The sequence below is a fragment of the Cryptomeria japonica genome, chromosome 9 (assembly GCF_030272615.1).
Source record: "Cryptomeria japonica chromosome 9, Sugi_1.0, whole genome shotgun sequence".
In the NCBI taxonomy this organism is placed as follows: domain Eukaryota; kingdom Viridiplantae; phylum Streptophyta; class Pinopsida; order Cupressales; family Cupressaceae; genus Cryptomeria; species Cryptomeria japonica.
In genome coordinates, this window is record NC_081413.1 from 76,075,660 (window position 1) to 76,219,838 (window position 144,179).

The window sequence follows — 144,179 nt, forward strand, 5'->3', positions numbered from 1 at the left end:
CTGAGGCGCCTGATTCTTTGTATAATTCTTTAGACAACAAGTGGCACATTGCCATAGAAAAGGAACAAGAAATAAGAGAGGAAGTATTTGCACAATACTTTCCTAATGTGCCTAAAACACAACTGTATGAAGTGGTGGAGAAATATAAGGGCCTCTTCTTCATGAGAAGAAGAAGACTCCTGTTAGTGGAAGGAAAAGTTCCGGAAGTGGTCAAAGATACCTACTCCCTTGCTCAATTAGCTTTAAAACTACATGAAGTGTCTAAAGCCAACAGGAAAGTAGAGCAAGAACCAAAAATCACTCAACTGGATGAAGTATACAACAGTGAAGGAGAACCGGTCACCACTCAAATGGAACCGATTGATGTTGATGCCTTAAACGGTGACAATGTTACTCCAGATGCACCAGTAGAAACAGAAGGTCAGGAGAAACAAGAAGAAGACAAGAGAAAATAGGCAAAGGAAGAAAAGAAGAAACAGGAGGAAGATGAGAAAGCAGGTAGAGGAAGAGAAGAAGAAACAGGAGAAAGAAAAGACAAAATAGGCAGAATAGGAAAAGAAGAAAGAGGATGAGAAGAAAAAGAAAGAGGAAGAAAAGAGAAAAGAAGAGGAGAATACGAAACAAGAGGATGAGAAGAAGAAGAAGAAAGAAGTGGAAAAGGAAGAGGAGAAGAGAAAGGAAGAGGAGAAGAAAAAGGAAGAGGAAAAGAAAAAGGAAGAAGAGAAGAGAAAGGAAGAGGAGAAGAAAAAGGATGAAGATGAAGAGAAGCGGAAAGAAGAGGAGAAAAAGAAGGTAGAAGAAGACAAGAAAAGAGCCAAAGAGAAAGAAGAAGTGGCACATAGCACTCAGATGGAGACTCCAAAGGCAACCGATAGTCAAGCCAAACTAGATTAAGTTGCTTCTAAGCATTAAGCTTGCTCAAGAGCGATTGGATGCTCTAAGGAGGAAAAAGGAGGAAGATGTTATCCAAACTGCGGTGGAAACACTCACCAATTTGATACCTGGTACAAAACTCCTCAGTACCAATTCCTCACTTGCCCAACTAAAGCTTCTATGTACAGCTGTGGAAGACCAGGTCCAAAGCCTGGAAGAAGTTGCAAAAACAAATGCCAAAAAGGAGCATGAAAAGGCTCTGAACATTGCCTTAGTGAAGAAGTTGAATGAGCTTCGGTTAGAACTTCAGAAGGCATAAAAGGACATCAGAGATGTAATGGATGAGGGCAATCTTCTACTCAACAAGATTTGTCAGCCTCATTTATTCTGTGATGATGTGCTCACTCAGAAGGACAAACTGCAATCTAACATGCAGTCATTTATTAGCACCTTCAAGATGCCATATGATTCCTTCTCCACATATGGACAAACTGCTCACCAGTTTCAACTTCATTCTACAAGAATAGAGGCAGAGATAAGCAACCATACACGTAACTTGCAGGAACTTCAACTGGTCCTATTGCCAAGACTGTAAATTCTCAAATGCTATCTCAATATAGATGCCCTAACGGTTACTCAAGAGATGAGTACCATGGATGCCATGGAGGAGCAGGTTTATCAGATGCAAACGAAGAATGAGGTTGCTACCTCATTGCTTGAATCATGGTCTTTATCCATGAAGACATTTATGCAGGATTTTAAATCAATTTTTGACAAGTTTCACTCTTTATTGTCATAAACTTTTTAAATCAATTTTTAATGCTAATGGAATAGGGGTTTTTCAACTATACTTTGTCATTGTTGACAAAGGGGGAGTAGTATTTTGTATTTCAAATTTTGATGCATGCTTTACATACTTTCATGTTTATCTCAGTAAGGAAGTAGTATACATTGTATTTTCTACAAAAGGGATAGTGTATATGCTTAGGGGGAGTAATTTTACTTATGGCATAATTTTGTTGTAAAACACTTAGATGTCAAAAATTTTCCTAAGTGTTGCCATCAATGCCAAAGGGGGAGATTGTTGGCATTTTGATGATTATGTTGTGATTGTCATTGATGGACACACACTTGCTATGAGATCACTTTGAGAATGTATGAATTATGCTCAACCGGTAATTGTTCCAAACCGATATCATGTTGTAGTCTTTAGACTACTGTTGTTATGCATAAAGTGTTTACCAATCTCAAGCGGTATAAAGACCCAAGCGGCATAGAGAGATCAAGTGGTTTAAGGATCTCAAGCGGAGTGGAGCCAGAAGCGCCAGTTATCTTTTTCCCAGTCTTCAATTTTTGTCAATCGGTAATCTGTTAAATCGGTATTACTCTGAGTCATCAACCGGTAACCGGAAAGTTGGACAAATTGGTAATACTCTGTGACGAGTTACCAACCAGTATATTTGTGTGATGAGTTACCATCCACCGACACTTTGACGATGATTTTGTACCGTGTTACCAAATGTGTCTAGATACAATGAACCTAGGAACTTGCAATGTAATCTATTGGACCGACATGAAATCAAATTCCTTTTAAGGAAATCATGTCTAGGGTTTTAGTATGAGTATAACTGATAGGGTTTGTGGTGGTTGATGAGCTCTTGAATGTGCGATCTTAACTGAGAAGATCAAGTTTGTGAGTTGTAATAGAGTAAGAAGTTACTGAAGACTGAAGTAATGCTAAAATGCATTAGCTATGAGCTACAATGGATCTAATCAAGCAGACTGTGCCATTTGCTAGATCATTCACTTGTTGATTACTCACATCTTTGACAAGTTAGAAACCCTTAGCCGGGTAGGCCTATAAAAGCCTTTGTAAATCCTCTAACAAGGTGGTTCACATCTGTGGATCTGAAATCCTCTCACAAGGTAGTCTTTAATCGGACTTATCTCCTAACAGAGATTGAGATTCCTAACAGGATCTATTCTGGTAAAGAACATTGTATGACCTTAACCGACCTAACCTTAACCGGTCTAGTTACTATTCTGCAGATAGTTACTTGTGAGTTTTATCTCACCGTGGTTTTTCCCATTTGGGTTTCCACGTCAAAATATCTTGTGTTATGGTGATTGTGCTTCTGTGGGTGAATGCATTATTTGCTATTTGGTTTGCATGTGTGTTAACCGGTTTATTTGCTAAACTATTTTACGAGTTTACTACTAGACTATTAAAGTGTTTAAGTATAGTATTTGTTGGTATAGTAATTCACCACCCCCCCCTCTCTTAGTATTCATCATAATCCACTCACATTATAGAAATTTCCATAATCAAAACCTTAATATTAATCATTATCCTAAGTGCAATTGTAATTGTAACCATAACATTTTTTCCTTACTCTAAAATTTTATTATATTTCTAACCTTAATATTGTCATAATTTTAATCCTAACTAGAACCAAAGACCTTATCGTAACCCTAACCCTAATCAAAAGCCATATTATAATTATAATTCATACTCATTAACCCTAACAATGTTTGTAATCTTTACCCTTCTACAAATCCTATCTCAAACCCTAATCATAATTTATTACTCTAACCTTAATCATAGTATTACCATAACTATCATACTAACCATTACACTAACCCTAACCCTGATAATTTATTAATACCAATTATTGTTGGCATTCTGCACTCTTATGAGAATAGTTGATGTTGTCATTGATGGCAATCAACTGGCAATCATTTGGCAACCAATCGACAGATACCGGCACCGGCAATAAACTTCTACATACACCGGCATGCACTTCATTGACATCGACAATAATGCATACCGACACTCAGGCCGACATGGAATAAACTTTTGTTTATTGTTTTGTAATGGAATTATCTTTTGTAAAAGCTGACATGGTACATTGTAATAGACTCATATATGTATGAGATCTTTTAGGTCATTTTTGTAAGATGGATGAAAAACATAAGGCAATTTTGTATAAGGTGACATAGTTGACAATGAAGGTTTTGGTTATTGACTAAGCTTAAACCGGTACTGAACCTGGCATGAGAGATGCTGTTTTGAAGCAGTACATTGTATTGGATTTTGATAATCCATTTTGTAGTCAGTGTGACTCTTTATTGAGCAGTGTGCTCTAGGCTGTTGGGCTCCCTGCATGTGCAGGCCCCTCATTGTAATTAGTATTTATTCATTGGCTAGTGAGTAAATATTGTGGGTCACAAATCCCACCGAGGTTTTTCCCACACCGGGTTTCCTCATTAAATATCGTGTTATGGTGTGTTTTCTATGCTGTCTCTATTATTCTTATTTGCTACATTAATTCTAATTTACCGGTACACTGTTTTGGGATGCAAAGCTTTAAATAAGTATAAATATTATGTAAACCGGTTAGACACTGATTCACCCCCCCTCTCAGTGTCTTTGGGACTGTCATTGATTCTAACAATTATAAATATTATTTTATCTCTAATACTATGACTCCCTATAATCTTAATACTAACCCTAACTTAATAATGACCCTAAAGCTAACCCAAAACCTAATCTTGACCCTAATTATGATCCATACTCTAACCCTAATAATAATTCTAATCTTAAACCTTATCCTAACCCCACCTCAAACCCTACTATTATTTAAAATTAATAATTATAATCTTTAACCCCAACCCTAATTATAATCACTAAGATTAACCCTAATCCTAACCCTACCCCTAATCGTAACCGTAACCCTAATCCTAACTATAACTCTAACCTTCATTATAATTATAACCCTATCCCTAACCCTATTTCTAACCCTAACTCCAATCCTAACTCCAAATCTAACTCAGATTACCGCTATAATTACATACTATCTCTAACCACAATTTCTTAACTCTAACCTAACCCTAATTTCCTAACCCTAAACCTAACCCCAATCCTAACCCTAACACTAACCCAAACCCTAACCCCAACCCTTATCTTAACCCCAATTGTAACCATAACCCTAACCCTAATTCTGATCCTAACCCTAATTTTAACCCTGACTCTAACTCTTATAGCTATTGTGATGCTAAAAATGTGGTTAGTATAAAGGCATACACATATAATGAGACAATAAAAACATAATTGAAAAGCTTAATTGAAAAACTAAATCAAAGACGCAAACCATAAGCCTTCCTTGAAATGTCCCATTTTCCTCTATTCTTGAGGACCTTGAAGGTGTTGGATTGATGGGCTCTTAGCAGAGCAATGACCTCCAAAGTGGCAACTCAAGAGTTGAGTAGCTAATTGATCATGATTGATTATGGAGATGATATGAAATACATGATGTAAGAAACTAGATGAACATGCTATGATCAATTCCAAATCTAATTACTAGATAATCGAAATGCAAATTGCCTATAGTAATGATGCTTAAATTGATATGAGATGGGATCCATATTGCTCTAAAATGGAGGATATTTATAGAAATTCCAAGGCCAAAGCTGAGGTGGCAGGAATCGACGGTCCATATTTGATCTGAAGATATCAAGGGCCAAGATTGAGGAAGTTGGAGAAGAGGTTGGAGGAAGGGACATTTATCATCTCTGTGGTGACAAGTGTCAAGGAGCCTTTCTCATGAGAGGGCAAGTGTCCAAGGGAGGAGACATGTGGCAAAAGTGCCATGTGTCTCAAGGAGAGAATATCTACACCATGAGAGGTTAGGATAAGGAGGTTAGAATGAGCAAGATAGGATAGGTTTAGTTAGACCCAAGATTAGATTGAATGGGTTAAGTTAGGGGATGGTTAGGTTGGGTGGTTAAAGTTAGGAGCCATGTGCTCATTTGAATTTAGAAATTCAAATAATTGGAAAATGGTAATTAACCTCAACAAACTTGAGTTTGTTAATCTTAATTAGGGATTAGAAGAATTGATTAGTATGGGGAGACATTAATTAATTAATCAAAGGGAGATGTGAGATGAACTATATAAATAAATCATTTAGATTTATTTACTAGTAGATGAATAGAGAAATTAATTAAATTGCTTGTGAATTCAATTAATTGGGAAGGGGAATTAATCAAATAACTGCGTATTTAATTAACTATCTTTAGACCATTTTTAGGTGTATACAACTATAATTACATATTATGTCTAACTACAATCTTAACTCTAACCCTAACCCTAACCTAACAATGTCCCTTAACATAATTATATCATTAACCCTAATAATAATTCTAATCTTAACCCTTATACTAACCCTACCTCAAACCCTAACACTAAAACTAACCCTACTTTTATTTATAATTAATAATTATAATCCTTAATCCTAACCCTAATTATAATAACTAAGATTAACCCTAATCCTAACCTTGACCATAACCCTAATCCTAACTATAACCCTAACCGTCATTATAATTATAACCCTATTCCTAACCCTATTTTTAACCCTTTCCCCAATCCTAACCCTAAATCTAACTCAGAGTACAACTATAATCACATACTATCTCTAACTGCAATTTGTTAAAGTCTATAACCTAACCCTAATCCTAACCCTAACCTGAACCGTAAACCTAACCCCAATCCTAACCCTAACCCTAACCCTAACCATAACCCCAATTGTAATCTTAACCCTAACCTTCAATCTATCTCTAAGCCAAAACCTAACCCTAATCCAAACCCTAAACTAAAATATAACCCTATCCATTAACCTAAACCTAGTCATGCGATATAAACCTAGCCATAATCCTAAACTATAAATCTAAACATAATCTTAAAGTATAACCCTAACCTTGACCCTACTACAAAAGATAACCCTAATACTAACAGTATCCCAAACTATTCTAAACCTAACCCTAACCTTGAATCTATCTCTAAGCCAGAACCTAACCCTAATCCAAACCTTAAACTAAAATCTAACGCTATCCATTAACCTAAACATAAGCACAATATAAACCCTAACCATAATCCTAAACCATAACTCTAGCCATAATCCTAAAGTCTAACCCTAACCCCGACCGTACCCCAAAAGCTAACCATAATACTAACTTTAACCCTAACCCTATCTATAACCATAATACTAACCATTAAATAATATTTTATACTATCATTAAATAAAGTCTACCATATATCTTACATTTTATTTTAGTATATATTTTAATCTTGCAACACATATATATTTATTAAAAATAGTCTAAATAGATATATAAAATTTCATATATCTCCACATAATAATATAATAATACTATAATATAATTCAATTCAAGAAAAAAGATACTATATATTTATATACTGCATTTATTTTATGTTTTCCATGTCGCGCCGCGTGGCTGCTACTAGCTTATATACCTTAAATTATAATTTAATCTATATAAAGTACGCGGAGAGATATCCTTCTCGAGGCGCCTATTTAACTTTAGGGTGTAAATTAAAAATTATATATATTAAAAATAAGCGCCTCGAGAAGGATATCTCTCGACATACTTTATATAGATTAAATTATAATTTAAGGTATATAAGCTAGTTAAAATATATTTTTATTATTTTAAATTCTAAATTAACATTTTAAATTAGATAAATTTTTAAGACCACAAACTTCTTAAAAATTTTCAACATAAAACCATCTAATTATAAAACGCTTCTAAGATTCCTTAACGAAACTCGCAGGAAAATTTAGATAGTCCCTTCATACAATGTAGCCTAAGCCAATCAATTTAAATTCCTCATACTCTTTAACTATAGACGACAAGGTACGGACCCTTTGCTGGACACGGATTACAAATGTGTCTTCGAATCGAGCATGTTTGCAACCCTTAATCAGAAAACAAACACTGCCATGTGACCATCCTTTTATCAGTTCGCGACCTATTTATTACTGTCTCCTTAGCTCCTTTTTTCCATATTGGTTTCTGTTATCTTTTTGTCTAATGGCAACAGAAATCGGGGTCTCAGTATTTATGCGAAGTAAGTAGCAGGTTCGAAACCACTGGAGAAATTGATTTTTATAGGAATTTAAATCCAGTGCTCAAAGGCCTGCCAATTTCATCATCAAAATTCTCTTTGAACACACCGGTAAATTTTTGAACAAGGTTTGCTCCTCTATTTTACTTCCTCTGGATGTTATTGATATAAGTATTTTATTTTTGAGGGAGAGGGTTATGTTTACCCTATTTTTGCGCACCGATATTTTATGCGACGGCACTTGTTTGCATAATTTCTTTGGTTTTAAACTCAAGGAAACGACCTTGCCAATGACCATGCAATGCTGATAGGTAAGAGTAACTCACCAGGTAGAGAAACGAGATTCCCAGAAATTTTACTTTTTCTGGGTCTTTATCGCTATAATCATAACTGTTTAGAAACACATCCCAATTACACCAGGTTAATGAACACCTTCTTTGGGTTTCCACATTAAACCATGTTAGTGACGAAAGAGGCATTGCTAATTCGCTTATGACACCATGATATTGCTCAGTCAATGTCGGAGGCATAATTTCGTAATAATGGAAGGTTTTCGAAGGTAAAGGGTGTGCCACTTTGGCTCTTCCCGACCCTTTACTTTTTTCATGTCTTTCCAAGTTTCCTTGTGCAATTTCTTTAATCCCTGAAGCGTCAGTATCGTTGCCACTGTTACAAATGCATTTTGCGTGCTGTGAAGAAAGAGAGAAATGATATCAACGTCCACTGATGACCAACATAGGTCATTGCGATATGAACACATTTGGTTCAAATAGCATGGAGTCGCAAAAAGGAGCTCAATAAAGAAGCTACTAGCCACAATCAAAGGTGGAGTAAAAAAAGAGCCTAGCTACCCAGCTGGGTGAATCTAAAGCAGGTAAAACATAGACATTTTAAAATGATAATATCTTGCATTACAAACATTATAAATAAAACCTTTTAGATTTTCATGGTCAGATATAATATCATGTATCAGGTTACCTCTATGTAATCTTTTTAATTCGAAATGACCATGAGAAAGGAAAATTAGTTAATAAAGATGTAAAGGGTTAGGGTTCTTGAAGGCCAGGGCTGGAAGTGAAGACTACCACTAACCTGAATATCACAATTAAGGTCCAATCTTCTCATCATCGACCCCTGTGAAATAGCCAATACAAGAACTGATGATGTCCATGGGAGGATGGCCTGGAGTCTAGACTAGTGGGAATTTTCGGTGGGATGCGAAGAATGTCTTGGAAACCCCTAACATTCTCGGGTTATCTTTTGTTGTAAAATTTTCCATGCGGGTGCTTTCAACTTGGGCATCTGAAAGCTTCGATTGTGATATTTATCTATGAGTTTCACCAGCACAAAATTATAATGCTCACTGGGGCAAACAAAGTTTTTCGGTAATTTCTCTGTAGGTTAGTTTAGGCAAAGGAATGTGATTTGATAGAATAAAAAATAGCTAGTTATCTCAACTGTAACGGTGGTTGCCAATTGTTCTCAGTACAGTTGGATCTGTCCGGTTCTGCTAGCTACCTCTTCTTGTTCTGTGAATTTTATTATTTACTTTTGTGGTTAACAGCATGTTCATTTTGTCACATATATGCTTTTATGTAACTTTTATTGCAGTTAATAAAAAATATATGTCATTGTTTCACAATATTATTACACTTGTGAGGAATCTGTTGTAAGACATCAACCAGCTCGGACTTAAACCTAAAACCTTCCATTGACACTGTAGTGTGCTATATTGCTAGTATCTAGCTCTCATAGGTTTGGGTTTTGCTAGAGCATACCTTTAATCTCCACACCTCCATCGAGTGACATATGGCTTGAGTGTACCTAGTCTTGCCTCCCACATACTTTGTTGTAAGTCAGACCAGCTGGAACACAAAACTAGGAACTCCCATCACCGTTTGTTGATGTTATGGTGCACCTAGCCACTTAGTCCTCATACTTTGTTGTAAGTCAGATCAACTGGAACACAGAACTAGGAGCTTCCATCAGCATTTGTGGATGTTCTGCCACTGAGCTCATAGAGTTGTGCTTACCTAGAGCATGGAATAAACTGCAGAATCCTCAAATAAATTGTGTAGCACTTTTCAGGTTTAGATGCTTGTATTTACATTCATTGTGGGCCTCAAGGTCACTTGATTTGACACTGAAAGAGATAATGAAACACAAGGGTGATACCATTTTTTAGACCCAGAACAAGGAGGAACAAGAAGCAGGAGACTTTGCTCATATCTTGAAGTGGCCTTATGGAGGATGGTGCTGAGTAAAAATTGAACAGTGAACAAAAAAGTGGAAATTCTGTACAAGATATCTCATGGAATGAGCAACTCCAAGGGTGCCGAGGATTTAAATAAAGGAAAATGGTAAGTGCCATGGGTCTTCTATTTTTTATGTCATACACGTGGCATAATGCTAAAAGACATTTTTAATAGAATAAACCAAATAACTTTAGAGCAATGATTGTGTAAAGCTAGACATCTAAAGGGGATGATTGTTTTATACAAGGTGATAATCACCCAAGATTTACCTCAGTGGGGATTCAACCCATCATATAGGACATGGCTATCTCACTAATGGTTGGCACGAAGCTTACACAAACTTCACCCTAGTGGCAAGTTGATTCAAAAGGAAAGACATTATTGAGAGAGAGAGAGAGAGAGAGAGAGAGAGAGAGAGAGAGACACAGAGAGAGAGAGGTTGATTAACATTAGGATGATTTAAGATGTGGTCCACAGAAAGGCTGAGCTGAAAATACTCTCTAGTAAGATATATGAGAGAATAATCATCAATTCATTGGATTTAACTATGTAAAGTTCACCTTATTAGGGGAATTCACTTGGCACATAAGAAACAATCTTCCTTGATAGGGACTAAGTTTGCAAGATTATATGAATGACACTCTATAATTGAAGATACTTCCATAAAAATCCATATATCAATCCATAAGTCTTATACACTGCTAGGATGTTGAGAGTCGTGATTATCCATATTCCATATTCACAGTCATTTAAGATTGCATTCCTTAAAAATAATATGAGGACATTAGGAAGTATCTAGGTGCTCTCTACAATGACTAACTCCAACATTCACAAGAGCTAGCACATTGGGACATTCTTTGGACTTCTTTCCTTTAAATTTTGACAAGGAACCTAGAAGCAACATCTCTTCGAAATGTTTTGGAAGCAATGCTTGGAGCAGTCAAACATTTTGCATGCCATTTGTTACATTAAAAGCCAATTTTGATATATAATCATGTCTAATCATGGCCTTAGACCAAGAAGGACCTTGTAATCCCAATCCATTCTCGCCAAGAACAACTTTAATGAAATCTAATGTAGTTGGGGCCTCACAAATAAAATGGAGGTAAGCATGCTATTAGAGACAATTAACTTTTTTGTATTGTGGATCCCATGTATGCAAAAAAATCCCTTTAGGAGCCATGCCACCACCTTTCTTGCCAAGACCCAATAGACACCACATGGAGAACCAACCCACTAACTACCCTATCACAAGCCAACAAATATACAATAACATTGAACTTGGGAATGCACAAATAAACTCTTCACATATGTGACATTAATGGGATTCTTTGCACCTTGCAAAGAATGCATTTGTGTGGATAAATTACCACACTCATAGTTTAAAAACTTGGACTTTGCAATAACTTGGTTGACCCAAATTTTTTAAAAACTCCGGACTTGGCAAAAACTTAGTGAAAAACTTGGCAAATTTATTGAACATTTAAAAATATTCTTAAAAAGCACACATGGTATTGATTTCCTTCATATATAAATCAAAAGTAGAGTTCAATACAAAAAACAAGTCTTTTCCTACTTGTATTCCTTCTCATTGTGAATTTAATATGTATTCCTAGCAAAAGGGTATATGTATTCCTTCTCATTGTAAATAATAAATATGAATCTATGTTTCAGAGTCTTGTGACAATGGGATGGGGGAATGCAAGATATAGTGGTGGGTGGTAATTTAGGGGTTGAGGGGCAGTGCCCCCCATGTGTTCCTTGTTGCAATACATGATGTGGTCAAGGTGCATAATCCCTACCACTAAGCACATATTGGGCCTTTAAAACCACATAAACCTTCATGGCTCATGCCATTTTCACAGTTTTATCACTTGGAAGTTCGAAGTGAGAGATGAAGTCTATAAAGCCTTTAATCATGCTCTAAATCTGTTTTCAGCAACCAGAATTTAAATTGTGCATTAATGTTTCTTGCAGAAACTGAAAAATCATTGGATTGTGCTCTAAATCCATTTGCAGAAAATTAAAAATCTTTGCCTCCATTTATACTTAATGGTGGACAAGTTTTTACAATTGGGTCAGGTGATTTTTTGACAATAAGCGCTGAAATTTTTACCTACAATTCATCAGCAAGTTTTTCCTGTGATTACTCACCAGCAAGAATTTTTAGTGACTATTTGTAAGTTGAGTGAGTACTTGCTGAATTTTTAAACTATGACAATGCTTAACTCAAGTCAAGAGTCAAGACACTCTTTCAATTCAAGCATCCCTGCTAGCACCCAAAGACCTTAGGGTCTTAGAATTAGGAGGAATGACTCATGGGGGCTTTAATGGAAAATACTTGTTTAATTTTAACTGCTTACAAAACAAAGAAGTTTGACTATATAGCATAGTTATGGGATTATGATTCACAGTGTAATTATCTAAAAATGCTGCTGCAAAACTGGCTCTCCACCTGTAATGTTGGTATCTAACTTCACAGAACTTAGAAGATTCACAGAGCTACTGCTTCTTCTGCATAACACCTAAGATTCCAGTTAGGGCAGGAACCTTTCATCAACATGTTGATTACAATCAAGGAGTCCCCTTCCACAATTAAATTTTGCTCTCCTTTGGCAGCTGCCAGCCTGCCTCTGCTATTCCAGCCGCCAATCTTACCCATTCTGCTTCATTATTAGTTCTCTTTCCCAGGAGGAGAGAACTGCCATGTCATAAGTTACCTCCAGCGTCTCTAACAAGGAAACCCGTGCCAATATTGCTGTGAGATGTACCATCAAAATTTAACATTACAAAGTTTTCAGTGGGGTGTTCCCAAACCTTGTTCGTCTCATCAGAAAAACTGGACATCCTTCTTGAGGAGGATTTTATTAAAATCAAAAGCACTTCAGTTATGAAAAGATCTGCCATATTATATGATGAAAGCTCAGATATTAAGATGAGTTATGAAGTCTCTTACCCCTGAATGAGGAGGATTTTATTAAAATCAAAAGCACTGTAGTTATGAAATGATCTGCCATATTATATGATGAAAGATCAGATATTAAGATGAGTTATGGAGGAAGGATTAGAATATATGTCAAGAGAAGTACAACAGGGTGAAGCAAAGGGGCATGCAAATCTTATGCAACAGAAGGAAATGTGGAAAAGTCTTACAAGCCATGTTATGGTGTCGCACGCTACAGTGGGACTGTCTTGAAGAAGTTAAGACATGTCTTGCATTCCTTAGAACAGGCAGCTCTGTGTAGGAGTTTTTCTAAACTTTACAACCTATTGGATGTCAGGAGCTATATGAGAGATATGGGATCCATCTAGAAGTGGTATATACTAGTATTTGGTTATTACAACAAAATGTTTAACAAAGTGTGAAGAAGCAAAGGTCTTAATTGACAATTCTGACAAAAACATCACATATTTTATTAAAGAATACAATACTACAAGGTTAGGTGCTCATTTATTTTACGAGTCTTAGAGGCGCACATTTTGCAGATCAAGTCACAGAGCAGTTTCTTAACTATTTTGAAGATGGAGCATAAAAAGATCAACATGTGTTATCTTAGAAAAAATAGTGAAGCAACAGACAAAGTAGTTGTAACGATAATTTACATGACACACAGAAGTGAGTAACAAGACCCAACAAGCTACCTCCAGTTTTTTGGGCATACTATACAGCATGAAAAGTCCCTACTATTTTGTACTCTTCCAATTTATTATGGGCAGGAAGCAGTAGTCTTCATGGAGTTTCTGGTTTCAAGCCTGTCAGTGGCAGAGGACAATGGATTATGAGACATAAAGAGTATGCAAGAAATTCTAAACAAACTGAATAAATTGGAAGAGTACTTGCGTGATAAACACATAACAAGAACTTGGCTGCAACCAGGAATATGATTCTTTAATGTACTGACAAGTCTGGAATATTGTTTCTTTTGTAGTAATCTACAAAAATTTTAGAGAAAAAATTCTCAAAAGGGAGACTCTTCTATATTGCCTAACTCAAGCATTATGTCTTGAGAATCTACTCTGCTGCTTCCCTGCTGGCATTGCATCTTCTTGAAGTAAAGTTTAATTTGAAGTGTTCTTTGAATATTGCCTACTTTGGTCCTCCTTCTGTCTTAAATTGCCTCTAAGATCTTTAAGAGCTTGAATTTGTTGTGATTTACCTTTCTCTTTAGGTTTTGGAGGAAGAATTTATAGGGCACATAAGCTTCTTGAATGAGATTTGCTTCTGTTTCAAGTAGTCATCTACTTGACAAACCTTCTGAGTTGGTGTATAAATTTGTGTGAATGCTGTTACTTTTCCATGCTGCAAATATCCATCTCAAGCGATTTGTGGGCTTGACTTGATTGATCACTAAAAATGTTTTTTGCTTCGCCTGGTTTTAGCTATCATTCAATCTCATGCCCTCAGGAACTTGACAGTTAACCCCAGCACCCTAAGGATCAAGTTGTAGACTTTTTGATATCCTCAGGGCATGTTTTACATTCACCTCTTACATTCTAACAAAGAGAAATGAAGCTTGTAAGGAGTATGACCTAAGACCATTGCTGTGTGTAACACCTGAATCTGCTCTAACCAGTGACAAGAGTTGAAGCCTGAAGGTTGGTTTGATATAGGTCCAATCTTGTTTGAGTTTTGTCCTCTTTTGTCTGTTGGTCCAGGTGGATTAACCATTAGGAGTCTATATCTGAGACTCATATGGATTTTATGCACTCATTCCAGATAGATTTTATGGCTGGACAAGGATAGAAGCATGACCTTTCAATCTAATTGTCTTCCATTCAATTGCATAAAGTTTCTTCAAAGGACTCATCTGCCACAGAAAAAGTGTTGCATCTAATCACATAGCCACATTCTTCCATCTGGATCATTGGGGTGATGGGGTCATTATCTGGGCAGGAATCTCGTGTAGTATATGCTACCATAACTTTTTTTGAGAAATAATGAGCCACCAAGTCTTCCTCCTTACCCTTAATTATAAGGGATAGTCAATGTGCTATATAGCACACAACCTCAACTGACCCTTAATGTATATTGGATGTTTAACAAACAAACAAATACTTCATTATCGCCAACGGAGGTAGTAGCCTTTTAATCTTTTTTTTTTTGGAAGCTTCAAGGAATGCTCGTTAATCTTTGAAGGATTACATTGCTAACTTCAAAAATTTATTTTGGATGTAAAGAAACAAGTTTTTTTAATAATTTTTAATCCCCAAATCAGTTTTTAATCTTGTTATTAGAAGTTTAAAGAAATACATTTCAAAGGATTGCATTGCTACCTTAGAATTTCCTTTGGCTTAATTGCCAAGTTTAAGGGGTGTATGTTTTCTAGCAGCATTACATTCCAAATACTCTTCATTAATACTTGAGTAATCATGACTTTTCACATTTACTGTGCTGTTTCCCAAGTTTTTCAAAAAAATGTGGTTCCAGATTTTTTAATCCTTTTTATGACTTATTTTTACTCTTAAGGGCAGAGCATTAAAGCACATGAAGATTGGAAATTTAGGGTTAAGACTCGTGCATTGTAATGTTTTTTCTATCATTTGACTTTGAATAGATTTTTTCAGCTAAAATTTTAAACATTAATGATTCTTTTTTCTTTTAATTTTTACTTGGATGATGGTTTAGATTAAAAAAAATTGCTTTGCCCCTAAAATTGTAGGCTATGCTCCATGTCAGGATCTACCTACTATTTAGCATCAGCTCTTTATCTTTTACTGTTTCATAAATCCTCTCATCTAAAAGTAAAATACTAAATTAGTATTTTTAAAATCTTTCTTATTTTATTTTAATGTATTATGCTTATTTTTAAATATGTGCACTATATTGACATGAACTAACAAAATACATGTTTTTATGATTTCGTATGAATGCAATAGTAACTTTTTTGTTTCTTGAGTTTGTATTGAGTTTTTTTTAAAACCTGGGTAAATGAATTTCATTTCTCTTATGCCTTGCTGTTCACGTAAATAGAATGCTACAATTGTTTTACTAGAATTGCTTGGGATTTGCATCTGGCCTTATCTCATATTATTCTGATGCCTTTTGGGTGTGGAAGATTGCAACTGTAAAGGAATTGTTGATGTAATTTTTAAGCACATGCGAACACAGAATAAAATACCATAAGTATCTTATCCTCTCTTGAACAAAATCTCTTGGATGCTGAAGTTTAAGGATCATTCGAGACGACTCCAAGGTTCATGAATGTAGGGTCACTATGTGTGGATAAGCTCATTGGTTTGATGTGATTATGCTGGAATCACAAGGGGACTTACGTTCGAATGCCTGAATGCTTGATTTGCTGGAACTTAAGTCCTATCTACTCAATTGGAAGATAAAAAAAAGAGCAAAAGAGGTAGGGTTTTAGAGTCTATTCTAGGCCTTAGAATGTAAGAAGATAAGTGAATGAGGTCTCACCATCAAACTGAACAATTTGACACAAGCTTAGTGCAATCTTCTAAGGATATTTCAAAGATATTCGAATCAATACATCAAACATCGATTACCATTCAAGTTAATGCATAAGCAATGAATGTAGAACAATTCGAAGTTAAGCTCATATCATTCCTGTTTACCACACAAGGCACACTTACAAGCAGCAAGAGGCTAGTGGTATGGATTATGCGGATTCCACATGAATACATCCAACAAATTCCTCCATTCAATTTAATTTGCATGAAAGCAAATTGAGAAGCAAAGACCATGCGAGTTGTTGAAGTAACAAATCAAATTCACCATAACTTCAATGAAATCAATTGTTCTTTACAACCATGTTTGGCAACAATCTTTGCCTTCTCCTACTCTAACTTCTCTTCTTTCCTATTACTAACTATTAGCTATTCTCCTACTATTAACTATTAACGTTTACAAATGAGAGACTCTGAGCTTTTATAAAGAGCTCATTTACAATGAATGACTAGGATTGAATCTCCATCAATGGCCAGGATTTTACAATAAAAACCCTAATTAGGGGTTGTTACAACAAACTTTCCTTAGCCAATGAGAAAATTACATTCGATGAGTGTGGACCAATAGATATCAGGGGTAGGTGCCTCAGAGCTTGTGCCATCACTAGTGAGTTAGGTACATTGCATCTAGACATGCTGATGTGGAACTTCTCTGATTTGTTTGTAGGTTTGGAAGATTTGATACTCGACATTACAAGCTTGCTTGAAGTAGTAGTGGTAGGAAATATTGAGGGAACTGAGTGTTTCCTTCATACTCACTTGCTTTCCTTGGAGTGATTGTATAACTTTTTTTTTGTACTCCTTTGATCTCTTCATGTCTCCATGGTGCGGTGAAGGTTGAAATTCCTCTTAGGCGTGAAGTTTCTCCTCTTGCATGGTGGTGTAGGTCTCACAATCTTTCTCCTTTTCACTTTGCAATCACCATCCTCTCCCATCTGCAAAACAAAACAAACATGATATCAAATACATAATATATAACTTTTGATAGTTCTTAGCTTGATATTTCTCTTGATTTTATGTGTTTTGCAGGTTTAATAGGAAGATTTAAAGGAATTCACCTTCATGAAGGAGCACTTTGAAGTTGATTTTCGCTCTTAGAGAGGAGCTCTTGAAGTTTACTCCACCCTTGATGTTCATGAAATTACCCTCAACTTGCTTTTAAACTCACTTCCATATATTTATCTTAGTTCTATGAGCTCAACTCAAAAGCATTTACGACGAACTACTTTAGGAGAGGCTTCTCTAGGAATTTCGTTGTGTGTGAGTGAAACACATGAAATTCGCTCCTAAGCCTTTGTTCATGAAGTTCACTCCTGACTTTGAACTCATGAAGTTTGCTTGAATGGAATTCGCCCTTAGTCATCAACTCATGGAGTTTTTTGTTTTCAAATTTGCTTCATTCCTTTATTTCCAATTTCATTCATGAATACTTGAAGGCAAAATTCGCTCCAAATCCCCAACTTACAAAGTTTGCTTCAAAAGCTCAACTCATGAAGTATATTTTGTATGAAGTTCTCTCCATTTCATTGATTCATGAAGTACACTTGTCATGAAGTTCGCTCCAATTCTCTCAAACCTGAAGTTCGCTCCAAACTGGCAACTCATTAAGTTGCAAATTCGCTCCAAATCTTGAACTCATGAAGTGATAACTTCGCTCCAAGAGGTGGAAACATGAAGTTCGCTCCAAATGCCTCGAACTTGAAGTTCAATTTCGCTCCAATGCATGAAGTCATGAAGTTCACTCCTAATAGCAAAGTCATGAAGTTATCAACTTTGCTCCAAATCTTGAACTCATGAAGTAGGAGACAACAAGTCATGAAGTTGTTAAATTCTCATCCCAAGGGTTGTTCTCATGATGTCTTATTTCCATTGCCTTGTTTGCTAAGTTTGCTTGTTTTCTCCAAAACATGAAATCCGCTCCAAAACTCTCAAACTTGAAGTTCGCTCCAAAAGGTGGAAACATGAAGTTCGCTCCAAGACACTCCAACATGAAGTTTGCTCCAAAACACCAACTGCTGAAGTTGTGAACTTCGCTCCAAAACACAAACTCATGAAGTTAGAAATCCGCTCCAAAGCATGAAGTCATGAAGTTCGCTTGGAATTGCTAAGTCATGAAGTCTATCTTCAAGTTGAATCCATTCAAGGTGAAATGCTATCCACCATACTTCTCTCCTCTATTCCAACTTCGCTCATGAAGGCTTGAAGGTGAAGTGTACTCATGTGCTCATTGAGGAAGTTCGCTCCAAATCATGAACTGCCGAAGTAGGAATATCGCTCCAAAAGCTCAGGTCACGAAGTAAGAGATTTCACTCCTCTTGCTCAAGTCATGAAGTTCGCTTGAGATCACCAACTCATGAAGTTAGAAATTCACTCCACTTTGTAAGATCATGAACTTCGCTCCCGAGGCTCAACTCATGAAGTAGAGGATTTCGCTCCAATTTGCTCAAACTTGAAGTTGACATGAGGTTTGCTCAAATGTGGAATTCATGAAGTGGATGTTCTCTTCATCTCGCTCAGGAAGCCTTGAAGGTGAAATTCGCTCCAATCTCCTCCTTCATGAAGTTCGCTCTAATTCTTCAACTCCCGAAGTATGCTCCAAATCCCTGAAACCTGAAGTTTGCTTCAAACTGCGAAGTCATGAAGTTAAAACCTAACGAAGACTTAGAGATGAGGTGTATTACAAATGATCACTTCATTCAAATGCTCAAACTCATTCGTTCATCAATTTTCAAGCAAAAGACTCAAGGAAAATTCACTCATCTATCACTCGACATGAAGCGGGCAATTTCAATGAACTTCTTAACTAGACCTTAATCAACTGACATGGAATGCAAACCTTATAAACTGACTCACTTATTTCTCATTTCACTCAAGGATATTCACTTGACTCTTGGCCATTTTGAGCACCTATACCTCTCTAATGCAAAGGTTAATAGCTAAGATTCGACACTACCTAGAAAGCAGGAAAAAGTGGGTGTCCTCATTTGCAATGGGGAGATGTGTGAATACCTCACAGGAACCTTGTTGGGATGCATAGTGTCCATCAACCACATTAGTTAACGAGGTCCTTTTGACAATGTTTTTTGCAATTTGGACATCTAAAAGTAAGTTGTAAAATATTTGGTTTAAGTTTATTTCTTAGAAAAGTTGTATTTTTGTACATTTTGTGATTCTCTGGAATAGTCACTTTCTTATGTTCCTAAAACATCTCAATTCAAAATTTCATTTTGTGTTTTGGGCCTTGACATTATGGGAAAACAAGATAAATTTTTTTTAATATATTAAACCCTTTGTTCCCTTCTGTAATATCCCACCTTTTTGTTACAAGGGAATTAAATTTTCTTTGCATATTGGGAATCCAATGTACATTTCTAAGTTTAGGCAAACCATTAGAGATAGTTTTAAGTCCCATTTTTCTTTGATAACGTTAAAAACATTGTTAATATAAAATGATTAAGCTTTGATCACAAGGTGGATTGCCTAGTCAATTTTCAAGAACCAGGGAACCTCTATTACATTTAAGATTGTCTGACAAGTTTTAAAACTAAAGATAAAATCTTTAGAAGGAAACATTAATCTGTTAGCAAAAAAATTCTTACCATGGTCACATGCAGGATATTTTCTTGAGAAAGTTTGTCATTATTTTCTGTTTAATTTAGATATTTACTTGTATGATGGCAAGAAGTAGTGGCAAGATTTTGTTGACTTTGAAAAGCTTTCTTGATTTTCGGATTATAGCCACTGGAAATTTATTATAGCAGAAATTAATTTATCTTCTTAAATTTGCTGTTCAGGTACAATAATAAATTCTCTGTTATACTTATTAAGATTGAAATAAAAATAATTCACAAAACTTGCTTAAGATAACTCTATACGCACTTAAGCAAATTCCTTGGAAATAATAACAATAGTAATTTCAACATCAGGATGGTGATGTTTCAAAGGCAAACAACATACTTATTTGAAGAATGCAAACACTTATTTAATACAAGTAATGAGAGTTCAAATATAAAACAAACAGTTATTAAAAACTTTGAATTATATACAAATAGCCTAAGTTTAGTATGTTAATAGTTTTCAACCAATGCCTGCAGTAGAATTTCATTTACAGTTAAATGAAGAAATTTGTAACATAAGAGTAGTTATAATGTATCTCAGGTGTAGTAGGTTGGGAATACATTACAGAATATATGCATGCAAGGATATCAACTCTATTGCAGAATTGGGCATTATATCACTATTGTTTTATTCAAATGTGATCGCCAATCATTTAATTCAAATCATTGTTATTGTCCATTCACTTGTAAAGAATTAAAATAACGGGATTGTTATCCAAGGCTCATTACTATCAACTCTTTGATTCACAAATATGGAAGCCTTTTTTCTTGGATACTGGGAGTTAAGATGTAAACAGAAGTGCTTTGTAGACCATAAAAGTGCACACCATCCATTTTAACTTATCTCTGATAATTTGTTCCACTTAAATCTTACAAAATTAACTGGAATGTTGGACATGTGGTTGTATTCCAAGAGTGTCGTTCCCTTCTATTGCAGCCTGGTTGAGTATTACGTTAAAGGCTTTGCATTGAGCTTTTTATTCATCTTGTAGACCGATTAAATAAAAAATACACATGCCAATAAATTGCATTTATAATGTTTCAGGAAACCTAATGGTGTATAACTTTGATCAATCAATTTTTTTGCAGTATTCATCACTAATCTTTGCAAATTTGATTAATAATATCTTGCCTGCTAAACCGACTAGTTTCTTAATCTTGATGAAGTTATCGTCACCTCTTGGGAGGTAATGGATGTTTGATATCATGGGATTGCAGTGAATGCAGGAGAAATCGTTTCTGTGGATGCTTTATGGAGAAGATAGCATACACAAGTGGCATGTGATATGGAAATTTACTTTGGTGTAATAGAAGCTACATGGATGCATGTGGACTTTGGTGTAGTAGTAGCTTTATGGATGCATGGGGACTTTGGTGTAGTAGTAGCTTCATTGATGCATGGGGACGTTAACATATGAAGGATCACAACTTTGGTTGAATAGGCCACATTAAATAGGAAGGATCACAACTTTGATTGAATAGGCTAGGACATGACTATTTTAGAAGTACCTGTATTTGTGAATCTGTGATAGCTGAAGAGTGAAACTATTAAGAGTAGAAAGATTGTATGAAGGATCACAACTTTGGTTGAATAGGCTCAATCTTTCTCAAAGACAAGATTGGAACATGTAGTTTGCAGAGTTCTGTTTGGGAGATTGGACATGCAGAAAAATTACCATTTTTTCTAAAAATAAACGGGATCTGCAGGATTACATGTTAAAGGCACATTGGAATTTTGTGAAGGATTAGACAAGATCGTATGTTGGATGGTGTGATGCTGGTGATTGATATGAAAAGACAGGAAGAACTGGTAAGTTCAACATAGTTGAATAAAGGGGAATCATCATTTTGTGAGAGAGCAAGTCTAATGTCATATGTTAAAAGAAAGAACTATCAGGACTAAGCTGATAGGGATATGTTTCATGTGTATGCTTTTTAAATAAGTTAATTAATGTAACATCCACTAGCTTATTAGTAAGTTTCAGGCATGTAAATAGTGAGAAGCATGAATTGAAGGTAGTCTATGTGAATTCACCTTTTTTTATGTTATCTTGTGGCCTACAGACTTCTTTACAATTCTATGCAAGTTATAACTGACTTCATGGAATACAATAAAGAGGGTCGGAATTTGATTTTTGATAGCTTAGCTTGGGATTTAGAGTCACATCCACAAGTTGAACAATTTAGATGAGGCATAAGTGCTTCAAGTAGGCAGGGTGCATCTACAAAAAATGGTCCAATTGTCATTAGAAGCAAGTTCCATTAGGCAGCAATACAAGTCCATGAATTTTATCAACACCTAGCTCACATTTGATAGTGGGTGAGAGGAATAGCACACTTTACGTTATTATTGGTGTTAAAGCTTTCTTGCGTTGCTTCTCTTCTGTACTTATAAATTTTAATTGATAGGCATGCAAGAAAAGGGCAATCATTGATATGACACCACATAACTTTTTGGTAAATAAAATTGGAGAAAATTCTGGCAATGGTCATACATTCACTACAACCGTTTGCTAAAATTCTGTTTTAGCTTAGTTATCAGATACTGCAGGTATTCCTATTATATCTAGAAATAAATGTGCCACAGGTCGTATCTGATGTATCAATTTCTTTTTTTATTTTGGATATAAAGTGGGTACAACATTATTATATATAGGATTTTTATCACTAATTTAGTATCTTAAAGAGGAAACAGTTATCTCATCATGTCTAGTCAGAGTTTAGTACTGTTTTCTTATAGTTGGTGAAAAACTGGTTTTATCTGGCTTGATTCAAAATATTAATATCAGAGTAGAAACATTTCATTTCTAACATGAAATTAGTTTGATTTTGAATAGAGCTAAAAGCAGTGCAAACATTATTCAAATCGTAGGGATTTCAATACTGATGAATTTGTAGTGTATCAGTAATGATCAAGAATTATAAGATCATTAATGGTCTAAATTGCACCCTTAAAGGTATCCTTCAAACCATACATATCATTTGAACAATTATTGATTATTAGCTACGTACATATTTCAAATCATAATATAGATTATAGCCTACATTACAAAGGACCAAGCTTCTCACATTAGTTTCTTAAAATAGCTGCTGTGAGATCAAATTTTGTGGGATTGGTTTACCTTCAACCACGAGCTTTCCTTCTCATGAATGCTTCCCTCATTGGGACATGATTAGATTTTTGAATGCCACAATCATAATCTATTTAACTTTTAGGTTCACCAAGGGTATTATCTAACTGTAACATGATAATTAATTATATTAATAATTGGAAAATATCCTTTTTGTTTGAGAGAAAAATGCCTGTAATTTCTGATATGTAGATAAGAAAACAAATATCACATTAAGAACATTTCCTCTGGGAACTGCTCTATGATGCTTACACTTTATAAGGAATTTTGCTGCCCACTAGCTCTGCGCTCATCAAATATACCCCAGATACAGTGTATATGCCTATTTGTATCTTCCCGAACACAATTAGGTGATATATAGGAGATGGTCGTTACAATATTTGAGTTGTATCTCAAGAGAAAAATAAAAGAAAGAAATTACAAAAGATATGATGAAAAATTATGCTTGCACATAATGAAGAGAGGCAAATGTCCCTTTTTACTGCTGCTCTTATCTTTATGTATATATTTGGGTGGTTTCTAACTGATAAATTGCTATTTTTGAAGTTTCTTCTGATGTGTAATATAATATTCCTATACATATACCTTATACGGGTGTATAAATGCCTATTGTTGCATACATGCATAAATTCACTGGCATAATATTCATCATCAAGAATAAATTCACTAGCATAAATACTTATGTAGATATGTATGTCTTAAGTAAATATTATCATCAATAACAAATTCACCAGCATAAATGCTTATGTAGATATGTATATGTTTTTAAGTAAATACATATAAGTGCTACTTTGGGGTCAGCTATGGGTTTGGGGTTTGGCATGGCTGTGTTATAGACACACACACATACTAATAATTTGATATAAAATTGATTAATATATAAAAGAAACCAGCAAGCTTCAAGAATGAAAAATGGCAGCTTGGAGGTAAAATAGGGGTTTGGTCTGTTGTATTTATCAAACAAATGCTGTTTGAATTATGCCAAATTAGGTCATTTTATGAATTTCAAATGTGCTTCTTGATTAAAAATAAACGGCTTAAACACCTTTTTTTCCCCATCTAGCTTGTGAGTTCGTGGTGGGTACTTTTGTGGACAGCCTAGGTTTGCCCATGGTCTAGCCCAGGTACTTTTGGTTCTTGAACTGGGGTGTTAGCATTGGACTTGGGTGAACTCTGGCTTGTCTTGCCCCTATACCTTCAACTAAACCAAATGTAGTCTATTCACAAGCAAAATTTTCATATTAATATAGTTGAAAACATATACATCATATCCATTCCAAGGATGTAATCAATTTGGTGTCGTGTAGTCACTATCTAGACTATCATTACATGAAATTCAAAAATGGCCATAGCCCTATGTCAGATTGCTTTACATCATATACAATATAGAAGAAGTTTTGTACAACAAAATTGCCTCCTGTGTCAATATAAATATAGCCCACAATACTAGTCAACGAGCACCAAGAACATTCTCCTCAGTCTTGGGAGAAGGACCATCTGCATCTTCAATCTCGAGTCTCTGCATATATTGTACCAATGCATTAATTTCCTTTGGGTGTAACATATCCATGTGTTTCTTGAAATATTGATCATACTGGATATCCGCCTTGCAAATTCCGAAGAACACCCTTCCGGACCAGAATCATGAACCTATCTTTTGAGATCTCTAGAAGAGCAGAAACCTGAGACATAATGTAAAAGTGTATGAGTTTAATATTAAACCCAGTAAGCCTCCTCTTGTTTTTAAATACTTCTCCATTTCTTTCTTTCTAGAGAAACCAAAGGATTTCACAAGACAAGATAGACCAGAACCGGTTCAAACTAAGATCAAAGGACTCCACAAAGCCAGCAAGGATTTCACTCCAAGAAAGACCAGGGCGACAGTTCCAGACAATGGGAGAGCCAAGGAAAATGGACTACACACCACGGGCAAACTCACATTCAAAAAACAAATGTTCAAAAGACTCCTGAACATTGCACACTCCACACCTAATAGGTTCAAGACCCACAATAGATAAAAAGAGCCTACAACTAACTTTTTAAGAAGTAAAAGCCATCTAAAACAAGATTTCTTAGGATCAATGGGGGAATGCCAAAAAAAATAAAAAACAAATTGCCACCTGGACTTAGGCCAGTCGAGACCCCAACACTGATTGACTCGAGTGAAGATAGAGTAGTCATCTTTCAACATCATGTAGATCTGCTTAGTAGATATGTCCAAAAAAGGAGTGCCATCCAACCATTTTAGTTGCTTCAAAAGAGAATCAGTATCCAAAACCTTGCCAGGAAAAAAATAACCAGTAGCTTTAACAATAAGAGAATATGTTTTCTTCTGTGAAAGAGGAATCCCATATTTAGAGCTGAGCTCGGCCCAAGACCCTAACTGGTTGTCAAACAGTACATTACTAATTAGAGAAATACCTTTATCATTCCAAATTTTAGCAGAGCAACTTTGAGTCAGTGCAAGAGGTTTATTGTTTAAACTCACCCCCCACCAGATAGATCTGTCCATAACAACATATGAAGGAGAATTACCTATAGCACCCTTAGAAGGGAGTAAACTCCTTACCTGTGACCATGCCTTCCATAGTGAAGCAAATACATTAGAACCAAACACCTTCATATTATAGTCCCCCAAAACAATATCACATAAAGGGATGGTCTTCCATTTTTTGCCTTTTTTAATAACAGACCTTTTAATAATATTTCTGATCAACACCTTCCATGGTTCATTACCATTCAAAGCTTTGACAAGCCATTTAGAAGCTAGAGCAATGCCATGGGCCTTGAGGTTTTTGATACCCAATCCACCCATAATCCTTGGTTTGCAGCACCAATCCCAATTCACACAATGTCTCTTGTTATGATCGATCCCATCAGACCATAGAAAGTCCCTCATGATCTTCTCAAGCTTGTTGGTTTCATAACTAGCAAACAACCATGCTGAGGCACAGTAAATATGATGAGAGGAAAGAACCTTTTGCACAATTTGCACTCTTCCAGCCAAGGAGAGAAGATGAGTCTGCCATTTTAAGTGCTTCCTCTCATTTTTAGAATATAACCAAAGCCACATATCTTGAATAGAAGGGTTAATAGCAAAAGGAATACCAAGATATCTAACAATAGAATTCGGTCTGGCCCACTGCCAACCTTTGCAAGAGACCCAACTTGGAGGAACATCAGACCAACCAAGAACTGTAGATTTGTGGGGAGCTACCTTTGCTCCAGAAGCCAAGCAGAAAAACTGCAATCTATTCATAGCATTATCAAAGTTTTCCTCATTCAAAACAAAAAATAAAGCAGTATCATCAGCAAACTGGGCATTGATCAGATTTTCAGAATTAGGTAAGGTTAGCCCTCTGATAGGAGGACCGAGGGCAGGAGCTCTCAGAATGTAGAAAAGTGCATCAGCAACAATGACAAACAAGGCCAGGGCAATGGGGCAACCTTGCCTGATAGACCTCTTAAGGGGGATAGGTTCAGAGAGTTCACCATTAACCTCAATGAGTGTGGAAGAGTCCTTAAAGAGAATATCAATCCATCTACAAAAATATGAGGGAAATCCAAAAGCTTGCAACATCCCTCTAATGAAGGGCCACTCAATTTTGTCGTATGCTTTCTCAAAGTCCAGAAGAATCATTGCAACATTTTGTCAGCTTTAGCCCAATGCATGGCCTCCCAACTAGTAACCAAATTTTCCAGGATATATCTACCTTTAATGAATCCAATCTGAGTGGCAGAAATGAAGTTGTTTAATAACCCAACAATCCTCCTTGCTAAGACTTTTGCAACAATCTTGTAAGAGATGTTCAGTAAGGTAATAGGCCTCCAATTTTTAACCAGTGTCTTTTCCCCACCCTTAGGTAGTAGTTTAATGACACCTCTATTGATGTTTTCTCCAAGAGATCCCTGATTAAACACATCTTCATACATGGCAAACAGTTGCAAACATATCCATTCCGAGTGCATCTTATAGAATTCAGCAGGTAACCCATCCAACCCTGGGGACTTACCATTGGTTAGTGAACTGATAGCAGCTTTAATCTCCTCAAGTGAGATCTTTTGGCCTAGAGCATTGGCCTCCTCACATGAAATTTTCTTAGGGATTAATAGTAAGCACTTCTCAAGAGCCTCCTGGTTCATAACACCATGTTCAGAAGAAAATAAACCACTGTAGAAATTGAAGAAAGCCTCCTTAATGGACACCGGATCATTGGTGAGAGTGTTATTGACTTGAATATTTTCAATAAATTCCCTTCTATTCTTGGCTCTAATAAAATGAAGAAGTAATTGGTTCCCTTGTCACCACCTTTAAGCCAATTCATTTTAGCTCTTATCTTATGCCCTTGGATCTTGAAATGTTGTAACTTAAGTGATTTTTGACCGAAGAGAGCTCCCCCTCTAAAGCCAAGTCATGCCCCTTACTCTGAAGCTCCTTCTCAATATCATTGAAGCCTATTCTGAAGATAGGACTCCTCCCTAGACCTATCCATAGCATGCTTCTTATCAATGATTTGAAACATTTTCCTCCAAGTAACAATGCGAGCCTCCCATTGCTCCCTAGGTCTGAGATCGAGATTACAAAGCTTGGCCAAATGGGAAACCATCTTAATAGCATCCCTAGAGTCCTCATCCTTAAGCAAAGAAACATTAAGCTTGAAGCCATTCTCCCTTTTAGGTCGGATCATAGAAGGGGGGTCAAGATCCAGGTTTACAGTGACAGAGATAGGGGAGTGATCCGAAATACTAGCAGGAGAAACACAAAGAGGGGCCTGACCCCCTATGAGGAAAAGGAGAAAAGAGAAGCATCTGCATAACATCTATCCAATCTATAGTACATTCTCTGCCTACCACTTTGATTATTACACCATGTGAACCAAATACTGGAGAAGGAGCCCCTTTTCCTCTCCAAAGGATCTTCCAGATTAAATCTCCTCTTGAACTTGGCCCAGAAGAAGTGTTCATTACCCTTCCAACAATGCTTATTGCCACCACTCTTATCTTCACCATGCTCAATCATGTTAAAGTCACCCACAAAACTCCAATGAGCATTCGGGAGGCCAATTGTCAACCAATCCCCAAAACTGGCTCCATCTCTATAGTCATTAGCAGCATATATATTACAAATACCAAAAACACAGTCCTTCTATTTGAAAGTGGCTCACAAAGCCCTTTGGCAAGGGGATACACCATTAGCAATAATCCTGTGTGGCCACTTAAGACCAAGCAAAATGGTAGTACACCTTTATCCCTATCATGATTAGAGTGGAACCCAATGGCTTGACCCCACAAATTTCAACATAGTATAGGCATGGAACCCTACCACTTTGATTTCCTAGAGGCAAATTGTATCTTTCTCCTTGATACTGTTACACCATTTCCTAACCACATTTTCTATCAGGCATCTCCAAGCCCCTAACGTTCCAACTATGAATGTGCATCATCATAAATCTATTTAGTGGAGGGTTTTTGGTTCTTGTACAACCTATTAAAACATTCTGGCACTTCATTACCTTTTTTACTATTATCATTAGAGAGAGATTGTCTGTCTGATGTTTTCCTTTTCTTCCTAACCTTTTTACTAACAACCTCTATAAACTGCTTAGAATTACTGATAGCCATACCATCTGGTCCAAAAGGCACAATCTGCTTATCAAAAGATGCATCCACCATGGAATCCATGATACCAGGTAAGGAGTTACTCATGTTCAACTCGAAGGGGACTTGGTAAGCATTCCTAATTAAATCAGCTTTCTCCTTGATACTTGCAAGAGCAAGCTGTTGAGCATTCAATCTGGGGGGGGATTATCACCCTTGTCTTGTCCACAATTAGAAGGATTAGCCTGTACTGAGCGACACCCGACTAGGATGTTGGGAGGGGCATTCATGTCAGAGGCTTGAACAACCTCATACTCATCCTCAAACAGAGGATTAGAGAGGCTAACAAATTTATTACCATTACTACCATCAGTCGGGCAATCTAGACCCGATTTGACCTTCTCAATGCCAATATTAGAGGTGTTATCCACTGGTAGATTATTACCTTCTTTAGTATTATTAATAGAGTTATGCACTTTACTAGGATCACTTCTCATATTGCCTTTCGAAGCAATGTTAAAGTTAGTACTGTGGGAATTTTTCAGAGAAGGGCATTCTTACCTCATATTCCCATTAATTTTGCAGAAAAAACAAGCCCCCAAAATTGCCCAACATGGACAGTTCCCATGCAAAGATCTCATCTTCAAAGTCTAGAGAAATAATGTCAGGAAAGACAACCTCAGGATCAAGCGCTACTATAGCCCTGACATTCAGGTGAGGGAGAGTGGTTCTCGATTCCTCAACTTGCAGAACCGAACCAAAGGTTTCAAAATTTGAGGAATGAATGGCCAAAATTCGGGCTGAAGGTTCTTAATTTCTACCCAATTAGGGGAGGAACGGGCAATAACCTGCTCGACATTCCCTTTAGGGGACCATGGAAATGCCCTAAACAAAGAGTGTCCCACATTCCAAAATTTTTTCTTCAAAATCCTATCTTGCATATTATGGGATTTCAAAAGAACCACAAATAATCCCTTCTGGGTCATTCTGCAAAAGTTAACATGAATACCTAACTTCTTACCCCAGACATTAGTAATCCAGTCATCAAAAAATTTCCGCGAGGGTAAAGACTCTATCCATACAGACAAAGAAAATTGCAATATTTCTAAAACGCAACTGCTCAGATCTAATTGCTTTAATCATATCTTCATTAGGAGACAAGGAGAGGGTCTTCAACCTGAGAGGAAGAGACTTACCATTTCCTTCCCCTCCGGGGCCATTGGCTGCGCTGCCACCACCATTTTTGAATCTATCTCCATCGGCTGGGGGCCCTCCCGGACCAATCTCTGTATCCATGTGCTCCTACCTGCAAAATCTTCCATTAAAATTAGCAGAAGGAGGGCAAACCATGGCCGATTGATCTGAGACCACTGCTTTGTAGGATGGTTCTTCATGTTTGCCCTTCTGTGGATTAATATTCTCATTCTCCAAACTCCCACTATTCTCAATGATATGCACCTTATCATTCTTGCAACTGGGTTCGCCATCATTAACACTACCCATCCACCTTCACACGAGCGGCTTTAGAGAAGGCTCACGACTGCCTAAGCCCAAGAGCACCTGACGAAATACATGAAGAAGCACAAGCAAAGCAACCACCAAAAAAGCAATCAAACACCAAGGAAAAGACATGGGCAAGAAATCAATCACACAAAAAGAGGACGCAGGACGCCAAGGATAACACACGAGCGCCAACAAGCCAGGTCTGTATACCAAGGAAGGTGAGTAGATAGCCTTCCCAGAATCGTACCAGTTGCAAAGCGCTCTCCCCTATTCACAAGCAAATTTTGCCAAACCTGGCTTCACAATTATATGTATGTATGTAATCATGTCTCGTACCCATAGGGATCATGGAGTGGCCATATTGGAATCAAGGCAAACCTAGGCCTGCCATGTCCTACCTGGACCCAAACTGAACCTAGTCAATTCATGAGCCATTTCCACAAAACCTGGCTTCACAATTATATAACATGTGTGTTTGTATTACGTCAATATGTGTACTACAAAAGAGTTGACAAAACAAATTGGGGGAAGAGGGTAAATCATTCACCACCAATTTAATTTATGCCACAGTACCACCTGAAACTCTTTAAGGGGCCATACAAGTGGTGAATTGCTTAAGTAATTGCGTTCAAAAATCAAGTCATAGGAGAATTCATTTGTTGAATTAATAGAATATATTTCTTTTAAATTGTTGTAGCTAACCATTGTAGGACTGAAGTAATTTTGGTTAACATAGGTTAATTTAACTCATTAAGAATTAAAATTAGCTAAGAAAAGAATCCAATAGGTGGTTGAAGTGCTGAAGTAAAATTCTACTCTTAAGTTTTAACTAGTCATTTCAAAATAAAAAAATTAAAGAGGATTTCTTATTATTATTTTTTTAAATGTGGGAAGGGCTTTACCTCGAGATTTGATCTACATAAAATAATATTTAAATAAAACTTAGTATAGGAATTATTAACCATAGTTTTGAGACTTGGGGTTGAAAAAAGTGGCTAGCTTTATTTTGAAAATTTTAAGTTGATTTTTTTCCCTAGACTATGCAAACAAATATTTAAAATTTTTAATGGTCTTTTTCTATGTTGCAGGGTACACCCCTTGAGTCTCAGTCCCATATTGAACCCATGGCCACAATGCAGATTTTAAAAAACAAACATGAAAACCTAATTTATAAAGCATTTTTTTAACTTTAAAATATAAAAAAAAACCTAAAATGTGCTTAAAACCCCTAAACATGCCCATTCTAAGAGTTGTTTCACAAGAATTCATTCATTGTTTTGCCATTTTTGTATTTTGGCAAATTGCTTGTATTTTTTTTTGAAGGAGAACGATTGCAAAAGTGATAGGGGAGGAATCTAGCTATACTAGGGCATCTATTGATCAAAGATAAGTAGTTTAATGAAATTTCAAGTTTTAAAGTAGTTTAAGGATTTCAATCTTTGATAGTATGATGCTTCATCGTTGATCAATGGTAGTGATAAAGATAATAATATTAATTGTTAATTGATAGTTCAAAATTTCAATAAAATGTTATATATCAGATATGTTTGGACTCTAGAGTAAAGATTAAAATTAAAATCATTACAATTACAAAATTTGAAAATATTACAATAAAAAAATTGTAACTTGGTCTTTAATCTTCGTTGAAGGCATCTAGATCAAAGTCATCCTTTAGTTTAACCTAATTTGAACCACAAGCTAATGGAGTGCCACTCCCACTAGGTACATCATGTATAGGAGCTTTGTCATCATTTACATTGACTTTGACAAGCTCTAAAACAGATGCATCCAAGTTGCCGCACTCAAGGGTTATATTCCAATTCTTTATTGCCCCATGTAGTCGTCTTCAGAGCTGCAAGTTGGAATGGACATAGATCAAGTCTTTTTATTTTTGTTGCAGCCAAATAGTTACACTTGACTTAGTGGGTAAAGGAGTATGTACCCCAAATTCGTTCAGCTAAAGAAGAAATTGCAACATAAAAATAAAAAATGCAAAAGAATGGCAAGTATTAAGAAATTAAGAATGTTAAAAAATAAAAAAATGCTTATTTTGGAGGAACAAATAATCTTGCTTGTGAAGGTACCACAATGTATGGGCATTTTTTTCAAAGAACTATGATCTCATCTTGAGATGAACTTGCCAAACTCTTTTCTAACATTAGCCACCACTCTTGGATTTGAGAATATTCATTGAAATGCTACCGTGTACTCATTAGCAACTTTACTATCTCCATGGTGATGTGGTTCTCCCTAGCAAATAAAGTATTTTTTTGCTCTAATATTTCGGGGTTATTGCACGTGCAAGGAGATGCAAGGTTGCATTCATTTTGTTTAAGTGGTCACGAATGTTTTTTCTCACATTTCAGAAAAATATTTCGTAGGGTTTCTTCTCCTCTTGTGGTATTATGACCTCTAAATTTTCTATCATGAAGTCAATTCTATCATAGATTTCCCCAAACATTGCCAATTTGTATCAAGAAACTTGATCATAGTCATGATAGACTAGGTGAAACTCGAGTCATAGTTCACATAAGCTCACCAATCACATCTACAATCAATGACTTGACCTTTTAGGGCCTCTTTGAATTGGATTACTTCGAAATATTCCAGTAGGGACCAATGACTGTAGTGCCCAATGCCCTTTGCACTTTCACAAGTCATCTCAAAACAGTTGTGTGATGCAAATTGGGTCTTGACAGCCTAATGTTGTGCAGAATATAACACATTAAAATGTAAGCAAATATGGCATTAAATTTAAAATAAAATAAATTTATTTTCAGCAATGCCAAATTCAAGAAAGATCAGAAGATGCCTGTGACTTATGATGGTTTGTCACAAACATTTGAATTTCCTCACCCTTAGTGTATATAGTTTTCACCCACTCTATGCCAATCACTTGTATCACCAACAAGTTAAGGAAGTGTATAGTACATGGTGTCCAAAAAATGTGTACATACCTTTTCTCAACAAAAGCACTTGCTGCCCAATGATATTTTTTATTGTTCATAATGACTCGAACAATGTTATCCACATCCACCATCTCTATGGACTCAAAAATGAATTTGGAGATGAATTTTACATCCTTGATTTGCACCTCGCAATTAACCACCTTCAAAAACATTGTGCCTTTGGGGCACACTGCAACAACATTTATTAAAGGTTGGTTTTCGCAATGTTTCCATCTGTCAAAAATGATGGACACTCATATTTCAATCCATGAATCCCTAATTGGTTTTTATGACGTCTTTACAATATTTCCTTTTGCGAATAAGGTGGTGGGCACCTTTTCATGCCTAGGACCTATGTAACTAGAGGGTGTGTTATTGGTTGCTACCACCATTATCTGTCAATATTGTGATCTCACCAAGTGAAAACCATATTCAAGTTTCATCTCTATTATGTTATCCACATCCTGCGTATTTTCTTGGGAGTGCAAGAATCTTAGACCCTTTGACTTACATTGTTATTATATTTGATATTATATCCTAGATGCTTCTTTGGTGCGTATGATATATGAAAGGTGTCATTGATTTGTGCCGGCTTTTTTAAAATATGCAAAGGAACAATAAACAGTTAATCAGTGTTCTTTTGAAGTTTAAGTGATGATTGGCATTTGTCTATTCATCTTGTAAGGAATTTTTCCACTCATAACCTCCAGTGATTTCTTTTTATACCAGATGAGGAACACATATCTATATTTTTCAAGCAAAGCATAACAGAGCTGTAAACTAATATGATATGCTAATGATTCGTAAGATCCATCTCAACCAAAAATTAGGGTGCATCATGTAGGAAGTTATGATTGTGGAAGTCAAAATTAACAATCTAAACAGTATTCATATGAAGTAATAATAAAAATTTTGGGTTTCAATTTAGTATGTCAAGTGTCTGGACTACGAACCTATATGGTTAATTTTGAAGTTATAAATAGCATAACCTATTTATTTTAATGAAGAAAAAACAATTGAATACATATGAAGGTGTATTGTGTTACGAAGGAAAGCTTTGGAAATTTTTGTTGTATGATAACAGTTTAATGATTCCTAAGATCTGCTTGGACTTGTATCTTTGATCTATCATACTGGGAGTCAGTGGAGGAGCCAAATAGAACTCTGTAACTCTATACATCAAATATGGCTGTCTTAAAATAATTAATGACAAACAATGTTACTTTTGAGCATATATCATCAAGCCACTTAGGCATGTGGCCTGTGTAATGGTGTGAGGCTGTAAGAAAATGAGTCATGTATTTTCTCCTATAAGCAATAACTTGGAAGGCTTAGTGTCACTTTGCAAGGTGCAAAACCCTGACAGATTTTCTTGTTTTGAATCTCTCGTTTCTTCCCTCTGAAGGAGTCAAAACACTTTTTTATTGTAGCTCTATTTGGTTTTGCAATTATCAACTTCAATAATTTATGCTCATATTTGTTTTTTTATTAAGGTGTGCCTTATTAGTTATTTTCTCTTATTTTGACAATTGGTTTTCTTGAAATTGTTTTACCTAACATTTACATGGGGTATCTTTCATTTCAACAAAAAGATGAATTTGAGCTCCATTTGATGTTACTAATGTTAGTGTGACTTAAAGCCAGAGTAGACTCGTTTTATTTGGGTTGTTTAAATCTGTTCCATTGTTTTCTAATTTAATGTACAGCACTCAAAACAAACACACTCAAATGGAAAATGGACTATGTGAAAACATGATTGTATTATGATATAGATAGTTTATATATGGAGTAGAAGGATAATGTTCTAATTGCTTATAGTCATGCTCGTGGGTTTGTAGTTAAATGAATAACTGATTCCTTGTATATCAATGGCGTATTTGTAAATAATCACATTGAAAGTTGCCTTTTTTATTTCTGGTCACATTGTCTTAATTTGTTTTTTCTTGGTGCTTGTCTTATATCTAGGATTTGACAATTCTTGCTCCAACACATTTTCCCACATCTTGGAGTCCTTAAATATATGTTTTATATGTAGGGCTAATGACAGACGATAAATGTCAGTTACTGTTTCTTGAAGTTTTCTGTATCATGCCACTTCCTACTACTTTAGAGCTTGTAGGATTGAGAAGCTTCACATTGTTTATTAAAATGATAAAATACATAACGAACATCAAATAACTAGAGGTTTAAGCATATTATTATCCATGAGTTAGGGTATGTTTATTTGGTACTTAGATAACCACTCTATTGGTATGGCAAATATAAATAAACAAATTATATTTTGAAACAAATCCACTATCTTATGAAAGGAGCAAACCAACCGTGGGAAGTTCATATACGAAAGGAACGCAATTTAAAATATTGTATGAATGTAAAAAATCATAATGATTAGCAAACAAGTGAGTAGTATTGAATCCAGCTAACAAATAATTTATTGATGTTCAAGTCAGACATGCAAAGCTATCTTGACAAAGAGATGGCAATATACGGGTAGATCAATTAAAAAGCATTGTATAAAAGGTGGCAAATAAATAAAAACAGTGCCAAACAAAAGTAAAAATATATAAAGGTGAAGGTTGTTTTTGGGTCACTGCCAAGTGAGATTCCTAAGTGGAATTTCTTTCTGTTTACTATACACATTTTCCTAATTGTGTACCCCTGGGTTTTTACCCCATTTGGAGTAAATCGGATCTATTGACTGACAAGATGCATTCTGAGTCATATGTAATTGAAATTTGTAGAATTCTTTCTGATAACAAAGGGCCACAGCTCAAATCCTTTGTGCAGGTGCTTTCATTGAAGGCCATTTTGCATCAAAGTAGTTAAGCGAGCTTTGATAAATTTAAGAATATTTGGAACATGTGCAACCAAGTAGTTTTGTCAAATCATTGTTGCCAAAGAAACTACCCAATTTCAAGGTGGTGTTTTTTCACGGTGTGTCACTCTAATACCCAATCTATTAAAGTCTTAGTTTGTTGACAAACTAAGTTAGAGGTGATAAGTGTTGATAACAATACAAGTTGATAAGTATTAAAACCAAATGAAAAACACTGTTTTGGACCTCTGTGTTTACTGCTATCCTGATTGTTTCAGAATTTTCCCTAGTTTGTGGATTTACTTCAAAGATGGGTCTTCTGGTTGGTATGTGAGCTGTTCTGTGAATTTTCTCCACAGGATAGTTTCTTATCGTGCATCCACAAATAGCATCTTAGAATTCAACCAATATTTTTTATTGGTAACCAATCACTGAGATATCTCATCTTTAATTGAAAACAAGTAATGTGACTGCAAAGTTATTTTCATCTGCTAGAAAAAACATAAATTTTTAGTAACAAAAACCATGATCCACGTGATTGATAAAGTGCTGATTAAAGGATCAAAACAAAGTCAGATTTTTTTTAGAAAACAGAATTGTGTTTAAAACAACTTACCTAAAGGCTAAAAAGTCAGATTTTAAACGAAGTATGCATGAATAACTGAAATAAAGATTTTATTTCTCAAACCTAGTCTCAAATATAACATATAATTGGAAATGGATTGAACCAAACCTTTCTAAAATTAAATAAGATTAAATAGTTGAATTCAGTTACATTGTTCTGAGTCTTTGAGCTGTGCCTCATAGATGCCTCTACATGCCTCCTAGTCACCTAAAGACTGTAGCCTATCTCCCTGGGAGGTGGGTGGGAAAGGTGGCAAGGCCTATACTTTGTTCCTGTTTTAGGGTAGTGGAGGCTCAATAATGACAGATTCAGTTGTGGTAAATAGAGGACGATAATGGAAGGTGGCAAGTCACATTTTATCTGAAACCTGTCTTTAAACAATGAAGAGAAGGCTAGAAGTTTGAATACGGTTAAGGTGATTTTGTAGCGGGTGGTTATTTTGGCATTCACCTCAAGCACCTCAGTAACTTAATAAGTTGAAGTACTCAAGGGGAAAGAGAGAAATATTGAGAGAGATAGAAAAGAAAAAATGTCTTTTTCAAAAACCTTTCATCCTCTTTATTCGTGTGTTTATTTTTATTATTCTTAGTCTTTGACTTGTGAAAAAAATAAATACACCAATCAGGATGTTTTCCTGAAATATTCTGCTAGTAAATGTTTGTTTCTTATAATGATAAATATGCTAAAACTAAGAGACTATAATGGAAAACTTCAACCATATTACCTGGCTACAAAATGAAATGGAAAACCAAATTGAAGGAACTTGAATAGAAATAGATAAGAATACAATTGGTTATCATACAACTTTAAAAAAAAAGTTAATAACGTCCTTAATGCTGCTGCAATTGAAAACTGATTGGTACTGCCAGGAGGCCAGGAAAAGAATCTGGAAGCATTCTGACTGCCTTGGTTAAATAAATGACCACACCAGCTGGATGAAGGTTTATGAGTTTGGAAATAAGTAGATAATAGGCTTAGTCTGATAAAAATGAAATAAATAAACGTATAGTGAAATATTGTCAGTGCACCAATCTTATGAAATAAATTTAGAAAAAAATAAATCCTGGACCCAAATGTGCTCAATTATGATGCTGTGTTGTTGGCTTCAATGTGCCTTCATGTGTCTTCAATGCTGGTATATGATTCATGTATTTCATGTTGTTTCCTTAGCGAACCAATATGCCATCAAGGGTGATTGTCTACTCTAAGAGGTCTAAAGAATAGCTGTACTTGCATAGCACTTGCTGACTAGCATATGTATGCATGCGTATACACATGCACACATTTTTTATAAACATGGGAATACATTCATACAGACATATGTAGACATACAGATAACACAAATTGATAGACATACAGGTGTGAATAGGCATATAGAGAGACAAATAGACAAGCAGATAGAAATAAATATATAGAAAAATTGTTAGATAGATGAACAGATAAAAACAGTGATAAACAGATATATAGCACACATTCTCAATCTTTCTTAGTCCATATCAAATGGAATAAAAAATACAATAAACCCCTCAACAAAAAAATAGCTAATGAACCCAATAGAAACCACTGCAGTTCCACTTCTTTCAATGATCCAAGAAATCATGCGGACATGTTTTTCTCGAGGTACAAGAATAAGGAAGTCACACAGGATACATGAAAATAGCATTAACTCAATGTGAACAGTGATAGAAGATCATAGAGGAAATATATCAAAAAATTCCCCCTTGTTTAACATACATACAGATAGGCATATAAAGAGACAGATAGATGAACAGACAGAGATAGATAAATACATAGAGAAATAGATAGATAGATGAACAGATAAATGGATTGACTAACAGATAGATACACAGCACATACTCTCAATCTTCATAGTACATACCAGAAGGAATATGAAAATCCAATAGACCCCTCAAGGAAAGAATTCATAAAACAATTTATCAACGAACTCAAAATATCTGTAATCATTAGATTTGAATAAACTAAATGGGAATCACTTCAACTCCGCTTCTCCAAATTATCCAAGAAACACATGCAGACAAGGTAGAAGAAAAAGAAGGGCACAAATGACACATGAAATTCCCATAGACTAAATGTGAACAACAAATTGTACTCCCTTTTTTAACAAGATCAAAAAATAAAGACAATAATGTTTTACCTTGTTTTATAGACATAGAGATATGTGAATAGGCATATAGAGAGACAGATAGACATGTAGACACAATAGAGATAAATAGATAGATGGATGAACAGATAAAATGATTGCAGGTAGATATGTGGCACATACTCCGAATCTTCCCAAGTAAATATGAAATAAAATTTAAAGATCTGATAGACCCCCATGAAAATAACTCACAAACAATTCACCAATGAACTTTAAAGCTATACGATCTTTAGGTAGGAATGCACAATTCACCACTGCAGTTCTGCTTCATTCATTTATTCAAGAAATACATGCAGACATATTTTGCTAGGTACAAGAAAAAGGACACACACAACACATGAAACTCACATAACCTATACGTGAACAACAAAATGCACTCCCTTTTCTCCATGATTGCAAGATTAAAAAGGAAATATAGAAAAAAATTCACTTCACTTTCCCTTCCCTTCTATTCTTTAAAAGAAACACATGTACGCAACAAGTGCTTCAGCTATAAAAACTAACAAGTGTTCATCGCATGCTATTTTTGTTTCATAAATATTAAAGAAAACAACACACTAAAGTAATACCGTAATCCTTTGCATGATGAAGTTAACAACTAACCTCATAGAAAATAAATAAATGAAAGGGGAAAGAACACTTTTTGTGCTTTTCTCACAAATGGTCAGAAAACGAGAGGAAGATTTTTATTTTTCATGCAAAACAGCGTAATCTTTATTTGGTTAGTTTGTAGCTAGAACACAAGAATTGCTAATCAATGCATGAAAACTTTGTATTAAATGGAGCCATTCGACTGTATTATTTAAGATCTTCCACATTCTAACCTTAGAATATTTATTACTCCAGAACTTCATAATTGAACTTTATATTTATTTACATTGTATCAAACATTAAATGTCCACATGGTCTAACACTTAATTGTAACACTTAATATAAAATGATTTATACTTGAAGAATACAATCATAAATACTTTAATACCCATCTCAATGTTCGTGGTGATGATGATGATTTTGAGTATGGTTCTAAACTTTTAACTTGTCCATTCCAAGGCTCTTCCATAAATGTTGTTCTGGATGTTGTTGATGATTTTGGTGCATCTCCTCCTTGCTTGATAAAATGGAAATGTTAAACTTTATAAGCACCTTCATTGCCGTCGTTGGAAGAACAGCACCATATTTTGCTCTTCTAGTTGAAAGAGCAGCAGCAGGCTGATTTCTACTTATCCATGATATTGTGCCCTTTATTTGACTTCCGATTTTCAGGATATTCAAGCTGAATAGGTTTACTTTGATAATCATTTCTACAGAGAGTGTTACATATATAAGAGTCTTGTTTGCATTCCAATGAGTTGACCATGGGTGAATCTAAAGAATAACATAAATTTTGGCCTGGAGTTGGTGGTGTGAATCAAGCCAACAAATAATTGTTTTGATATTTTTCATCTTTCCTCTGAGTTAGATGAATGTTTGCGTTGTCATATTTAATTTTTATGGCAGTTGCTGAGTATACTTTGTTCAAAAATCAAAACAGTCTTTATTTTTTCCCAAGTTAAATTCCCAAGAATCTTCTTTTTGACGAAATTAAATTCCTTAATTGTGATGTACAAAACAAGATTTTTCATGTGTGGAGTGTTGAACCCTTTGAGAATGCTTTCATCTACTTGAGAAAACTATCTGTACTACCCTTAATAAAAGAAATAAATCAATATATAGATAATTTTTTGAGATAGTGAGAGTAAGAGGCTGTTTTAGCCTATATTTTCTCCAGTCACACCACTTTCCAATATTGTTATGGGATATTTATATCTTGCCTGCATTTATTGTGAAATTTTTCAGGGTTTCTTTCTTTTTGGGCATCTAGCTTTCTTTTTAATGGTGCCCAAGCCTTAGATTTAGGTTGTTAATGTTGAAGCAGTTGGGATTGGAGTAACTAATGGCGTCGTCTATGAAGAAACCTTTCAAGTTTCACCAAAGGTATATCAAGAAGTATTGGCTTTGGAAACCCTTAGGATATTGCTCTTTTGGTTCCAAAATGGATAATGCATGCAAGTTTTGAGGGCAATGTATTCTTCGAGGTTATTGTCTAGGATATATTCTATTTGAAAGCTTGTTATAAAGCTGGTTGGAATCACTTGGGTCCCTCATGGGATTAAATTGGAGACTACCTGGAATTTAATCAGAGGATTTTCCACTTTTACTTTATGGAAGTTAAACCATGCAAGCACAATCCTTCAACATGGCCTTAGCTATTTCCACAACTTGCTTTTAGTGTTCTCTCCTTAGACTAGGGAGTTTGGTGTGTTTAATCATCAGGTTCTTAAGGTGCTTGTGTGGGTTGAATTTCTTGGTTTCCTTTTGCCTTGCTGACCATTTTTGAACAATATTGCCTACTCCCTTGGGAGGGTGGTTTATATTGAAACGGGCAAGTTTTATTTGCCTTGATTGCAATGTAGGGTTTGCGTGGAAATAGACCTCCCAAGGATTTGAAGGAAACTATTGTTATACAAATTGGTCATATGCACCATGTTTAACTCGTTCTATACATCAATCTCCTCAATACTCGTCTTAGTTATCAATATCTTGAATTTAAAATTAGAGTGTTCGTTGGTCACCCGCAAGCCTAAACAAACCTCCAAATTTACGAGTAAAATAATTAAGAATGAGGATGCAAAGGTGGTCATGTTAGGGCCCAATAAAGGTTCTCAATCCAATTGTGTTGGAAGCAACAATAGTGCAACTTCCAAGGTCTTGACACCAATAGCTTCTTCTTGGCCTACTGATAGAATCAAAGCCAAGCAAGTGGTGGTGACATAGATAGATTCACCCATTCTTGCGACAAATCTTCCAAGGAGGTTAGTAAACCTTACTACTTTAGGACTCCACTCCTTGCAAGGGTTTTTTCCACTATAGGTTTGGTGGTTCAAATCTTTGCTCCACTAGAGGGTATTAGGTGTTTAAATAGACCTCCTCAAGAGGTGGAAGGATTGGAATTCTTGTTGGATTTTGTGCTTTTCAACCACTCTTTGGACCATTTTTGGTTGGAATAGGGTTTTCATAAAACTAAAATTGAGATCAAGCAATTTTTTAAAAACACATTGGTGCTTCATCATATGTGTACATTGTTTTATACTTGACGTGTTTGGAATCCTTCGCCTCGTCCCAAAAATAGTATTAGTTGGATTGCTTGGTGGACTAATGGTGTCAATCACATCGTTTTTTGAGAATTTGTACTCATTGATTGGCAAGGATACATTGCAAATCCAATATGCCTATGTCCTCTGAGCTTATCTAACTTTGTGCTCACCTTGAAGCGACACAATTTCATAAACTCTTGCAAGTTTAGGTGGCTAGGTTGTGTCACTAGGTGCAATAGGCCAATGCTTCCGCAACTTTGGGAGCTAAAATCAAGCCTAAATTTCATGGTTGAAGGTGGTGATAGAGTCTCCAAATAGTTCTATTGGACTTGTAGGAGTGAAATTTTTATCAAAAAATTCAAACCATTAAAGATGCAGATATTGCATTTTTGAACTTACTGAGGTTTTGAATCCTTTTGTTCGATACAAAAGAATGTTTAGAAAGCTTAAGTCTCTTCATAGGAGCATGAAGAAGTGTTTAAACATTGTTTAAATGTAGTTCTCTATTGTCTTACCATAGCCTAGACTATGGCCTACAACAAATGCCTTTCCCAAGAAGACCCCTTGTTTGTAGTTCATGGCATGCCCAATGATAAGGCTCTTCGGTGCGATGGTTTCCCTTTTGATTTCTACAAGTTTTTGGGGAGATGTTACCTTTGATTTACATTGAGTTTGTTTTGGAGCATTTCAAAATTTATACCTAAAGTTGGGGACCTTGAATTGATTTGTAATTGGAGATACATCATGTTGTTGAATGTCTCCTACAAGATCATTGCTAAGGCTCTTGCTTTCCATGTCAGACATTTCCTTTTGTTGGTTGTCAAGCCAAAACAAATTGGTTTTATATAGAGGAGATATATTTTGGACAATGTCATAGCTGTATGTGATAGAATTGAGTGGCCTAGAAATTTTGGCCAAAAAGTGCCTTTTTATCAAAACCAACTTTGAGAAAGCCTATTATAAAATTGAGCGGTCTTTCATCCTAGCCATGCTTAGTACTCTTGGCTTGGGGCCCAATTTTATACAATCATTTAAAATGTTGTTTGTAGATGTTTTTGTTTGTCTTATTGTCAATGGCATCTAGTCTAAACAATTTGTCCTCTCTAGATCCATTTTTCTAAGATGCTCTCTTGCACCCTCACTATGTGTTGGTTCCTAAAGTCTTTGGTTATCTTCTTATGAAGGCCATCTTACATCAAGTTAAAGGGATCTCTCATCTTGAAGTAATTCCCATCAACTTGTCAGTGGTTGTTTTGTTGATGATTTCTTCCTCACTTTGCTTGACACCCATGTTTACTTAGCTTTTGGTTTGCGTATTCAATGGATGAAAGCATATTATTACAAAGAATTATTCTTTGGCCACTAACTTGGCTTAATTCTTTTGATTGTAAGCATGTTAGTCTAACATAGTTCAGTTTTTAAGGATCTCCTTTTTCTTTTTAGCCATGCTAGTTTGTGTTGTGGTAGTATGTTAATGATGGAAAGGAAAAGAAGTTGACATGGTGGATTACTAAGTTGCTTTCATTGGCTGGTAAATTTTAGATATGCTCCAAAGTGTTTGTTTTTCCCCATGTTTACTACTCTTGTTGGGTGCTTTCTAAGTCTTCGTATCTCAAGCTTGAAAAGATTTAACAAGATTTCCTTTGGGCCAATTCAAATCACAACAAAGGTTATCGGAGTTGCTTGGGATATTTGTTGTCTTCCTAGAGGCTTTGGGTTAAAACACTCTTTTCTAAGTAAATTGTTAGAGCTTATGATGGCAAAGAAGCTTGGACAATTATATTTCAAAATTGTGTTGTGTCCAATTCTCTGTGTGGGAGAGCTACTTGGAATGGCCTTGGTTTCCATTCCCTTGTAATCTTCTTATTCCCATAAAAACTACTAGCACTTCTGTTACCAAAAGTATTTGGTAGGATTCGGAAGCTATCAAGTTGTGGCTAATGTGGAATGGGGATGGATTTCATATTGGCTTATCCATCAACCAAAATTTTTATGGTGGTCTCCCACATTTGTTTTCAAATAAGCCATTAGCTGAAATTTCTTGGATGCACTCTCTAAAGGTTTCCATGGAAGGAATTAGACATTTCTATGATTTGTATTCCAAGGTTGATTTTTCAGTTCGCTCTTTTGGCTAAAAGCCAAATCTAAGTTCAATTCAAACCTTACAGACAAGGAAACTTCCAATGATAATTGAGGTTGTGCCATTGTAGTGCTTGAATTTTTTTTTGTGCTTGTTACTAAGCTTTGGTGGAAGTATTGGAAGTGGTATGTGGATATTCTGACAATTTGACCCCAAGAAAAGGAAACAAAGGGCTTTTGCCATATTTACCTATGGTTCAAAACCAAATTCTTAATGGTCTCTTTAGTCTTCATCTTTTATTTGGTAAAAGGACTCACAAACAATTTGGAAAGCAATTGTGGAGCACTAGACTGCACATTTTGCATGGAGTTTGCTTCTCCTAGGGTCTTCCTATTGGTAACCAGCTAATGCATCTTGGTTTTGAGTGCAAATGGTTGGCAATGAATTCGTGATTTTCTCTAGCCTCTTCAACCAGAGCTCTTTACTTGGTTTAAAGTTTTGTTGGGTTATGGAGTCAAATTTCCTACTAAATCCGTCTAGCAATGGCAGGATTTTAGATTGGATATTCTAATTTGTATGTGGAAAGATAGGAATGCAACAACCATATTTGTCAATCTTGTTGTTGATTCAAATATTGCTATTTACTCCAAGTCACTAGTGCTTTTGAATGTGCCCATTTAAAATAAAGTTTAGGCCAAAAAAGTGGCCTTTGAGGTTCGATGTCACTGGACCCTTTTGAATCATTGGGAGAATGCACCTTGCATTGTTGCTAGGATTGCCCTCTTTGTAGATCTTCTCATTAGCATAGGGGCATGGCCACTCTAATTCCTCTTAGTGTCCCTACAAATCCATTGAAGAGGTTTTCCTTTGTTGTCAACTAGGAAGCCTTTTGGCTAGTCTCCGCGTAATAGCCATCAAAGGGGATGGTTGCCAGGTACTTACTGCTCTCATGCATCCTTTCAATGGTGTGGGTGGGCTCCTAAGTGACCAGGATAAATTTCCTTTGTTGTCTCTTGCCACTTCACTGTTAGGAGTTATTTGATTCCATCTGGTTGTCAAGATTCATAACCACAAAAAGGCCTTGATAGGGAGAAGACACCACTCTCATGGCTCATCGATTGGGAGCTAGTGGACGATGGCAAAGATCTGCTTGATGGAAGGTTGGGTAACCTTGATGATCAAGACCCCTCTCCTAGTGTTGGTTTTATAGCTTTAACAACTTAAGTTTGTTTGTTTTTGTTATATACATTGAACTTTTGATGGTTTAAATGGCTGTTTCCTTTTTTAGGACCATGGTAGTTGTTGTGGCTGTTTTCTTTTTGGGACAACTTGATACTTTGTTTATCGGCTTGACAAGTTTGTTAAGTTTGGGGCATGATACAATTCTGCCCATTATTCTTTAATGATTGATTGCACTTTTCAACTTTGGTGTTAATATATGGTTCCATTTCATCAAAAAATTCAACAATAAACATTCGAAATTAGAATCTCCTAAAGTTTTAGTCCTTTGGCTGCATGGTGTTTGTCATTTTGTTGATTCAATGCTTGGCTTCAAGCTTTGAAACAGTTAGTGCCTTTAAATTCACGACCCTTTTTTTGGCAAAATCATGTGATTTATTTCTTTTTAGATTCTTTTGAGGAGAGTAGTATTTTAGGGAAATGCTTCTTATAATTCTTTGTTTTGTATTTCTCGTTGTTTCACATTCAGAGAACCTTGATCTTTCCATTGCTTTTCCTTTTAACATTAGCCTTAAAAAAGTTTTGAATACATCAATTTCCTTTAAAAATTATCAAGTAAATATATCAAATGGAACGAAGATTGCCAGATGCTCTATATCCGTCCAGAAAGAAAACCCAGGATGCCATATCTCTATAGGGCAGTTCGGAACCAACACCCCTTAGCTTCTTCCTCCTTGGTATACCATTCAGTTGGCTATCCAAGGATTTCTCTGGAAATTGAGTTGCAAGTATGGTTTTTTAAACAGGGATTGGTTTTGCTGGTCAGTGTTGAATGCAATTATTTCCATTAAAGAGGTCAATTCTTTGCCTCTCTTCCTATTTCTTATAGCCTCGTTGTTAGATAATAGATTAGTGTGATCCCTCGTTCCCTGAGTAATTATCATGCATTTATTCAAAGCAATTATATCTCTATTCTGGCTGTCCACAAAACTCCTATTATGCTTCTTGGTTTTCTTATAGGATAGTGCAACAAAAACATCACATACTTTGGTCATTACTTCAATTGGACATGCCTTGATCTTAATCTCTCCACTTTATTTTCTGGTTGAGAAGCTTTCTCCTTGCTGTTGAATTTGTCTGCAAATCATCTTGAGCGTCATTTGCATTTGTATTGCTTGTTCGACAGAAAATCTTTGGTATGATTTTAGCCTTATGTGACTAGGGGCAAAGTAATTATATCTGTTGTTATCTTCTTCGTTATCCATAAGACTGCTCTGATGCCTTTTGCTTTTCAACTGAAATTCTCATTTCTGTTATCCTGAAATTATTCTTTGAAGGACCTGTCTTTTTGAAGCAAAAATACACAGTACTTTGGTCATTACCTTGCTTTTGACATCTTTTCTTTTCACATTTTTTTCTGCCAATGAGGATGCTACCTTCATTTCCTATTGAACTTCCCTACACATTGTCTTAGCTTCTTTAATGTTTGTATCACATGTCCATCTTTGCTTATTGCAACAATAAAGCAGCCAATAGCTGTAATACTATTTAATATAGTAATAAAAGTTCTCTAAAACCTTGGTAGACTATTCATTAAAATTGATTTAGGGGTAAACTCAACAAGAAACAACTATTCTATACAATATGCAATAAAAAGTAGATACAATCATACACAAGAAATACCGTTTAGTGTAATAGAATGTATTCATGACTGAAAATTGAGATACAATATCTGGGGATGGGAATATCTTCAGAATATCACCATTCTTCAAGATTTCCTGTAAAACTAAGCAAGACAATCAGTCGAGATTAGAGAGAGCTGCTGCTGTGATCAACGCAAAATATTCACGTAAAGTAGGGTATATAAATATGGAGTACAAGATTTCATATGGAGTACATAATATACAATAACAACTCAAAATTTAAATAAGCCAATGTACAATACTTTGCACTTGTAAATTGTTTCCATGAAACATATTGCCATGATTTATTTTTAATGAACAGTAACAACGCAAGATTTCATATGGAGTACATAATATACAATAACAACTCAAAATTTAAATAAGCCAATGTACAATACTTTGCACTTGTAAATTGTTTCCATGAAACATATTGCCATGATTTATTTTTAATGAACAGTAACAATTTCTAAATATGTGTCTACATCTAACCCCTATAAGATTGGTTATCTCCTTCCCAACAATACTTTGGAACTGTTATGAGTGTCATATGTAGCAGTGGGCTTGGAAGATGGATACAAAGGGCATGGGTGATAATGAAGATGATGATATCTGTGGAGCAGGCCTTTACAGAAACTGAGAGTCAAGTAGAGATACTCTTACATTAACATAGTTGTTTCTAGTCACTTGTTCTCCCACTCAAGTCTGTTTTAAGCTTTTCTGTTTAGATCCCGTGCTTTATTTGTTCTCCACAAATTGGCCTTAAACTGATCTTTCTCACTTTATGATTGCTATAAAATTTGCTAGGACATTTTCTAGGCTTAGTGTGTGCGTTTTAAGGTTGGTCCAAGGAGATTGGTCTTGAGCATCTCTAAAACTCAGATATTTTTAGATTTCGAAGCAGGAAGACCAGTTTTGGTTTATCTCATTATAAAGATCTCTTTGCTTTGCAATCTCTGCTCATTTTCTTCATCGACATCGTTAACATCACGACACAATTTATGCAGAATCTTGAAGTAAGTCACTTGCCATGGTTTTAGCCATTGAATTATTTTTTTGGTCCTGTTTTTTTTCATTCTAAAACAATTGAGTTTATATTTCCCTCGCACCAATCCTTTGGTCGCCTCTGCAAGCAGATTTTTTTGCAACCTAAAAACTCTCGAAGGTAGAACAATGAAAAGAGACTACCTTAAGATGGGAATGCAATGGTCAACCCAAATGCATGTGGTATTATATTGGTCTTCTTGGGAATTTACATTATTAATGTTGTTATGTTTCTTAAAGTTTTTGTTCAGTCATTAAGCATTTGGTATACTTTTAAGTGTTTCCATTTTTTATGGGTCTGCCAGATTTCATCATTTATTGCCAGCCAATAATAGGCATGAATTTAAATGCCACTGCCAGCCGAAATGGCCTTGGACTTCCACTCTGCTATCATGCTTTCATATATAGATTTCTAATTGGCCAATTCCTTGGCATTGCCAACTTTTCTTATGCTAGCTCATCCTTTAAATATTTTATTTTATTCTTTAATCCTTCTTCCAATTTGCTGCTTTTGCAAACTATCTGAAGACCATCCTCCTGCTGGTACTTAGGCATTGCTTGATGTTAGTTCATATTGCTTTACAAGCTCTGATTCTCTTGTCTGAACTCAGCACTTGCATTTTTGTATAGGTTGGTTTAATTTAGCTGTGCTAACTCTCCATCAAACCATAAACAGATCATCTAGAGCTGGTTGGATGTCTGGGTCATATCTGTTGTTGAAAAATTATGATTACACAGTCAGGAAAACTTTTTTTGTTCCATTTTTTTCCATATATTTTGATAATAATGAACTTCTCTTGTTCTGCAACAAACTTTGCTGCATCAGGTTCAAAGTGCCCGAACTTTGTTCGCTGCATTTAAAAAGGCACTCATGCATGAAGGCATATGCATAATCACTTATAACTGTAGTTATGGATGTTATGTATCCTAGATGAAGGGTGCATCCTATGTTTATACAATGCACTGAGACACTGATTTCAAGAAAATATTTGGCTTTGGACTCTCCTGCTAGGTTGCTTAGAATTAAATCTGTCAAGAATTTCAACTCTGGCATTTGTACGGATTGCATCTTTAGCCCTCCCATACAGTACACGAGGTCTTGCATGTTATCTTTATTTTCCTGCGTCCAGTGTTGGCATGCTGCACAATCTAATTTTGTGGTTCTTTTTTTCAATTATCCTTATCAGTAGTAGGGCTTGTGCTTGGTCATGGACTTAACAAATCCCAAGTTTGTAATATCAACTAGCAACTTTTGAACCGGATCATCCTTATATTGGATCAAAATTAGCAAATATAAAATCTTTAGTAACCCAATTGATTCCTTGTCAAAAGTAGCAAATATGAATTCTTTAGTAACCCAATTGATCCTATCCTTTTGAAAATATGATGCAGAATGTGTGCCAAACTGGTGAAATTAGTTGCAAATGGCATGTTGACATCAACATCATGTCGATTTGAAGTCGAAGAGGTGTGCGAGAGCACCTGTGATATCTTGGAGGTGGTGTTTGGCAACACAGGATTTTGTTCCATATTTTTTGTGCCTACAACTGATGCTAAAAACTGGAATTTTGAAAAATCATCCTCAAGCTGCACGTATGGCTCCTTAGATAAGTATATAATGACATCAGGAATTAGGATGATGCCACAGGTATAGTCAACTGTTGAAATATTTAACACGATTCATAATTTCATAATATAGATGTCTTGGATTTTGTTTCTACTCAACAAAACTCAAAATTTCGTTCCTATATAGACATGGATGATTTGATAAGGCACAGGTAAAGGTGGCAGTTAAGGTCACAGTTAAGTGAGACACCAATTGTGGAAGCCCATGAGCATAGTGTTTTCCTTTTACCTTGTATATTGTTCAAATTTGTACGTCTTTAGAGTTTGACACATTGACAAAGCCTGTGATTAAATCATAGCTCACCCGTTCTCTTGTGCATCTAGGTAATCCTTTGGACACTGATCAATAATCACAATGAGCCCTCAAACTCTATAGTTACATACCATGTCATTTAATCCTAATTTCAATCCAGATTTATCATTGAACACTGTAATTTCTTTAACCATAAAAATGGTATAACATCAGCTATTGTGATTGATATTGGTTCAGCATACCAATATCATTTTTAATTTTCACAACCATCTTAGTTTTGATAAAATGAAATCTAACTGCCATAATTATCATAATTTCAATATCTTTTGCTTTTGTGAGCACGCATCTTATATTAAATATGAAACAAATGAATTACGAAGTTATAACAGCAAACCTTTTATGGTAGTGCCCACTTATTACATTGGCAAGAAGGGCGAATGATTTAGATTCATTCATAATTTGAATTTCTGGGAGATATCATACTAATAATGTAGAATTTGATATGGTCTAGTGTAAGCAAGGCCATTTAATTTCTAAAATAACACTTAATACATGGAAGCTTTACACATATAGAATAATACTAACTGAAACTAGAAGTGAAATAATTTGAAATTTTTGTAGATGACAAATCTCTGAGAAGTGGAAAAGTATATGAATATACCTTCCAAATATACTACTATATTCGCTCTATTGCATACAATGCACATTTAATATGTAAGTGGAAAATAGAAGATTAATAAATGCCGGGGAAGGGAAGTCACTGAGAAAACATTGCCAAGTTCAGGTAATTGGTATCAAGTTTCTGTCATGAGAGAACAACATCGATTTGGCCATTAGGTTGATAATGGAGGTAAAGTGTTGCGTGAGGAGATGTTGCAGGACCATCCTTGGCAGTGCTGAAATCAATGTCTCCGTTTTCTCATAATGTTTGGTCTTTCAGGGCCCCTTAACTCGTAAAGATTACAAGTAAACAAACAAACACTTTGATTTTTGGTTGGCATGTGCCAAACAGACTTGCAACATGGAACCTCTTGTTCTTAGCTACCACCTAGATCAACAAACATAATCTGTCTTAGCTTCTATATCAAGAAATTCAACATTGTTTCCAGAAAAGAACAATTCTAGTTTGTATTGAAATCATGAACCCTGACTGAAAGAATTCTGTATAAGTTAGAATATAAAGGATTGTCATTGAAGAAAGCCTTACATTTGTGCTCCAAAGAAAAATGTCTAGTGAGACAACTAGCTTACAAAATTTCCCTGCCATTCTCCAAATCAGCCATTCTCCTCTTATAGTTAACAGATCCATTCCCAAAAAAGGGATTTTATGGAAGGCTAAAAGAAATGCTAAATAATTGTTTCCTACTGGACATAGAGCACAATCCGTTGGCAAATCTGATCCCTGGCTTTAATCCATAAGCTACCACCAACTATAAGTTAGGAGAGGATCTAGAATTTGAAGGCATATTTTGTCTTCCATGTGCTTATTAATTCTTAGCTCTCCCGAGTGAACTGCTTCTGGATTCGATTGTGTGAGCATTTTTTCATCAACATTTCGGATCACACTCTGTGATCCATCATCAGGATGAGAAAGAGATTATAAGGAAAAAATATTAGCTCTCCTGTCATCATTTTCTTGCAGGCCAAATCTTTTTTTGTCTTGGGCAATCATTATCATAATAAACCCTATGTCCCTCCATTGGGGCTAACGCTCCCTCATGAAGGATACGCACCAAAACCTAAAATATATGGGTTAAATCCAAAATTGAGTTTTAAAGAAAAATTTCAATGGCTTATTTTGTAGAATATAAGGCCTACTTTTGTAATAAAGTCATCCTAGTGACTTAGAGGTGTGTCATAAAGTTAGCTACTATTAAACTTTGTTTGTAACTGCCATCTTTATGGCCTCCGTTTGATGTCTATTATTAGATGTTTCTCAATAATATAAGGCTGCCATCTCCTCCTCAGATTGGCCAGCCTCTTCTATTATCTCATTCTTTGCTTGTACCAACATTGGTATCAGAGACAACATGGTTCAATCTCATAGAAAATTGTGAGAAGAAAAACAAGTCATAGGTTTCAATGAGGGAAGAAATTCGAGCCAGTTTTTGTAGGATTTGTGGGCCAAAACGTCTCAGGTTGCACGGGTTAAATTTGTTTGAAGGACACAATCCATTCCTAGTCACAAACATTTTAATAGTTGTGGTGCACTAGAAAAGAACAAATCTGTTGGAATATTACATCTTTAGTATATATAGTTAGATAATAGTTAATAAATAAATACATTAAAAAGAAAGTCACCTTTGTGATTCGTTAGTATTTAAATATTATTGTTAGTTTATAGTTAGAAATTAGTTTGGAGTTATTTCCGTAGGGTCCTTTGAGAGGTTGTACATGGGAATGCAATGCTTTATAAGCATTTGTATTATACTATGTAATAATAGTGAAATCAATACAATAATAATATTCTGTAATTTACTTGTGTGCAATAATAATGTAATTTGTATATACAATTTGCTCTCCATTTCAATATGGTATTAGAGCAATAGTTCAATCTTGTGCTTGTGATTAAAGATTTGTGATTGTGAAGGAGGAAGTTAATATTTGGTAAGGGTATTTAGAAGAAATTTGGAGATATCTACTATCTCCCATGGAGATGTGAATCGCCTCTAAAATGATAGGCACCATCCTTTAATCCCTGCTATTTGTAGGTGAAGAATTGCTATTTTGCTAGGAGACACGTCTTCAACCCCTCGGGACGTGTCTCAGAGACCGAATAACGTTGCTGATACCAAAGACCTTGTTTGAGATGTCTTTGGTCGCAGAAGACTTTCAGCTGTAGTCTCTCAAAGACTCCCATCGTTTTTCATGCAAAAGGCACCTTCTCCCACACAAATAAAAGAAAAAAACCTAAAACTTAAAAGTTGAATGCATTTGGAATCTGGAAAATACACTTGTTGCGAAAGGGAAAATAGGAACCGATGTAGGGTAGGAGCCAATGCAGGTTGACAAGACCACATGCATTTGCCATTTGGCTATTTGCAGTTCAATGCAAAACTCAAAAGATATTCATATTTTCTATATTCTTGCTGTTGTTCTTTTAATTCCTTTATGTAGACTTTGTGGTGTACACAATGGAGGAGAATTCTACTCGATCCTTGGTAGTTGGGAATTTGTTTCTGATAATACATTTTGTTTCTTCATTCTTGTGAGTATGTCTATATTCATATTCTCGTATTATAATCACACAAAATAGCAAAAGGATTTGCATTGTTGGAAGATTCAACTTGTTGGTTTGGGACCTTGCCTTTAGTTTTCTTATACACTTTTTCAAATTTGATTGATTCCTATGAAGTTTCCTTTGCTTTTGATGGATATTTTGGTTCTAAATGAACTCTTTTTTCCTTTTATCATATAGATTTGGATTGTTGTTGGGTGTTTGATACTTCCTTTTTCTCTTGAATGTTTTTCATTGCCTATTTAGTATTTGGGCATACCCTTGCCAAAGGATTTGTGGTGTTCAAAGTTTAATGTCATGCTATTTTCTATAAATTATTACATTACATTATATGAAAAGAAATGGCATCTCCAAGTACCCCTTTCTCCTATTTTCAAAAAATAGACGTATTGGTACTAATTCCAGTCTCACGTACCAGTACCAATATCGGTATCCTATCAACCTAGAGAAATTGCCATTTTTTAATGAAATATGAGGATCTGTAATATGTCTTGCAACCGATCTATAGGCATGCATAAACAACTCTATATGCATGGACAATTCTATATGCATGGTAGAGAAACTAAATTTTTCCCAGCAGTATCAAGATGCTAATTGAATTGCTTTGGCATTTTGGTGTATTCTTCCTATAGTGTGAAGATTGGCATCTAGAATGCAGTGATGAAAATGCAAAGTGAATTGCTTGTGCATCATGTAGAGAAAAGGAGAATGGTTGATACGATTGGTGATTGGTGTAGTTTATCATTGTTCAACACTATGCCAAAGATTTGAAGATTCTGCCAAAGACCTAGTTTATCATTATTCAATATTAAGGGCTATGAAAGGTATTCTTCTGGAATAATCTTAAAAGTGTTCATTTTTGTCTATTTTGATAGGAAATTCTGAATTATAAAACCCAAAGAAATTGTGTTCCTTGCTTTTGTTCATGCTATTTACACTCCCAAAAGGAGCATTTAGTACATTGCATTCAAACCACAATTTTCCAACTTCTTCAACTTTGGCAAGAGCATAAATTTTTTTGGTTCACAATTACATTCCAAATAGGATTTTTTCTATTCATGGCTTAAACCAAGGTAAAATTTTTTCATATGATAGAATTTCTATTGTAGAAGGCAAGTGTTTAGAGTTGTAGTGGTGAGTAAAAGTCATCTAGCTTTCTTTTAGAGGTGGATGGTTCAAACCTTAAGGTGTTTGAGTTAATTTATTTGTGTTTACACTATATTGTGGAAGATGCATTTTCGATGGAAGTCCACACCTAATGTCTACCTATGGTTTCAATTTTGCTTTCCATGCATATTTTAAAGAAACACTTTCTCTAAACTTTGACTACCTTGTGGCACATGGTGTGCTTGATTACATGTAACTTCGGGTTTAGCCTTTCATCTCTCACTATTGATCTTATAGCAATTAACTTAAGCTATTGGATGTGCTTAGTGTCTAACGAATGATATTTTGGCAAAGTTGATAAAAAATTGGCAATCCCCACTTGTTTAGAAATTGTAAGAATATTAGTAGACTGGGATATAGTGCAAGCCCTTGGATTTATTTTGATCAATGATAACTGATGCACACAGATTGCCATCTATTCCGCTGCTTACCATTCTGTAGTCTATGTTAGCATGACATGTAAGTTAAGATGTGAATAAATTTGATGGACGCTTTCTGAGTAAAGTGATTTGTGCAGCTGACCATGAGAGATGATGAACATAATCACTTGATATAACCCAACAATCAATCCTTAGGATCAAATCTTGTGGCATGAAAATATAATGAAATTGCAAGCGAAGGGAGAATCTTTAGTGGGACTTGGTCTATAATTTTTAAAATTCAATTTTTATTGACCAATTCAAAGAGAAGGAATTAATATGATACTTGAATATGTTTTCTTATTTTATTTAGATTGATAATTCATGAGAAGTTCATCAACATTTTTTTGAAGGAGAGATCTAAGGGGCAAGATTTGGTACATTTTCATTGTCTCCTTGGCATTTATAGGATTTTTGAGGTTCTTTCACAGATAGGGAAATCTGATTTGATCCAACTGAAGCATTAATTCTTGGTTGGTAAGGAATTTACAAAGCATATTTAGGGGAGCATTATGGTGGCATGGTGGATACCTATAACAGCATATGCAACTTTGGTGCAGTTGTGCAGTCCAGATCATGGTAGTTGAAAAGTTTATGAAAATCACATGCAGCCTATATTGTCCACATAAAATTGGGAAGTAAACTAATCTTTAAGAGGCATAGGTGACATTGGTGATTATTAAATGCCATAAATCAAGGAAGTTACTTTCTTGCAGATGTTATGCATGCACATCCAATGTGGTTTTTCTCCCTTGTTGACATGAAATCTTATCTGATTAGCATCTTGCAATGATAGAGAAAATTAATGGCATCCGTCTCATTAAGGGAATTTTGTACTGAAGTTTGTCTATGAAGTTATTCATAAATAAGATTTTCTGCATCTTGTTAGTTTGGGGCATTTATTTTTGTACCAATCTAGAAAAAGGAAGGCTCATAGGATTTGAGGTCAAGAAATCAATATATACTTGGCTGCTTGGCATTGGAATGGGTTGGTTGGATGATTAGGAGGTAGATTCATTTGATTCAATTTAGATTAGAAGGTTTGGTCCACATGTTTGTGGCTCATTCTCATTGGTGCAAGTAATTATATTTTTTTATTCATATGATTTGAAAGTTTTGTTTTCATGGAATCTCAATTTTGTTTGTATGCACATTCATTGTTTGGTAGTTTTTGAGGCATCTTTTAGGAGGGAGTTTCCTTAGGTGATTGTACTCATTATGTTGCATGTTGTGTGAAGTTGGCAGCCTCACAATTTTCTTTGCCAAGAAGTTTGTAGAGTCTCAATGATGGATATTGCAGCCAGATCAAAATATCTTCTCAACTACTTTTCCCCCCATTTTTCTTTCCTCGCATCCCCCTTCTCTTCTTTTCTTTTCTTTGTCTAGTTGTTGTTTAGAAGTAGATTAACCTTATATTAGTTTTAGTTTGAGCTTTCATTGAATATCTTTCTATAGGTTTGTGAACATTGTTATCAAATTCTAGGCTTTTATATTTATGCATGGCTATCTTTATGAGGGAAATAATCAATCAGAAGTACGGTTGACTAGAAATAACCATAAAATGAATACCAAGAAGTCTCTTGTGTGTTGCCTCATGGCTCAATATGATAGAGTTATTTGAGTGGCCTAGACTAGGTGATATAAACCTAGGAAAAATTTATTTCTTTTCAAGAGAAAAAGGTGTCAACCAAACACACTCTTAGAAGTTGGTGTCAATCAACAGTCAAAAGGCATCTTTCATTGGAAACAATATAATAGAAAACCAACCTATCTTTTATGTAGGCCGATTTTATATGGCAGTGATGAACAACATATTGAGGCTTGACTTATAGGGAAAATATCTCAAAGAGCTGACTGCCTCCCTTATGCTAATTATCAATTTTCCATCATATTTGGGGAAGACCATAACAGTAATTTTTGAGTCCAAATCAAATGCAGTTTGTGGTAAAAGTAAAATTGAATCAATTTTCTTGATAGACAATAGCCCATACCTTGGAGAGAATTGAGCAGGTTATGCCTAGTTAAAATTGACATAAAGAATCAGCTCAAATACCATTGGTTAGCAGCTTTCAGCCAATGAAATATTTATGGAATAGAAATTGCCATGGAATATAGTGAATTATATGAATGCTTATGAGGGCATTCATATCTCTTGTTGATGCATCATCACTTATTGTCTACATATTGGTCACAATTCCTCTATATTGGCACCTTTTCATACTATTTTTTGTATGTAGACTACTCATCAAAATGTGGCTTAGGTCATAGTTGACCAATTTGGACTGACAAAAACTCGACAACCAAATTTTGCAACTCGGCAAAAAATTGACAACTTCAAAAATTGCTTAAATTTCTTTAAAAACACATTTTTTTACAAAATTTAATAACAAAATATATCCAATTGGTCCATAAATGAGTACAAAACTTTTTCTATTGAATATAATTCATTTAAATACAAATTGAGTACAAAATTGCATCATGTGGAGTCCTGGTACAATAGCGAGTAGTCAACTATTATGAAGTTATGATGATTGTATTTGAAAATCATCATCATAATTCATAAATTGCATATTACAAATTTTACATCTTCCTCTTCCCTAGTCTAGAGAAAACTTTGGGAGAGGTTCTAATCCTTGCGCTCCATTGCAACTCCTCACTTGACATTGAAGGTTGTGTTTGTGGCTCTGACTCAAGCAAATCCATGACCTTCTCTAATTTGTTGTCTCCCTTTCTTGTGCAAAGCTTAAGGTTGTGTTGTATTTTATAATAATAATGGTATTTGGATCTTTGATATTGATAGTATGACATTTCATCATTGATCAATGATATTATGATATTGATAAGGATAATTGTCCAAGTTGTCGATTTTGGTCTCCATTCCCAAATCCCCTCATTGAAATCAAATATCTTATATGAGAAGTGATCCCAGTAATAGTGGGGGTCTAGGGGGTAGGTAGCCCTAATGGAGTTGACGGTTAGCACGCCTTGTGGGTGTTTAGGGGTAATGCCCCCAATAGGTTCAAGGGGTAGCACTCCTCATGGGGTCTAACAGGGAGGGCAGCATTTTCACAATTTTATCACTAAAGGGAGGAATTAGGTTTTTGACAAAATTTTGTGAAGAATATTTTCTCTTGTGAGGGGTGTTTTTGTCGAGATAACTCACAAGTAACTTAGGGAGATGAAAAGCTCGGGATTATTCACCTATTCGTTAATTACTCAGTGAGTTTGCCAACTATGGTTTAGATCATAGTTAAATAACTTAAACATGATTGCCCAAATTTGAGTCTAAGTCGACAACTTCACAAAACCCTAGAAAAACTCAACAATTTCAAAAAAATACTCATATTTCTTAAAAAATCATAAATGTATGAAAAGTATGGTTGCAAAATGAATCAATAAGAGTACAACATTGCATCATCATGTGAATACAACAACCAATTGATAATTAAGATATATTTTGAATTTACAATGATTGTTATTAAAAATTGTGAGAATATGCCTATAGCAACCAAGATCTAGAGGCCATGTTGTCTTGCCAACAGGTTTGTTTGGCTAGCTTATTTTTGCTTGTGGTTGTGCTGGCTTTTGGCTGGCACTAGCCAGATTTGTTGATGTGGTCTGCTGATTTTATATGCCTATCCTTCTTGGTAGAAGTTACATTGGAGGTTCCAGATCTTGGTAAAATCTGGGGGTTTCAGATCCCCTCAAAACCTGTTGTTCGGGGTTTCAGGTCCCCCTCAAAACCTGTTTTTCCCTTAATCAAAAACCAAGATCTAGAGGCCAATGAAAATCACATAAACAAGAGAGAATATACATGTGACAAGAACAAATTGTATTCTCATCAATTATGCAATAAGATCAATCAACTGGATTAACCATACAAAGAAGATGAGCCTGCTTATAAAGGAAAGACCGTATGGATATGTGAGCACATTGTTGTGACGTTTTCACACATCGCCCCATTGCAAATGGGGACCCTTGCTTTTTTTTGCTTTTTAGGGTTTGTTTTTGGGTCTTTTAGGGTTTTGTTAGTTGGCTTTTGCATTTTTGAGTGATGTCCTGATCTTGAGATTTGGCTAAGTCTGAAAGTCCTGATCCTGATCCTGAAATTTGGCTAAGTCTGAAAGTCCTGATCCTGAAATTTGGCTAAGTCTGGAAACTGAAAAACCTCAAAAAACTAGATTTTGCAATATAACTCCTAGAGGTTTGAAACCACTCTCAAACATCCTGAAAGTATATATGGAATATAACTTAAAGTATAAGTCCTTAAATGTTATATTCCATAAAAATTATCCTGATAGAGAGTTCAAAAAGTCAAATTTCGCTCCTGTCCTTCACTGAGGATCCAGAGCGAATTTCGCTCCTGTCCCTCTCCAAGGGACCAAGACAAAGCGCTCCTGTCCCTCACCAAGGGACCAGAGCGATTTTCTTTATATACACATTTTTTAGACCTTTCTTAGACTTGAACTCTTATTCATGGCGTGTAACAAGATGATATCTTCCTTAGCCAAGACATTTCATGGTGAAAAGTGAAGCATTTTGGCCTAGAAGACAAAATTCGCTCTTGTCCCTCACTGAAGGACCGGAGCTTGAATTTCAAATTTGCACTGTTCTTGCAGGATCAAGACAATTTTATGATTGGAAGAGATCAAGGGGGGCATGTTTTGTCCATTGAATATAATTTGAGTGGTCCACAAGCAAGGAAATATACCAAGATGACAAAAGGCGCTCCTGTCCCTTGCTGAAGGTCCAAAGCGATTTTCTAAAAAGTGCAATTTTCTTGCAAGGACGAAGCAAGCTTTGTGATTGAAACGAATGAAAGAAGGCATTTTTAGCCCATTGAAGATAGTTTGGAAGGCTAACAAAGGACAGATAAGCTTGGATTTGCAAAATCGCTCCTGTCCCTCTCCAAGGGACCAAGGCAAAACGCTCCTGTCCCTCTCCAAGGGACCAGAGCGAAGTTATCAAAATTCATTATTTTTTTGCCTTATTTTAGCAAATCGCACTAGATGCCAAGTTCGCCCAAAACTTCGAAATATTTTAAAATTTTTTAATTAAATTGGCATTTAATGAAAAGCGCATAGCATTTAATAATTAATTTTGAGCCTTGGAAAATCGTTTTTTTTTTTTAATTAATTGAGGCATTTCGAAATTAATTATTATTAAATTAAAATTTAAAAAGAAGAGCGCTTGAGGTATCATTTATTATTGCTTAATTAAGTCGGCCTTCTCCTTTTATTAATCTTTGTTTATTTTTTCCACCAAGTCGGCCTATGGAGAGATGTAGAAGGTGAGCGCTCTATATATTGGAGGTGTTGTTTCACAATTCAAATCATTCAATCATCCTTTCAAGTGCGAAATTGGAGAGCAATTTGAGGAGCGAAATCCAGAAGCTAGTGGAGGGCGAAATTCATCTTGAAGGCTATTGGAGAGGCGTATTTCTTGCTAGTTTGGAGGATAATTTCCAGATTTTTGAAGACATTTGAAGGCGAATTTCCAGATTTTTGAAGAGGAAGGTGGAGTTCTTTTCCAAGCTAAAGGAGGTGCATTTTATCCAAGGGAGAGCTTTGATCTACACTTTGCCTAGCAAAATTCATCTATTTTTACATCATTTCTTAGAGTTTAAAACTCAAGAGGAGGTATGGCGAAATCATCTTGACACCCTTATTCAAGGTTTGATTTTTTAGACATTTTTTGGAAAAATCTAAGTATTACATGGTTAATTAGGAAATGATAACTCAAGATTTATCATGAGGTTTCCTAAATTAAAATCTTGAATCTTCCTTTTAAAGTTTAATTTTTAGATTTCAAGATATATTACTAATTTTGAAATGTTGTGTAGGTATCAAGATGGCGACTCCAAAGCCCGGAGGATCTACAAGTCGGCAGGTTCTCATCAAGGACGATCAAGCAAGGACAAGGACGACCTTCTTCGATCCAGCCTAGCATTGACAAGGGCGACCTCCTCCAGCCTAGCATCGACAAGGACGGCCTTCTTTGGACTAACGTCATCAAGGGCGACTTCTCCAATCCAGTATTCCAAGGCGAGGTACATCAATCATCCTGCACATCAAGGACACAAGAAGTTAAAACAAGGGTTCGTTGAAGAAGCAGATAGTTCTAGATGAATTGATTAAAGCTAGCTTCTCAACAACATCAAGTTGAATATTTACCAAGTTACAAGTGTCAGACGAGGTGGCATCCTAGTTATCACTTCTCCAGTCAGTGTGGTCCACCTCAGCATTTCCAGATTCAATGTACCTAACTCATGGAAGGTGGCACAAACTCCGATGTACCTACCCCAGCTATCCATTGGTGGAATTTTCTAGAGAGGACATGTGTCCAAGCAATACAATTTTATCATTGGTCAAGCATTAAATGTTATGTAATGGTTGTAACTGTAAAGCGGAAAAATCGAACCCTAGTCGTTCTCCCCTCCCCAACTCCGAGGAGGGAGAAGGGAGAGTCACTAGGGTTGATGGTTTTCACTTAGGAGGGACTTTACATTCAAAAGAGGGGTTGAAACCCACAAGATCCAATCCCACGCAATGCAAGATTGGATTCTATATGAGTTTCAAGGGTTGTGATAGCAAGGATACCCTCTTTTGTAAAGAATGTAGATGGAAAGATTGAACTAGGAATGCATAGAAAGTGAGAAAGATTCGCTTATAAACTGAGTTAGGGATATAGGATGAAGCTGCGGACCTGGAATTAGCAGTAAAATGTCGAGACGGCGCTGTCCTGCGAATTTGAGCAAAAGTTGACGGGACGATGGCGCCCGGCATGCACACGGTCCTTCGAAAAATCCGCGAAACGAAGGGGGATCTGTTCGTCTTTGCACAAGGATTCCAGATCTTCAATTTCAGCCGCGTACCTGCAACCTACACACAGAAAAGCGAAGACGATTGGGGGGTTAGGGATTAGGGGTTTGCCCTTAGGTCAAACCCCGGTTTTGGAATTAACCAAGAAATGAGAAATGCTGTAAATGTAATGTAAAACAAGTACTAATACCTTGTTGTAAGGATGTTTGTATCCTTATATGCGAAGGTATAGATGTTGTTGTTTGTTGTATGTTGTATGTTGTAGCATGTAATGTGTTGTAAGTGATCTCCTCTTCAATGGTTGAATCCTTGTCTTGAATGCAACACTTAGCCTTGAATGGAGACTTAGAATGATCAATTGCTTGAAGGAATGCTTGAATGCTTGAATGCTTGAATGTTTGAATATTGTTTTCTCCTTTTTTCCTTCTCCTCAAATGAGAGAGGAAAAGTAGTTTATATACTTGCCAATTAGGGTTAAAAGACTGATTTTCCCGACCTTAGGCCGACCAGGAAATGTTATTTTCCAATTTGCAAACAAAAAGGCCCGAAGTCCCATAGGAGACTGGGCCCAAAATAGGGCCAGGGACCAGGGCGCTGGGCGCTCTGGTCCCACCTCCCGGGACAGCAGGGTGCAAGGAGGATCAAGCCAGGGTGCTAGAAAAATGCAGTTTTTGGTGTCATGAGCAAGTTTCGGGGTCTCCATTCAGGTTTAGTGTTGCGTCGCCATCGTGAAGACCCAAATGCGGTCGAAATTGCAAGTGTCGCAATTTTAGGATGCTACATTTAGCCCCCACTTTAGCGGGAGTATAAGCGTATGCTCATACTTCCGGTAAAGTACAAGGAAACAACATTGAAAAACTTTCACCACGTCAAGGAGGCAAGATACACCAAGCCCCCAGTGGACTAAGGATCTTACAACTTCGATTGACAAGGTAAAAGGGAAGATCACGAGGGAGAACCATGACTGTCAGTAGCAAGGTTCCCTCACTATGAGTCATACAAGAAAGATATCAAAAATTTTCAAGGCAAAGCTAAATTTGTCAAGAAATTTTCAAGTATCTTGAAAAGATATGAACGGGATGTATGCCCCCCTACGTTAAAGCGATCGCACACGCCTCACCGGGGGTGATTGCTTTAAGGTAGTGATACATATAAGAAAATGAAAGAGGGAAAGGAGCATGTTATCACAAGGATTTAGCCCCCAAGTGTGAGATAAGCCCAAGGATAATAGACACAAAACACAAAGCACGAGGTGACTTCGCTTTCCTCGGGGTCAGTATGCTGTATGATAATTCATGTATATCATATGTATGTATGCATAATTGTTCTTCATTCCCCAATCAAGGAAGGTCACCTAGAAGAAGGGAACACATGTGTCTTTTGAGTCAACATGAGAGAGATCGAGAGATCTCAATGCTTTGCATTGTCCTCAAGTAGACAACACTAAGGACAACAAATAGAAGAATGAGAATAACACATAGAAGAAGTAACGAAAGAGAGGAGGAGAGAATCTACTATGCTAATGAAACTAGTCTAGCACATCATCTACCCCCCGATCTTGCTGATCAATGTTTCGGGAAGGCAGGGAACACGCTAGAGGAGGAACATCCAACACAGCAGATGGAGCTATCACAAGATCCAAACAAGGGCTATGTTCATATCCCAAGCCGCGGTGTTCTTGTCTAGGAGCTAGGATAAGTGCTTTAGAAAATTCGTTAGATAAATGGTTATCAATATCAACAAGTTCATATTCACTATCAGAATGAACAGGAGAAGTAGCATTTTCATCATGAATAACATTTTCATCTATATCATCATCAAGATTTATAAAAATAGGATCTTTAACTCGCACAGGATCAAGACCATCATGCATCTTATGTTTAGGAGATTTTGGCTCAATTTTCGGCTGAGGAGAAAATGGAATAATACTAGCTGAAGGTGTTTTTGGGGATTGCAAAGTTTTAGAAGCAGCTGCCTGAGCTCTAAGACGATGCTTTCGTCGGCGTTCACGTGCAGAACGATTTCGTCTAGTCTTAGTAGGAAGTTGAGAGGATTGAGGAGGAGGAATGTTCTCATCCTTATCACTTGGGTGTTTAGGTTGTGGTCTCTTAGGTTGAATAATAGGAGAAGAGGAAGGTCTCTTCTCTCCATAAGAGGAAGGAGGAGGAACTGCTCCATATAAAGGAGGAATATTTGGTTTAGGAAGGAGACCAAGTCCATCATGACGAGGAGGTATAGGTCTACTTTTAGAAAGTTTATTAGATATGGGCATAATCACATTCATAGGGATGGGTTGGGAATCTTCTTGAGGAAAGACATTAGTTTTATCTTTCAAAGGAAGAACTTCCTTCTCAAGAATGATAGGAATATCAAGTTTGGGTGTTCTAGGTTCACTTAGAGATAGGATCATATCTGTTTTCCACTTTTGATAAGATTTGAAAAGATGATCACTTCGCGGAGGAAGAAATTGGAATTGTTTAGGCCAAAAGTAATCAAGAGGAACGCTAGAAGTTCTTTCAGCTGGTTTAAAGAGACTATGATTGATAGTAACAACTTCACCATTATGGGGAAATTTCAAACACTTGTGAATAGGAGAAGCAATAGCTTTCATGGAAGATAGCCAAGGATAGCCTAGCTTCACACGAAATTGTTCGGAAGATGGAATAATAGCAAAGTTCACATCAAGGGATTTGTTACGGACCTCAATAGGTAATGTAATAGAACCAATTGCAGGAGAAGAAAATGCATCAAATAGTTTCACAACCACATTTATTTCATCATAGATCACTTGATTCAATTGCAAAGTAAAAAGAAATTCTTCAGTAATGATATTAACCATACAAGAAGGATCAATAAGCACTCCACGGCAAGGTGTATTCTTGACTTTTGCAACTATATATAAAGGACCATCAGGTGCCCTGATAGTTTCACTGGAATCAGATGTGATAGAAGGTTCTTTAGGAATTTTCTACTGTTCCACAAAGTTAATCACATTCGGAGTCATAGACACAAGACTATCAGGTGAGAAAGAGGAATCATTAGTCTCAATCACATTAGAGGTATGAGAAGGTAATGGATCAGTAAAAATCTTAAGATTTTGGTTAGGAGGAGCTACAGATGTGTTGCCTTTATCATTCACACCAGAAACAGAGATAGTATTATTATCAATCAGATCTTGAATTTTACCCTTTAAAGCAAAACATTTTTCAGTATCTACCAATGAAATTAGTCACTTTTTCTTTAACACCTTGTTTACAATGCATTAAATCAATCAAAGTAACTTTAGGACTTATATTGTTTTGAAATTGTTGAATAAAAGCATTTGCAAGTTGTTGGAAAGAAGCAATAGAATAAGGAGGCAACGAGCAATACCATTGTAGGGCTTTATCTCTTAATGTTCTAGTAAACAATTTTGCAAGCAACCTTTGGTCATAAGCAAAATCAGTACATATTGTTTGAAAGGTCTTAACATGTGTTAGAGGATCACCCTTACCATTATAAAGCTCCAAATGCGGAATTTCAACATGTTTAGGGGGAATAGCTCGAACAATGTCAAGAGAAAGTGGACTCGCAACATCAAATGTGGGCACACTAAACTTAGATTGATTCATAGAGGCAATTTGTTGCTGTAAAGAAGAGACAGTTTGTGCAAGATTGTTAATGGTTGCTTCAGTCGAAGAGTTCATATTAGATGTGTTAGATTGTGATGGAGGTGTTATGTTATTGAAAGAAGGTAGAGAGTAAGGTGGTGGGACACTATGATAGTTAGTCATAGGAGATGATTGGACAGGAGGAACACTACAAGGAGGAATGGAATGATTAAACGAGTTGCCCCCTTGCGTCATGTTCATTTGTGGTGATATAATAGGAACACTCATTGAAGGAATGAATGAAGAAGTTGGATTGAATGAAGGAAGAGGGTTAATTGAAGAAGAGGGATTGCCCCCATGACTGGTGATCATAGGAGGAATGTCTTGTATTGAAGTAGTCATTATGTTTGATGTAAAAGTAGGTATACTAGCAATAGGAGTCGTCAAAGGAATAGAATGATTAACTTGAATAGGAGGTTGTGTATACCCTAAGGTTTCGACACAACTCTTCATAGGCATCACATTTGAATCCACAATGTGTGCAATACTACGCAAAATATCAATTCCATTCTTATCACTTTGAAGCATACGTTTTAGACCCTCAATTAAAGGAAGAGCTTGACTATCAGGGTATTCTTGAGACATCCATTGTCGAAAATCGTCAAATTGGTTGTCCAATTTTGAAAGTTGTTCTACAGAAACCTCATGGAGAGCTTCTTCATCATTAAGAGGATTAGAGGAATTACCCATGTCCTCGTTAAAAAGACCATTCAAATTAGGTTCCATCTCCTCAGTAATTAAACCTTGGAAAGACTTAATTCTCAGGCTTCGTCTAACGGGAATAGTGTAAGTAGGGCTTATTGTTGTAAAACTCATGCACTAAAGAGAGAGAGAAGATTTTGAATTTTTAGAGGTAGCAAATTTCAGTAAAACCAGCCAATCTTCTAGATTTAAGCTGTTAAATACAATCAGGACAATCTCCCGAAATTTCAGAAAAAATGTCCGGGACCGTGGCGCTCGGGGTACACACGGTCCTCGCAATTTTTTTCGAAATTTGCAGGGATGAAAGTTATGATGATTTTACAGCTAACCTGAAAAAATTGAGTGATTTTACGATCTGTAGATAGGCCAAATTAAAGTTGCAATCTCAAAATTGAACCCTACCAAGATTGTCAAAAAATGCAAAATTTGAATTTTGAAAAAGAGAGGGAAACTGAAATTTTGAATTTTATGATTTTAGAGGAAATACCAAAAGCAATGCAAGTTTTGAAATTTGAAAGTTGACTCAATTTCACGCAAAATTCAATTTTGAAAGCGGAAATCAAAGTTGTTGTAATTAAGCACTTAATTTCAAAAGTCACAAATTGCAAAAATTTGAATAAATCATTGAAATTTCGAATGAATGCTAACACACTTTTCAGATTTAGGACTGTAAGAAACACAATTTTTACAAAAATTTCAATTTCAACAATTTTTGAATGATTAGAAGCCTTAATCCAAGCAATCACTAGACCAACTTTGACTGTAATTTTGAAGGTGTTAAAATTGATAAAATCAGCCAAAATTCTGGATTTTAGCAGGAAAATACAGTAAGATCTCGCTCCTGAAATTTCGGAAAAAATGTCGGGGACGATGGCGCTCGGAGTGCACACGGTCCTCACAACTTTTTTCCAAATTTCCAGGGATGAAAGATATTGTGATTTTATTGCGGAATCCAAAGTTACAGCCGATTTGGAGGTGTTTTGATTAGTGAAATTATCAGTCAAAGGTTGAATCAAGAGGGTTTCAAAAATTAGGGTTTTGACACTTAACCACTTAATTTTCAAAATCAAAGCACAAATATGAATTGATAATTTGTAATAGAAGGGCAGATCTGAAACAAGTATCAACAATTAAACATTTCACAAGTTTAATTACTTAAAAAGAAAATTTAGGGTTTTTATGCAATTAACCTCTAAAATTTGCAAAAGATCAAACATGGAAATGTAATTAAGGAAACAGATTTTTCAGATCTAACCATGAATAATCAAAATTAGGATGTTCACATCGGGTTCACCAAAATGTAAAGCGGAAAAATCGAACCCTAGTCGTTCTCCCCTCCCCAACTCCGAGGAGGGAGAAGGGAGAGTCACTAGGGTTGATGGTTTTCACTTAGGAGGGACTTTACATTCAAAAGAGGGGTTGAAACCCGCAAGATCCAATCCCACGCAATGCAAGATTGGATTCTATATGAGTTTCAAGGGTTGTGATAGCAAGGATACCCTCTTTTGTAAAGAATGTAGATGGAAAGATTGAACTAGGAATGCATAGAAAGTGAGAAAGATTCGCTTATAAACTGAGTTAGGGATATAGGATGAAGCTGCGGACCTGGAATTAGCAGTAAAATGTCGAGACGACGCTGTCCTGCGAATTTGAGCAAAAGTTGACGGGATGATGGCGCCCGGCGTGCACACGGTCCTCCGAAAAATCCGCGAAACGAAGGGGGATCTGTTCGTCTCTGCACAAGGATTCCAGATCTTCAATTTCAGCCGTGTACTTGCAAGCTACACACAGAAAAGCAAAGACGATTGGGGGGTTAGGGATTAGGGGTTTGCCCTTAGGTCAAACCCCGGTTTTGGAATTAACCAAGAAATGAGAAATGCTGTAAATGTAATGTAAAACAAGTACTACTACCTTGTTGTAAGGATGTTTGTATCCTTATATGCGAAGGTATAGATGTTGTTGTTTGTTGTATGTTGTATGTTGTAGCATGTAATGTGTTGTAAGTGATCTCCTCTTCAATGGTTGAATCCTTGTCTTGAATGCAACACTTAGCCTTGAATGGAGACTTAGAATGATCAATTGCTTGAAGGAATGCTTGAATGCTTGAATGCTTGAATGTTTGAATATCGTTTTCTCCTTTTTTCCTCCTCCTCAAATGAGAGAGGAAAAGTAGTTTATATACTTGCCAATTAGGGTTAAAAGACTGATTTTCCCGACCTTAGGCCGACCAGGAAATGTTATTTTCCAATTTGCAAACAAAAAGGCCCGAAGTCCCATAGGAGACCGGGCCCAAAATAGGGCCAGGGACCAGGGCACTGGGCGCTCTGGTCCCACCTCCCGGGACAGCAGGGTGCAAGGAGGATCAGGCCAGGGTGCTGGAAAAATGCAGTTTTTGGTGTCATGAGCAAGTTTCGGGGTCTCCATTCAGGTTTAGTGTTGCGTCGCCATCGTGAAGACCCAAATGCGGTCGAAATTGCAAGTGTCGCAATTTTAGGACGCTACAGTAACAAACCCTAATTAGGGTTTTCATTGTTGAATCTTGGCCATTGATCTCGAATTGATCTAAGCCATCGAATTGTATTGAGGGCACTATATAAGCCCTGGTATTTCATTTTGTAAAGGAGATAAGTAATAGTTAGATATAGTTGGAAGTAGTTAGAAGATAGAGAGAGAATAGCAATTAGAGTAGAGTAGAGAGAGAAGGCAAAGATTGTTGCCAAGATGTTGTAAAAGACTTGTAACTTCATTGAAGAAATGGTGAAATTTATGGGTCGATTTGACAATTTGCATGGTCTCTATACTTCTCGTATTTAATTTCATGTTATTAGATGAGTGGAAGAAATGTGCTTGATTGATGGTGGAATTCGTATATCCATACTACTAGCAGTTTGTTGATTGCAGACTTGCCTTGTGTAGTCAACTGGAATCATTCAGCTTAAGCTTAACTTCAATTGTCGCTTCTTCATTGACATGCATCAACCTGATGGTGTCTATGCCTGCAGTGATGATTTGAACATCATAAAGCTTTCCTTCGAAGATCGCACTAACCTTGTGGAGATGGTCCTGGGATGTCAAAACAAGACTTAGTTAGAATTTCATCAAAGATCATTCATTGCTCCTACATTCTTAGTATTAGAATTAGATCCTTTCCTCACCCTCGTCTTTTTTCCTTTTTTTCAAATCAAAGCTAGTAAGAGCTTGTGTTCCAGCAATATTCAAAGCAGATCAGACGTTCAATCATCAAATGTAAGTCCCCTTGTGATTTCAGCAAATCACATCATACCACAGAGAGCTTATCCACACGTAGAGACCCTACATACAAGAACCTTGAAGTCATCCCAATTGATCCTTTTCGCGACATCTTCAGCATTCGGAGGCTTTACTCAAGAGAGGATAAGGTACCCTTTAGGTATTTTATTCTGTGTTTGATAGTGTACAAAATACACGTCAACACACATGAACATGACATGTGGCCCAATGAGAAACAAGGGTAGGTGAGGGTACGTAGGAGAAATAATAAAATATTCCACGAGGTGGATCACCCACCGAAGGTGGAATGTTACAACAAGATAAGACCACAAAAGGTGGAATTTCTCCTACAACCAACTTCCCAATGTGCACACTTCTGTAAGTGTCTCATATACAGACTACTATGAGATGCATTATCCTAAGTCAACTTAACTAAAGTGTAATTATGATACATAATTTACACCAATACCCTTAAGTGCAACTTAAAGGAATACAAACTCAAGCTAACAATGCAAGATGGGTCCCGGCTACTAGGCCATGTTAGGTACCCATTTACAAATGCAATGCAATCTCTCACAAACGGAGAAAGAGAGAAAAAACCCAATGGGAAAAAACTCGCTCCCAAAAGAGAGATGAAAGAACACATGTTCTCAATGAGAAGAACAAAACCTCATTTGAGGAAAAAGTCCCCCCATAAGAGAAGAGAGACCATGAAGCCCCCCCTCAATGTAGAATCTCCTGCAAAGATGGTCCAATGGCGTTGACCAAAATTCCTCCCCATTAGGAAGAAATAGAGCCAATGTTGCACCAAGAATGTCAAATTGTGACAAAACTAGGTATCAATGTTGATGAAGAATGATCGATGAATCACTCACTGCAACAAAATGAAGATCAGGCGTGGAGACACCTGCTTTAAGCATCAATTGGATGCTCATCAATGGCAGATTGGTACAATCAAAGTCTCACTGAAGCCATGCACAAATTTGTACAATCTAAGTCTCAATTGGAGCCATGCACCAAGTCTCACAAGATATTTCTTAATCTACGGTGTACAAGAGGATAACATCAAATATGACATCAATGACAAAGTACAAAGAGGTGTGACACTTTATAATAGTGCATTACAACATAGCTCATGCAAGAGAAAACAACATGATGATGCAAATCTGGAAACGTGAAGATGGTGCCACCAAAATAGATGCCCTGTAGAAGATTGTAGATGAAAATGCTTCTGATTGGAATGATGCCAAGAGATATGAAGGAGTAAATTGACCCTCCCTTGGTTGCCAATTGGAGAACGTTGCAAATAAGTATGGAAGGTGGACGCAAAAAAGTGTTCCCAAATTGTTTATTACATGAAAATTTTGTTTTATAAAAACTTCATTAAAAGTTTAAATAAAACATTTATTAAAAAGCCATAATTTTTTTTTATTAAAACTAATAAAGAAAAATTTGAATTTTTTTTTGATTTTTGAAATTATTGAAAAAAAACTTTACTTAAAAATATAGAAAAAAATACTGTGTTTTTATTTAAAAAAAAACTTTATTTAAATAATAAATAAAAACTTTTTTTTTAACATCTATATTTTTTATTTTTAGTTAAAAACTTAATTAAAAAACACTAAAATAACTTATTAAAAATGTTTAAAAAAAATATCAATTAAAAATTTAATTTAAAAAAAACTACCCCTTGTGGGGTTGCAGGGAGCACCTACGAACAACAGGTGGCTTGCATACCCATAGGTACACTTGCGGGTCCCATAGGTCACAGTGGAGACTAGCCCCAAATAATTTTTTCTCCGATTTTCTTTTTAATTTAAAAAAACCAAAAAACCAAATCACCCCCCCACAAATAATTAATAAAATTCAAATTTTATAATTTAATTTTCTAAAAATAACAGAAAATAAAAAATTCTGACGACTGTACCTACGTCCGTACTGTCGCAACCAAGGAGGGGATTTTTTTTTTTAGCTTGGGGTGTTGTAGTCCATTTTTTGCAAATGAACAGGTGATCTTGGGGTTTTTGGGCCTTTTGAGTGTGAGGGCGATGTCGGATTTGATAAAAAATGCTCCAAAATTGCAAATCGCTCCCAGGTTTGGCAACTACTCTCCACCTTCAAACGACTCTAGATTTGGCCTCAGGTGTCGGATTTGGATGAAACAAAAGGTGATTCTGACTTTCTTGAACCTCCTCAATCCAATGTTGACCTCAAAATTGACCCACAAGCTCCAATAATGACCTGCAATAGAAAGCTCCAAAATACAAAACCCCAAATTGCATCAAAATTCTCTCAAATGACTATCCATGGCACTCTATAGGCTTTGATACCATGTGAGAATTTGCCTATAGCAACCAAGATCTAGAGGCCAATGAAAAGCACATAAACAAGAGAGAATAAATGTGTGACAAGAACAAATTGTATTCTCATCAATGATGCAGTGAGATCAATTTGCTTATAATGGCAAGGCCATATGGATATGTGAACACATGAACATGACATTTAGCCCAAGGAGAAACAAGGGTTGGTAGGAGAAATAATAAAATATTCCACAAGAGGTGGATCATCCATTGAAGGTGTAATATAACAAGAAGATAAGACCACAAAAGATGGAATTTCTCCTACAAACAACTTCCCTATGTGCACACTTCCTTAATTGTCTATTATGCAAACTACTATGAGATGAATTATCCTAAGTCAATTTAAGTAAAGTGTAATTTTGAGACATAATTTACACCAACAAAAATCATCATCATAAATTGCATATCCATGTAAGTTTCAACAATTTATAATTTCCTCTTACTTATTTTAGTGAAAATTGGGGTGAGGACCTACTCCTTGGAATTGGTTGTGGCTCCACTCTTCTAGAATGCTATAATTCTACTATGGTACTAGATGTCAATGATGACTCTACATTGTGGTCATATTTTGCATTTGTGTCATCCGATCTAATGTTTTGAATTTTTGTTGTAGCTATACCCTTCATAGCTTGCCTTTTTAAATCAATAATCTCATCTCTTGTAAACAAGGATGTGTCCTCATCTACATAATCTAGTCTTTGTTTTTATAGATCAATCTCATCCAAGTCTTTAGACTCTTCAGTAGCTATGTCCACGTTTCTTGTGCAAAGGTGAAGGTTGTATTACACGAAAAGTCATTGAATCATCTTTGAAACAACTTATTGTGCTTCTTTGTGTGAATGGTTTTAAACAAACTCCAATTTTACCTACATATATAAGTGCTACAAGGTTGAGACAAAACATAGAGGGTTGTCTTTTAAAGATTTGAGGCTTTGATCACAATCTTACCATTAAAAACCTACAAATAAGATATTCAAATTTTTTTAAGTACACAATAATTGTAACATATAAGCGATTAATATATAGATAAACAAAGACTTCAATTTTTGTTATTTAGTGTTTAGGTGGATCTCCCTTAGATAGCTTGCGTGGAAGAAAAGAGCTTCCGCATACCTTTGCTGTATTTTGCAATGCTTGAAAAAATCAGGTCCTTCACCTCAACCTTATGTGTCATCCTTTTAGTGCATGTTGAGGCCCTAAAAAAACCTCCCCATTAATATCTGTGAGGTCATTAAAAACAAAAACTTATTGTTGAGGTAGTACCCCACTACATGAATGGGTGGTAAAGTTGATTGTTCTACCTTTAATCAATAATCTCTCTAATGGGATCAAATTTGTCTCATTTCCCTTATATAGTTTTGGATGGATTTCTCAGCATTGTTCATGGCCTCATAAATGTATCGCATCGGGTTTTGTTCTCCATTCATCAAACACAAAACTCTTACCAAAGGCTTGAACATCCATAGACAAATTAAAGCTAAAACAAAATTAAATATTATAAAACTATGTTTGACGGTGTTTTGGGGGAAAGGATGAAGAGATGATAGGGTAAAATGTAAAATGTATAATGACAACACTATAATAGCAATAAAATGAATCATGCAATAGTATAAAAACAATAATTTTTTTGATTTCATTGTTCAAACTTTAAACTCAGTGTCTCAAACTTTAAATTTTTGATAAAGAGCAACATAGAAAATTATAGTTGATGGTTCTACTACTAACAACTAAGTACAACTATGCCTTATTTGGGCTATCAATATTAAAAGAGTTGTCCATGTCACTCTTTAGATGAAGTTGTTTGTCCAATGGAAATCTGACTGCACCTCATCAATTTGCCTAACATCTTTAGGATCAACATCCTAACATGTTGCTAGAGTGTTGATACTCAGTAGCCTGTTGTTTGTAAAGTCCCAAGGCACCATGAATTGCAACTAGCTTCTTTGCTCACCTAAGATAAGTGTGTTCCTCGTAATCAAGTGGATGAAGCAATAGGTTGACAAAAGAGATGATAGATTATGCATGTGGGAGAAGAATCCTATTTTGAATGATAAGGAACAATAATTTTATAAAGATTTAAACATCCAACAAAGGCCTGTTTAGTCACTATTTAATTAAATTATCATCTAATAATTGACATACATCATTCTTTGGATGTTTAAAGGATTCTATTGCCATGTCCTTGAATTGTGTGCAAATCATTTGTGTCCACAGTCATGGATACCCATTTACACTGAAATGGTCACCTGTCTCAATGTGAATGTGGCATGGCCACTCATTTTATCGCCATGCCACTATGGGTGAGAGGGTCCTAGAGAAGATCAACAATTATGATCCATATATTTATGTGTTCTTTATCAAAATGCATCAGAAAGGGGGATTCCGTTTATGACAGTTTCAGAATATACTTTCTCTTTTACCATAGGGTGAGTGCTGAGCTAGGATCATCATCTGAATCCGACTATGAACTTTGAAAGTCATGAATAGCTGGATATTGTGGATGCCTATCATTTGCACATCAAGGCATAACCTGCTCCACAGAGTGTCACAATAAAATATATACATAAATAATCATCATATTTATCATGATAATGGTATCCCATTGAGAGATAGGGAGACGCCAAAAGTAAAGGAATCCCTTGCAGCCGATCATCTCCTTGGACCCTCCCTAGTCTTCCAATAGTGGACTTGATCTTCTAATCAACCAACACTAAATTAATCAAATGCTTCAATTAAACAAAGCACAAAATTGTCATCAAATGGAAATATAACATCCATATAGTTGTGTCCTATAATCACATAGGATGCCAGTTGAATTAACAAAATAGTTTATCATTGGTTAGCACACCAGTTGGTAGTAACCAACCAATCTTGTCGAAAGGGCATGGCACTATGGTCAAACATCAGGGTCTCATATGTCTAAGACTAAGAGTACTGTACAAGGCTAACTGAGGCACTTATGTAATGTTCCTCACCTATTCTGATATGAAATTTCAGTCTCTGACCCCTTTGGAATTTCGTCAAACACTTGTCTTACAAGTGTTTTCTTGCTGTTCTTCAGTTCAGTTTGTTATAGGGACATTGAGTGCTAAAAACTTAATGAAGATCAATCGATAATAATCTGGAAATGAAGAGTGATGGCCAATATAGAATATAGGCAGCAACTAACATAATTAGAAGTTCACAAACATGAATGTCTAAGGTCTGACATTTTGTCAAACGAATGGCATACAATCTTCATAATTTTAGCATGTAAGTACAGTTCAATATGCTTTGATCCTCATTCATATGATAGCTCAACAAATCATTACAACTCAAGAACACATGGTCTGATAATCATTACTAATTCTCAGATTTTCTGAGGACATACCATTCATAAGACTAGCAAACAACTGAAAAATTACAATGAAAAGATGCCTTAGGAACCTGATAAAATATGCCTAAGTGTAGCGATGAAGATACAAGCAATATCCACCCCAATGAAGGCTCCAATGTGCAAGATCGTGCTAGGTCTTATGCCGCCCCTGCTGCTGCCAATGGTGGGACTGAGAATCAAGTCAAATCTGCATACCAAGTGGCCCAAGCTTCTCCAAGCTAGTCGGTTTCTCCTCCAATGAAGTGCCCGCTTCCACTAAGAAATCATAAGGCTGAATCATGCATATCTAACCCAAATCGAGGGTTCTAATACCACGGACCTGTCTGATCAGATTCTCAATTGCAACCTTCAAACTGTCACCAAAATGTGATATTAAATACCAAGGGAGAGTTGCCTTAACCTGCTCTTGTCATCGCTGCCTTCTAATGTCAAAATCGATGTATAATGGAGATGTATAATAAAAAATCGTGGTAGGAGATGTCTGCAACCAGAGTGACAGCAACCACAATGTAGTTCGATTTGCCTCCAAACAATAACAAATGATATCGCCCTCTTGCTAAGACCAAGTCGCTACCCTCCAATACAGAAATTGGCATCCAATAAGCCTTTAATGGTAAAATCGTGGCTAATGATAATTTCTGAAGCAACTCCCCACAATCTGAAATTAAAACTCCTTATGTTCAAGTGAAAGGACTGATTGTCCTTCCCAATCACCGTAACCTGTTATGCACAATGTGGAAAACTGAATATCTCCCACTCCCAAATGAAGAACTAGGGTTTCATCCAGCCCTTCTAACAAACTTGCTGAAGGTTTACGTCCTCAGAGATTCCACCAATGCCACGCATCAGTTATTTCATCATATCCAAATCTCCAATCTGCTTGATCATCCATCACCCTCTTCTATTTATCCTTTTCATAACCCATCATGAGATTTCTTCTAGAAGAGGGTAGGTACACTTTATTATTTATTGACTTTAATTATTTTTAATTTTATACTTTAGTCACTATTTAATTAAATTAATTAAATATAAAGTCTTTTTTATTTATTTATTTAATGACTTTATAAAAATTAATTTCTCCTTATTTCTCCACTTAGCCTTTGGCTAAGACTCCATAAAAGACTAGCAAAAATGGGGACATTACAACTTAAATTTTTTTCTGTCTCATTAGCTTGGAAATCAAGGTGTTAATCTTTTTGCCTTTAGTTCTGCTCTTCTTCTGTCAGATTTTGTGTTTCGTGCAGGCCAGTTCCATATTTTACGGCAAGGAATGAACTCCTGTAGTTCAATGAGAAGTGGAGTCCATAAGATGTGAATCATTATACACAATTCAAAGTTGCAGGTTACTTCCTAACCACAGAAACCAGGATTGTTTAATAAAGAAAAAAAGGTTTAGAAAATTTGAAATACATCCTAGCAATTTTTTGAGGGGAAAGCAATCTATAGAGTACTAAATAATTTTTCTGGATAAAACTGTGTAAGTTACTTAAGTTTGATGTTTCCAGATCATACTACATAATCCGTCATCAGGATTTGACATTTTTCCAACATAATTTTAAATCTTGATGATGGACCATATAGCATGATACTTAATAGCCTAACACAGTTTATTCCAGAAAAAAATGTCTAACTGTGGAAACATCATTGTTCTTATCAACATATAGAATTCATTTCAAGCAAATGTACTGGAGTTTGTACAACGTTTTTTATGGTTCTTTATACAGGATCAATTGAAGTTAAAGATAGAGTTGGCCAGCATTGACTCCGTCCAAGAATATCAGCTTAGTATCTATGCCTAGGAAAAAACCAAAAAGCTATACCTTTTTTTTCCAACTTGGAGTTTCTTTTCTTCTATTCTCCATAATGTTTTTAATGATCAATCTTTTCAGTTTTTGCCCTTTGGATGCCTGTAAGAGCAAGAAAATACTCTCAGGAGCATTCATAGTTGGTGCATTGATTGAACGTTTAACCTACCACAGCTTATATGGTTGGTACATATTTACAGTCAATTAGCTTGAAGCGTTGTAACATAGTTGAAGCTATGATTGCTTTTTCTTCCAGTATGTGTAGTTCAATACATTATGGTTGAGCAACAAAACAGGGTGCAGAGTCTGTCAATATGAAAGTTTATGCTTTATTAATTTAAGGTTGGAGGAAAGCATTTTGAATGGATTTACTTAACTAATAAGGTATTGAGCACAGGGCAGACTGTTTTTTCTTGTCAGTTCCAGAATTATTTTCTGCAAATTTGTACTTTACCTACATATTAATAGAATTTGTGTTTTATTTTTTCTTATAAAAACTTACTATAAAAATAACTTAGTGTGGCTCATCCCAGTTGTTGGCATCTTTTTAATGGCCGAGGATTTGTGCAAGTCCTTGTTGATATTTTTGGATATTTAAATTGGTTGCATGGTGATCCATTTTGTGGCAAATGGCAGCAGAGCATTTGCTTTGCTGGTTAAGAGGAAGATTGAGCCCTTTTATTCACCCTTCAGAGTATTAACCTAGCTTGTAGTACTAAATTTTTACAGTTCTTTGAAATGATTATTTGGTGATGACATATTGAATGTGTTTAGAAGTTTATTGTCACATTCTCTAAGCAGAAGCTTTATTAATGGGATTGTGGTTTGAGCTTGCTTGTTTTGATTTAAGGGTTTTGTTAAAATCCTTCTTCTATTGTTGGCAAACATTGTTTGGTTGGAACTTGATAAAATTCTATTCTATGCAAGTGTTTTCAAAGTGTGCTGGCAGCTTTTGCAGTTTTATTTAGTTGACAACGTGACTTCTAAAATCCTTTTTCTCTATTCTGTTACTTGTTATCACTAATTATGCTTGGTTTTCATCTCATACTTGCTCCTTGTTGGAATATTCTCCAGCCAACCATGTATTATCTCCTTTAAATCATCCATTTGGATTTTGTCCTTACCTCAACATGACTTTGATCATCTTTTTTGCCTGATTGCTATTTTCTTTTTGTTTGCAAAGCTCATATTCTTTACCTCTCTCCAGACCATTCTGTTGTGCTCTATCTTCCTTTTAAAGTTTTAAGGTTCTCATGTTCGTATGATTAGATCAGAAGTTCATTATGTATAATATATATTAAGGGGTTTGATGTATTCTTCCCATATCCCTGTTATTGGCTGAGGTCATTATAATAAGGCATTGCCTAAATGTTCCTGATAGTGTTTATTGGGTAAACTTGCAGGCTCATGATCTTTTTGGAGGCAGGGAGTATACTACGGGAAGTACGCAAAAGCGTGAGTTGGAGGAACCTGAGGATAAGTTGCAGCAAGAATCAGAAATGGCTTTTGATCCTCATGCTCCATACTCCTCTTCAATGGATGATGTCCCACTCAAGTTGTTGTTCCCCAAATTAAAGAATCGGCGACGGGGATCAAAGAAGACCAAAGAAATGGAGTCACTTGCCAAAAATATAGGTGACTCATCTGAAAATGATCAAAACAAAGTCCAAGAGACTCGTGAATCTGCTTTAGAGATGTCTGTTGTTGAGAAAAATAAGAAAGAAGAATACACTAGAAGTCAACTCTACCACAAAATCACTGAAGAGTGTTCATATATGGATCCTCGAACTGTGGGAACAAAAGATATTAAGTTAGAAGTTGGAACACATCCATATTATAATGAAGAGGGGCTATCTGATTCATTAAAGAGAAGGAAAGAGTCTATGCAGGAACTTGTTTCAATAATAAATCCAATGTCTCCAATCAAAGCAGAATTGGCACAGGGGATACAAAATAAATTGAAAGATACTCAGAGGGGTTGCTGCTCAAATATACAGCACGGTGACATTACAGAAGAATATCCTCACAAAAAGATAAAAATTGAGAAAGAAGAGAGTGATTTAAGGCTGAAGGAACATATGATTTATATTTCTGGTCAAGCGAAGTCCATTTCAGGTAAAGTTGAAGCTGAATTTTATATGCCATATAGTAGAATAAATAAGAAACACAGAGAAAGAGCCATGCCTCTTGCTACAAACTTGAAAGATCGTACCTATCCCGAGTTGACTTCTGCACTTGATGGTGATATCCCTCCTGAGAATTTATGCAACATAACTGAAGAGCAAGTAGTATCTTCTGCATTGTCACAATCGAGTGTTGGTAAAGATGATGAGCTCATGCATAGGTTAGTTCTGTCCAAGTCAAATGAAAGGGTCATTGCATTTGAACCATCAGAACTAATTGATAGTGGAAGTCACCTAATCTCCAGATCACAATTTAAAATGAATTCAAGTGAACTTAATAAATTTGCTAGTTTAAATGAGGGTGAATATTCAATAGGTAATCTGGATAACCGTGAAATTGATGAAGGATGTTCTGCTCATATATGTTCAAATAGTTCCTCCAAACACATATCAGGGGTGACACAATGGAAGGCGGGCACAAATGAAGAAATAATGTTGGTCTCAGTAGATGATGATAAAAAGATACTTCCAGCAATTGTTTCTCTTAATGAATATATTAAGTCTAAAAAGCATCAATTGAATGGGAATGCAAAAGCAGACAATGTCCAATACAAGTCTTCGGAAGGTCAATCGTGCAAAAGTGCAAAAACAAATGTGGTGCCTATGGAATGCTTGGTTCAAGAAGAGAAAATTAACCAAAAACACCTGATCTCAAAAGAGGGAGATGATTTCAGGCACAAATCTTTGGTGGTAGATGCTGGTCCTGATGGTGGGAGAATAATCAACACTGGCTCTAGAATTGCTGAAAACCACAGTAAATTAGTTAGTTCAGATATTGGGAAGGAATTAAGAATAGGAAAATCAATCCAAATATTACCAGATGAAAAGCTTTGGGAAGGATGTCTGCAGCTGAATGCATATATTACTGTGATGGCACTTGCCTTCTTCAAAAGGTTCGGGTTTTTTCTTCCTAGGCTGAATTGATACGGTGTGATGTTTTACTTCCTACTATGGTAAATGATTTTCTTCTGTTTGATTTTTATTTTTTGAGAAATGTCTCAAGTCATTCAGAGATTTTATTTCTCAGCAAAAATTTGCAATGAACAGTTCACATGAAACCTTTCTGAGCATCTGACTTTTCTTGCAAGATAAATACAAAGCCTATAATATTCCATTGTCCATAGGTCCTTTCCAGCAAAAAATTGAATTGTGCAAATCCTTGTCAAGGGAAGACTGCATTAGGCCTGTACGCTGCGTATTATGTGAATCATTTTGAATTCATATTCCTTAATACCGTCTATCATATATGAATTTTGGGCCAGAAGTTTAATTACTTATTATACAAGCAGTAGCACATTTGGGAAAATTTTCTTCTCTACGGTGTTTATGCTTTCCATGCGTGTGCCTAGTAAAATATTGAACTTATGAAATTAGGAAGATATATTCTAGGTTTAGAACATGCCATCAAGATGCCAATGTTGGAATTTTTCTATTTGAAGCCATTGTTAGTATGAGCCTTGAATGACATTTATTTCGTTGGAATGATATCTAAGATAGGTGTGGTTTGATATGCTCTAACTAAATTTGTATTTGCAGCGGTGCAAAATTCCAGTCAAGCAATTGGTCTAAGTTTGTGGAGGTAAAGGGAAGAGTTAAGCTAGATGCTTTTGAAAAGTTTCTACAGGAGTTACCCCTATCCCGGAACCGTGCACTAATGGTACTTCAAAATTTTCCATCTTTGCTTGCCGTTATCTTTTGATTTGGTTTCAACTTTCAAGTAACGATTATGGTTTATTTTAAAGCTTTTTTGAATATGCTTACAACTGTGGGGAGAAGCTGGGAGATTCAATTCATTTTCAAACTAGCAAGGAAGATCATTTGCAATTTTTCCATTGTATGCACACAAATTGCAATTGAATTTTCCCTCAAAAGATTATTTGAGGTTGGATATATATATATATAAAACAAATATTCTAGAATCTATAAATTTCTGTTCTCTAGCTTTTTCATCCTGATGATGGATCATGAAGTATGATCCAAAATGTTGTTGATGGAAAATATCCCACAGAGTTTAGGACTGTGGAATTACATGACACTACCTAAAAATTTAACTAAAAATTATTAGAAAATTTAAAATATCCCATCATGATACAAATATATAGTTCTTTAATTTATTGCAGAAGAAAGGAATATCTAAAACGTAAACTAACTTATCATAATTTTTTTAATTTAAATAGAGCTAAACACGGGGAAACAAAAATTAAAAAGTTTGATCAAAGAACAAAAGGAGTGGATGAATATTGAGGTCTACGGGGGTTGACAGGGAACAGGGAATTAAACCTGCGGTTAAAAAAAAGATAACATCTACAGTACGGGGAGAAATGCGGGAGAGAATAACGTGTGTCTTGGCCGTTAGCAATCGGTGAGCTACAGGGGCATTCTACTTATTTTTTCTATGGAGCGTGCCCACTGCAGGGTGAACTGGCACATGTTTTATGTTTTCGAGTCATACCAAAATTTTAAAAAGACCTTAAAAAATGGTCAAAATCCCATGCGTTTGTTTTGGGTTCTAACAAATTCTGCAAAATTCGGTCTGGGTTTATCTGGGACGAAACCTCTGTCATACAGCACTCTCGTGGAATCCCCAGCCGGATTCACCAGAATTCCTACCAGACTCGGATCCAGGGCCTGCAAGGAGTGAACCAGTAACGTAAAATCACAGGGCCACATTAACTTATTGCTGATATGCACCAGCCATTATAGTTACATTCATCTTGTGAAATTATAATCACTCAAGTTTCTTTCTAACATAAATATTGGAAATATCATAAAACAAATGGCAGTCCTTCAGAAATTCTATGTAAATATCTTGAGAATAATCACAGACTAAACTTTTCTAAATTTTTAATTCTATTAAATGATACCATGTATTTTATTTTGACGTAATTGAATTCTAAACATTTATTTAGGATGGAAGTATTTAATGATTAGATGAAATTACTATATAACCGAGTTCTGGAAAAAAGATAGAAGATCAAAATTATCTGTGAACTCTGATAAATAAAAATTCTTAAATTTGCCATGAGCTTTTGCAATGCAAAAGAATCTGTTCTACCAAAGGACAGCGAGTTTCTGTAAAAACAAAAATAATAAAATGTTTTGCTCTTTAGTGATCTCAAACGTGCTGGCAAATTTGGACGAGAAAACAGTGTCTGTTTAAAATACTCTCACATAGATTTTAGTAGTCTGCATTGTCTGTTTTTAAACAGACGTTCCCTCTTGTTGCTCATCTTTGTAATATAGACTTAAATTTTGCTCAGAGTTGGCAGGATCGCGAATCTCCCAACTTTATTATTTATAGTAAGAGTATGTTCTTTGACCTTTTGAGTCAGTATGTTACTTGAATTCAGGTGAAGGCAAATGATTATTTAGGGTTAAACGAATAAAATATTTATTCTATAAAAGTTTAATTTATATTTTACAACTACCTCAATTTTCAACAAGGGATTGAGGATAAATGAATATTCAATTAAGGCCTTCAATTACATATTAACTAAGGACTCTTGTGTAACAACTAAGATCTATTTGAAGCATACCTACAAGAGTGCCTAAATGGGGAACCTTCTACATCCAAACTTCTCAAACAAGTCTTCGGAACACACTTCCCTATCTAGGGGGCCTTTGATCCTTAAAAGATTCAAAACTGAGAAAGAAAATCCTTGTCTCCATTGGTCTATTAGGACAACCCACTGTTATTTGGCAAAAGAAAACCCAAGCCAACTTGTCCCTGCAATATAGTAGCAAAGATAAAAGGAAAAAGTATGCTCACCACTGTGGATTCCACCAGAGTCTTCACTCTTCCTTTTCCTAGAATTGGATATGCTTTCTCTCTTGTGACAATCCTGTACCTACTATGCTTATTGCTCTTGAGCTTGCTTTCCTGTAACGGTTTGAGGCTTTAAAATAGGTCCAGGGCAGCTCTTTCATGCATACATTGTTCCTCGTTCACTGAGGAATTAAATTGACTGAGGAATTAAATTGTCCAATACCATTGATTAGCCTTTTAATTCTCAAGGTACTAGCAATGACAAGATTAGTATACTAGCATAAGCATTTACAAAGAAACTCTTGTCCTTTAACTAAAGTCAATATTACTTATTTACTTGAAGTAAATAGCATCTCACATGTGCAAATAGGGGCTACCAAAAATTTAATACATACCTTTAAATGCACAATATCAAACAACACTTCATCTTTGTACTTCAGGGGTAGGCTAAATGCTAACTTCTATTGCTTGATTACATTCATGATTCATGTCCATTTTGTGTTGTAGCCACTCTAACGAATATGGATATTGGTGATTTAGAACCTCCAATCTCAATTACTAACTAGACTATAAGAGACAAGATTTGATCGAGAGGAGTTGAATAGTAGGGCATTAAACCTCTTACCTCTCACTTTGTCTCCTGCTTGAAATAATTGTTTGAGTTCTTCAACTCTATGAGAACTAACACCATTCTTTGAAAGTACTTTCATGAGCGTTGCACAAGATGTGTGTCCATCATCACTAGAGGAATCTCCATTAATCTCTATCCCCTTGTCCATGTAGATGGTGATTTTACCTTTTCCCTTTTCATTAGGAGGCAACTTGAGATGCAGCTTCCAACATTCTCATTTGGCTATCTTTGTCACAATATGAGCAATGAGGCTTCCCTTAACTTTTCCTTTTGAGATGTCAATGAAAGTTTGCTATTCCCTTTATCAGCATCTTCATTTGTGGTACCATTGTGTTGCTGCTCATCACCATGTTTGTTTTTGTGGCAAGATTTTCCCTCTTTATCTAGCTCAACGAAGTGTGCATGAATACATGCTCTATCTTTATCTTGGTGATTGTCCATGAGAACTTGTCTCTTCAAGTGACCAAAAAGTCCTCAAACATATTTCATGAGCACTTTTTATCCATGATGTTTTTGCCTACTTCCCTTGCCATTGTCTCAAATGATGCCACTACATCACTTTCTCCTCTTCATGTTATATAGATCTAGGATAGAAATTATTACAAAGCAGCCTCATTAAAGTCTTCCCATTTTTTAATAGGATGTGTATCAAATGAGAGTAAGGAAGCAAACCAAAATGGGAGAAGAGAAGCCATGGGTGAAGAGAGACCCTCGAGTTTATCATATTAAAAGATAACAAAGGATTGAAAAAATGAAGAAGGTAGTTAGAAAAAAATGAAGAATGCAAATGGGGACCCCCACTTTTTGCTTTCTAGCGTAGTTGTTTTCGCTGGTCGTGTAGCTTGGTAGTAGTTTCTTTAGCTATTAGCCTATTGCTTGTGAGAGATGTAGTGCCTTTGATTGTTAGGAAATGATCAAGTCAGGTTGTCTAGCAGCAGTTAGGTCTTCCTCCAGACCAGTTTGGAGTCTTTGCAGCTCTATGTGCTCAAGTGATAGGTGAGAATCAAGGTAGTTACTGGGTGATGCTTCACTGTGCAACTTCTAGGTCAAGACTAGGTGAGTCTTAAGTATGATGAACAGTCAAGCAAGCAAGTGGACATCAAACCTCGGTGATAATGAAAGGAAGAAAACAACAAGTCAGCCCTATGAGCCAGTCACTCTATGCTTGGTGAAATCAATGCTTGATGAGGAGTAACCAAGGTCTTGATGGTGATGTTGAGTGGAGGTGGCGATGAGTGAATTACCCCTTCAATCCTTCAAGTTTGTAAGAAAAGGTAATGAAATGATCAAATTAAGCAACCATTGAAGTGGTTAACCCGAAGTGGAAGTTGTTCCACTTCCCCTCCAAATCCACGGCAAGGAAGGAATACTTCCACTTCCCCTTCAAATCCATGGCCTAGGTAGCATTAATCCTTGGGTTGAGGAAATCTAAGACTGAGCAAAAGGAAAGGGCAGCAAGATGATACTTGATCAAGAAAATGACTAAGTGAAGAGGAATGAGGGGGATCAACAACTCGGAGAAGTTATAGGCAAATACTTCCACTTCCATCCTCACTTCCACTTCATGTGGAAAATCCTGGCCTATCTTACATCACTGCCACTTGCACTCTGAATCCCCGGCCTATCTTGCATCACTGCTGTTGGTACTCCGAATCCCCCGCCATCTCCCTTTAACTTCCACTTCCCATCAAAAACTCTGGCCAGCCTTTGGCGTTTCCACTTCCCATCAAAAAGTCCGGCCAGCCTTTAGTATTTCCACTTGATGCTCAAAAGTCCAGCCTACATTACACAACTTCCATTGGATACCTAAAAGCCTGACCTTGCTTGGCAACTTCCACCATAAAAGCCCAAACTTCTTTGCAAACTTCCTCTTCAAGCATAAAAGCTCGGCCATCCTTCAACTTCCAATTACCCCCAAAAGTTCGGCCATTTTTGAGCACCTCCAGTTGCCCCCCAAAAGTTCAGTCATCCTTGGAAGATTTCCAATCGCACACCAAAAGCTCGGCCTTCCTAGCAAAATTTCACTTGATGTTAAAATCCACAGCCAATCAGATCAGGGTAAAATCAGAAACACCAATCAGGACCTAAAGCATGTTAAAGTAGGATTGTAGGATCCTAAAATCAGACATGAGATCAGAAATCGAAGCATCATTTCACCCCATTAGGAATGCATATCAGATCAAAAAGTTTGAAAAATGTGTGAAATTTGTCTATAGTCATATGTGTTTGATGCTTCCCTTGTTTGTTTTGCAGGCAACTAAGGAAAAGGTAGGTGAGTGTTGACATGGGAAAAGTGCTCACTAATCTCTTTGTCAATACATAATAGAATGCTGAGATGATCCCATTCTCTCTTGAATAAAGAAGTTCCTTAGGCTGCTAAGGACGATCATAATGAGACAACCTCAAGGTTTTTATTGTTAGGACTTGACTGCTCAAGATAACTCAGCGGTGATGTGTTTTGCTGGTAAACGCTAGGGGGCTTACGAATGCAACAAGCTGGCCTGCATCTAGCAATGCCTTGATTCTCAAATTGGGGAAATAAATAACAAAAGGGATAGGGTTTAGGAAACCTATGGACGATGATAGTAATGATTGATGTTGTAGGTAGACAGATTTCAAATAAACTAGTTCCTGCTTAGCCTGAGATATACTCACAAATCCACAGGAATAGTGCAAGCGCTTAGGAAATAAAAGATTTTCAGACTATAGATATTCATTCAGGCACCCAATTTTGGCGCAGCCTTAGATAAACACCTATAGTTGAACTAAGAACAGTATTGGGTTCAAACTAACCATACACAAAGACCTACAGTTAGCAAGCCTCCTTTGGTATGAACCTGAATTCACATCAAATACCCTTACACTTCACCATGAAAATTATTGAACTCTAATTAACCAGATGAAGAGAAACCATGCAAACAATTTAGGTCAAACGACAAAACAACATGCTTCAATGTTCCATTTATTTGTTCTAACTGCCATTACAACAATTTTTGTCCAACAATCCTATTCTACTTCTACTCCTAATCTGCTAGTTGCTTCTAACTTGCTACCTTACAAAATCTCTAACTATCTAACCCTTAAACATGAGAGAGACACTTGACTTTTATAGATTTTACATTCTGGATCAATGGCCAAGATTTAACCCATCCAATGGTTGTGATCTCCCTTCTAGAAGCTTTGACAACTTTAACCCATTCCTAGTAATTCTCATAACTTCCTAGCTGGCTCTTTTCAACCACTTCTTCATCTACCTGCAATTGTTCTCAATCAATTTTGTAAATCAGGTAGTTGAGAAATAACTAACCTGTGTCCCCCTTTTGCTTTGAATTACATTAAACAGGGCCCACAAGTAGTCATTTTACAACAAAGCACTTGTTTTACAATACAAATTCAATTTCTGCTATTTCTAGCCATGCATTTCTAACTACATATCTTGTAGTCTTCTGTGTGAGCCAATGCCTTCCAAGGGATTGAAACATCGCTTTGGCCCTTTTGCATTGTGGTGGGAGTAAAAATCGTTGTCTGTCCAATCCGGTTACTTTGCTCATGGATTCCATTCGTGGGCATCCTTAGGATGCTGGTTGAGGGGTTCCTTCTCGGGCTTTGCCATGGGGATTCTTCGACTTGGGTAGTGTTGTAGAGCATACTTCATCTAGTCTTCATTGCGCCTACCATCTTGCATGAACACACAGGTCATGGGTTAATCATCATCTCACATTTTATTTGTTCTCCTGAAGGATGTGAACTCTTTTGTTCTAGAGAAGGTCACAGGACCTTGGGAAAATTTGGGCCCACAGGCGATAGGAATGTCCTTGGACACAACACCCTATTTCCTTCGTGGTTCTGCAATGATTTTGGGCTTGGGGATCACTTTCTTCTTGGCAATGTTCCCCTTTTTGGTAATTGTTTTTTGAAACGCTCTCTTTCTGCTTAACATTTTTCTATAGACTAAATGATATGACCCCCTATCTTGCTGTGCTTTGATGTCAATGATTTATCAACACCGAGTTTGGGCATAGGTTATGTCTTTAAAAAAACACAATTTCAAAACACTTCTTCAAAGAATTCTTTAATATTTATATTGGTGTTTGTAATCACGTCTTAGGCCAATTTGTTTGAAAAATAAGCCAACTCTGCGATTTCGACATTGATGGTTTCTAAGAGGAGCTTGGTATGACTAAGGCATGAAACAATGATATTTCAGAAAGAATGCCCATGCCTATGTTTATTGTTTTGACTCATTGCATTGGCCATCATTTTGGGGCACTTTGTAAGGTATTTCCATTGGTCTTTTGAAGGCATAGCAACAAAAGGTCTTGGCATTAAAACATTCGAATCTTATTATTTTTACTTGCTTCGACCTTATAGCAACTTGAACACCTTTTCCGTGTTTTTATTAGGCTTATCATTAGGCAAAATGACAAAATGATAAAGGACCAAACTTTCATTTTTTTTGATTTTACTTTGCTTAGATAAGTTTGGTGCTATTTTCGGTCTTTTTAGGCAATAAAAAATAGTCAACCATCTCTTTCTTTTGCAAAGGAAAAGGGTACGAGCTTAATTTCTTTTACTTATTAAGGCAGGGGTCCCATGGAGAGGGCTTAAGCTCTATTTTTAAGGAAGAGGCGGTCCCATGAAAAAAATATTTTTTGGCTATGGGATTAATTAGAATCTTTTCCTAAAAAATGGAGCCCCTACCTTTTAGGCTTGAAAATATAAGCTGGTGAAAATGGGGTGGGGCTAGAAATTGCCCCACCAGCTTAGGAATGTATTATGCCATTTGTCAATTACATAAATTTTAGAAAAAAACACTAAATTTGTTTCTACCAATTTACTTAAATTTAGGAGTTTAAACTTAAGTTAATCTGCACTACAAAGTTCATGACATCCTTAAATTTAGAAGCTGAAATTTTTAAGCTGAAGTGCAAAACAAAATTCATGGGACCGCCAACTTTAAAATATTCCTAAAAAAACTCAGCAGCTCCAGCTCTATTTTTTAGGTAGCCCCCCTCCATGGGACCCCACCCTAATAGATGGAACATCTTTGAGTGTTATTATCGGGCAATATCAAGGGAGACGATAAAAAAAATGGCTTTGTTCTTGCTCTCTGCGATTATTATTTTGAATGATTGGCGATTATGAGCGGATGTTGGGATTTTCTTCGGGTTTATTTTGGCTTTGGACATGACTTAGACTCTATTTTATGCCCTGAATGTTTCGATTTTCACCTGCTTGCCTTGGGATGCAACTCGGTATTATTTTCGGGGGTTTTGTCGATGATTTTAGAGCAAAAAAAACGAGACAAAACACGCAACCACGGGTTGGCAAATACTGAACTTCGACCTTTGTTGTTTTAACCTTCACTTGAGATGCTCCAGAATGAAGCCTCGGGGTTCATTTCGGCCCTCACTGCTTTCGGTATTTTTCACAGGCCTGGAATTCGGCTGAAATCGTGGCTTTGGCAAGACATACAATTCTGTCACTGTGTGGGCACCCAACACTCGGGGTATTATTTGGCATTTTGATGGGGAACATATTGGGTCACCTAAATATCACATTCCTTTCAAGATTTTGTTTGCACGATACAACACCAAACTTCAAGGTATAGCTACAACAATGCCGAACTTCACCCAAACTTGATCACTTTGGCACTTCTCTTGGGCTAGCGAGCTACAAGGAAGGGGGTCCCTGTCGGAGATGGGGGACAATGTGCATAGCACAATAGTGAGCAAGTTGCAAGTATCCCAAAAAACATTGCAACAAGGGAGGAAAGCTTCACTGCTTGAGGGAGAGGTCAGGCTACCCAAGAAAGTGGATGTATGATTCATTAATAGCATGTGAGGAAGGACTTCATGACATGGCAATTCAAGGAAGGAACACCTCAACTTGGCAAGTGTAGAGATCAACATCAAGGAAGGAATTATACAACTATCTTCAGTTTCCTCCAAAAATCCAAGAATCATTGCCAGTACAATGGAGAGTAATCTAGGACAAGGCTCCAAGTGAAGGAATTCGGGACCATTACAAGTATGAAGAGTGAATGCATTACACTAAGAAGGAATTCCCAAGTTAGGAGGTGAAATTGTGTAAGGGGGTCAAGGAGATAGTTCCAAAAGAGTTAATCAAACTTAGAAAGCTTGATCCCCAATGATGATGCAATTTGGGAATATCTCCCACCTTCATCTCATTCATCACGAGCTTGGAAATGTTGAATATCAAGAGATATTGCCTGAATCACAAACTCTTTCCTTGTGATGAGTTACAAGGAGTAAGCTAAGGTGGCGCCTAGTCATCTTCAACCCAATCACATCATTCCAAGTTGGGGCTTCAAGATTCAATACACTTGACTCATCCATCAAGGAGGATAACTATCGCATGTGGATGCACAAAGTTCGATGTACCTAACCTCATCGTTCATTGGTCAAACATTCAAGGAAGGACATGTGCCCTATTTATTGTAATTCTATCATTGGTCAAGCATTAAATTTTATGTAATGGGTACAACGAACCCTAATTAGGGTTTCTATCTTTCAATCTTGGCCATTGATGTGGATTTGATCTTGGCCATTCAATTTTATTGAGAGCACTATAAAAGGATCCACTCTCTCATTTGTAAAGATCAATGTTTAATAGCAGGTTAATAGTTAATAGTTGATTAATAGTTGATAGCAGATAGCTGGAGTAGAGTAGGAGAAAAGGGGATTGTTGCCAAGACTTTGTTGTAAGAAGCATATTATGTTCATTGAAGATATGGTGAACTTCGTGTGTTGATTCAACATTTGTATGGTCTCTACTTCTCATTTATTTTCATGTTGATTAGATGGATGAAAGCTATTGTGAATTATTAATGGTGAAATTCACATGTTCATACTAGTATTTTGGTAATTGCTAAATACCTTACGTGGTCAAATGAACTCTTTATACAAGCTCAACTTTGATTGCTACTTATCCAATGATATGCATCATCACATTGATGGTGTCTATGTTGTTGTTGGTGATTTGAACATCATAAGATTACCTTAGAAGATCGCACTAGCCTTGTGAAGTTGTTCTTTGCATGGCAAAGCAAAGCCTAGTAGAGTTTCACTAAGTCATTCATAGTCTCTTGCATCCCTAGGATTAGACTAGCTTTCTAAACCTCATCCTTCTATCTTTTTTCAAATCAAGTAAATTCCCATGTTCCAGCCACATTCAAGTAGGAATTTCATGCAAAACGTAAGTCCCCCTTGTGATTCCAGCATATCACACAACCATTGAGCTTATCCACATGTCAAGAACTGACATTTGGAACATTGTAGTCACCTTGTATGATCACATAGCTTAGCATTCAAGAGGATTTTGTTCAAGAGAGGATAAGATACTGTTGTCATTTTATGACACCCTTGGTCCATCAGTGAGAACCAATCAGAGATATGTTCCATGGACCAGCGATGCCCAGTTGATCAAGGAGAAAAGCAGTGAAATCATGGTTTGAAGTGTTGCCTTGTCGGAAGTTCTTTGGCCCTCTCTTTCTCTTCCTGAAACTCCGGAACCCCGAGGTTCCGAGTTTCTTTGCCTTAGCTTCTTTCTTTCCTGCTACGGAACTTTAGAACTCCAAGTTTCCGAAGTTCCCTTCCTTCCCTTAGCTTTCTCTTGTCTTCAACCTCGGAACCCCTAGGTTCCGAAGTTCCCTTGTCTTCAACCCCGGAACTTCGGAACTTGTTCCAGAACCCCCAGGTTCCGAAGTTCCCTTGTCTTCTACCCCGGAACTCCGGAACCCCCAGGTTCCGAAGTTCCTTAGCCTTCAACCCCGGAACTCCGGAACCCTCAGGTTTCGAAGTTCCTTGCCCAACTACGAAGACCCCAGTCCCTGAAGTTCCCCAACTACGGAGACCCCGGCCTCCGAAGTTCCCCAACTACGGAGACCTCAGTCCCCGAAGTTCCCCAACTATGAAGACCCCGGTCTTTGAAGTTCCCCAAGTTCCTAAGTCTTCTCCCCTGGAACTCCGGAACCCCCAGGTTCCGAAGTTCCTTAGTCTTCAACCCTGGAACTCCGGAACCCCCAGGTTCCGAAGTTCCTTGCCCAGCTACGGAGACCTCGGTCTTTGAAGTTTTTTCAAACTACTTCCGACTTGCAACACTTCCGGATGGCGTGATCGGCACTCAAAGCTTTAAATGCTCCGACAGTTTTGGTGACTCATGCACTTTTTTTGTGGAGCCATAGGGGTGCATTTAATGTTTTTGGCAGGATTTCCATCAAGGGAGGTACGGGGCCATGTTGGGTGGCTTATGTCATGCCTGACTTTGGAAGGTCAATCAATCCACCTTCTCAGGATTGCTCTTTGTGAGTATGGCTAGGTTGCTTGCATGTACAAGTCAAGTGCATGCACTTCCCTGCACTTCTAGACTGACATGCAGGGGTCATGATCACTATTGTAACCCATTTTTCTATATAAGGCTGTTAAGCCTCATTGTAAAGGGTTCTCTCCCTGCTGCCTTGAGCTTTCTTATGCTCTTCTCTTCTCTTGAAGACTTGTAATCTTTGCATTTCTGCAACTGTAAGATTGGCGTTTGGCCTTATGATTAATTGAAGAGCACTATTCTTGCCTTCTTTCAACCTATGTATGTTGTGTATGCTTTCTTACCTTCATCATAGGTGCATGTTGTGGCTCTTTCTCTTCATATATGCTGTGTTAACTGGTTTTCTGAGTGTGACTTGTGGGAATCCTTCTCCCCTCTTGGCATTCAGTGGATTCTAGCCTTCATCTATGCATTGGGGTTACTCATATAACTGAAAGTTGTGCATCTTCAGGGTGTTTCAGTTAATTACTTGTGTCATTTAGGTAGGGAGAGGAACTATCTCTTCTTGGTGCATCACCTCCTTTTATTTCAAGCAATTTCTCTCTTCTCTTTTCCTCTGCAAGTTGTTAGGGTAGGCTTAGGAATTAGCTTTGAAGTGTTGAGTTGGTTCAACACCTGCACCTAGGTAGAGAAGGAAGTCAGCCTTCTCTGGAGATTCAACCCCTTGTGGAAGGTCCCACACTTCGGGGTTGTTTCCATGTTTCACAAGGTTGCTGAGTTGATAGCTCAGCAAGGGTGCAAGCTTTTGTGATAACAGTTTTTGGCACGCCCGGTGGGACTTATTCAATTCACATGCTAAGGATTTAGTGCTATTCTTAGTGTTTTGGCCTTTAGAGGTAGTCATCTCTCAAGCACTTGGCGACTCTGCTCAAGGACCAGTTCGTGCTCACACAAAGTTCATAACTCTGGGACCCCGGAACCCCCAGGTTTTGAAGTCAGTGAAGCCATCTTACTCCGGAATCCCGGAACCCCCAGGTTCCAAGGTGCTTAGGTCCGGAATCCCGGATATCCGAGCTCTTGAGGTGCCGAAGTGGTCACACTCCGCAACTCCGGACCTTTGAGCTCTCAGGGCAGTTGCAGATTTCATGCCCAGAATTCATACAAGGGCATCTTCTAGGGGCAATTTCCAATTCATAGAGCTTCGATCTACAGGCTCTAGAAGGAGGAGAGGTAGACCTTCATTATCACCAGTTAGGGGTGACGAGGTTGTAAACACTCCATCTCCAAGGTCTCGTTCTACTCCTCCATTTACAAGACCTTTTCTATCAAGGGCTCCCACCACTCATATCAATAGACCATTGTTTCACATGGCAAGAAATCAAGTCTTTGTTACCTTCAATGGGGGGAGTCCCCTTGTTTTGACTCAATGGAATGACATACCAGTGGCTGCGTTGAAGAGTATACCATACTTCACTGGTGAAACAACTACTACACCCATTGAGCACATCCAAGACATTGCAAACATCTGCTCCGTCCATAACATCACTCAGGATGATGTTGCTGTCAGACTCTTGGCCACATCTTTGAAAGGCAAAGCCTTGCAGTGGTCTAGAGGGTTGCCGTCTAGCTCCATTCACAATTGGGACGAATTGGGGGAGAAATTGTGCAACCATTTTGAAGACAAAAGTGATCACCTATCACTTGTAGAGCAATTGACTACAATCAAGAGGGCACCCCACGAATTCATGGGAGACTTCAACTTCAGATTCCATATGACATGGAATAGGATTCCTGCTCTAGTGAAGCCATCCCCAAATCATGCCTTCTTGTATTATCTTAGAGCTCTCAACAGCGATATAGCTGTCATGGTACAATCGATGGGTGGAGCCTCTCTACCGGGTGCATATGACATAGCCATAAGAGCAGAAAATTGTTTGATTCAGGCTGGGAAGATAGCTCCAAGGCCTCCAATGCCTCTCTTCCCAGAAGCTCCTACTCAACAACCAACCTTGGCTCCTATCCCCATGGCTCCTGCAGGGCAATCATCCACGCCATCTACATCCTCCAATGAGCTCCATGAGGTCAAGGCTCTACTGCAAAACTTTGGCAATGAATTGGTGGCACTAAAAAGACAACAAACTCAATATAATAGACCTTACCAAGCACAAGGTCAGAATTATCAGCAAAACAGGCCACCCTTTCAAGGGCAAAACCAATGGAGCAATGCCAAGCCTTTGAATAGTGTGAACCCCACAAACGCAAGCAACTCAAAGGCGATAGTTCCAATGCAAAATAACCTTGCCCAAGAGCAAGATTGGTGTCAACCATGTAATCAGCCATACAACCAAGGTGTATGCCAAAATGGAGGGTTTGCCCAAACCTTAGTGGTGCAAGATGAGCCGACCACTTCTGGCCAACAATATGACCCTAATCAGTCCAGTGTTGGTCCTCAAGCTCACTTACAAGGTGATTCTACCTTTGTCAATTGGCAGGAGGCGGAATTTTGTGGTTTGAACCACACAAATGGTGAGTCCATGCTGCAGTATGCGAGGTCAAAGAAGAGAGCCATGGAGGCTACTTCACCTTCAACATCAGTCCAAGCTCCAACACCCAATGTAACCATCCATGATACAAGCCAAAGTACCATGCAAGGGAACAAGAGGCACGAAGAGGTCCATGTCGTCCAAAGAGCAAAAGTAGACCTTGTAGCCTCAAAGGGGCCTCTAAAACCAGCTAGTATCCCTTTCAACATAGTTGATCAGATGAAGAAGGCCGACCTCAATGTCACTATGTGGGAGGCCCTTTCAATCCCATCCCAAAGGGATTTGCTTAAAGAGGCATTAAAGGATGTAAATCAGTCAGGTAGTGAGGCAGCAGTCAACGGAAAGACAGTCTCCACCAGTTTGGTGCAACCCAAGGAGGAAGAAGATTCAAGCAAGATCAACAAGCCTCCCCCTTTTTATCTCTCCTTAATCATAGGAGACAACTTGGTTCACAACTGCATGATAGATTCAGGAGCTAGTAGCTCAGTCATGCCTAAGAAGGTAGCTGATCTTCTTGGCATAGAATATGAACCCGTGACCAAAGGGGTGGTCCAGTTAGATGGCACTTCTATTAAAACAGCAGGGGTGGTAAAAAATATGAAGTTAACCTTGCATGCATGCCCTGGTTGCATTGTCTTGCAAGACGTATCAATCATCGACCTCCCTGCCTTCTTTGCCATTTGCCTGTCTAGAGACTTCACCGCCAAGATAGGTGGGTACTTGTCTTCTAATTGGTCCCACATGTTATTTCGAACAAGGTATGGTACCAAGGTCACCATAAGGGTAGAGCCCATTGCCCAAAACCACATTGAGCCCTACACCCCTAGCCCTATAAACATGAATTGCACTTTGCATGAAGAGGGGGAGGAGTGTGCTGTCCGTGAGCCTGCCACTCTCTTGCAAGAGGTTCCTGATTGCCTGCTGGACGAATGGGCCAATGCTTTTCAGTTTGATCCATTAGCTGAGATTGAAGAAACTGGGCTTGGCACCTATTGTATCCATGAAGAGGATACTCCTATCCCTAACCTCATCAAGACACAAGGAGATTCAGAGGGGTTATGGAGCATGTTTTTTGATGGTTCAAGAAACAAGAATGGTGCAGGCGTCGGGGTAATGCTTGTTTCTCCTGAGCAGGAGAAATATTTCTTCTCTTTAAGGCTTCAATTTGGTTGCACTAACAATGTCGCTGAGTATGAAGCCTTGATCCAAGGTCTCCAACTATGAAGCCTTGATCCAAGGTCTCCAACTTGCACAAAGCAGAAAGATCATATCTCTGCAAGTATTTGGAGATAGTGAGTTGGTTGTTAATCACATCCGAACCCAAAGTGTAGCAAAAAATAACCTACTCAAATCATATAAACACAGGGTTTGGGACTTGATTGAAGGATTCAAGGCCTTCAATATCTAGAGCATTCCCAGGGGTCAGAACAAGCATGCTGATAGGCTTGCAGCAGTTGGTGCTCAGTTCGACATACCAACGCATGTTGCACGAGAAGAAGAGCAACACATTAGACTTGTTGTGAGGCCTGCTGTCCCGGACAATCAAGTGAATTGGCAAGTGTTTGAAAGCGATCAGCAGATCGTCTACTTCTTGCAAAATGAAGCAGAGTTTTCTGCTAAAAATCAGTCCAAGCTGCAAGACCAGTATGGAGATCAAATCATGCAGCTCAACTCCAACAAGTTGCCAAAAGGTCTAGTTACCTTGGAGGGCATTTTCAACTCGGATGATCAGTTGAAAAAGAAGATGAACCTGGCTGCAAAGAGGGGTGATTACAAGCCAGTCGTTGTTGCTGAGGGTAGGTCCTTGAACTTGGGCAAGGTGTGTTCCTCAACCGAGCAAGAGGCCTTCGTTGAGCTTTGCCAACAATATGATGACATAGTTGCTTGGACCTATGAAGACTTGAAGGGTTTTGATCCTAGCTTAGCCCAGCATACCATAGAACTAAACTCGGATGCAAATCTAGTAAGACAAAAGCAAAGGCCAATAAATCCCAAAATTGAGCCACTAATGAGGAAGGAGTTGACCGAGCTCATAGAAGCCAATATCATCTTCCCTATCAAACACTCCTCTTGGGTGGCCAACCTTGTCCCTGTAAGGAAGAAGAATGGGGAGATCAGACTGTAGCGTCCTAAAATTGCGACACTTGCAATTTCGACTGCATTTGGGTCTTCACAATGGCGGCGCAACGTTGAACTTGAATGGAGACCCCGAAACCTGTTTATAACACCAAAAACTGCATTTTTCTGCACCCTGGCCTGATCCCTCCTTGCACCCTGCTGTCCCGGGAGGTGGGACCATGGCGCCCAGCGCCCTGGTCCTTCTGGACTAGGGCGCCCAGCACCCTGGTCCCTGGCCCTATTTTGGGCCCGGTCTCTTGTGGGCATCGGGTCTTTAAGTTTGCAAATTGGAAAATAATGTTTCCTGGTCGGCCTAAGGTCGGGAAATCAATCTATTAGCCCTAATTGACAAGTATATAAACTACATTTCCCCTCCCATTTGAGAGGGTAAGGAAAGAGAAAAATATATGCGAGCAAGAGGCGAAAACGATATTCAAACATTCAAACATTCAAGCATTCAAGTATTCCTTCAAGCAATTGAGCATTCTAAGTCTCCATTCAAGGCTAAATGTTGCATTCAAGACAAGGATTCAACCATTGAAGAGGAGATCACATACAACATACAACATACTACATACATTACACCTTCGCATGTAAGAATACAAACATTCTTACAACAAGGTTGCAGGTACGCGGCTGTAATTGAAGATCTGGAATCCTTGTGCAGAGATGAACAGATCCACCTTCGTTTTGCGGATTTTTCGGAGGACCGTGTGCATGCCGGGCGCCATCGTCTCGTCAACTTTCGCTCAAATTTGCAGAACACCACCGTCTCGACATTTTATTGCTAATTCCAGGTCCGCAGCTTCATCCCATATCCCTATCTCTATTTATAAGCGAATCTTTCTTACTTTACATGCATTCCTAGTTCAATATTTCTATCTACATTCTTTACAAAAGAGGGTATCCTTGATGTCTTAACCCTTGAAACTCATTTAGAATCCAATCTTGCATTGCATGGGATTGGATCTTGTGGGTTTCAACCCCTCTTTTGAATGTAAAGTCTCTCCTAAGTGAAAACCATCAACCCTAGTGACTCTCCCTTCTCTCTCCTTGGAGTTGGGGAGGGGAGAACAACTAGGGTTCGATTTTTCCACTTTACACAGACTATGTGTAGACTTTAGGGATCTCAATAGAGCCTCCCTTAAAGATCACTATCCCCTTCCCTCTATGGAGCAGATTCTCCAAAAGGTCAGTGGCTCAGAAAGATTTTCATTCTTGGATGGGTATTCAGGCTACAATCAGATCTTGGTCCAGGAATCAGACCAATACAAGACTGCATTTACTACTAAGTGGGGCACCTATGCTTATTGTAAAATGCCCTTTGGGCTAACCAATGCAGGTGCCACGTTCCAAAGAGCAATGGACATGGCCTTCAAGGGTGTATTAGCAAAGTTTGTACTTGTATACCTTGATGACATAACTGTTTATTCGAAACATGCAGCTGACCATCTTGGTCATCTTGAGCAAGTGTTCATGAAATGCAGGGAGTATGGTGTGTCCTTGAACCCTAGCAAGTGTGTATTTGCTACTAATCAAGGAAGATTGCTAGGACACATCGTATCCAAAGAGGGTTTGACCATTGATCCAGAGCGAGTGGAGGCTATTCTTTCTCTTCCACTCCCTAGTCACAAGAAAGGATTGCAAAGTTTCCTTGGTAGGATCAACTTTGTGAGGAGGTTCATTCCCAACCTTGCCACCATGGTAAAACCCCTCACTTCCATGTTGAAGAAAAACTTGGTTTTCAGTTGGACCAAGGAAGGAAGGGCCGGTTTTGAAGAGATCAAACAAGCAATTGCTCAGGCCCCTACCCTCGTCAATCCTAATTATGAAAGGGATTTTATCCTCTATACCTTTGGAGGAGAATCCAACATTTCAGCGGTCCTAACATAGCTGAATGATGACAAGTTGGAGCAACCTATTGCTTTCTTTAGTGAGGGGCTAAAGGACTACGAACTTAGATATAGCTATGTAGAGAAGCAAGTCCTCACTGTTGTAAGGGCATTAAAAAAGTTCAGGCACATGTTGTCCAACAATAGGATCCAACTCTTAGTTCCGCATGCAAGTGTCAAGGATTTCCTTCTAAACAAGGATATCAGTGCGAGGAGGGCTGGGTGGATAACCAAGGTCATGGAATATGACATCAACATCAAGATCACCAAGCTTGTAAGAGGCAGGGGCCTATGTGAACAACTTGTCTCATCTTCTGAGACTACTGCAGAGGTCGCCCTTGTGTTACATGAGGATCAATCAACTGACAACAACACTCAATTTAGTTGGGTAAGTGACATGACCACCTTCTTAATGGAAGGTAGATACCTGTTGTGACGTTTTCACACATCGCCCCATTGCAAATGGGGACCCATGTTTTTTGTTCGTTTTGTTCGTTTTCGCTTTGCTTTTTTAGGGTTTTGTTAGTTTGTTAGTTGTCTGGATTTAGGGTCAAGCCTTAGGGTTTTAATTACCGTCTTTTCGGACCAGAATCCAGTCGGTTTTGGGAGCTTTTTGATTTTCCTTTTCTAGAATGCAAATTTTGAATGCAATGAATTCGCCAGAATGGTCTATTTTCAATTGGAATGTTGATGCAGAGCTTAAATTTGTCTAAGTGTTGAAGATGAAATGTGATTTTTTGTCCAATTGAATATTTTTGACCAAATTTTGACTTTTTTGAATTTTGATCCTAGGCATTTCAAATGATTTGTTTTCGCCTTGTGAAGTGATAAAATGTGTAAAATCATGATATTTTGGCCTGTAGGAGCAAAATCGCTCCTGTCCCTCAGTGAAGGACGGGAGCTCGTTTTCAAATATCTTACTATTCTGGCAGGGTCAAGATGAATTACGAATTGGAAGTGATGGAGAAAGGCGAGATCTTTCCATTGAATATAAATTGAAGATTTTCATGAGCACAGAAATGCCTCCAGGGGAAAAATCGCTCCTGTCCCTCAGTGGAGGACCGGAGCTACAAATCCAATTTTGCTTTGTCCTTGCAGGATTTTAAACGTCTTGACGATGTGAAAAGGTCCAGAGAAGTGCATTTTATCAAATGAATATAACTTGAAGCGTCGCCCAAGGGATCACATAGGATAGCAAGTCCGGCCTGAGTGAGGTCCTGATCTTGAAGTTTGGCTAAGTCTGGAATGTCCTGACCCTGAAATTTGACTAAGTCTGGAAACTGAAAAAACCTCCAAAAACTAGATTTTGCAATATAACTCCTGGAGGTCTGAAACCACTCTCAAACATCCTGAAAGTATATATGGAATATAACTTAAAGTATAAGAATGTCACTTATACTTAAATGTTATATTCCATTAAAATTGTCCCGATCGAGAGTGCGAAAGTCAAATTTCGCTCGTGTCCTTCTCCAAGGGTCCAGAGCGAAAAGCGCTCTTGTCCCTCTCCAAGGGACCAAGGCGAATCGCTCGTGTCCCTCACCAAGGGACCAGAGCGAAAATGATTAGTTGAGCCATTCCTGACCTTGTTTGGACGAATCGAGACATCAAAGGCATGGTGAAGGACGAAATGAGCATGATAGAGCATCCAGACTTGATCAAAAGCAACGAAATGATGAAGTTTTTGCCTAGAGGGTCAAATTCGCTCCTGTCCCTCACTGAAGGACCAGAGCGAAATTCTTCATAAGGTACGATCTGGGCAAAGATCAAGCAAATTTTATGTTCGAAGGCAAGAAAGGAGGTCAATCGAACCCGTTGAAGACAAATTGAAGATTATCAAACGTCAACAAAGGACCAAAATGCTTAAGTTCGCTCCTGTCCCTCAGGAAGGGACCAGAGCGATTTTTGTTATAGATGATTTTCTCGCCAAGTTACGACCGATTCCAAGGCATGGATGAATGGAAGGACGCATTATGAACCCGTTGAATATAAATCTGGAAGCTAGCAAAGTGAAGTGAAGCATACAAAGCCAAGATCGCTCCTGTCCCTCTCTAAGGGACCAGGGCGATATGATGATTATATTGCCGTCCCTCCAAGATCAGGACACTCCAAGGCGAAGAACAAGGTACCAAGGACGTTTCGAAGCATCTCCATCAAGCACAAAGTTACAAGGATCGCCACATTGAGGGATTTGCTCTAAAATATCCTAATTCGCTCCTGTCCCTCAGGAAGGGACCAGAGCGAAATTTCCATAAAGACCAAGATTTTGAAAGTTTAACAAGTATCAAGCCACCAAGAGGAATCAAGGGACGTCATTTCACGCATTGAAGGTAATGGCAAGTTGAAGAACGCAAGGACAAGCTTAAAAACTTGAAGTTCGCTCCTGTCCCTCAGGAAGGGACCAGAGCGATATTGATTATATTGGCCAAGTCTCTCAAAATTTACGTCAAGCCAAGGTTTTGCAAGATGGTAAAAGGTCTAAGGCGTCTTTTGAAGGTGATATACCAAAGTGTTGAACGTTAAAATGCTACCAATTTGCACAAAGAGCCTATATCGCTCCTGTCCTTTGGACAAGGACCAAAGCGATTTTTACTAAAACACTCATGTCCCGTCAAAACCAAGACAAGGCAAAGATAGGCATGGTCAAGGACGTCCTTTGGAAGACAATGAATGAAGAACAAAGATCAAAAGTTTGCAAATTTGAGCCAGGACACTAGGATCGCTCCTGTCCCTCTCCAAGGGACCAGGGCGATATCATATCTAAAGGATATTCATTTGCAAGAACAAGTCAATTAAGCTCAAAGGACCTAGCGAAAATGGCAATTCCAACGTGAAAATGAAGGAGTCAAACGTTGAAAACGCAAGAATCAAGACCAAAATCATGGATCGCTCCTGTCCCTCTCCAAGGGACCAGAGCGATGAGGTACGTCCCTTTATTTTCATATTTTTGGCGCCAAATTAAACAATTCAAATTTCCTTAAATGCTAAATCGATTTAAAAATTGAAAATCCATTTTTATTTGGCATTTAATATGGCGTTATCTCTTAATTATTTTTTTTGCCTTTATTAAAAATCGAAATTCTCATTTAAAAAACGCAAGGCATTAATAGTTAATTATTTAATTAATAAAAAATCGATTTCAAGCGCTCATTTAAGGAGGTCGGCCTTGTCATTTCATTGCAAATCATTTAAAAAATGGTTTTATTTTTATCAAGTCGGCCTAAGGGGTGAAGGATGAACGCGCTATATAAGGGGAGTGGAATTATCATTTTCTACATCATTATTTTACCTTCCTTCATGCGAATCGAAAGAGGCGAATATAGTGCGAATATTATCCAAGGTGGCGTAGACACTTCAAAGGTGGTGCGAGTTTCATTCAACCAAGGGTGGCGCGCTAAGCAATCAAAGGTGGTGCGAAACTACTATCCAAAGGAGAGGCGAACTTGAAGTTTCCATTTGAGCGAGGTTGCCTAGGACGTCAAAGACATATCAAAGATGGCGAAATTGCTAACTTGAAGAGGAAATCACGTCCAAGACTTGAAGGGTGGCGAAGTTGATAAGAGGAACGTTCTTTTGAAGATCACATCAAGACTATCGAATTTCAAATTTTGCCTAGGCGAATTCCTTTATTTTGCATTTTAGAGTTAAGCTCTCAAAGAGGTATGACGATATGGATTTATTGTTTTGATTTTGAACGTTGATCGTCATTTCCTTAATTTTGGATTTTGAAATTTTGTTTTGCCTTAGCTCAGTTGTTTTTAGGAAATGATTAATAAAGGACTTATCATTAAGTTTCCTAAAATTTGCTCTCTATCTATTCATTGCGAAATCATGTTACTAATTTTGAAATGTTGTGTAGGCATCAAATGAAGGTCTCTTCAAGGAAAATCAAGCCGGATCAAGGACGGTCTTCGCCAGGACGATCAAGCCAAGACAAGGGCGACCTCTTCCAATCCAGCGTTCCAAGGCGAGGTACATCATCCTGCACATCAAGGACAAAAGGAGTTAGAACAAGAGTTAATTAAAGATAGCCTCTCAACGACATCAAATTGAATATCTAGCAAGCTTCAAGTGTCAGATGAGGTGGCATCCCAGTCATCACTCCTCCAGTCAGTGAAGTCCACCTCAGCATGTCCAGATTCAATGTACTTAACTCATGGAAGGTGGCACAAACTTCGATGTACCTACCCCGGCTATCCATTGGTCGATTTTTCTAGAAGGGACATGTGTCCAAGCAATACAATTTTATCATTGGTCAAGCATTAAATGTTATGTAATGGTTGTAACAAACCCTAATTAGGGTTTTCATTGTAAAATCTTGGCCATTGATCTTGAATTGATCTAAGCCATCAAGTTGTATTGTGGGCACTATATAAGCCCAGGCATTTCATTTTGTAAAGGGGGAATTTTAGATGATTAGAGAGAGTTGTAAATAGTTGGAAGAGTTAGAATATAGTTGATAGAATAGCAATTAGAGTAGAATAGGAGGACAAGGCAAGAAATTGTTGCCATTGATTGTAAACAAACTCCATTTTCATTGAAGTAATGGTGAAATATGTCGTTTTTCTTGCAATTTGCATGGTTTCTTGTTGAGTCTTCAATCTTAGATGGTAGATGATTAAATGAATGGAGGGAATGTGATTGATTGATGGTGGAATTCGTACATCCATACTACTAGCAGTTTGTTGATTGCAAACTTGCCTTGTGTAGTCGACTGGAATCGTTCAGCTTAAGCTCAATTTCAATTTGTCGCCTCTTCATTGATATGCATCAACTTGGATGGTATCTATGCCTGCGGTGATAATTTGAACATCATAAAGCTCCCCTTAGAAGATCGCACTAGTCTTGTGTAGATGTTCCATTGATGTCAAAACAAGATCTAGTTAGAGTTTTGTCAAAGATCAATCATTGCTCCTACATTCTTAGTATTAGGATTAGATCCTCTCTTCGCCCCTATCCTTTTTCCATTTTTTCCAAATCTAAGTTAGTAAGAGCCTGTGTCCAGCAAAGCAGATCGGAAGTTCAATGTAAGTCCCCTTGTGATTCCAGCAAATCACATCATACCACTGGAGCTTGTCCACACGTGGAGACCCCACTAAAAGAACCTTGGAGTCTACCTAACTGATCCTTTATGCGAATCTTCAGCAGTTAGAGACTATTTTCTCAAGAGAGGATAAGATACCCTTAGGTATTTTATTCTGTGTATGATGGTGTACAAAACACACGTCAACAATACCCCCAAGGTCTAGACCGGACCAAAAGAAGACATTTCAGGTTGCAGTCCATTCCCTATGTCTTGGTGAATGGCACTCTTTTTTGAAAAGACTCCAATGGAGTCTTACTAAGATGTATCGAGCAAAACCAAGTCAGCAGATTGTTAGAGGAATTTCATGATGGCTCTTCAGGGGGGCACTTCTCTGCAAGGACTATGACTATCAAAATAATGAGGGCTGGTTATTACTGGCCATCCTTATTCAGTGACTCACATAGATGGGTGAGGAATTGCAAGAAATGTGCTCTCTTCTCTGGGAAGCAAAGACTAGCTGCCCTACCTCTTCATCCCATCCAAGCAGATCAACGGTTCGCCCAATGGGGTTTAGACTTCATTGGCATGATAAACCCACCTTCTAGTGTTGGCCATAAGTGGATCTTGGCCGCAACAGATTACTTCACTAGGTGGACAAAGACAGTTGCATTGAGGGATGCTACTGAGGCCTCAGTATTAGAATTCCTTGAGGGAATTGTGACAAGATTCGGTATCCCCTCCACCATCATATCAGACAATGCCAGGGCATTTGTTGGAACCCAACTCAGTTCTTGGGCAGTTAAGCATGGTGTATACTTGAAGACATCATCCAACTATTACCCTCAGGGTAACGGTTTGGTTGAATCTTCCAACAAGAACCTCATCAGGATAATTAAAAGGACAATTGAAGACAATCAGAAGGCATGGCACGCTAAGTTGAGGACAGCCTTATGGGCTGACAGGATCACACCCAAGAGGGTGATTGGCAACTCCCCTTTCATGCTAGTATATGGGAAAGAAGCAAGACTCCCAACTTCCCTAGAGTTACCCTCTCTTGAGCTAGCACATCAGCTGGAATTAATAGAGAATGATGCCATGACAGTAAGACTAGCTGAGCTGATGGAGCTGGAGGAGGTTAGAAGTCAGGCTATGCATACACTTAAGACTCATCAAGAGCAGGTTAAGAAGGTTTTTGACAAAAAGGCTACTAATAGGGTCTTCAGAGAGGGAGACCTTGTTCTCAAGTGGGATGCAGACAGAGCCAAAGCTGGGCGACACTCCAAATTTGATGCTATCTGGAGTGGTCCATATGTCATCACTAGTTGCAAGGAGGCCAACGCATTTCATCTCTCCAAGCTTGATGGCGAAGTTCTTCCAATCCTAGTGAATGGGATTCATCTCAAGCCTTGCTTCTAAAGAGGGTGTTGATGACTATGTAAATATTAGACTAGAGGTTGTTTTTCTTTCATAAGTGCTTATGCACATGCCGCATTCTCCTTAAGAGGGTGTATGCTCTAGTTTTCAGTTTTCCTCCAAGTGATGGCACACACATGTTTGGGTCTTCCATGACTCAGTGCCCAATGGATGCTTAAGGCTTCTGGACTTCATGCTTAGTAGGCAAACATCCCACAGAAATCGCCAAAAATGTTGTCATTTTATGACACCCTTGGTCCATCAGTGAGAACCAATCAGAGATATGTTCCATGGACCAGCGATGCCCAGTTGATCAAGGAGAAAAGCAGTGAAATCATGGTTTGAAGTGTTGCCTTGTCGGAAGTTCCTTGGCCCTCTCTTTCTCTTCCTGAAACTCCGGAACCCCGAGGTTCCAAGTTTCTTTGCCTTAGCTTATTTCTTTCCTGCTACGGAACTTCAGAACTCCAAGTTTCCGAAGTTCCCTTCCTTCCCTTATCTTTTCTCGTCTTCAACCTCGGAACTCCGGAACCCCCAGGTTTTGAAGTTACCTTGCCTTCTACCTCGGAACTCCGGAACCCCTAGATTCCGAAGTTCCCTTGTCTTCAACCCCGGAACTCCGGAACCCCCAGATTCCGAAGTTCCCTTGTCTTCAACCTCGGAACTTCGGAACCCCCAGGTTCCGAAGTTCCCTTGTCTTCTACCCCGGAACTCCGGGTTCTGGAGTTCCCTTGTCTTCTACCCCGGAACTCCGGAACCCCCAGGTTCCGAAGTTCCTTAGCCTTCAACCCCGGAACTCCGGAACCCCCAGGTTCCGAAGTTCCTTGCCCAACTACGGAGACCCCGGCCTCCGAAGTTCCCCAACTACGGAGATCCTAGTCCCCGAAGTTCCCCAACTATGAAGACCCCGGTCTCCGAAGTTCCCCAAGTTCCGAAGTCTTCTCCCCCGGAACTCCGGAACCCCCAGGTTCCGAAGTTCCTTAGTCTTCAACCTCGGAACTCCGGAACCCCCAGGTTCCGAAGTTCCTTGCCCAACTACGGAGACCTCGGTCTCCAAAGTTTTTTCAAACTACTTCCGACTTGCAACACTTCCGGATGGCGTGATCGGCACTCAAAGCTTTAAAAGCTCCGGTAGTTTTGGTGACTCATGCACTTTTTTTGTGGAGCCACAGGGGTGCATTTAATGTTTTTGACAGGATTTCCATCAAGGGAGGTACGGGGCCATGCTGGGTGACTTATGTCATGCCTGACTTTGGAAGGTCAGTCAATCCACCTTCTCAGGATTGCTCTTTGTGGGTATGGGTAATCTTTGCATTTCTGCAATTGTAAGATTGGCGTTTGGCCTTATGATTAATTGAAGAGCACTATTCTTGCCTTCTTTCAACCTATGTATGTTGTGTATGCTTTCTTACCTTTATCATAGGTGCATGTTGTGGCTCTTTCTCTTCATATATGCTGTGTTAACTGGTTTTCTGACTGTGACTTGTGGGAATCCTTCTCCCCTCTTGGCATTCAGTGGATTCTAACCTTCATCTATGCATTGGGGTTACTCATATAACTAAAAGTTGTGCATCTTTAGGGTGTTTCAGTTAATTACTTGTGTCATTTAGGTAGGGAGAGGAACTATCTCTTCTTGGTGCATCACCTCCTTTTATTTCAAGCAATTTCTCTCTTCTCTTTTCCTCTGCAAGTTGTTAGGGTAGGCTTAGGAATTAGCTTTGAAGTGTTGAGTTGGTTCAACACCTGCACCTAGACAGAGAAGGAAGCCGGCCTTCTCCGGAGATTCAACCCCTTGCGGAAGGTCCCACACTTCAGGGTTGTTTCCATGTTTCACAAGGTTGCTGAGTTGATAGCTCAGCAAGGGTGCAAGCTTTTGTGATAACAGATACCTTGGTATTTTATTTAATGTATGAAGTGCATAAAAATTAATCTATTTCAATATACTTTTGACTTAAACTACATTGATTAGGAGACAAAACCCTCTTAACATGAATCCCATTTATGATAACAATCTTTTTTCCTGATATTGGATTGATAATTCAATCTGATTTATAGTCTTATATTAATTTGTTCCGATCAAAGATATATATATATATATATATATATATATATATATATATATTTATTTATTTTTATATATTCATATACCTTAATCTATTCTCAGATATTATTAATATATATATTACTGCAGAGCAGTCACCCATATTGCAGTAAGTTATAATTATTATGTCATTATTAATATTCATAATATTATTAAATTCTACATAGCACAGCAGCAGTCTTCTATATTATACATACTAAGCATGTCCCTATACATACCGCTAAGGACAAGGATGTTACTGCCTGTAACTTAATAACAGTTCAGTTCTGATCTGATCAATGGCACAGACCATATATAATAATTCCCAATCTATTCGATGTTGCCAATATTATCTCTCTTTCTTTCCTTTTGTATATGCAACTAACAATGCCAATGGCAGTCACTCAACGTAGAGCAGATTTCCCTGGAATAATTAGGAAAGATCATTCCTCCCTGAATGAATGATTTGATTTGTCTTAAATAACTCTTCACAATTGAATGGTTGTGCTCTTTGAGAGCTAAAGAGCATGCTTCGTTAAGGGATCGTGTCACTTCATTATTCCAATCGCATCTCTTATTTACTATTGTTATCATATAATCCATTATCGGACTCCACTAAAATCACATGATTAGTTGTTATGTTTAACGGATGATAATTAGTTATCATGAGGTCTTCTTATTATGAATCTCCTTGGTATTAATCTCCTTTGTTAACATAAAAATGATCTCTGTTAATGGTAACGCAGATTATCAAAGGTTTACGCCTTAGTCTGGAATGGTTGTCTTCAATCATTATTTACCACGGGTATCTCTAGTTTATTGATCCCGTATATGATATCTTTGGATTGGGATGGATCCTTTCATATTGCTATCCAGTTATCGATTAGTAATTCAATATTCTTGATGTTTATTTGCTATTAATAATACTTTAGCGATCTTGCACTTTGACCTGTCGATGAAGTCAGATAACCATTCTGCATATTTCTCTTAATTGCTCCACTCATATTATTACTCGGTACAATAAAGTATAAATACATAATCGTGAGTGTTGTCCAAGGTTCGGTTTTGTCATATCAATGAATATCGGAAGAGTTGGCTTTCAATATTATCATCTATAAAGATAATACAAGGAGTTTTCTCTTAGTTATTTAGCATTTGGATGGGGACGTCACAAAGAATTTTCAATATAAGGATTTGTTGCAATATTAATTTATCTTTCTTTGAATATTTGAAGAATATTAAATTAGTAATAAATATTAATAATAATATTTAATAAATAAATAAATTTCAAATAATTATTTATTGGTAATTCTATTAATAATAATAATTGTTTCATTTAGGATATATATATAACGATCAAAGAGGGGTCATGCTAGCTTGAGTAGGCAGAAAGAAAGGGGGAGTGGTGACATGGAAGTATAAAGCTGAAACAAGTAAAGGACAACTATAAGTGGCTTGTTAGGAGTGGCTAAGATCCCAACCTTCATCTTTGTTAAGATTAAGTTCATCTTTGTTAAGATTAAGTTCATCTTTGTTAAGATTAAGTTCATCTTTGTTAAGATTAAGTGGATGTTTGTTGATGTGAACTGCTTCCCTTAATTTCTTCTTCCAATAATTTTCTTCTTTTCCTAGGACTTTGGTGGATTATAAGTATCTGAGGAATGTGGCGAAGTTGTTGGAATAAAAATCGACCATTTGCAACTGTTTCATACAGTGATATCAAACCCAATATTCTCCCATTCAAAATTAAATTTTAATTTAACCTTTACAATTGTAGAGGCTTAAATTCTGTGGCACATTATCCTTAATTTAATTATGGAATTGATAATTATGAATATTTCAGTACTGCCCAAACCTTAAAATTTTAGATACTTATGTGGAACAACTTATTACTTTTGGAATAGAAGCTGTTGAGACCTTCAATTAAAAGCGTCGACTCTTTCCGTCCTAGTCTACAATTAAAATGTCCCCTCTATTTATACATGTTAAGTACAATTCAAATTCCCTATTTTACAATAGGAACCTTATAGAGCATCACAATGAAATGTAAATTGACATGGCTCAGGACCTAAGTAGCCCAGAGACGTAAGCCTGGGAACCATGTTGCAGCAAACATGTTTTCTGAAAATGTATATTGCAGACAGTAATAAATAATATCAAGAGGCATATGCTCATCACATAATACAGTTATCGCTATCACAATGACATTCATAGGTTCAGCATACCTAGCACATAATGCAAATGATTTCCTCTAAGTAGAGCATCTGGAATTAATGAAGGAAAAATGATGAAGTGACCCGAAGCAACCTAATATTTTCATAAAGTATTGTGGAGAAAATTGGGATATAAACTTGGAGTATAATTAGGCTCAGCAAAATAGATTTGTTCCAACAAGTTACAATAAAAGTGGTACTATTACAATGTTAAGAGCCTTTGGACTTCTACGAATGTATAGGCATGTCAACAAATTTCAATCTTATTATGGAACTTAAATGATTTTGGCAATTCACTTCCTGTTGGAGCTATTCAACATTAATTAGAAGGATCGCGAGGTGGCATTTTTGTCTTGAAGTATTGTTTGACTGTAGAAAACTGTAGGTTCTTTTTTTAAATTCCTGTTACATCATTCCCATTTCGTCATCATAAAAAAATATCTTATGTTTGATAAAATCATTCAAATAATTTCTCTGTTCAGATAGCATCCTCAAGCTATAAATGCAAACCTATGGAAAGGTAAGCATGTTCTATTTGTTATTCAATGCTTCATGAATTTTAAAAAACAAAACATATTTTGCAATTCCTTCATGGTGTTTGATTACCTACTATTGCAATGATCTCTGCGAACATCCATGCTTATGTGAGAGTGAGGAAATACAGCTATTAGAGAACTTGAAGTTGATTCAACACATTTCTATTGGGATGTTCTGGGCTCTGCTGCAGTGATTGGTTTTCACCTGGGGGTCAGTTTTCTCTGACTCTTCAAGGTATGATATCCTCGAGAATATGGTTTCTTGAAGTGTGGTCTTCCTCGTAAATTGTTCAAGTGTTCTAAGTAACTCTAAAAATTCATTAAGAATCACTAATAGACTAGTTAGATTGCCAAGAAACATATAAATAGAATCGGAACGCTAAGCCACAGAAAGCATGTATTGTAGATGCCATTGTATGTGTTTTGATGTTCAACTGCTTGGAATTTTTGATGCCTTATTTTTCTTCTTAATCTATCATTGAGATCACTGGAAAATCAGAAGCTAAAGGAAAATACCAGTGCAAACATATTGAAGAGCCTAAATCTATGGTGAATGGAATTTAAAACCAACTTCAGCAACCCTCTCATGCTCTATGTCATCATGACTGTGTCTTTCTCAACACGATAAGGCTCATGTGGACCTCCAACATGCAGATAAATGGGTTATTAAGCATCGATGTTTGACTCCCATATCTCTCCAGCTCAGGAATCAAATCTTCAAAAAATTAAAAGAATTGCACGTAAAATCTGTGTGTAGTCCTCAAAACTCTCCCAAAATTGTCCACCCTGATTTCCCAAGATAATGCATTAGTATTCTTTTAGTTTGTACTAACATTGCTTAGAAGTGCTTGTGTGCTTTGTGAGGCTTCTTACCAATACAGATCGAAGAAATGCCATATAAAAGAAATAACTACTCTGGAAAAATGGTCATTATAAGAGGCTCAAGTATTAAATACTACAGTTTAAAACCCCATAAAAAAGTATTTAAAAAATTGTTCTTTAAAAGAAAATTTCTCCTCTGAACTTTGTGGTAAGAGTTCTATCGTGTGGCGGCTATCACTGAAGAACATTTATTCAAGTCTGCTTGTAAATGTATTGGAACAGACTGAATCTGAATCTTTTGTAACACCTGGGCTGGAATACGTGTTTACCCCTTTTTGATTTCCTCGATATCTAATGTGACAATGAAGACAATTGATTAGACAAGGAGGTCTAAATGAGAGATTTATGCCTCTGATGCAAGAGATTTTCTCTTTTAGATTAAGTATTTGATATCATTTACATGTACTGAAACAGACTGAATCTAATCTATTGTAACCTCTGCTTCCCCAAGTTTCCAGGACTAAGATTGTAGGTGATGGGGGAATGCGTTTTCAGGATGGCTTTTTTCAAGGCCATTTTTTAGGAAATAACTATGAAAACAAGTTTTTTTTTTTCAAATATTCATATGATAAAATTGATTAGGCATTCATCATAGACATTATAGAACCTTCACGAGCATGGATGTAAGAATTAGGATGTTCTTTACATACATACATACATACATACATATGTACACACACTCACACATATGTACATACATACCAACACACATGCATGTGCATGTATGAGAATGAGATAATAAAGACATGCCTGACTGGTGTGTATATTCAGGTGAGGGATTTATTATTGAAGTTTTCCTGAAGCCTTCAAGACCACATGTTCTGTTGTCAAACAGTCTCATTGACAAAGAGGAATAGTTAAGTAAAAAGATATGTTCCAGTTTGACCTCCTTTGGGATACTAATAGATGGGATAGTTCTATGAGTTGTCTATGCAGGGCATGATTGATACAATTTTGCATTATGAAAGTGTCATTTCCTGGCAACTATGACTTAACTTATATTTGACAGTATAATGACTATAGCATGCCAGCTTTTTTTGTGGCAGTCCTTGTGTACTAAATCTTTGACTATGACTTCAACTGTGAAGATGCAGAGATCTACAACGGGATATATATTTTGTAGATTTTGTGATCATGATTAATCATTGGTCTATTACTTGTCAGACCTTCAAAACCACACAGACCTTCACGGTGCACATAATTTGCATGTTTTTTATATATCTTAAATGGGCATGTCATAAACCAAACAGGCACTGGGAGGTTGTAGGTTTAAGAAGAAAAGTAACTAAAATGTGCTTGGGTTGTCCCCGAACATACCCAGACGTTCCCCTAAAAACATTCGGCATACCAGGGATGTGTCCAATTTTTTTGCAAAATAGGGAATGGGATGGGTCCATTTCCTACCCATCCCTGCATCCCAAAATGTCCCCTATGGGGGACAGGGTCATATTTGGCAGGGGAGATCTCCCCAGGGAACATAGTTTGAAACACCTTGGGCCAGCATGCCTGTTTACTCCTTTTTGAGTTCCTTGATATCTGATGAGAAGAGAGACAATCAATCAGACAGGAAGAAAGAGGTCTAAATGAGAGATTTATTCTGTTGGGCTTGTGTACTTAAAGAATTCAATAATTCTTCATTATATATTAGAGAATCATTTTATTGATTATTTTTTCTAATCACAGGTGATTTCAATTCGTTGGAAAGTTGGTTCTTCTGATGCTGGAATCTCGGGTATGCAAGAGGTGAGCCCATCACAAGTTTTTGGGATTTTGTTTCATATTTCTTTTTGATGGATCATTCATACTGTTTTTCCTAAGCCCTATTGACTGAATACAGATTGCCAATTCTTACAAGCAAGGAGAAAGGGTGGGATTTGCAGAGCTTGCTGTAGGTGTTGATCTTTACGTATGTCCACCTGATGTGACCATTATTCACATGCTCGCTAAATATGGTTTCATCAAGAATATTGACAATATAATCAAGAAGCAAGATGATCTAATTGGATGTGTCGTATGGCGTAAGAACTATGCAACTTCAAATGTTCAACATAAGATTCCCGAACAATATATAAATGCAAAGAAACTTGCACTAGCTGGGCTATTGCTGGATTCCCCTAGTCATCCTGGAGTCTCGCAGTGGACATCATGTGGAAATGATGCTCCAAAAATCAGAGCACCTGCAAGCTTAGAAATTATATCTACCTCTGGTATTGTTAATGTTGAAAGAAGTGACAAGGATGAAAGTATATTAGAGAAAACAGAGTCAGCGAGTCAAGTTGATGCATTTGTAGAAAATGCAAAAACGGAAAATGAACAAAATTCAGAAAAAGATGCTATTTCTAGTCTGGCTAATGTTCATGGATGGCTTTCTCATGCTTCTGATACAAGAGACCTCTCCTCTGGATCAAGTCCTCAGCTAGCCAGGTTAATTCCACACAATCCTCAAACAAGCACACCTACAGTCTCTGTTCAAACCACATCGCCCATGACAGTTTCGAATCCTAATCTGACCGAGAAGGTGCCAGGGGAGTTTGGGTCCAAACCGTCGACATTTCAAAATGATAATGATGTAAAAAATCATATGTCAGATGAGGCTGAGGATGATGACGACCTTCCGGAGTTTGACTTTAGAGTAGTGTCTGGTGCATCTCAAATGCAAGTAACTCAGCATCCCTCACCTTCTAGTGATGCACAGTCTTTACAACTCCATCAGTTTCCAGCTAAATCTTCAATAGCAGCTTCTAGTCAATGCCCTATGCCATCTCCTGTCTCCTTGATATCATCTCAATGCCAGCACAATGTTCATAATAACACACAGCAGGTTCCACGACCTCCAACTAATCCTCATCCTCCCGTGCAAACAAGCATCTTGTCACAGCAGCCAGGTCATGCTGATGCAATGGGTCATCTCCCTTCTATAGAAAATGGCACTCCTAAAGCCCCTGGAGGTAAAGTTTCTGTTCCTCTAGGTCAGCAATCTGCTGTTTCCAACTTGCATCATGTTTCTCCAAATTCCCAAACTCTATATTCTCCAAGTTCTCAAACCCAACATCCTTCAAGTAATGAAGTCAGGAAAAGTTTATGGGATGATGATGATGATATGCCTGAATGGTGCCCTCCATATTTACAGCAACCAAATTTCCTTAGACCTCCGTTGACCGCTGTGGCACAACCTCAGTCAGCAACACCTAGGCAGCTTTTACCACCTCAGTTGGGAATACAAAATTTTCCAGGAAATTTACAGAAAATACATCCACCGCCTCTGCAATGTCCTCTAACCCCCCAATTACCTGCACCCCTAAGAAGTCTGCCACCTCAAGCAACTAATCTGCCACAGGGTCCTTGTCCACCCTTACCCCAAGGTCCCCGACCATTGAATGGGATGATACTGCCAATTCCAAGACCCGTGATGAACATGGATATAAGCAATTCTCCATCTGCCTTTCGTCCACAACTGAATATTAAGCCTCCTTATTGTAAACCAGATTTCACGCCTCTCAGACCTGTCAGTGGGAGTGCTAGAAAGTTTTGAGCAAATAAAGGAAAACATGGGTTAATTGCCTTCTCGTCGGCTTGTCCGGAGCCTTTTTTCTTGTACAAATACTATATACATATAATTACAGTGGAAATATTTTTTGCTGCTTGAAGGTATGCTTATTCTATTCACACTACACTTTTTAATATTTTATTCAATACACTCTCGGGATCCAGCCAAGCTTGTAGAAATCAAACTTATGAATGGTAAATACCTTTTTGTAGGTTAAGCAAGCGAAAACCTGAACATATGCTTGCAAAGTCGATAGTAAAAACAAAGACGTATCCACTATTATTATGATCGAGTAAAACCCATCAATACTATGAATGAATAGAAAATAATTTTGCAAATCATGTTTTCGTAATACCCAGACAAAATGAATCTCAATACTAGAGTGTACTTATAAGCCTTGTTCTTATAATGTTGAAACAGGGCGAGTACTACCTGAATAACATTGAAAGAAACTGAAGAGCTACCTAGCCTGTATATTTGTAGGTTAAGGTTTATTTCATCTGCTCTGTTTTTCAAATTTATTATTGTTCAGGTTCTTCTTTAACTAAAAGTATTGTATCCGTTAATTATGATTGAATCTTGCGTCATACTCCGAAACATGCATTTTGGTCAAATCTTTGTATAGAATTCTGTAACAATTATTTATGAAAGGATTCTTTGTAATCCGCAGTATCCGTTCTCGTTGTTGCTCTCTTGATTTCTATGCCACTGCCTTGAGAAACATTTAAGCGTTGTGTGATGGAGAAAACCTCCAAGAAGAGAATTTGTCAGTCTTCATGGGTAGGGTAAATTCTTTAGGTAACGGTGTAGCAGCCCCTCATGGCCGTATGAGAAACTATTTGGCAAAGCTACAAGTAAGTAAAACCATGCCAGACCATGCCAGTCTGTATATGCCCAAGGTAATCTATGTATGTCCGAGATTACCCGTTTACTCTGACAAGCTTGCTGTCTCTTGTGTTTATCTGTCTCGATGGACACCATCTGACTTATGATTCCTTTAATATGGATTCCATCAACTAGAGTTGTTTCATTACGAGAATCCATTGTCTTATCCTTCCTAATAAACAGAATTAGATAATTTTTAGCAGACTTAAATTAGAAAAACACGTACGATTCCCAACGTCTATAAATTATGAATATGATTTGCATAAACTGAATTGGGGTTGATTTCAATTACTATTTTGTTTTTTTGACTAAGAAAAGATTATGAGTTGGAAAGATTATGCAACCTACCATAATTGCATTTTTGTGCTATCAAGAATTTGATCATATAGCCAAGAGCAAAAAAAATGGCCGGAGCAAAGTAACAAATGCATTACAAAGAGGGAACCATTAAATAAGGATACACCCATATTGTACTTAAAAGTTTGGTATAAAAAAATACATATGACGTATTTGTAATGATGAAATTTACATACTTTGCCACTTTTCATTTATTACATTTAAATATTTTGTATCTGTTTGGAGAGAATGGTTCAATAAATTGAATATCAACAAATGGTAATCTTTTGTATAGTTGAGGTCATTCTCCAATGTCATTATTAATCTATTTACACATATTCTTATATATTTATCTTCTATCATATACATATATACGTACATATCAATATATACACCTATGCATATATACGTACAATTCAATATATGCACCTATATTATGCATTTATTACGTTTATTTGTGTATCTACATTCACACTTTTGTTATCCATCGTGATTTTACCAATCCCATGTCCTCAATCATTTTTGTAAGCATAGGATGATTTATTCCCCAAACTTACAAAATTTAAATAAAATTTTTTGGTGAACTCCACAACATTTTCTTTTCTAGAGAGTTGGCTAGACACATGTTTTGCATAAGTAATTGCTATATGCTTGTATTTAAGGTGTTAATTAAATTCATTTTATTATTATCAAACTTCAAGGAGATATCATTTGCACTTGAGAAAGGAGCATGCAAGATGTATTATTATGAATCAAGATATGTGCAATCATTCTAGATGCATTTGCATTGTTGAAGCTTGATGTATTCAATCGTTAAAACAATTGTAAAGTTAGTCTCTACTTAGGTTTGACTTAGGGGAACTTGTTTCCTAATGATCCAACAATCATCTAAAGGATCTCTTAAGATCACTAATGTAGATTGCAGAGCAAATATCAAACCCAATCAATTAGAAAGCATAAGTATATATTGATTAGGTTCAAACCATGCATTAGAGGATGGAGCTATAGATGTGGAAATGATCTATATGTATATGTATAGGTATGGCTCTTCACAAACTTGATCAACTTTTAGATCTTAAGGTGAATTATGAATAGAGATCTTTTTTTCAAAAAAAATCTCAAGACATCCAAATTTGAGTGTCAACAAACATATTTAACATTCATCTTCCTAAATCGAAGTGTTGTTAAATTTCTTTGCATTTAATTTCATACCTTTAACATTTAATTGTTTAAATATCACTCCCAAAGTTTGTCAATTATTATTCTTGTGTTTGCATCTTATTGGATTTGCTTAGATTAAGTTTAGGAAATCTTATCTTCCTTTACATTTTTGTTTAACTCATTTGATCTTTACTTGATGCAGTTTTTCCTTAGGTTTCATCACAAATATTTGGATTTTTTATATTTATAATTTTTTAAATTTTCACATCATGTTTGTAGATTTTGCACTCTTTTAACTCTTATGTCTCTTTAGTGTGCTTATTTACCCAATTTATCTTGCCCTCACTCTACCCCCCTTGCATTGGCTTTAGGTTTTATATTTGACTTATATTTTGATATGATTTAGGACTAAAATTCTAATGAACACACACTTATATTGAGAGGTGGGGTGAATCAATATAAGATAATGTTATTAAAAAATAACCACATTAAAACAATCACATATAAGTTTAACAATTAATAATACAATATTTGCATGGAAACCCTTTTGGGAGAAAGCTACAAAGAAAGACTATTTGGATCTATTGTACAAATCCAACCACAAAATAGTTTTTTCTTACAATTTTTTGTAGGAAACAACCCACTAAAGACACCAATCCCCACAACTAAGAACCAACTTAGCAAGAGACAACAACCTCTTCTATTAGGAGGCACCAATTTCCAAATGCTTATTTTTTTTGCCTTCTTGAATATTGTTTCTTCAATGGATGTGATATCATTCTATTCCAAGTAGAGAAAAACAACCGAAGTTAATCAAAATGTTCACTTACACCATTATGTGAAATGTGAATTAGTAAACAAGGCAATTTCAAGTTACAATGGATCTTTTATTTAGATTTGTGAAGTGTGTGATTAGAAAATTGTAGATTGATGCGTGTTCTTGTGCAACAAACTAAACAAAATGAATTAATATATGCAATTTCATGCATCCATGTGGTTTTAGAAAGACTTGGTTCACCATGATTATCTTGTAAAACACAAACCCTTAAATGCATTCCCATTTTTTTAATACAAATCATACTTAATTATCTATTATATAAAATTAAGCATGCCGCATTGCACTTGAAAAGATTTAAAAACAACTCTTGGTTGTAGACTAATTAAATTGCAATGCAAGCATAAGAAACATGTACCTAGAAGCAAAACCTTTTTTTTTGAATGGAGAAAATTTTGCTTTCAACAAATGAAAACTTGTGTTTATTAATTCTCTAAGAAAGATGCATGCTCATTATAGAAGTTCAATTTGCATAAATTATTCAAGTTACTATTTGTTTGAGACTTTTACACATGATATTTCTTAAATCATATTACACTACCAATGACTTCTATTCATAAATTAAATGACAAGGCAGGCCACACTTGGATGATTGACGCTTGGCAAATAGATTTACAATTAGTTCCACGAAATGATTAGCAATTTTAAAAGTAACACCTAGGTCTATATTCTTTAGAGGTTCAAAGATGCACCTGGGTTAAAAATTGCTACCAAAGATACCCCTCATGTGAAGATCAATACCTCCCTTTATAACTTATAATACATTACAGAAGGAAATTGCAATAAATAGATTGTTGAAAGATCATTCCTTCATAGCTAACTAGAAACTCTTCCTTGAGTAAAGAAGGGCATTTTTCAATGTGAAGGAAGTGAGTTCAAAATGACCTCCTTTTTCATCATTGATACTAAGTATCATGTGAAATCCATCTCTCCATCCAACTCTTACAACCATACCGTTTAGCGTTTTTCTTTATGTTGCAAATATAGATGGTTCAATCTTTCTTGGTTTTGGTTGCTCACCAAATCTTTGTCTTCTCCATATTAGTAGTTGCATCTAGCAATGCGTTTGGACTTGCATTGGCTTATTCATGATAGAGAACAATTTTTTTCATTGAAGCCTCGTAGGCTACCACACATTCTTACACATGATGATACATATGTGGAAGTTGTAGTGAAAGGTTTGATTGATGTGGATTACAAATTATTTGAGAATGTTCTTTGTGTTATTGACTTGTGCCAAACTTCTTTCATTCTACCAAATAACTCATCTTGAGATTGGAAGAAAGTTGAGTTTTCTCTATATATAGTTGCGATAAAATATCTTAAGGATGATGCCTTGGTTGCAATGGGAAAGGCCAATTATGAGAATAGACTATATACATTCTCACACTTTGTGATACGATATCCTTCTACAACATTGTTCACTCATTTGGATTCACTGAGTAAGCTATGGCATGAGCAACTTGGCCATCTCAACTGGAGTTATCTTTAGCAGTTCAACTCATAGGATATGGCCATAGGTTTCCCTCAAATTAGCTTTTCATATGGTGTATGTCCAAGTTGTACTATGGGTAAGCATCTAGAAGATAAATTTGATAATCGATAGCCTTGGAGGGCTTCATAAGTTTTTCAATTGGTTAATTGTGATCTAAAAAAATATGTTTTTTATATTTGTCTTTCAGTAAGGCTCTCTATATGCTCACCTTCCTTGATGACTACTTCACATATATTTGGGTTTACTTTCTTCATCGAAAGAATGGAGTCTTTGACAAGTTTCAAGAATTCAAGGCTCGTGTTGAGAAGCAACATGGAAAGTATGTCAAGATTCTTTGCATTGACAATAGTTGCAAGTGTGTGAACCATAATCTTATACATTTGTGTACTCTTGAAGGGATAGAGCTTTAGCATTTAGTTGCATACACAACAAAAAATGGTGTTACTAAAATGAAAAATAAGACCCTGAAGGAGCTGGCTAGTTACATGATTCATACTCATTCTCTTGGTTCAATTTTTTAGACGAAGCCATTAATTATTGTACACCTTGTCAAAACTGGGTTTCCCACAAGGCATTGAAAGGCATGACTCCTTTTGAGGCTTGGTGTGGTAGGAAAGCAATTGTGAGGCATTTTCAAGTTTTTGGCTCTCTCACTTGGGCACACATTCCTCCAAAGAAATGTGTATTTATAGGTGACTTGTTCATGTGATTGTAATCATGGTATGGTTATGGGATGGTTATGTCCGCATTATCACAGAGAGGCATGAATAGAGTCATATCATTCCAGTGAAGGTTGGAAAGGTTTTGTATTGCAGAGAAAACATTAGTGCTTAATCAGAACTGTATCAAGCATTAGTAGATGCTACTTCCACAATTCATTTCTTTCTGGATTGTATTCTAATGTTTATATAAGTCAGCGAGACTTCCCTTTGTGACGAGCAATGTACTCTAGGTTGTTGGCCTTTTTGCAAGTGCAAACCCCATTGTAATTATTCACAATACTACTGCAGAGTATTCATTTGATTGTGGGTAGGGTTTCCCACCGTGGTTTTTCCCTTTTCAAGTTTTCCACATCAAAATATTGGTGTTATGTGTGTTGTGCTTTCATGTTATATCTTTCATTGTGTTGCGCTTCGGTATAAGGTTTATAATTGAATTAATTGTTGTACTTGTGAGATAACTGATTCACCTCCCCCTCTCAGTTATCTCCTAGTATCTGAGCTGTCTAACACCTTCTGTCTACCAGAGTTCTAGTTACATGTACCGATGCTATGAGCTCTGATTGAAAGATGGGATGTAGATGTTGGCATTTGCATGGAGATTGCATTAATGATATGTTATGTTGTCATTGATTCCAATTGAACCGGTAATGGTATTTATAATATTGCTGATATTGTTGTTATTGATATTGTCTTGTAACTGGTAGGAAGAGCTTTGAGGAAGATGTTGTAAACAGGTATATAAGTATGTTAGTTGAGCTGGTAAACCGGTGTATAAAGTTAAACCCTTTCTATGCTATGTAACCGGTAAACCCTACCAGTTGTTTTGTTAAACCCTAACTGATTAAGTTTGCTGAAATGGTTATGTTGGTTTATCAATGATTGAGCAGTAATGATAGTGACACGTGTGGTCATTGTATGAAGATAAGTTCAGATTGTTTTAGCGTGTTTTTTTGATTGTCTAGGGAATGAGAAAAGTGGATTACATCTAATGCAAAGCGCATGATGAGTTACAAGTCCGATGAAGCAGTGATCATGGATTGGTTGGAATTTTCTTGAAGAATGTGTATAGATTGTTATGTAAATCCAACAGTCACACTTGTATCGACTTGTTTGTAATCTCTATGAGAGAATTAGGTTTTTATTGTGTTACTGACCTAATTGATTTGTATTTAAGGTCGATGAAGTTGTTTTTTAAAAGTTGCTGGCAAGAATTGGCTGAAATTAGCTGAGTGTGTTGCTGCCTAACCGGAGAATGAATTTGCAGTTTGATTAAAGGCAAATTGAAGCTTAAAAGGATTTGATCAAGCAAATGTAGTGATATTCAGACAGATCAAGAAAAATCTGTTATCTTCTAACAATTACAACAAAATTAAAATACCCTAACCAGGTAAGCTCTAACAAGCTTGGTTACTTCTTAAATCCTCTAACAAGGTGGTCCATTAGCTTGGATTCTCAAACCCTCTACCGAGGTTACTCCTAATAGGGTATTTTCTTTTTATCAAGGCATTTGTAAAATTCCTTAACTGGGTGATTCCTAACAAAATTAGTTCTTAACAGGACTTATTGTAAAAGCTTTAACAGGCTTGGCTCCTAACAGGGTGAACTTCAAAAGAGTTCAGATAGCTATCTTGTGAGTCTCATCTCATTGTGGTTTTTACCTATTTGGACTTTCCATGTATAAACATTTGTGTCGTGGTGAATATTTTTGTGGTTATGATCTTATTTGTTGATTTGAATAATTTCTGATAAGGCATGATAACTGGAATCATTTTTAGATGAAGTATGTTGATGTTTACAAGTTGAATGATGTTTATTGTTAAGTTGGTATAACAGTTAACCGATTGATGTTGAGTATTCTTATGGGTATTGATCTTGACAATGATATTTTGTTGATAAGTTTACTTTGTGTGATTGAGTTTGAGTTTGGGAAGTTTGTATCAGTTTTTCAGTTTACTGATTCACCCCCCTCTCAGTAAGCTACCAAATACTTATTCTTTCATCACACCATCAATAGACACCATGTCCTCTCATCTTCCCACAGGTGAGATGACCATGAATTTGATTGATGTCTACCGCATCCTCTGATTACCCATTCAGGGGCATAGAGTATCCCTTATCTTGGCGGGAGAAGAGTTGGGTACATAGCAAGAGTGGCCCTCAACTGAAGAGTTGATGTGATCGAGCACATCTACCTATGAGCATTGGGCTACGACCAAGTTATGATTCACTTGGTTTGACACATCATGATAGTGAGCGTGGTGTGTCGAGTGCTGACTGGTGTCTCTAGTTTGGAGCTAATAGCCAGATTCGTGTTGTTGATCTGAGAGACGGAGGAGTGGGGCATAGTATATGTGTGGGGGCAGAGCATGCTTGTGCACCTCTACGAAGAGCTCTCACGTTATGTTCAACATGAGTACTAGAGCCTGATGGTGAGCACTTTGTTACAGGTCTAGATTTTTGAGCATATTACATGTACCCGATTAGCTGGATTTGTTGTGCTGATGCCCTTAAACATGACGAGGACACATAGCTATGCATTGTGGTGCAGTGAATGGCGGACTGGGGACCTTACATAATTGAGGGTCACCATTGACCATAAAGGGATCAACTAAGTCAATGGAAGCCATTCCACACCATGGGGGTATGGACCACAAACCACATCGAGCTCCCATAGATGCAGCGGGATCACTTCCTGCTCGGTCACCATAATCACATCGTCATGCCCAACTATTGGTGATGGTGTATGCTATAGTTTGGGTAGGTACAAACCATACCGCTTGTTGCCTCCACATATGTTCGTTTTGCTAGGAGTGTGGTGTGACCACATAACCTGTCCCGGCCCACCCTCAGAGATGTTCATGAGAGTTCTGAGGGTAGTGACACTGATGACATCGTACCACAGTTTGATATCAATGATGTCAAAGTCACTTGAGACTTCATAGACTGGTGGGGCACAATAGGTCTTTCCTCGATCTTCCCACTAGATGTAGTAGGAGGAAACGTCAGAGCTCTGAGAGGAGATGATGACAACTAGTTCTTCATGAGTGATGAGGGCGATAGGCTGATGTGGAGATAGGGGGTGGGGAGCTTGAGCCCAGAGAGACCAATGGCAATAGTTAGGGGGCTCCCACCATTGCCCGTCACATCATCACCACCTCCATCGGTGTGGGCATCGACACCAGAAAAAACTGTAGGGGCATCTACTAGTATGGCATCTCCATGGGATCCAAACTAGTAGAGGGGCAATCATGGTATGCATCATGATTAGAGTTTGTACATTTTAGTCTTTCTCATACATTCTTTGATATATATACATGCAGAGATAATTTTTTTTAGATATTGATATATGGTTTTTGTATTTGCAGAGGGCGTTGCTGAGTGGTTGAACTTCATCCATCAATCACTCACAAAGATCATCCCCAATGTGCAGACTCAGGGCCTAGTGCTAAATGCCTATTGGCCCCTCTGGATAGCAGGGAGATACACCCACCTATTCGAGCTTGTAGCATGGCTTTAGACAAGGTACATGAATGGCCAAGTGGAGCTGGTGTAGGGAGAAACACAACTAGAAACCATGATGGGACAGAGGGACTAGGCCTTGCTGGAGGCCTGTGCTATCCTCGAAGAGAGAGAACAAGCAGTGATGTGAGTGAAGAGTGCCAAGAGGGAACATGATGCTTTGTAGAGCCAAGTCAATGACCTCCGATGATAGGTGGATGCTACACAACAGGGGGCAACTTGTCACCTTGACCACCCCTAAGTGTGACAACTACTAGCAGACTTGGAGGCGACTCATAAAAGAGAGGCTACGCTATGAGAGGAGCTCATGACGCAATGGGAGACCATGACAAAGTTATGGGGAGAGATGACGGGGTGTGGTCATGAAGTATTACAACTACAATATTGCAGTCTACCTTAGTTAGACAACCATCATGTTGGGATCAGGACCCTCCGATGCCTGTGACCTTAGGGACCCATCCTCCTAGGGGATCATGATGTTTTGTATAGATTGATCCATTTTTGATTCATTAGGTGTATATCATTCTTTTGATTTCTACATGGATGTATTGATGTTGCTCAGAGACACATATGCCAACATCACATGTTTTTATAGTGATGTGATATATGTATATTGATACTTTAAATTGACATTATACACACACACAAGATTCAACATTTCGATTTGATCTTATGTCATTATGGGTGGATATACTTTTAGTTCTATATGTTCATTGTGTATGCTCATGTGATTGATGGTTTAGATTAAATGTACATCATGATTTAATTTACATATTTTTGTATATATGCATTATTAAATTTCATGATGATCATTGTATAGGTGTTTTTGAGACATAGATAGAACATGTATACACACACACACACATGTAGACATATATATGAGTAGTCACTTCATACCACATAGATGATTAGATGTTGTGTTGTTGAAGATATATCATGACATGATTACCATAGAGATACAAGTGTCACACACATGATACATACAACTTTCCTTCTATGTATAATATCTACGTAGGTACAAAGTGTTGACAGGTTCCTTGAGAGGAGTACCATCCATATGGGATAAACCATAGGCATCAAAACCATGGACAAAGGTGATGATGTATGGACCCAACCAACTCGAGCTAAACTTCCCTCTTTGATCAGGTGGCACATTGACATTTGTCTGATTTTCACAAAGAACCAAGTCACCTATATTGAAGGCTTGAGATAGCACACTTTGGTTATACTATTTAGACAAAGACTTTGATAAGCTTGAAAATGTTGAAGGGCCTTTAAACGACGCTCATATAACAACTCAAGCTGATTTAGGTGAAGGGTACGATAAGAATAATTATCAATAAGCCCTTTTAGGGAGATCCATAATGATGAAATCTCCAACTCAAGAGGCATCATAGAATCGACACCATACACAAGGTTGTAAGGAATTGTCCCCATATCCATATGTACACTCGTGTGATAGGTCCACAATGTTGGCATTTTGGCATTAAGTTGTCATTGATGTCAACTGGTTTGGCAAGGTCACTGGTAAGAAAAAAAGGGGTGACCAATATGATGGCAATTCACATGAGAGTGAGCAGACAGAATGAAGGATAACCGGTAAGGCATGAACCAGGATGAAGACTGTGTGTATATCAACATGTTGAGTAACAACTGATAGAGTAGAGGCAAAATGTTAAAGTTATCACAAATCACTGGAGGTGAAGATGTGTTATCGGTGTAGTGTGCACTGCCGATTAGCGGAAGAACAAGGTCTCACCGGTAAAGGGATGTACCAGTATGAGTTTGTTGAATGATCAAGTATGAACTGACTGTGTGTCAGTGAGCTAAGTGATTGACCGTTGTGATGCCATGTGGAGATGAGGTGGCAAACATGCAGAGGTCGGTACAGCCTCCATCGACATGGTTGTTGAAACAACTAGTCGACATTAATGAAATAGCCACAAATCATGTGATTGAAACTAATTGATGCGGCTCAAGGAAGAAAGGATAACAGAGGAAGATCAGGAAGCAGTTGTTGCCTGGATCAATGCAAAGGAAATTTGATTGCAAGAACTCAAAAAGGAAACAGCTGAGTGTTTTATGAGTTGACAAATTTCAAGGTAGAAAATCTTGTACATGATTGCTATCTTTAGCAAGTATGCATTAGGTAATGGAAAACGTGTACAGATGCATCCCTAGAGTACAAGTGATCGATCCAAGATAGACTAGATCGAATCTCATGCAGATTGTGTCGGAAAAAGGAAACCCTAACTGCTCCGAATTTGAATTGCTTCTTGGTAGAAAACCATGGTGATAAATATATGAGCTCGAGACAGAGCAAGTTGATGATGCAGAGAAGAAAAAGAGAGAAGAGAGATTAAGTGCAGAGAAGAATTTTGGCCTTAGAATTTATTCTAAGAAAGTTGCAGAGTAAGTGAGCAAGCAAACCGGTGAGAGGGTTTAACCGCCAGTGATTGAGTACTGGTATAACTGTAGTTCAATAGTTAAGCAAAACCAGCAAGGTGTAGTAGAGAAAGGCAACATCCAAGTGTGACACAGTGTGTGGTAGGACTATGAGAGAGAAAGAGTGATAATAGAGGCCAAGAATTAGAAAAAGTAATCTCACAACCAGTAGTGTGAGATTCAGTGGAGGAGAAAAGACTGTCAACCGATAGTAAGATATTTGATCAAGAGTTGTAGAATTTGTGAGGCCCTACCCCGACTCAGTTTGACATTTTTTGTTATTTGCATATTGAGACTACTATGGATGCTTTATTTTATGCTTTATGGATTTAGAACTTATATGATTCCATGATTTGGATCACATTGACATATGTTGATGCTTTATTTTATGCATGATGATTATGAAACTTTATATGTTGCTAGAATAGAATTACTTTGAAATAGTGAATGTCATTATTGGAATTGCAGGCTTCATTTTGATGATAGGAAAATGTTGCTTATTTTATGAATGGTTCAATTTTGAGAATTATGCTAATTGCTTATGTGGAATCGAATTTGAATGAATGCGTTATTGAATTATTGTTGCCAAATGTATGAGTGTTTGATGTGCAATGAAATCTATGTATTTGATTTTGTATAATTGTGATTACTTGGAATTACTAATGTGTTAATTGAGATGCGCAGGAAAATTATCCATGTGACCATGGAATAAATATGGAGAACCAAACCTAGACCAATATACGTTTGTTAAGCCAGGGGTTGTCTATTTGGAGAGACAACACCCCTTTTGTAATGTATTTTATTTGTGAAGTAAATTATGCATGTGTGTTAATTCGATTTTATTTAATTGTGTAAACCTACAAGAGACGAATTCCATGTGTGATTTTTATATTGTATTTTATTGTGTCACTTGACACATGTGGTGATTAGTGTCATTGATTTTGACTTGTCTCTTGGAGGGAGTTTTGCTTCTACCAAAGCCATTCAAACGAATGAGTGTGGTCCCAAATTTGCCTTGGGTAGGGAGTCTTGGGAGTGGTCAACTCAGGTTTGACCCGTAGGTTAACTTCAGTTGGGTTTCTAAGGGGTCAAATGGACTCCTAGGGTCAGTTTTAGGGTTTTTCCAAAGGTCCAAAGGGTATACCTATGGGTTAGGGGTATTTTGAAACATGTGACTACTCCCATGTGATTGTTTAGTCACCTCAAAAAGTGGTTTTTCCAAGGTGAGCGAAAATTCAACTTAGAAGGTTCCTCCTAGGATAGGCAACCTTCCCTTTTGATGTCAAACTCTCTTCCCCATCTTCTCTCACCTTTTCCCTTTCCAGTTTTAGTAATGTGTAAGAGGTTGGGAAGAGCAACCAATGGGAACTCTCACCTCACCCAAGGGGTTGGGAAGTGTGTGAGAGGCCTTCTTAGGCAAGGATTGGGGACTTAGTGAGTAATCACCCACTCTCCATTGTTGGAGATTATGCAATTTTTGAAATTTAGTTGTAGAAGAGAATTTTGGGGAAGGGTTGGTGGAAAAGTTTGTGTGGATTTGGGCAGCTCATCCCCAACTATATCTAACATACCTATTGGCAGATTAAGGTTGGTTTTACTTTCTTTTGTTTATGTTGTTTTTGTTGTTATTTTTGAAAGAAAGAAGTGCTTGTTGAAAGAGATGTGTTTATGTAAATTGTTGTAGGAGAAAAATGTAAGTTTTCATTCTATGTTTCTTTGTTTATGTGATCTTGTTTTGGGAGTGTCCAAGACCTCCTACTCTTGGGAGAGTAGGTTGGTCTTGGGGTGGAAGAAGCATGACAGCCTTGGGTGAGAGGCTCTCCTTAAGGAGAGTGATCTCAAGGGTGCCCTTAGTGACCCTTGTTGCATAGCCTTGTGTATGCATTTGGGGGTCATAAGGGGAGAAAATATGGCCTTTGAGCCTTTGGGGGGGGGCATAAGGTGTGGAGGTGTATATTTTGTTGTATTTTGTATTGCCATGAGGTGGCTTGAGTTGTAATTTGGCTTGCAATCTCCCCAATGGTACTTGGTCCACTTCCACCAGTGGAAAGATCATCACAAGAAGTGGTGAAAGTGTAGCTTGGGATGGGAAAATGCATGTTGAGTGTTTTGCCTTTTGTTGTTGTGTTGTTTGTTTGTATGTAACCCGTCTAGTGCTTGATTCTCCAAGCTCGGGGGTGGCTTCTAGCAAGCCTAGGCTGGGAGGTGAGCTCTCCATGGTCAAAGTTGTGTTTTTATTGCAGGTTGCTTGGGATGGGAAAAGAAAGAATAAAGAGCTTTGTTGCTGTTTTGTGTTGCAGAAAAGTTTTAAAGAAGAAAATGTATTCAATGTTAGCTTGTAAAAAAAAAGATGTGAGCATTGTTGTATTTATTTTCCCAAAAGAAAAGAAATTGTATTATTTTATTCATATTACCGTGGAAAGGAAAATATTGTTGGGTTTTCAAACCCATTTGTATTCATATTTACTTTGTATCTACATTTGCTAAAGAAATATATAATTTTCCTACTTTGGTTAGTTTTGCAAAAAGAAAAGAAAAGAAAATGAAATGTATTAGCATGTGATTAAATCCTCATTAAAAAAAAATATATATGAAGATGTGCATTCTTGTGTATTCTGCAAATAAATTTAGTTCATTACTACATGATTATTTTGTTACTTATGTTGCTGCACAATAAATAAATCAGTCATTTATTTTCCATTTTAAGTAGAAATAAATCTTATTATAGTAGTCTATTTCTTTTCAAAAAAAATTAGCATTTAGTTTTAGTTTATTTTGTTATAAAAAAAATAAAATATTTAGTTGCTGTTAGGATGCATTGTAAAAGTTAGTTGCAGAATGCTGTTTTTAAATTAAAAAAAAAACCAGAATATTCAACATATATTTCTTCAACTTTTTTTTTTAGAAAAAAAAAAAAATATTCTCCCCATTTTACAAACTACAAATAGTATTAGGAAATTCTTTGCATGCATTCTAAACATATACAAGAATAATAAACTCAAAAAAAAAAATGCCTAAATGGATCATAGTTTAAAAAGTAGCAATATATATATATATTTAAATATTTTATTTCCTTAAATGTTATTCTGGAAATCTGTTTATAAAACAAAAAAAAAACAAACAGTGATGTACTTACATGTTAAATTTTTCTAACAAAAAGAGAGGGGGATATATATATATACATACATATATATATATACATACATACATATATATATATACATACATATATATACATATACATATATACATACATATATATACATATACATATATACATATACATATACATATACATATACATATACACACACACACACACACACACACATATATATATATAAATGCATTTTTTTACCATATTTAAAAAAAAAATAATACAAAAAAAAAAAGAAAAAAAAAAAAGTTAACGTCACCAAAGGGCCGAACCCCTGTGAAAACAGAGGACGGCGCGGCTGTGCCCGTACTGTGATTACTCACAGTGGACGGCTCGGCGCCGCCACTGTGGGTAGCCACAGTGGACGACACCGGGTCCACCACTGTGGGTAACCACAGTGGTGGTGGCTCCCAGTCCACCACTGTGTCTATCCACAGTGGACGGTGCTCGGCCGCACTATGGGTATGCACAGTGGCGCCTGGGGGAAATCCCCGCCCACTGCCATTCACCACTTCCTCCGCCTTCTCTCATCCTTTCGCCTCGTCCGTTCGGTTCTCTCCGCCGATTTCCCTTCGGCTCTGCCATGGGTTAGAGCTCGGGTCGCCACTCCCATACCTGCACACACACACACAAAACAAAAGTCATTCACACACACATACAACACTAAAAAGAAATAATAGATGTTAAAACATATTTGCCCTAACCCTAGTTTCGGGTTAGGGCAAGCACACTTAGATGTAAAAATAAGAGATGTGTGTGTGTGGGAGTGTATAAGGAAGGGTTGGGGTTAGTAATGTGGCTTAGTATGATTTTTAAAAAAAATAAAATATATATATATATATATATATATATATATATATATATATATATATATATGGAGGTAAAATAATAAAATAAAATAAAAACCCCCCCTTCTCTTTAGAATATATTCATAAGCATATATATATATATATAGTTTAATTTCTATGTTTAATTGGGATCAAATAGTTATTTGTAAAATAAGGAATGTTCTTTTAATTAATAAATGAATGTAGGAGCATTTAGTGAGAAGAATTTAAAATGTTGGGTAGGATAAACCCTTGGGAAAACATAATGATTTATGTAGTGCCTTGCTGGTCCATTTATTTTGAATTTATTAGACACTTTTTTGTTAATGGATGTTTTATTTAATAGATTTATTAAATCAAAGAGTTAGGGTAAATCAATTTTAGACCCACTATATTTTAAGAACTATAATATAAATATTGATCATTTAAATTTGAGATTAATTGTTAAGTTTGTGATTTTAATTATTTATTCATGGAAGATTAGGGATAACTCTTTTGGAGAAATATTAGCTCGCTGATGACTTAGTTAATTTTATCACCAAATTAAATTAATTATTTGATTCACACAAAATATAGTTAAGACCAAACTAGATTTGCATTATTTTAATTAAGTAAGTCGTTCTAAGTTAAGTATTTAAAAAAAAAAAATTATTCCATTTGTGCCCAAAAGTTGGGCATGACAGAATTCATTTGCAACAAGAAGCCTTAACTGTATCTAAATTATTTTTTAATATACATCGCCAAGTTGGAGCTTGGTGCAAGGGTTGGTGCTCCTTGGGTTGGTGCGCTAAATCTTTGTAATCCAGTGTTTTACTTGTGAGGCTGGATTGGGGCAGTAGTCTCCAATAACTTTTCTCATTAAGGTTTTTCCCATATTGGGTTTTCCTCGTACATCTGGTGTTGTGAGTTGCATTTGTGTGATTGATCTCTTTGGCTTTCCTTCCTACTTTACCGATTTGATTGTTTAGTGCTTAAGTTAATAACAGGTATTCTAAAGCTGCTTTGAAAGGTCAAAAAGTTTAGGAACCATTGATTCACCCCCGTCTCAATGGTACTCTATGTTCAACAATTGGTATCAGAGCCTAGGTTCTTGGTTATCTTTAAACCTTAGGTAGATTTTGGACTTTGAACACAATGGCAAGAAATGAGTCTGCTTCCTCAAAAGCCCCCATGTTTGATGGATCCAACTATGCCTTTTGGAGCAGAAGAATGGAGACCTATATTTCCTCCCTCGGTTTTGATGTGTGGATGTCTGTCAAGAATGGGTATGCTATTCCTAGTGTTTTTCCCACTGATCCAGATGCCAAAATGGAGTATGAGAACAATGCAAAGGCCAAACATGCTATCTTGAGTGGGCTGTCTGATAATGAGTTTGTCAAAGTCATGCATTGTGTTTCAACAAGGGAGACTTGGGATAAATTACAGAGGTTGTTTGAAGGAGATGCAAAAGTTAAAGAGGCCAAGCTGCAAGCACTAAGGGGCCAAATTGAAAGCATCAAGATGAAAGATGATGAAAAGATTGCAAACTATCTTCACAAATTTGATGAAACTGTGAACACCATCAGAGGAGTTGGAGAAGAGATTGCAGATGAGATTCTTGTCAAGAAGGTACTTAGCTCTTTCACACCCAAGTATGATACTAAGGTGTCTTCCATAGAAGGAGCCAAGGATCTGAATAATTTTACAATGGATGAGTTATTTGGCTCACTGACAACCTATGAGATGAGAATAACCAATGATACTTCCTTAAGGAAAGAAGCAACATTCAACATCAGCAAAAAGGGCAAAGAAGCATCTACTCATAAAGAATCCAATGAAGATTCTGATGCAAAAGTAGCAAAATTTGTCAGGAATCTCAAAAGAGGATCCGACTGGTATAAAAGAAAGCTACCACTTAAATGTTTCAACTGTGGGAAGGTTAGACACTTTGCTGCAAATTGTCCCCACAAAGAAACTGGTGGAGATGAGTCAAGGGAGTTCAAAAAATCCGCTGGCAAAGATAGAGAAAGAAATGACTACCGGCAAGGAAGGAGAGGCTACCAGAATCAGAACAACCTATATACTATTGAGGATGATACACTAGATGAAGAAAATGCATCAGAAGATGATTACCATAAGAATGATAGAAAAGTCAATCTCTTCATGGCACTTGGTGAACCAGTTGATGAAGATGAGGAAGAGAAGGATATTGCAGTTGAAGTGGATTTGGAAGGTGAAATTATTAGTGCTCTTGAGGAATTGAGTAAAACAAGAAGAGAACTCAAAAATTTCAAGTTTGCTGCAGTAGATGAACAAGATCTCTTGAAGCAATCCCTGGATGAGTCCAGTCAAGTTATATCTGACTTGAAATTGTAGCTGGAAGAAACTAAGAGGATGTGTGAAGCTACATCCTTTGATCTGACAAATAAGGAAAAGGAGCATCAAGAGTTGGAAGCAGAAATAGTAAAGCTCAGAAAGGAGCTTGAAGAAAGTAAGGAAGAAATAAAAGTAAGGAGCAAATATGAAGGCAACACCGAGGCCTTAGACAAGACATTGAGCAAACAGAAGCAATCCAAAGACACAAGTGGCTTAGGCTTTGAGGAAGGTCAAAGTTCAACCCACAAAGATAAATGTAGAAAATAAATAAATTTCACCTCTTCAATTGAAGGTGAAGAAAAGAAGACATTCACCGTAGGCAAGAATACCAGTAAAAAGACATATGCAGATGTTGTTGGAAATCACCACTCAAATCGGTATACAATAGTGACCAGAGGCCACACTTCTTGTACCTATTGGTATTTTGGATATGTTGATATGGTTTTGTCATTGATGTCAACACTTGTCAACACTTGAGAACACTTGGAGATCTTTGGTTATGTTCACTGACATGATCAGTGACTTATGCACAGTCACCAGTATCTGGTTAACCGACAAGTTATATTGTTCACCAACACTGAGGATGATCTGTCATCATCTGGAGATTACTTGGTTATGTCGAAGACATTGTTTGGACACTTTGTTTTGGTGATTTGTTCATTGGTCTAATCGGGTTTGCATATTTGCTGTTACTGGCAAATAGGTCCAGGATATACACCGACAAGCTTATCTATTCTAGATTTGTACGACACGTCATGAAGATGATTTATTATTATTGTAAATGCATTGAGCTGACATCATGCATCACATATTGATTCATTTGTAATTGATTTTATTATAATATCTTTTAGTGAGCCGACCTACACATTTGGTCTTAAGTTTTGGTATATATGTAAGATCTCATTTATGAGATTATGTGGTAATAGTGGAAAAGGATTGTAATAAGGTATATGCAAATATAAGAAGAGCTATACATGTAGACATCATTCAAGATTGAAGGAAGGTTTGAAGAAGGAAAATAAGAGCTTAACTGGTACTGAATCCAACATATGAAGATGCTATTTTGAGTAGTACATTATCATTGGATTTAACCATCCAATTGTAGTCAGTGTGACTCCCATTTTGTGATTAAGCAGTGAGCTCTGGGCAGTTGGCCTTTCTGCATGTGCAAACTCCATATTGTACACACATACTATCTATAGTAGTATCATCTGATTGTGGGTAAGGTTTCCCACCGTGGTTTTTCCCCTCACAGGGTTTCCACGTACAGATAACTGTGTTATGTTTTGTATATGTTATTTGTCTTTCTGTCTCATGCATTAAACTTTACCGGTACTGCAATTAACTGTTAAATTGTCTACCGACATTAAAGTTTGGTTTACCAGTATTAAGCATTAAGTTTGGTTAAGTTAGTTTTGATTTGTATTTATGAGACAACTGATTCACCCCCCCTCTCAGTTGCCTCCGGGACCTAATAGTACCAACATGTAGATCCAAGGAGAAATGCAATAGTTGACCATGAAGGACTCACCAGATTCAACAATATGAAGGGAAGACTCCTAATGAGGCAGTCCCATTCAGGATCAAGGCAATCTAACTGGTATGTTTCAAACTTTCATGGGTACTATTACCGGTGTAACAAATTTGGGCATATAATAGCTGATTGTAGATTAATAAATAAGCACTCTATGAGTTGTGAAAGGAGAAATCCATTTAATGCACTCTAGGATATGAATGTTGTCTGTTATCAGTGCAATGGTTATGGTCATAAGAGTTTTGAATGTAGGAAGAATAAACCGATAGCCTACAATAACTTTAAGGATGATCCTTTATATGAAGATGTAAAATGCTATAACTGTCAAGAGTTTGGACACATAGAAAAGTTGTGTAAAAACTAGAAGATCAAATAGAAGAAGAAAAATCTTGATCAAGAACCAGTAACTGAACCTGAGCACAATATAGTAGCTGACAAGAAGAAGAAAACCAAAATGGTATGGGTTGAGAAAGAAAAGGAGAAGGCGGAATCCAGTCTCACAGTGCAGATTGCCTTACATGTTGAAAGGAAAAATCTATGGGTTGTGGATAGTGGTTGCTCCAACCACATGACTGGTGACAAAAAAAAATTCATCAAACTTGAAGACTGGAATGGTGGTTCAGTAAGATTTGGAGACAACTCATCCATTGAAGTAAAGGGAAAAGGCACTCTAAGTATTGATGAAAAATTAAAGGCACATGATGTATATTATGTGGAAGCCCTAAAGTACAATCTATTGAGTGAGAGTCAGATGTGTGACAAAGGTTATAAATTCACCTTTGACTCAACCGGTTGCTAGATAAAGAAAGACAGTACCGGTCAAGTTGTGGCAGAAGGAAAGAGAACAAATGGCAATGTTTATAATCTGAAGGAATGCTATGAGTCCCAATGCATGTTAGGATAGGTTGATGAAAGTTGGCTATGGCACCGAAGATTGGGCCACATAAAATTTGATAACCTAGTTGTAGTAAACAAAAAGGGGTGTGTGAGGAATATTCCACACATCATCAAACCGGTAAGCACATTTTGTAATGAATGTGTGAAAGTTAAGCAAACTAGGTGATCTTCAGGACAAAAGAGCACAACACCTCAAGAACACTTGAAATTGTGCATACAGATCTATGTGGTCCAACTAGGACAAGAGCACTTGTAGGAGAAAGATACGTTATTCTTTTTATTGATGACTACTCAAGAATGACATGGGTCACCTTCTTGCAAGATAAGTCACTAGCATTTGAAAGATTCAAGATCTTTATGAAGATGGTGGAGAAATAAAGTGGGTGCAGGTTAAAATGCTTAAGATCAGGCTGGGGTGGAGAGTTTACATCAAATGAATTTGAAGATTATTGTGAAAAACATGGAATTAGAAGGCAATACTCAACTCCTAGGACACCACAACAAAATGGTGTGATAGAAAGAAAGAAAAAGACAATCAAGGAGATGGCTAGAACGATGTTAAATGAGACCATTTTGCCAGACACATATTGGAAGGAAGGTGTTCATACTGCTGCATATACTTTGAACCGGGTTCAATTAAGAACAAACAATAGAATGACACCTTATGAGTTGTGGTATGACCAGAAGCCATTAGTCAAATACTTCAAAGTATTTGGAAGCAAGTGCTTTATCAAGAAAGATATGGATGGTCTAGGAAGTTTTGACTCCAGGAGTGATGAAGGAATTTTCCTTAGTTACTCATCCAACAACAAGGCCTACAAGTGCTACAACAAAAGAATAAGAAGAGTCATTGAGAGTGTGCATGTAAAATCAAGATCCTTGCAAGCTTTTCAAGCTTCTACAAAATCAGGATCCTTAGCATACAACTTCTTGAGTTCGTTGAACCCAACCACCTCCAACTGCGTCTTTTTCAACAAAGTTTGCCTCCTACTAAAGGCATCTACAACTCCATTAGACCTTCCACTTGATAAACCCTTAGACACATTATCAAACACAATGTCCTGAAACTCATTCAACAAATTACCTAAAAATTTTATAGATACTTCTTCATTAACTTCTCTACCTATTCTAGGAATTGAAGCGAAACACACATTCGTGTTTCTTATCTTCCAAAAATTATTTTCCACCAACAAAACACATCCTCGCACTACTACATACCTTTTCGTCCACCTCTTTCAGGGGCTTCAACTTATGGCAAACTCCATCCTTTGTCAAGGTATAGGTATTAGCATGGCCATTATGTACAACACGCCTATCAAATTGCCACGCCCTCCCTAATAGCATGCGACATGCATCCATTGGTATGATATCACACCATATCTCATCCTAGTAACCGCCAATCTTGAATTTTACCAGGCGCTGCTCATTGACCAATACTTTGTGGTCATTTTGCAAGCAGGCTATCCGGTAAGGTTGTGGATGCCTTTCCCTCTTCAGTTTCAATTTTTTGACCATCTCTTCAAACACTATATTGTCTGTGCTCCCACTATCAATAATCACATCACAACATTTGTCTTGACATTTGCATGGGGTGCGAGGTAGAGTCTTCCTCTGATCTGGTTCTTTCTCTTCGTTCATTAGGACTTTCTTGACAACTAGGGCCTCTCCCCTTTCAACATCTTATGAATGTTCAGACTGGGCTTCTTTGTCTGCATGTGCCACCTGTGCATGGCCCTCATTCCTTCTGTCTGTCCTTCCTTGGTGTTGCAGACATTCAAAGGCTCTATGCCCTTCTTCACCACACTGGAAACAAGTTCCTCTAAAACCACCTCTTCCGGATGCTTGTCCAGATCTTCCTCTTCCTCTTCCACATTGTTCACCATTGTTTTGGGCGCAGGGCTGATATAAATTATCTTCCCTCTGATTTTGGCTAGAACCTGCTTCATTATTTTTCTCCAAATCATCATTTCGATCCCCAAAGGATCTTCAACCACCTCTGTCGCCTTGGGATTTCCCTTTTTGGTTTCCTTCAAATCTTTTATTCAATTTCTCCTCCACTTTCAATGCAAATTGGTATGCTTCTTCAATGCTGGCCATTCTAACCAGACTCAACTCCTCTTGAATACTTGGTCGTAACCTATTAAGATAACGAGTGAATTTATCCTTGTTGGCCTCTACATGGCCTATTCTTATAATGATTTTATAAGATTATTCTGTATACTCTTTTATAGATTTACTACCTTGCTTTAGACCTTGTAGTTTCTTCAACAGATCAAACTCATAGTCCATAGGGATGAACTGTTTCTTTAGTTTACCAACCATGCGGTCCCATCTGGTGATCTTTCCCTTTCATCTCCAATTTCTGTCCAACTTTACCTCTTTCCACCAGATATTTGCATGACCTTTCAACTTTGTCTTAGCAAATTTAACCTGATTCGGGTCTTGTGTATCCTCATATTCAAAATATTCCTCTAACTCATTAATCCAATCAATCAACTTTCTGGGTTTAGATTCCCAAATATTTGAGACATCAATTTTGGGTCTCTTCCCAATCTGAGAAATGACCCTCAACAAACGAGCCTGATCATGATCTATTGCTTCTTCCGAATCACTTGAGGATGAATCTTCAACCTCTCCTTCATCATATTTTTCTCCTCTCCTCAGATTAAACCCTCTTCTCAGTTCTTCTTACAGTGCATCAATTTGTCTCTGGAGGGCTCTCAAACCCTTGTTTGCCAAAGCATTTCTATCCCTAAATTCTGCCATGATGCATCACTCTTGGAGGCATCTTGAACATGAGCCTAGAATCACAGATCCTGGTATGAACTGCCTCACGTTTGGCGATCTGTTCACACACTCAGGAACAACCTGCTCTAATACCACTTGATGAGGGAACAACCTGAGAAACAGAAAAATACAACAATTGAGAAACAAAAGAGAAATTTTATTATTATTTGCAACCAACATGCACTAAAATTTCAGAGGATTAAAACCTCATAGGGTGCCACACATGCAGCTTATAGATTCTGGAAAATACCCTTCCCACAATACAATCTCCCAATCTCCCATCCCTAAGGCTCTCAAAAACTCCACTCCAAAAACTAAACTAATTTCCTCAAAGATGAGTCTTAAATAGACTTTCTTTCCTTTGGAGCTAAGATTACATTTGCAATAGAAACTTGGCAGACTAACTAGTGCCAGAACAAGAAACTGCATAATTTCACTTAAGCCAAATTCAAAACTGGAAACTTTTCGAAAAATAATTGTCCAACTTTCGATAGCCATAACTTTAGATCTAACTGTCAGATTTTCAGTGATAATACCTTTTCGAAAAGGTGTTTCTAAGATGATATGGCACAAAAGAGTGCCTGAAGGCCAACTACTTTGGATTTCCACCAATTTTTGGGCTCATTTAGAGTCTCTAAGGGCTTGAAATTTGACTATGAATAAATTGAATAAATAGGAAAGGGAAAATCCTGAAACTACAATAGAAAATAAAAATCTTTTTGGGTGATGCAGGATTTCCCTTACACCACCGGATGCTCCTCCATAAAAATGCATCTGCCCATGCTGGGTAAGTTCCAATTCGTACTATCATAACCTTTATTGTGTACTGGTTTTTCGATGCTCTGTTCTGCCACGTTCTGCTACTGATTAAGTTCTGCACGTGAAACTGCACACAAAAGATTCTAATCATTGACCAAAATGCATACTGATAATATCTGTATAGCTCGCAACCGAAAATTCACATTCCAAAACTCATATTCATCCATCACCATGTCGGCTTCAATGAAAAATATAAATCTGTCAGTTGCCGGATGATAATGAACTTCAAACATAATCTCAATGATCATGTCGCCCTTCAGATGTTACCATAAAATCCATAAAATAAATGATCGGGGCCATAATATCTCCTAGTTGGGTCCTATCCATTACCGGATTGCAAAATGCACGTTATCGAGATCAGTTACCAGGATCAAGACTTAGCCAGGTGTGAAACAAAGTGAATGCTGGTTAACCCAAACAAAGAATATGTACACCTAAAGATGAGTTCGAATCAGTTGAAGAAGAGTTGACATCAATGACAACCCTAAAAGCCATTAATCTTTATTGGATGAGTGTCAATTACCAACAGTAACTTGATTTACAATAAGCTTAGAGTCTCCATGGATGCGGATGTGTTTGACATTCATGGAAATCGTGACATATAACCTATCAATTAAGGTTTCGTACTCAGTGATATTGTTAGTGTAATGAAATTCTAAACAAAATGAAAGATGGACTAGTTTTCCTTTAGGCGAGACCAAGACCGCACCTTTTCCTAAACCAGTCTGACATCTTGATCTATTAAAATACATATCCGATGCATGCTCTTGACCAGTGGTTAATACATCCTAATTAGGGAAAAGATCTAAGGTAGGAAAAGATTAGTGATTGACTTGTGCAAGGATTGCAGACTGGTAGGTGATATGCTGGTAGTGCATTGTTTCCAACTGACAAGTGAGTTAGTGTAGAATTGTCAACTGACAATCGGTATGCTATAGGATGTTTGGATAAGAAACATCAAGACTCCCACCAGATAAAGAAGTAGTCACCATATGAAGTAGTTGACATGATGATGTGGTCACAAGAGTTGACTCATATTTAAGTTTGTAGTCTTATGCATGATCAGAGCTCTTTGGACAGACAAGTGATCAGTGACCGGTGGCAGAAGATAAAGAGATACACCAGTGAACCAGTGATATAGGTTGAAGAATCGATGATACAGGTTGAAGGATACTTTCTACTGAGAATCTTGGAGAGGTGACCAGTATGATGGATGTGATGAGTGAAGGTGAGTCAGTCAGAGAGAGATATGGCCAATCAATCTGCTGGTGAAGTTTACAATAGTTAATATTTAGTTAAGGCAATATTTGTGGTGATTTTATGGTTCGCATTAAAAGGACAAAACACGACTCTAAAGTTGCAAAAATTTTGAGTTGAGGTGGCAGATAAGGATGAGTTGTTAGCAAGAATGATGGAGAGCGCATAGAGAGTGCAGGAAGATTTGGAAAGATTTGAATTTCAAATCTACCAAGTGTTAGGTGTAAACTCATTGAGGAATCAATGGGCATGTGTTGGCAAAATATGGTATAAAGGTTTTTGGCAAAAACCTAAAAGATTGATCAATTTTTTTTCAAAGTGCAAATCCTATGAGAGGCAATCCAACATGAAAAGTAAAGAGGGAGGAAGTGCTAAGTGATTTAGCAAAGTAGAGTGCAGAGTTGAGGGTATGAGTAGAGAACCGATGTAGTGTAGAGCAGATACAACTGGTGCAGGCAGAGTATGAGATTCATTGTGATTTGGTCAAGCTATCATTAGGTATTCCAACAGATCAACTTCATGTTGCTTTCTTACAATTGCAACAGTAAAATCCCTTAATTGGGTGGACTTTAACATGTCCCTTTGTAAAATCCCTTAACTGGGTGACATCTTAATTGATGATCCTAAGTGCTTTAACAAGGCTACCTCTAACAGGGTAAAGGCACTAACAAGCCTTAAAGAAAATCCCTTAACCGGGTGGCACCTAACAGTGTCTTTGTAATTTCCTAATAGGGATGGCTCCTCACCAGTCATACTCTAGAAGAGTGTAGATTTTGTGAGTTTCTACTCGCGTCATGGTTTTCTCCCATTTGGGTTTCAACAAGATAAATCTTGGTGTTGTTGTGTGAATGGTCATGTGTGTGCATGTAGTTTATTAATGCTACTTATTCTAATAAGTATTAAGTTTGAATAGAAAACTTGATTAAGGATAAATTAGATATAACCGGTAAAGTGCTGATTCACCCCTCCCCTCTAAGCACCGGTTGGGACTAACAATTGGTATTAGAGCTCTGGTCCTTAGATTCAGAAGAGCTTAACAACTTAAGGAAACATCCAAGATGATGCGAAAGGAAGGCCCCAAGTTATCTAAAGAGAATTACACTTTATGGTGTGGTAGAATGAATCTCTACCTAAGAACCCTAGGGGATCAATACTCGAATCATGTAAGCATAGAGTACAATGAACCTACATGGGTTCTCACTGTAGATCAGATCAAAGAAAGACAAGATAACATTGCAACTATGGATGGGATTACTAGCACTCTATTTGATAATGAGTATGCTGAAGTTCAAGATATTTAAAACAACCTATGAGATGTGGAATAAGCTGAAAACTATTTATGGAGGAGATCCTCATGTACAAAAGGCTAAAGTGGACAGTTTAAATGGCAAATTTGATGAGATGAGGAGCAAGAAGGAGAGAATATAGAACAATACAATAAAAGAATAAAGGATGTGGTAAATTCCATTAGAAGTGTTGGAGGAAATCTTGAAGAAGATGATGTAGTCAGCAAAATCTTGAGAACCTTGCTACCACAATATGCCATAAGAGTTTCTGCAATTCAGGAACTCAAATCCTTGGGAATAGTTAGTGTTACACTTGACTCACTGATTGGTAAATTGACTACCTTTGAACTGAGCAACTATGATAACAGTGTACCAATATTGATGCATCCTTCAAATCTTCCATGACACTTGCACCAACTAGGAGAAGAAAAGAAACCAGAAGAAGTTCTACTGCAAGAACTGGTCATTCTCATGAACATGACAACTTGTTATCCGAAGAAAAGGAACAAGATGAGATTGAAGTTCTGTTAGCAAGAAGGTTGCCAAGAGGAAAAGGAAAGTATAAAGGTAAACTACCCTTGAAGTGTTTTGCTTGCAATAAAATAGGTCATATTGCATCCATATGTCTTGACAATGATAGGAGGGATAACCTTAGAAGCTACAAAGAGAAGAGAAAGAAGGAGTGCTATCTTGTAGAAGAATGAGTTACTGATGAAGAATCAAAAGGATCTAATGGAGATGGAATTGCATTTATAGTGGTAAAGGAAGATAACATAGAGGAAAGTGATATGGCACTGATCTCTAGTTCAAACCATTGTGGAGACTGGGTAATTGATAGTGGATGCACTCACCATATGACCGGTGACATAAATAAATTCCTCAACATGGAGGACTGTGATGGAGGATTGGTGAGATTCGACAATGATGCTTCCTGTGTAGTAAAAGGTAAGGGATCTATAGCCCTAAATGATAAAACAAATTGTGAAGATGTTTACTGGGTAGAAGGGCTAAAGTATAGTCTGTTAAGTGTTTCACAACTTAACAATAAGGGTTAACGATTAGAGTTTGATGAAGGAATATGCAATATATTAGATAAATCAGGAGGTCTGATTGCTACCGGTAAACAAACTAGAGGTAATATGTTCCACCTAGACACCAATGTAGGAAGTTGCCTAATGGAAAAGGTAGAAGAGAGTTGGATGTGGCACAAAATACTGTGTCATGTTAATTTTGATAGCATAGCAAAAATCAGTAAAATGAAGTCTGTCAATGGTATGCCTGTTATTATGAAACCTGAAAATGCTATGTGTATGGAATGCCTACTAGGAAAGTTGACCGGATCTAGTTTCAACAACAAATCTTATTCATCTGAGAATGTGCTGGACTTAGTTCATACAAACTTGTGTGGTCCTATGAGGACCAAGAGTTTCTATGGGGACCGATATTTCATGTTGTTTGTAGATGACTTCTCAAGAATGATATGGGCTATATTCTTGAAAGAGAAGTCTGAAGCCTTTCACATGTTCAAAGTCTTCAAGGCTCGAGTGGAGAGAGGAACTGGTTAGAGTTTGAAATATCTGAGATCAGTTAGAGGAGGAGAGTTCACCTCTCAAGAGTTCATAAATTACTATGAAGAATAGGGGATTGTGAGACAAATATCTGGACCCAAATTACCTTAGCGAAATGGGGTGGCTGAAAGAAGGAACAAAAATTTGATTGATTGTGCAAGGACTCTGATGATACAGAAGGATATTCCACATATCTTCTGGGTAGAAGCAATAATCACTGCTTTGTATACCTTGAATCAGATACAAGTGAAGAAAGGGGCAAATAAAACTCCCTATGAATTATGGTGTGGATACTCACCCAATGTGAGCTATTTCAAAGTATTTGGAAGCAGGTGCTATATCAAGAGGGATGAGTACTCTGGAAAGTTCGATCCCAAGAGTGATGAAGGAACCTTCTTAGGTTACTCCACAAAGAGTAAAGCATATCGGTGTTTGAACAAAAGGACCGGTAATATTATGGAGAGTGCCAATGACAGAGTAGATGAGTTATCTGAGAAAAATGAATAGGATAGCAAGAGTGAACTAGAGAATTATCAAGGATTCGAGTTCACTGTACCGGTCAAATTTGCTAAAGAGAATCCCTTTGTAGTGGCAAATGAGGAAGCATGTGAAGTAGAACCTGTACAACCAATAGAAGAAGATCCAAGAAATGAACCGGTACTAGCAAAGTATGTTAGAAACAATCACTCTGCTGACAATATCATTGGTGACAAAGATTTTGAAGTTTTGACTAGAAGAAGGGCAAGAGAGAATACCCGTCTACTCTCCAAAATCAAGCCCAAAACAACAAAGGAGGCTCTAAAAAATGAAGGATAGGTCAAAGCCATGGAGGAGGAACTAGAGCAGATTGAGAAAAATGAAACTTGGACTCTTGTGCCCAGACCGGAGAACAAAAATGTGATAGGCACCAAATGGGTGTTTAGAAACAAAATGGATGAAATTAGTCAAGTAGTAAGAAACAAAGCAAGGTTAGTCTGCAAAGGGTATGCTTAGGAAGAAGGTTTGGATTATGGAGAAACCTTTGCACCGGTGGCCAGGCTGGAAGGGGTCAGGATATTGCTTACTTATGCTGCTTACACGAAGTTCAAAGTTTACCAAATGGATGTCAAATTGACATTCTTAAATGGTATTTTAGAGGAAGAAGTATACATTGAGCAAAAAGAAGGATTTGTATTAGAAGATGGAAGAGACATGGTATGAAAGCTGAAGAAGGCTCTGTATGGGCTAAAAAAAGCACCAAGAGCTTGGTATGAGAGGCTGCACTCATATCTGATGAGTATAGGATTCATGAGAACCAGTGACAACAACAACTTGTATTTGAAAATTGGAGAAAAAGAAAATATCCGATTGCAGATATTTTTGTAGATGACATCATCTTTGGCAGAGATGATGAGATGAGCAAAGGTTTTGCAGATGAAATGAAGTGAGAATTTGAAATGTCCATGATCAGTGAAATAAAATTCTTCATTGGTCTACAAGTATCTCAGCTAAAGAATGGTATATTCATTAGCCAGACTAAGTACATAAGGGAAATATTGAAGACTTTTGGAATGGAAGATTCCAAACCTGTTGGAACTCCAATGGTTATAGGTTGCAAGATCTCCAAAAATGATGAGGCTAATGAAGTAAATGAGACACTTTACCGATCTATGATCAGTAAGTTGTAGTATGCAGTAAACAGTAGATAGGATATAGCACAAGCAGTTGGCTTGGTTGCTAGATTTGCTGCAAATCCAAAAGAGACTCATATGGTGGCGATTAAGAGAATATTTAGATACCTTAAGGGGATTGATGAGTATGGTTTTTGGTATCCATATAAGGGAGATTTCAAATTAAGTGTCTTCATTGATGCAGATTGGGCAAGGAACATTGATGACAAAAATAGCACTAGTGGAGGTGAATTCTTTATTCGAAATAGGATTGTGTCATGGAAAAGCCAGAAACAAAATTGCATCTCGCAATCCACAGCTGAGGTAGCGTATGTGGCTACTGCAATCAACTATACATAGGTAGTATGGATCAAGAAGATATTGGAAGGTATCCAAGAAAAGGTGATTGAACCTGTGGTGATACACCATGACAATACAGATGCCATCAACATATCAAAAAATTTGGTAATGCACTCTAAAACAAAGCATATTGCAATAAAATATCATTATCTTAGGGAACAGGTGTAGGACAAGGAAGTTAGACTGGAATATGTGTCCACCAAGGAACAGGTTGTAGACATATTCACTAAGCCGCTACCTAAGGATACTTTTGAGTATCTCACAGATAAGCTAGGGGCAATTCCCCTGCATACTCTAATGTGAGTAAAGATCAGAACAACATCAATCCGGTATGATTTTCTTGAAAAATCTATGTATTTGGATTGATGATTATGGACTCCTCCTGTTAGGGGGAGCAGTCAGTGTAGTTTGTGAAATAGGGTGTTTAGACTACACCTTTGGCATTGCTGTCAAAGGGGGAGAAGTTTGAGTACAGATGAT

At 37.1% G+C, this 144,179-nt stretch overlaps 1 protein-coding gene across 3 annotated transcripts; it reads left to right on the forward strand.

The window, feature by feature from the left end:
- Window positions 1–7,582: 7,582 nt before the first annotated feature.
- On the forward strand, window positions 7,583–113,968 carry LOC131030199 (uncharacterized). Of its 3 annotated transcripts, none has more exons than XM_059211004.1 (5): window positions 7,583–7,926; window positions 78,102–79,774; window positions 80,418–80,538; window positions 111,942–112,001; window positions 112,096–113,968. In XM_059211004.1, exons 2-5 carry the CDS (start codon window positions 78,198–78,200, stop codon window positions 113,788–113,790), a joined length of 3,453 nt encoding a protein of 1,150 aa, XP_059066987.1. In that variant the 5' UTR covers window positions 7,583–7,926; window positions 78,102–78,197; the 3' UTR covers window positions 113,791–113,968. The 3 variants fall into 3 exon arrangements, with proteins under 3 accessions (XP_059066987.1, XP_059066988.1, XP_057816894.2); XM_059211005.1 differs by having other exon boundaries at window positions 7,583–7,909; XM_057960911.2 differs by lacking the exon at window positions 7,583–7,926 and adding an exon at window positions 60,148–60,784.
- Window positions 113,969–144,179: the final 30,211 nt, after the last annotated feature.

What these genes read in the sequence shown, in the direction of transcription:
- LOC131030199 (XM_059211004.1), top strand. Translation starts at nt 78,198, where the DNA reads ATGGCTTTTGATCCTCATGCTCCATACTCCTCTTCAATGGATGATGTC. An exon ending in GCACTTGCCTTCTTCAAAAG is followed by an intron (nt 79,775 to 80,417) that starts GTTCGGGTTTTT and finishes TTGTATTTGCAG; the next exon opens with CGGTGCAAAATTCCAGTCAA. An exon ending in GAATCTCGGGTATGCAAGAG is followed by an intron (nt 112,002 to 112,095) that starts GTGAGCCCATCA and finishes GACTGAATACAG; the next exon opens with ATTGCCAATTCTTACAAGCA.